General features: G+C 33.8%; 7 protein-coding genes, 2 long non-coding RNA genes and 3 pseudogenes across 15 annotated transcripts; 4 read left to right on the forward strand and 8 right to left on the reverse strand.

Annotated features, from left to right (window-relative positions):
- Nucleotides 1–3,502: 3,502 nt before the first annotated feature.
- On the reverse strand, nucleotides 3,503–8,442 carry LOC132187815 (putative leucine-rich repeat receptor-like serine/threonine-protein kinase At2g19230). The gene is made up of 8 exons (XM_059602254.2): nucleotides 8,304–8,442; nucleotides 6,802–7,339; nucleotides 4,868–5,361; nucleotides 4,638–4,770; nucleotides 4,414–4,485; nucleotides 4,086–4,157; nucleotides 3,917–3,997; nucleotides 3,503–3,668 (listed from the first exon to the last, which is right to left on the reverse strand). Exons 1-8 carry the CDS (start codon nucleotides 8,440–8,442, stop codon nucleotides 3,503–3,505), a joined length of 1,695 nt encoding a protein of 564 aa, XP_059458237.2.
- Nucleotides 8,443–17,919: 9,477 nt separating this feature from the next.
- LOC132186369 (putative leucine-rich repeat receptor-like serine/threonine-protein kinase At2g19230) lies at nucleotides 17,920–25,040 on the reverse strand. Its single transcript, XM_088517153.1, has 13 exons — nucleotides 24,911–25,040; nucleotides 22,862–23,396; nucleotides 22,290–22,774; nucleotides 21,702–21,834; nucleotides 21,260–21,331; nucleotides 20,859–20,930; nucleotides 20,691–20,771; nucleotides 20,273–20,427; nucleotides 19,427–19,626; nucleotides 19,202–19,328; nucleotides 19,036–19,098; nucleotides 18,746–18,935; nucleotides 17,920–18,508 (listed from the first exon to the last, which is right to left on the reverse strand). The coding sequence occupies exons 1-13, from the start codon at nucleotides 25,038–25,040 to the stop codon at nucleotides 18,094–18,096; spliced, it is 2,658 nt and encodes an 885-aa protein (XP_088373279.1). The 3' UTR covers nucleotides 17,920–18,093.
- Nucleotides 25,041–28,950: 3,910 nt separating this feature from the next.
- Nucleotides 28,951–40,646, reverse strand: LOC132187817 (senescence-induced receptor-like serine/threonine-protein kinase). Its single transcript, XM_088517511.1, has 6 exons — nucleotides 40,596–40,646; nucleotides 39,316–39,393; nucleotides 39,120–39,189; nucleotides 29,783–30,263; nucleotides 29,215–29,699; nucleotides 28,951–29,087 (listed from the first exon to the last, which is right to left on the reverse strand). Exons 1-6 carry the CDS (start codon nucleotides 40,644–40,646, stop codon nucleotides 28,951–28,953), a joined length of 1,302 nt encoding a protein of 433 aa, XP_088373637.1.
- Nucleotides 40,647–46,648: 6,002 nt separating this feature from the next.
- Nucleotides 46,649–47,387, reverse strand: LOC148584821 (L10-interacting MYB domain-containing protein-like; annotated as a pseudogene).
- A 3,066-nt stretch (nucleotides 47,388–50,453) lies between these two features.
- LOC132187818 (LRR receptor-like serine/threonine-protein kinase IOS1) lies at nucleotides 50,454–55,185 on the forward strand. Its single transcript, XM_059602256.2, is given in 14 exon segments — nucleotides 50,454–50,550; nucleotides 50,649–51,189; nucleotides 51,405–51,880; nucleotides 51,963–52,101; nucleotides 52,181–52,252; nucleotides 52,365–52,436; nucleotides 52,536–52,616; nucleotides 53,222–53,388; nucleotides 53,472–53,698; nucleotides 53,820–53,946; nucleotides 54,155–54,217; nucleotides 54,304–54,493; nucleotides 54,770–55,100; nucleotides 55,102–55,185. Coding segments are annotated over 14 exon segments (2,658 nt in total). The 5' UTR covers nucleotides 50,454–50,462.
- Nucleotides 55,186–57,524: 2,339 nt separating this feature from the next.
- On the reverse strand, nucleotides 57,525–58,014 carry LOC148584822 (uncharacterized). Its single transcript, XR_015912625.1, has 2 exons — nucleotides 57,883–58,014; nucleotides 57,525–57,796 (listed from the first exon to the last, which is right to left on the reverse strand). It is a non-coding gene; the product is annotated as an uncharacterized LOC148584822 (long non-coding RNA).
- A 6,351-nt stretch (nucleotides 58,015–64,365) lies between these two features.
- On the reverse strand, nucleotides 64,366–65,029 carry LOC148584823 (uncharacterized). The gene is made up of 3 exons (XR_015912626.1): nucleotides 64,833–65,029; nucleotides 64,572–64,607; nucleotides 64,366–64,385 (listed from the first exon to the last, which is right to left on the reverse strand). It is a non-coding gene; the product is annotated as an uncharacterized LOC148584823 (long non-coding RNA).
- A 7,817-nt stretch (nucleotides 65,030–72,846) lies between these two features.
- Nucleotides 72,847–76,429, reverse strand: LOC132186370 (inositol oxygenase 1-like; annotated as a pseudogene). Its single transcript, XR_015912654.1, has 11 exons — nucleotides 76,343–76,429; nucleotides 75,970–76,079; nucleotides 74,942–75,022; nucleotides 74,546–74,830; nucleotides 73,961–74,048; nucleotides 73,792–73,844; nucleotides 73,506–73,628; nucleotides 73,316–73,384; nucleotides 73,149–73,227; nucleotides 72,959–73,040; nucleotides 72,847–72,873 (listed from the first exon to the last, which is right to left on the reverse strand). The product of XR_015912654.1 is annotated as an inositol oxygenase 1-like (transcript).
- A 12,147-nt stretch (nucleotides 76,430–88,576) lies between these two features.
- LOC148584824 (uncharacterized) lies at nucleotides 88,577–90,285 on the forward strand. The gene is made up of 4 exons (XM_088517512.1): nucleotides 88,577–88,670; nucleotides 88,758–89,314; nucleotides 89,453–89,684; nucleotides 89,792–90,285. Exons 1-4 carry the CDS (start codon nucleotides 88,577–88,579, stop codon nucleotides 90,283–90,285), a joined length of 1,377 nt encoding a protein of 458 aa, XP_088373638.1.
- Nucleotides 90,286–93,076: 2,791 nt separating this feature from the next.
- Nucleotides 93,077–97,866, forward strand: LOC132186368 (LRR receptor-like serine/threonine-protein kinase IOS1). 3 transcript variants are annotated; one of them, XM_088517309.1, is made up of 13 exons: nucleotides 93,077–93,173; nucleotides 93,265–93,823; nucleotides 94,029–94,510; nucleotides 94,614–94,752; nucleotides 94,832–94,903; nucleotides 95,016–95,087; nucleotides 95,182–95,262; nucleotides 95,917–96,083; nucleotides 96,169–96,395; nucleotides 96,501–96,627; nucleotides 96,838–96,900; nucleotides 96,987–97,176; nucleotides 97,455–97,866. In XM_088517309.1, the coding sequence occupies exons 1-13, from the start codon at nucleotides 93,086–93,088 to the stop codon at nucleotides 97,864–97,866; spliced, it is 2,679 nt and encodes an 892-aa protein (XP_088373435.1). In that variant the 5' UTR covers nucleotides 93,077–93,085. The 3 variants fall into 3 exon arrangements, with proteins under 3 accessions (XP_088373435.1, XP_088373433.1, XP_088373434.1); XM_088517307.1 differs by having other exon boundaries at nucleotides 93,086–93,173; nucleotides 93,265–93,822; nucleotides 94,025–94,510; XM_088517308.1 differs by having other exon boundaries at nucleotides 93,092–93,173; nucleotides 95,917–96,096; nucleotides 96,209–96,395.
- A 4,406-nt stretch (nucleotides 97,867–102,272) lies between these two features.
- LOC132187820 (inositol oxygenase 1-like) lies at nucleotides 102,273–109,791 on the reverse strand (annotated as a pseudogene). Its single transcript, XR_015912680.1, has 11 exons — nucleotides 109,682–109,791; nucleotides 108,276–108,357; nucleotides 107,988–108,155; nucleotides 104,079–104,158; nucleotides 103,440–103,527; nucleotides 103,284–103,336; nucleotides 102,992–103,117; nucleotides 102,786–102,855; nucleotides 102,619–102,697; nucleotides 102,450–102,531; nucleotides 102,273–102,364 (listed from the first exon to the last, which is right to left on the reverse strand). The product of XR_015912680.1 is annotated as an inositol oxygenase 1-like (transcript).
- Nucleotides 109,792–112,434: 2,643 nt separating this feature from the next.
- LOC132186367 (LRR receptor-like serine/threonine-protein kinase IOS1) lies at nucleotides 112,435–117,178 on the forward strand. Of its 3 annotated transcripts, none has more exons than XM_088517311.1 (13): nucleotides 112,435–112,522; nucleotides 112,615–113,155; nucleotides 113,362–113,843; nucleotides 113,930–114,068; nucleotides 114,148–114,219; nucleotides 114,332–114,403; nucleotides 114,505–114,585; nucleotides 115,242–115,408; nucleotides 115,492–115,718; nucleotides 115,820–115,946; nucleotides 116,151–116,213; nucleotides 116,300–116,489; nucleotides 116,767–117,178. In XM_088517311.1, the coding sequence occupies exons 1-13, from the start codon at nucleotides 112,435–112,437 to the stop codon at nucleotides 117,176–117,178; spliced, it is 2,661 nt and encodes an 886-aa protein (XP_088373437.1). The 3 variants fall into 3 exon arrangements, with proteins under 3 accessions (XP_088373437.1, XP_088373438.1, XP_088373436.1); XM_088517312.1 differs by having other exon boundaries at nucleotides 115,254–115,408; XM_088517310.1 differs by having other exon boundaries at nucleotides 112,615–113,150; nucleotides 113,354–113,843.
- The last annotated feature ends 4,097 nt before the right edge of the window (nucleotides 117,179–121,275 follow it).

Consider the following 121,275-nt stretch of genomic DNA (forward strand, 5'->3'; position numbering starts at 1 on the left):
ATATTATATTGTATCTAACAATATATGTGATGTCACATTATTTTAACTTTTTAAATGTGATAATATATTTATCGCGTGACATCATGTACACCATTAAACTTGTTAAATAAAATGTACATTTTCTTGGGACAGAGGGAGATGTGTATTGATTAGAGAAATCAAGCATCGAATTCAACCTCAATGTTTGGTATATGTTGTTTTCTCTTGAGTCTTATCCATTATTAATATGAACATAAATGTGAGCCTGATTGAAAAAAGATAGTAAACCTGATTTTTCGGCGATAAAGTATACTGACTATGAAGGCATTGATTGCAATGCCAAATTAACCTATAATAACTAAAGGTCTGTAGGGAATTAGGATTAGTCAGTATCAAGGGCCTGTTAATTAGTTATCTATGACTTGTTAAAAGAGTCGAGATATATTGAATGCCAACAAGGCAGCTAGCTAGCTAGGTACATGCAAGTCAATGGAATAGAACTTTGATTTTAGAATGGGCCCGAAATAATAAATACAGCAGCTGATGATGTTTAGCAGCATAGAAGAAGCAAGAAGCTCTGGCGTTTCTAAGAGGTAGTTCAATCAGTTGGGGACCACGCCTCATAAAGCGGTAGTCACTAATTCGAATCCCTCCTCCCCCTCTTGTGCGGACATGTCAAAAAAAAAAAAAAAAAAAAAAGCTCTAGCAAGAATATGATAATAATATAAAGAAATCATTCTATATGCCAATGGTTTGCTAAAGTGTCACAGTTTGATAAATAACAAATATTTTATTTTGAGAAAACACTAGTTTATTTTTTCAGATTTGATGGTTGGGCTTCTTATCGATGAAAAAAAAAGAAAAAAAGAAAAAACGAAAAAGGGTTTAATTACACTTAGAGCATGTTTGAGATAGGGGTGTCAAAAATAACCGGGAAACCGGAACCGGGACCGGAAAACCGGGAAACCGGGAAACCGGAAACCGGAAAACCGGGACCCGGTTCCGGTTCCGGTTTCAAAAAAAAAAAAAACCGGGACCCCGGTTCCAGTCCCGGTTTTTGGCACCCGGTCAAAACCGGGAAAACCGGAACCGGGTATTAAATAATATATATATATATATATATATATATATATATATATATATATATATATTTTAATTCTTTTACTCTTAGTATTACGCAATACTCAGTTTATATATAAAACAATACTTTTTATTGTTTTAATGTTTTATTTATGTATCTAATTCAAAATTATGTTTAGGGTATTTTAAAAAATTTGAATTTTTATTTTTAAGGCTCATATAGGCAAAAACATTGATTATTTAGGATTTTTATGCTTTTTTAGGTTTATTTTTTAATTATTTGAAACAATCACAATAAAGCCTCTTTAATTTAGACAAAAAGATTAATAGTTTCTTTTTTAAATGAGCTAACTTATGAAAAAAATAATGGGCTTATTTTAGGCCCAATACCTAAAATAAGCCCCAAACACAGTGAAACACTAATTATTTTCAAAAACCGGGTACCGGACCGGGTAAAACCGGAACCGGCCGGGAACCGGGACCCCGGTTAACCGGGGTCCCGGTTCCGGTTCCGGTTTCCCAAAACCAAGAACCGGGGTACCCCGGTTCCGGTTCCGGTTTTGGCCAAAAACCGGGAAACCGGACCGGGTTGACACCCCTAGTTTGAGATTACGTTAGAGAGTTTAAAAAGTACGTTTAGTACAAAAAAAGTTATGCCAAGCAAAAGCTAGCATGTTTGGTAAAAAATTTCAAAAACACTTATTAGACTTTTTTAGTCTGAAAATGACAAAAATGCACTTTTGAGAAAAACTTAAAAATAAAGCTTTTGCTAAAAAATAATTTTTGATTTAAAAGCTTTATTTCTCAAGCACAATCTTAAATATGCTTTTAATTAACCTTCTTAACTACTGCTCATTTAGACGTTGTGCCTATGAACTATTAACTATCACATTCAACCCCGTTCAACCACCCATTGTTGGCAAAAAAGCCCTTTTGTTGAAAAGTTTAGCATTTATTTTTTATTTTTTTTTATTCAAAGCAGGAGAGAGGAAAAAAGGAATTACAAAGGTGAATTTTTTGCACAATTGATCCTAACTGAAGAAAAAATAGAACAAGATATAGGAATGCTTCCAAAGATACAGTTGGAAGCGGCCCATTTAGCAAGCTGATGTGCTTTAAAGTTAGCACTACGAGAAGTCTTCACTGCAGTCCAAGTAAAAAAACCATGGAGCTGTGAGTGGATATTTCCAATGATTGGAGCAAAACACCAATCAGTAAAAAAAGAAACCTTGTTTATGGCTAGGATCACAGTGAGAGAATCACCCTCAAGACAAAGAGAATGGCAGTCAAAAGAGGAAGCAAATTGAACTACCAACAAAGCAGCCTGAGCTTCACCGGCATTAACATCAAGCAAGGGCAGTTTTTTGGACACAGCGGCAATGATATTTCCGTCATGATCACGGAGAGTTGCAGCTGCAACTGTCATATGTTGCCTAATAGCCACGTCAAAGTTGGCTTTTAGAAAGCCCATAGGAGGAGGAGACCAAGCCAAGTTGCTGGGAGAGCATTTAAGCATTCTTGTAGGAGATTGCTTGGAGCGCAAAATCTCAAAACACAAGCTCCTTGCAATGATCTTAGCTCCTTACTCTAGATTTATTAAGATACAACATTGCAGTGGAAAATGCAATATAATTTACCTACTACTTTTCATAAACAATGATTCACTAGAGCTTTAAACATCTATACATACAATTGCAGTAACTTGTCACATAAATATTCGTTACATGATATTTCTCAAACTTGTCAACTATGCAAATCTAATACCTTAGGCTTACTATTGCTAGCTCAAGCTCCTGATCTCTCCTCGTCGTTGTTCTGTCGTTTGATATTACTTTAACGTGTCTCTGTAAACAACATTTACAGGTAGAATAATGAGTCTACGGCTCAGTAAGCAAATAAGCTAGTGTTAGTGTGTGATTGTGTGATTGTGAACATTTTATCATGTAGATAAAAGTAAATTTAACGTAACATTCTTTTGTAAAATTTACTTTCAAAAATATTTCTTTTAAAACTTGTGAATAATATTGTGAATAAAATTGTGAATAATACCAATTGGTGTTTTAGGTCACCATACAAATACTAAATCTTTTCTTGGGGTTATTGTTTTGTTTTTATAATAAATTATCCCCAAAAATTGGTTTTTGCAACATGTTTTGGCGAGGTATTACATTGGAGGTACATGGATGTAATTCAGTTTTTGATCAGTTTGCATAGTTTACTTTTACTACTATCGTGTGCTTGGTCAAAATGGCCTCTCATGAGAAGCTATTTTCTTTTTTTGTCCCCCTCAATTTCTATAAAAAAATTTCATAACCTTCTTAAATGCTTTGTGTATCACAAGAAAAATAAGATCAGTTATGATTGGGTGCTATACTTCTTGGAAATAAGTTCACCTCTTTGAATTCTAATGAGAATTACAGAGAAGTAGAAGATAAAGAAAGAACTACCTCCTTCTATTCTTCACTTGACCACCAAAGATGAGCAGAAGCAGAAGGATCAGGACTACTATAGACGATGCAACAACAGGAATAACAAACTTATTTTTCTTCTTTATTCTCTTGCTTGGAGCTGAGTCAGCTGTCTCATAAAGATCTGGATTGTCGCCAACTCTTGCATAAAGTGCATCAAAGTAAGATGCCATAGTAAGATAGATGGTTATTTCATCATGCAATTAGTATTGGAAATATAAAAGAAATTCACACTACATTGAACAAATGAAAATATGCCAGGTACAACAAGGAATTATAAAGGAAAGAGATTGAAAAAAAAAAAAAAAAAGGTCAAAGACAATTGAAATTAGCTTTATTAACCAACTGAAGAAAATGAAACATGGGAAGCAAGAAGATCATAAACTAACCTCACGACAAATTCCCCATCCCTAGCCTTTTGCACAAGAGCCTCAGGAATTGATCCTGTGAGCTTGTTACCACTTAAATCACTGCAGAGATATATAGTGTTAAGCTCATCACCTCAAATTCCTTCCTTAAAGGTCAGGTTCACAATATCTCGATCAAAACTCAACTTACAGGGTGTTCAAATACGTCAGTTGTGCAAAAAATTCTGGAAATGGCCCAGTTAAGTCATTATATGACAAATCCCTGACACAAAAAGAGTTTGTAAGCTTTTGGATAAAGATATTCGTAAATGTTAAGCTAAAAAATTGTTTTGATATTTGTTTACAGCGTGATATTCAATTACAAGAGTACTTGCACATAAAATTTACACTTTCCTAGCTAGTAAAAATTTCCTAATATCAAATCCAACAAATATGCTCGATCTCCAAGCATTAAAACCTTTAGCAGTATAAGATATCCATTTGCCAATATATCTATTTCAATACAAATGAAGACTCACAAGGATTGCAGTGCTTCGAGATTGGAGAATGAAGCTGCAATCTCCCCTGCCAGCTTACTTGAGCTCAAGTTTCTGCATATAAGTTGCAATAAAGACAAAATTATTCTCATGCAATTAGTTGGTCTCACAAATGAGGGGGGGTGCTAAGTGCATGTTTGGAAATTCCATCAAAATGGATTTTTTATTTTTATCTTTCATTTCAAAATATCAAAAAGCATACTCACAGTGATATGATCCTTGGAGAATTGTCATTACTGCAATTCAAACCATCCCATGAGTATTCACTTGGGACACATGGATCCCCTTCCCAGTTTCTAATCACGGTGTACCGTTCCCTGATTTCCATGATACCTTCAACTAATGTTTTTAATGGAAAAATAAAAGAATTTAAAATATGATTTTAGAAATACAAAATCATATAGAATTATGAGATCATAGAAGAAGTCGTACGTACCATCACCTATAGCCGTTGGTTTATTTGGGAGCTCCTGTAACGCAAAAATCTCAAAGGCGTTGAGGATTGGAGGAAACATAGTTGCCCCAGATGCATTGATTGAAAGTTTAATCTGGGTTCCACTAATTGGCGGATCATTCTGGACTCTGGTGAGTGGATGTAGATAATCAAGTTTAACAGATTCTCTCATGTAGATTAGGTTGCTCTCATTGTTCAAAGTGATCGTCAATTCCCTTCGCTGACCCGCTCCGAGCATCTCAATCTCAGCAAAGTGAAAGTAAAAGTAAAATTTGGAAAGAGAATGTGCAGTATTCCAGTATATGTTCAAGGCAGTGTTGGCGTTGGGTGTTTTGGCAGCAGTCCTCAACACCGCGGCCGGTAATTTATATGTGTTATCATTGCCTTGGGAGTAAATGGTCAAATTGGTTGCGATTGGAATCCAACTATCAAATAGCAAAGGCATCCATTGCCGATCATACACATCATCTGGATACCTAATTCAGACAAATGCATTGATCATATTGTGTCAAGACTCAAGAGGCTATTTTGTATTTATCACAAAGAAAGATGCAAAGGCTGCTTCATGTTGATATATATATATGGCAAAATGGGTACCTGACACGACCCGATTACGACCCGCGGGTATCCGTTACACGATTAACCTATACCCAGACACGACTCGTTTAGCTAAATGGGTAATCGGGTTTGATACGATTATGACACGAAAATAGCCGGATAACCCGACACGATCCGTTTTACCCGTTTAAAATAACCGGGTCTAATTGGATAGATATGACCCGACACGACCTGATTACCCTAAACCATAAAATTAAAAAAAATAATAATAAAAAAATAAAATAAAATAAAATTCAAAATTGTAATAATAATACTAATACAATAATATATCAATATAGTCAATGCAAAAAATTGAGTTCAAAGAGATTAAAGGCTCTAATAAAGGATAAGAAAAAAATATATATATTGGCAAGTGACTGTAATTGACAAATTGTACTCCAAAAAAAATTACTAAACTCATAATTTCACCTAAACTTAAAAGTTAAAAGTTAAAACAAGTAAGTTCATTTATTAAAATAGTCCACTTATTATTTAGTCCCACATGTAACAAAAGTGTTAAAAAATTAATTTAAACAATGAAAATCACAGTTTTCTTGTTGGCTTTCTCTTTTATTGGTAATTATGTGTTAACTTATTTCTTGAAGCAGGCTTCCTTGTCCCCAAAGGCTGAAAATGGTAAAGTAAGTCTTAATTTCTTAAAGTCTATACTTATAAAATTAAAAAAAAAAAAAAGAAGTCCGTAAGTCTGTAAGTAAACGTGAGGAGTCAGCAAGGAAGAAAAAAAGAGAAAAAAAAAAAAAAAATCCGGGTCAGGCGGGTCGCAAGGCAGGGAAAAAAAAAAAAATCCGGGTCTGGCGGGTCGACCCGCCAACCTGTACAGTAATCGTGTCTAGCAGGTCGACCCACTAGACACGAAATTTTCGGGTCGTAATCGGGTAGACCCGATTACGACCCGAACCCGATTAACCTAAACCCAATACCTGTTTTTTCGTGTCGTGTTCGTGTCGGATTCGCGGGTCGTGTCAAAATTGTCGGCCCTATTCATCTATAAGTGATGAAGTGATTCTAGAAAAAGTTGTCGTTCAATTGTTAACATCAGGGGAACAGACGAACTCGAATCACTTTGTGCCATCCGTCGACACCATCGTCTCAAAGTTCTGTACATGCTCGTAAATTTTTGTACCAAATGATTTCGGGTTGTGCTTATTACTATCAGAGCGTTTCGGATGGCCGACAGGTTTTGCTCCTAGTTGTGAAAATTTATCTTCATCTAATGTGTACAAAATTTTATAAGCGTGTGCAAAACTTCGAGCGATCTTGACACAAGTATAAGATCCATGATGGTACAACTGATTTACCTGATGATAGGTGATTTAGTTCCAGTTGCCCCGCCAATGTCGTATCGCATTACATTTGATAGAGCGCCGTACTGAGTTTGATAAATGGAATTGTCCAAATGTCGTAGTTCCAATGATGAAATGAAGGGTAGCCCATCGCCAGTCTTCACGAGACACACATCTATGTAATCCGTTGAGGGAGCATAAATAATCTCAGAATAAATTGGACCGGATGAATTCATTGTCGTCCACCAATTGGCGCCAAGATATAGGTCCAATATTGGGGTCTGGTTTTTGCCATCGTAATTTCCATACAGAAATTGAGCTCTAATCATATAATTATTGTTTTTGGCTTGCTCCAGTCTTAGGGTGTAACAATTCCTTGATCCCACCGGAAAACTTCTTAACGTCTTTAACTGCTGTGTGATATAGCCAGACCAGTTAGGGGATATTGTCTGAACTATTCCAGTATTCACAAGTTCCTTATCAGATTTGTAAGGAATGCCGGTTTCCTTGTCAATTGAATCTTCATCATTGCCACAGTCAATACTGATGAAACCTTGAAATTTTTACAAAGGAGGGGATAAAGTATAAATAAGAAATCTATTAAGATTGAAGATTAAATCAATTTGTAAGAAACTAAATTAATATTCATTTAACGGTAAGAAAATATAAGCAAGAGAAAAGATATTTCAATTTTCAATTCAATCGATCATCAAAATGGATCCTATCATTCTTTTAGGTTCCGAAAATCATCCATGATTGGATCTATATTAAATTTCACAACAATTTTTCTTTTGATGTACGACATTAAAGTATCAGTCAAAAACACTCATTTTCAATTTTATTGCGAAGCCTAGTTTTGACAATATTCATTGTTGAAAATGCAGGTTCTATAGTAGTGGTAGAAATTGGACGAGTAAGCACAAGTAAAACAACTGACTAAACAAGTTAATAGACAGTTGATCTTCTGGTGCTTAACAACCATTCGCACCATTCAAAAAAATTTGACAATCTTTGAATGTTGATCTACATTATGCTTATAATGCTGAAGTTTTATTTTCTCTTTTGCATTACCGGTAAAGTTTTACAGATAAAACTTGTTTACCAACCAACAAATATCGTCGATGCAGGTCTAAATTTATACCAAATTCCGATAGGACCACATTTTTTATAGGCCGTATAGGATCACGTTTACTTGTGTACTTAATTTTTTGAGCTGCATTTTAAAGGGCCATGGGTCAAACTAATTTTTAGAGAAAAAATAGAAAGGAAAAAAAAGAAGAACAACAATTAATGAACTACAAATCAGATAAATAATTCCCGTTCTTTAACATTTTTGCCCCTCACATTTCTAATGACCTGTGAATCATACATATTGTGATTTTTCAAGATTACTCCAAACTTTTTTAAAAACTCCAGACAAGAATCCCAATAACATGGAATTAATGCACCAAAGAAAGATTCCAACAAAAAAAGAGTAGGTTCACGAAATTTACAAGATTAATCTATGTAGTAGTTACCTGGAATGTCAGTAGCAAGTTTTCTTTCTGCATGATGATTTTTTGTTGCAGCTAGTTTTGAGTTGGCAAGAATGGCAATGGCAAAGACAAAGAAGAGCCACACTTTCAAAACCAAAGCCAATTCTGGTGCACCATCCATATGGTTGCTAGTGTGCCTACTTCATTCGGAGGAGGATGATCTAGTATTACTTCAAGGAAGTGAGTGCTTAGCAACAATATTTATATATAGTATTAGCACTACCCAAAAATACCTTTTTGACACTAATTAAGAGTAATGATGAAGGAAAAAGGGGGCCTCTAGCTAGTTCTCTCATTCTCCCAGCTCTAACCATAAACCAAATCTTAATTTTAGGAAAATTACACTCAGCGTTTTTGAACCTTTGCCACTACTTCACTTAACTTTTCGTTGAATCCACCGCACGTGATTCAAAATATGATTGGCCCCCCAAAAAAACTTATGCAAATGATAGGCTAAACGCATGTCGTGAAAAGGTGAAAAAACGAGAATTTGAGGTGGAATACATAGGCCGACATCCTACTACCAAACAAAACTTAATTGAGAAGATTTATGGGAATACATGGGATAAAAGATAACTTTTTGCGATTGAAAAACCAAAAAACAAAAGGACAGAACCACCAATCTGATCTGCCCTTTCATAAGCAGCTTGAGATACTGGCACCTCGGACATTCCTTTGGGTCTAAACTTTGGCTCCGTTTGGCTTAGTATTGTAGCAAAATTGATTGATGTAAAAAAAAATAAGAATGTTTAGTATTGAAAAGTGAAAAAATTTTGTTTTATAGTGATTTTTTTACTTGAATAATATGAAAAAGTGATTGATATAATGAAAAAATAAGAACGTTGGCAGTTTAATTTTTTTTTGATAAATAGTCCATGTTTAAATTGCTGGCCGTTGCCAAACACAGCCTTTAATTTGTGTTTATATTGAATGCCAGGTGTACGTAGCTCGATCATTATGCTTTTTGGGTAATAAAATGGTATAACTTGGATAATTGGTGGACAGTATGTATGAAGTCAGTGAAATAGCGGTTGCGGTTAGTGGTTAGTGGCTAAAACCGCTAACTGCAACCGCCTAGGCGATTAGTAATTTTTACTAACCGCCTCCGCTAACCGGGTAGCGGTTAACCGCCCGGTTAGCGGTTAACCGCTTTGGAATAACCGCTTTTTTGGGCTTTTTTTTTTGGACGATTTTGGGCTGGTTTTGGGCTCACTTTAAACATTTTTTTTGCTCATTTTAAACATTTTTTTTCCCCTTTTCATGGCCATTTTAGCATTAAAAATTGCTATATACCAAAATCTTGTTGGCCACCTTCTACAAATCTACACATCATATAATATACAAATAAAATTACAACAAAATCATCACTTCACTTGTAGTCTTATACATAAACTCAAATAAGTTCATAAACTCACAAGCAAGTTCATAAACTCACACATAGAAATAAAATAAAACACAAGCAACCAAAAAAACCAACATGGTTAAACTTGAAGCTTGAGGCCCATTTCAATTAACCAAAAAAAGTTCATAAACTCATGACTTATTGTTATTATATACATATATATATATATAAAAAGCGGTTAGCGGGTAGCGGTTAGCGGATTTTCAAAACCCACTAACCGCTAACCGCAACCGCCTAGGCGGTTAGCAGTTTTTACTAAAAGTGGTTAGGCGGTTAGCGGTTAACGGTTATAGCGGTTAACGGTTAGCAGTTGCGGTTAGGCGGTTTTAAATTTCACCCCTAGAAGTCACGACGGCATGCTACATATGATGTGGACCAACTGATCGCTTAGGGTTATATGCTTCTTCTATGGCGGCTGTACCTCTCACTATCTTGAATTGGATTTGATTTTTCCCGCCACTATACACAATTATTTTATTCACCTTCAGTGCTATATATATTAACCATTCACATATTTTACATATTTTTAATGTAGGAGTCTATCATTTTACTGTAGTCACACATAAATACTAATGACAATGATATTTGACATCAATGTGCTTGGTCTTTTCATGATACATGGCGAATTCATGCAAGTTTACTAGTTAGCAGGCAATGAAATTAATACTTTTGTATTTACGCGAAAGTACAAATGTTGGTTTAGTATAAAACAAAGAATGTGATATTGGTTATAGTGTCATTAAGTATGTTAATTCAGATTATGCTACTAATTTGGATAAGAGAAGATATCTAACAAGGTTTTTTTTTTTTTTTTTTTTTTTTTTTTTTTTTTTTTGTGCTATGCCATGATTCTGTGTCAAGGAAGCAAAGTAATCCTCGTGGAATTAATGGGTATCTAGTCGTTGGGTTCCCTAGGGGCCTAACTTTTGTCATAGTACGGCCCACCCGATGGAACACGTCAGCTTTATCTTGGGCTTGAGGGCCCACTACCAGGAATGATTATTCTTGGGTGCACGAATTGTCCGCCATTTAAAATTTTATATATTTATATTTTTTTTATTAATAATGATGTACGTGTTATTATTTTATTGGTGCTATATGTCTCACTAACGAAATCTGTCAGATGTTTTAACGAAATTTGACTGTAGGGATTAAATTGTTATTTTAACTTCATTACTTTGATGACCTCTTAATTATTTTTTATACTGTAAGGAGTAATTTGTAATTTAGGCCAACCATAAGAACTGATTTTCCATTTATGCCTAATTTCAAAAGTTTTGTGACTTTTGGAATTTTAATTATTTGTTATTATTATTATTATTTTTTGAACAAACGAGTTATCTTCATTGATATAAAATCAATTTGGAGTAAAATGTCCAATCATACAATGCCAAGGATACAAGTTGAAAACTCTAGCCATGACCCCATCAGTACTATGCATGACATAACCAATAGCCTCTAGGGCTATTACAAAATAACACCATATAAATGTTATCATCACAATTAGTATATAGATCTGCAGCAAAACCTAAGAAAACAAACAAATCCAAGACCTGCTGTAGTCAGAGCAACATCAAACTTATCTTATTCAGATGCAAAAACGAAAATATAGAATAAAAAATAGTAAAAAACACCCCACTCCTAGTGGTTGGTATAATGATGTATGAAGGCTGGCAGCTTGAAGAAGGGGTGATTGGTGAGCACGGTGAGCAGTAGCATTAATGGATGGAACTGATGGAGAAAGACAAATATGATTCTGAAGAAAATAGATCTAAAAACCGCATTACATGTAGTAGGATGGCACTGCGTAGAACGTGACAGGCCGGTAAAGAGTCAGGATGGTAGATCTAAGCAAAAGAGGAAAGAAGATAGGGGAAGAGAAAGGAATAGGGGGAGGGGGGAACCCCTCCTCCTCTACCGCCTAGGATTTTTTTTTTTTTTTTAATTTCTCTTTCATGGCTTTTTTAAAAAAAAATTAATTTATATATTATTTATTTATTTATTTTATTTTTTGTTTATAAGTGTTGATTAGAAGACTTTCATATTTTTATTTTGAGAACAAATAAAAAGAAGAAAGCTTTACCAAACAAACGTATTGGCCGAATAAAACTTAAGCAAATGACGTGAAATTTGCTTACATGGGCTGACATCCTGCTACCAAACTAAACTTAATTGAGAAGATTTATTAGAATACATGCATGGGATAAAAGATATGTTTGGCTTTTAGCGATTAAATAATAATAATAATAAATTGACCCGGGATAATTTTACTAAGCATCTTGAGACATCGACATCTCGGACATTCCTTGAGGTCGTCAAAACCTTATGAAACTTGTATTAATTGAATGAGGAGTGTTACATATTCCAAATTTTTTTTCTCAAAACTTAGTTTTCAAATTATGTGTCATTATCTCATGAGATTTATTATTTTGGGAAGTGTTCACCAATTCATGGGATGGTGACACATCATTTGTGAACCAACTTTTAAAAATAAAATTTAGGATGTACAACATTTATCTAATTGAATGCTATTTAGGTAAGTGTTTTCTGGTCGAAGTTAACTGTATTGGGGGTTATATATGCTATTTAGGTAAGTGTTTATGTAACGCCCCGATATTTGAACTAGCAAATATCGAAGTCGTGACGCTGCAACTTTAGAAAATACAATCTTACAGCGGAGTATGTATATTTTTTTCTTTTTCTATAACGTAGGAATAACTTACACAACGCAGTTGAGCTGACTGAAATACCTCGAGGTGATATATTATTAAATAAAATAGAAACATGGTTTTCATTACAACATATGTATACATTAGGTGTACCAAATATATGCCACAGACGGCACCTAAATTAACATAGTAATATCTATTAAGTTTACACACATCACCATACATAATAAAAACGATTAACATAAATGAGACTTGCTCCATAGAGTAAGCATAAATCCTGCAGCAGATGGTCTATCAACCATCAAAACCAGTAAAAGGACCATCGTCCTCACTTTCTATCCCTGCATCAAGATCTATGTAAAGATGACGTTATCATATTTACATAGGCAAACAAGTGAGTAATCTATTTTCCTAGATATAAAGACTAAAAAGACTAGTTTGAACAAATAAGATTAAAGACTAAAATATATAATAATGAATGAGTTGTGAATGCAGCGTAATGACAGATTAGTTTGTGTTTTATGATGATCTTTCTTCAGACCTCTTCTCATGAGCTCTCAGCCCGCTTACGTCCGTTATGTCCCTCACACTTTAGAGGTTTACCTGTTTGGTGCTGGCAACTACACCGCCCCAGCTTAGTTATATATTAGGCCTGTTGGACGGTTATATACCCCCATCCACTGAGATACCGACAGTTCCTCGCGGCAATCCACCCAGCTTGTTCTTAAGGTGGCTATCTTATCAGCCCATTTTATTAGACACATTATGTAGCAGTTGTATTGCAAAATTATATCAATAAGACAAAATAAGAATTCCTATAACAATAAAACAAAGCTAGTACTCAGTAAGTATATCCATACTTACTCTCCTTAGTGTAGTATTCTGCTCCACTTCTGCATATAATACATACATACAAACAATACTTAGTTCATTCTCCAATAATATCATTGTTTAAAGACTCTCATCTTTTTATATTTATTTATTATCCGTCACTTCATCTTTACTTACTCATTTTATTATATTAATCTAAGATAGTTACTTATAACTAGCTTTATGCCTGAATTCATTTTTGGTGATGAGGCTAATGGCCAGTATCACTAAATACAAACTAGTATTATAAATAATATATATAAAACATGACTCATATTTTGGAGATGAGACCAATGGTCCGTACCTACTAAAGTATGAATCAAAATTTAAATGACAATAAAAGAAATGACTGAATGTAAATACCGAATTCATATTCTGGGGATGACCGCCAAAAATATGAATTAAAATTTAAATGACATAAAAGAAATAACTGAATGTAAATAATGCATATTTCGGGGATGATGGTCCTTACCGCCAGAAATATGAACAGAAATTTAAATGACATAAAAGAAATAACTGAATGTAAATAATGCATATTTCAGGGATGACATCAAATGGTCCTTACCGCCAGAAATATGAACAGAAATTTAAATGACATAAAAGAAATAACTTAATGTAAATAATGCATATTTCGGGGATGACATCAAATGGTCCTTACCGCCAGAAATATGAACAGAAATTTAAATGACATAAAAGAAATGACTGAATGTAAATACTGTAAAGTAAATAATATATAGATAATATTATAAGTCCTTAATTGATTTTGTCCGCTAACTCTTTATTATTAATTCACTTGTTCCATTACTTTATTTTACATTATACGCTTATTGGGTCTTTAAACAATTAAATGAGGACAAGTAATAAAAGCAATAAATCATGATATTTATACAAGAAACACTTACCCAATAATCCTTTAGAAGTAAAACTCCACCAAATCTTCTCTAGGTAGCTAGTTTTAGAAAAACGCTTGAACACTACAAGAAAGATCTAGGCTATATGGTATTTGACTAGAACTAAGAAATAAAATGAAAGGAGGAGCAAACAATTTTACTTGTTCTAAGATTGTAAAAACTTAAGTGAAAGTGACTATAGCTTAGGCTCTATTTATAAGAGAATGAATGGTTATGATTTATTTTTAAACCTTTGATCTAAGGGTTGAGATGGATTTAACCAAAAGAATGAACCTAGTCCATATTTCATGCTCTATACCAAATAGTATTTTCGTCCAAAATGAGGGCAGTGTATTCCGATCCATTTTTCAATGTCCAAAACTACTCCGATTGACATAAAATTTTGAGAGTAGATAGAGGACTCCGAGACAAACATTTTATATTTTTGGTTCGACTTCATCCGAGTTCGTTTGAGTCTATTTTTGGCCTATACAAAGTTTCCAATTCAACTTAGGCTTTAACTATTTGCATTCCCACTTGGCCACTTGTCTTATTAAATCATTATAATCATGAATATTTACTATAATCATCATTACTAGAAGACTTTAAGCTTTCAACAAAGGTGGCTAGCCTTTGTATTTTTCTTTAGCAGTTTTAATCTCATTTAGACAGTATGAAAATTAAGACACTGCTTTTTAGGCTAAAAAACTGAAAAGCTTCAAATTAATTTATGACTTCGCTAAACACCAATATAAATAATTTATTCACTAGATTGGGTTTGATTATGCCCATAAACATATTAGTGAAGCTAAATTTTTAGAATTGAAGTAATATACATAAGAGGTCAAATATCAATGTAATATACCTTTAACACTAAATAGTTATTTAATATCATTAATCCACATATCATTGTTCTAATTTATCAATTATATTTTTAATCTATTTAATATTATTTAAATAAGAGTTTTGAAATCTAGGTCGTTACAGTTTATAAGTGTTTTATCTCTCTGGTAGAAGAACCCAACAAAAGCTGAAGTGCATGTTAATTTTCTTTCTCTTCCATTCGGATCAAGAATGGATCCGAATGGGAAAAATTCGCCCTTGTAACCTCTTTTTTCCTTTCAATTAGGGAAAAAAAAAAAGTAATAAAATGTATAATATCCATGCTTAGGGTATATATTCTTCTACGGCCACTCTACCTCTCACCATCTTTGAATTAGATTTTGCCACTTTACGCAATCATTTTATTCACCTTCAACTTGTTAATTATCATGCAGCTCTGTCCATCTAGTTGATCTTGACATATATATATGTAGGTGACTTTAGGGTGGATACTTTGGCCAGTAGAACAAAGACTTCTTTGGATGGACTTTGTAGAGCATGGGACTTACCAAAGGGTTAACCTAAGCAAGCTAGGGGATGTTACAAGGGTGGCCGCTCCTAGTCGGGGTTGCCACACAACTAGGGTTGTACATACGGATGCAGATGCGGTTATTAACAATAATTGCATTTGTACGAATTATGCGATTATCACTTTTAAGTAATTACATCCGCATCCGCATCTGCATCATAGGATTACTAAGCACTATGCTTGCAGTTATTAACTGCTATATGCATATTAAGTAATGGACCTTTTGGACCTATTTTAATTTTTTGGACCTTCTTTTGGTCTCTATTAAGGCATATTTTAAATAGTTTTAAAAATGTTTTTGAGCAATTTCTAGTGTTTTTTTAAGCCATCTTTTGGGCTTATTTTAATCTTGTGGACATTGATTTGGTCTCTATTAGGGCCTATTTTAAATAGTTTTAAAAATGTTTTGGGCCAATTTTTAGTGTTTTGAGCATGTTTTAGTGTTTTTTTTAAGCCCTAGTGTTTTAGATGAAATTCATATTTCAATTCCACACTTTTGCTTACAATTAACAAAGAAAATACAAACATCACATGATGAGTTTAACCATAAAATACAAACATACAAATTACAAAGTGCGGTTGGTGAATTTGTTATATATATAATATAAGGGTATGCAGATGTAATTATATGTGCATACCTTAAAATTGCTATCTGCATCCGCTTATGAAGTCAGTATCGGTTAGTTGTGGTTATTAACTGCACGCATGTAAAATTCTACACACATCCACCCTTTCTCTAATTAGGCTCGCCATATGGCTGCACTAATTTTTTGTTTAAATGAGTTAGCTTTTATCCCTCTAAAAGTTAACCACCTACGTGTTTTTATCAAATTATTTCTATAGCAAGGTGAGAATAGAATTTGAAAAGTGTTTTTTGTTTGATTATTTTTTTAACGCATTTGTTTAGAGTGTTTGAATACACATAAACAAACATAGCTATTTTATTTGTGAATTAGAACTAATGTACTAGTCATTCTAGTGCACTTTTAATACATACTCAATTCCACTCATCATTAAATAACAATGCTTTCTATTTTTATTTTTTTATTTTAAAAAAAAAATCATTAAAGTACATTTAGAACACGTATTTTTCATTGTATAGTTTACTTCTTCAATAGAAAGCTAAAGAAGTACATAATAACACAAACTCATACTTAGGATCCTTTTACTTCGACGTAAAATAGTTTCCGTCGAAAAATATTTTCAGGTAAGTTAATTTCCTTGAAAATGTTTTTTGCCAAAAACATTTTACGGCGTTTACCGAGAGCATGGAAAATCAAAATTTTGTTTAATTTCCTTGAAAATGTTTTTTGTCAAAAACATTTTACGGCGTTTACTGAGCGCATGGAAAATCAAAATTTTGTTTATATATATTAAACTCTAAATTACGAAAATGTCCTGACCAAGTCTTTGAGAACCGAGTCTCGCAAGGACCCCACTATGACTCATCCGAGACCCACTTGAACCTCGCTTAGACCCTATCAAGACCCTTTCGGGATCAGCTTGAGACCCTGGCAGGACCCATCCAAGACCCGATAGGGACATTTTCGTAATTTAGTGTTTAATATGATTTTGCTTACACACCAAATACAGGAAAATGTTTTCTGTTGAAAATGTTTTTCGACGACTAGGACCCAGCTGATTTTCCGTACATGCCAAATACCGAAAAATGTTTTCTAAGAAATCATTTTTAAGGAAATGTTTTTCGCCAAAAATATTTTCTGACGAGTCCCAAGTAGGTCCTGGGCGAGTCCTGGTCAAGTCTTGATGGGGTCCCGGGCGGGTCTCAATCAAGTCGTAGGCGGGTCTCGGGCGAGTCCCAGTCAGGTATCGGCGGGGTCCCGGGCGAGTCCCAGTCAAGTCCGAGGCGAGTTTCGGGCAGGTCCCGGCAGGGTCCCGGGCAGGTCCTGGGTGGGTCTCGAGCAGGTATGGTCGGGTACCGGTTAGGTCCCTGCGGGGTCCCAGGCGGGTCCCGGGCAAGTCCTGGACAGGTCTCGGGCAAGTCTCGGGCGGGTCTCAGTCAAGTCCTGGGCAGGTCCCGGGCAAGTCCTTGACGGGTCTTGGGTAGGTCTAGGCCGGTCCCGTTCAGGTCCGGTCGGGTTCCTAGCAGGTCCTGGTGGGGTCCTGAGCAGGTCCTGGGAGAGTCTCGGTCAAGTCCCGGGCAAGTACCAACGAGGTCTTGGGCTGGTCTTGATAGGATCCGTCGATTTGAGAATGAGATGCTTAAAGTCAGAAAATATTGGCTTACGGTTTTTAAAACCGTAAACCTTTTTCAGAAAATTAAAGAAGAATTTTTGGACAAAAAAAAAATATTTTCTGTTGACCACTATTTTATATCGCAGTAAATACCGTAAAATGCAAAAATTATTTTTTGGAAACCATTTTACATCGAAGTAAACAGATCCTTAGCAGAAACAGAAATCCAAACATGAAATGAGCATGTAATAAGTTTTTGAAAAAGATTGATATAGTACAAACTAACTTTGTCATATTGCATAGAAGCAATTCTTGACAACAATTTGTTTGATAACTATCTAGCATGGGGACCAATTTCTGATTCAAGCTCTGAAGGGGTTCTTTTGAGAAGAATTCTTGAAGTTTTGCCTTTATTTGCAATCGTTCGACTTCTTTCCTGAGCCAAACATTCCTTTAGTTCTGCCAATACGTTGCTCATGTCTGGCCTTTGGATTGCAACTGGTGCTATGCATGACATGGCTATCTCCATTGCTTTCCAGGCAGAATTGGTGTTGAATTCTCCATCTAACCTTGGATCTACAATGTTTTGAATATCCCCCCTTTCAATCAGAGGATTAATCCAATCAAATATGTGATTGTTTTTCACAGGGCCTCTTATTATTGCAGGTTGGCCAGTGATCAGCTCTAACAAAATTATCCCAAAACTATAGACATCGCTTTTTGTATTGTAGTTTCCAGATGCTTGAAATCTGTATATAAAACAAAAGTGATTAGATCGATATAAGAAGCCCAAAGGTTGATTTAATGCATAAATATTACTTCCATTATATCCTAGTTGTGCTGAGTGAATGAATAGTCGATAGAAGCTTAAGTAGTAATATCTGTTGGAATCCTGATGCCTTAAAAAAATATGCCTTAAAGCTTAAGCTTAAATGCATTCTAACTAAGAAAAGAAGTAATTTGCATCAGTGTGCCTAAACACTTACTCAGGATCGAGGTACCCTAATGTGCCAGCTGGACGGGTTGACACATGAGAGTCACTTTCATTCACAAAAGCTCTCGACAGCCCAAAATCAGCTATCTTCGCTTGCATGTGTTCATTTAATAAAATGTTGGAAGTTTTTATATCTCTATGGATTATAGGTGGCTTACAACCATTATGTAGATACTCCAACCCTGCAAATCCACCAGTAATTGTTACCTTATTATTCAAGCACAATAATAAGATCCAAAGACATCGGAGATAAATAATCATTTAGTTGATTTGTTTGCAAACCATGTGCTGCATCCACTGCGATATAAAGTCTCTCATTCCATTTTAAGACGCATTTGTTGGTAACTGCAAAAAAAGAAAAAAAGAAAAAAAAGAAATCAAGTTATCTCTTTCAGTTTGCAATATGAAGTCTCTCATTCCGTTTTGAAGACCCTTTGATGGTAAATACCTGATAATTGCTGTTGCAGATTGCCATTAGCCATGTACTCATATATGAGCGCTTTGCTTTCACCCTCATCACAGTATCCAACAAGAGAAACCAAGTTTCTATGATAAACTACCATTAAGAGTTGTGCCTGCATTTCAAAGTGGCGCTCCATTCTCATTAGGAGCAATTGAAACATAATTTTTGAAACCTTGAAGTAATTGAAGTGGCTACACTATTCTATCTAACCTCCGCTTGAAATTCCTTATACCCTTGGTTTGATGAAGGAGAGAGCAACTTAACAGCAACTTGAGTATCATCTTTCAGTGTGCCAAGGTACACGCTTCCAAATCCTCCTCTTCCAATGATGGTTTTGAAGTTATTAGTTATACTCACAACTTCAGAGTAGCTATAGCGTCGATTCTTTGATTTGATGTTCGATTTGGAAACTATAGGTACAATAAAGAAGATCATCAGGTACAACATCCACAAGTCTACTATAAAAAGGTTCAACGTTTGCATGTTAATATATATAGTTCATATTCTGAAACTTGCATGTTTGTATCATCAAATATATTTCAAGTCGCATGCTATTGTTATTGGGATTAAATCCAAAGTACATTGATCCTAAATTGGGATCCGGCTTATACGTGCCACCAAGCGATGTATAGTGATGAGTTAGCCATGTCTTAGATGTCTAGGTAAGGTATTTCCATTATCAGTGGGTAATGCTAGCTAGAGGACTTACTAGATTTTATGCTTTCAATGTGTTGCATTTAAGGATATGTTTTCTGATTTTTCTAAGGCCAACATTGGCTACAGATTGTATATATAAGTGGTCTCCCATGTTCGCATGATTTCTCACTTTGAAATCCGTGAATTGAAAAACGATTCCAAATATACATGGACTAGTAATTTCATAGTTATTTTACTATTTTCTTCTTTGAAAAATTAGGTACTCACAGGTACAGTCATGTAATATAGTAGTATATTGGAGTTTGGTGTAGTTATGACCATATCTCTTGTGAAGGAAGCTAACCTCTATGAGTTGTAATGAGAATTATAGAAGTAGAAGATAGAGAAAGAACTATGTACCTCCTTGTCTTTTCCTTCTATATATAGCCATAGCACTAAAGATGAACAGAAAAATCAGGACTGCTATAGACGATGCAACAATAGGAATAACAAACTCATTTTTCTTCTTTCTCTTGCATGGAGCTAATAGACACAGATCTGGATTGTCGCCGACTCTTGCATAAAGTACATCAAGGTAAGATGCCATAGTAAGTAAGTTGTTAAAAGATAGATAATTTTGTCCTATTGCAATCAGAATAACTACTAGAAATACAAAGGAAATATACACTACATTAAACAAATGAAGATATGTTTTTTCTAGTATTTTTCGTGTACAACAAGAAATTATAAAGGGAAAATAAAAGTCAAGAAAAATTTAAATTTTCTTTATTAAGTTGCTAAAGAAAATGAAATATTGGAGGCAGGAAGATAAGCTTACCTTAGGACAAATTTTCCATCGGTAGACTTTTGTACAAGAGCCTCAGGAACTGAACCTTTGAGCTTGTTACCACTTAAATCACTGCAAATATAGTGTTAATTAAGTATATCAATCCAATTTCCTTTCCCTAAGGTCAAGTTCACAATACCTCAAAACTCAACAACTTACAGGGTATTCAAATACGGCAGTTGTGCCAAAGCATCTGGAAATGGCCCAGTTAAATCATTATATGACAAATCTCTGAAAGAGAAAGAGTTAGCAAGCTTTGGGATAAAGATATTCGTAGATATTAAGCTAAAAAATTGTATTATGTTCTTTACAGCGTGATATTCAATGACAAAAGTTGCATATAAATATAACACTTTCCAAGGAAAACGTTCCTGATATCAAATCCAACAAATACACTCTCCAGGCATTAAACCTTCAGCATTACTCTCAGATATTCATCTGCCAATTAGTAATATCAAGATGGCAGATGGTGTTGCTGGATTTTTCGATGTCTATCTAGCACTAGCGTATTGTAACTGAACGCCAAATAGCTGGCAATCACAATTCAAATCAAGACTCACAAGGATTGCAGTGCTTTGAGATTTACGAATGATGTTGCAATCTCCCCTGCCAATTTGCTTGAGCTCAAGTTTCTGCTTATAAATATGGAAGAAGGAAAAGTTATTGCTATCGTTCTAAAGATAACTTGCAATAAAAATAAAATTATTCTCATACAACCCCGCAAATGAGGGGAGGTGCTAAGTGTTTAGAAATTTCATCAAAATGAAAATTCTTTTTCTTTCTAGTTCAAAATATATCAGAAAGCATGGCAATTAAAAATATTTTAGTTTGCTTTCATTGCATACGAAAGGAGTCTCTTCCATTGTGCCATCTCTAAGAATTAATTATGCATGCATTACATTTTCATATCAGTTAATATGAAGGAAACAAGTTTTCATTGAGTGAAATTTCACAGATGCATGCGTCTAACAAGTTTATAAGATGTTATGAAAGCACACTCACACTGAGACGATCCTTGGAGGATTGTCTTTACTGCAGTTCAAACCATCCCATGAGTACTCGCTTGGGACACATGGATCGCCTTGCCAGTTTCTACTCACATTGTACAGTTCCTTGATTTCCTTGATAGCTTCAACTAATGTTTTTAATGGAAGAACAAATTATTTCATAGGGATGTTGATCAAACACTAGGGAGAATTCAAAATACAAAATCATATAGAAATAAGGAAAAGTGATGATTAGAAATTACCTATGATGATGAATTACTTGGATGCATCATGTCTGATATAATAACTAAGCTAGTAACAATGAGACTCATGATACCATGCAATTTCATCAAATATGGCAAAGAATTTTTTTTTTTTTTTTTTTGTAGTTATTAATGATGGACATAGATTTACAAATATTTTGTAAACTATACCATCACTAAAAAGGTTTCATTATTTTATATTTTGGACACAATGAAATTAAGGTTAATTTGGTAAAATCAACACCAATCTAGAAGTACGTGTTATTCCGCATAAGTTAAGAGGCAAACTGAGCATAGCGTAAGCTTTACAGAAGGAAAATAGAAAAGAGAAGAAAGCGTACCATCAGCTATGGCCGTTGGTTTATTTGGGAGCTCCTTTAACACAAAAACCTCAACGGCGTTGAGGATCGGAGGAAACATTGTTCCATTATTTGTCGCATTTATTGAAAAGTGAACCCGTCTTCCACTAATCGGCGGATCACCCTGGACTATGGTGAGTGGCTTCAGATAATCAAGTTTAACAGATTCTGCCAGGTTGCGCTCACCGTTCAAATTGATGGTCAATTCCCTTTGCTGGCCGGCTCCAAGGTTCTGAATCTCAGCAAAGTGAAAGTAAACATAACATTTAGAAAGAGAATCTGGAGGAGAGAAGTATAAGCTCAAGGGAATGCTAGCGTTGGTTTTGGCAGCCGTCCTCAACACCTTTGCCGGTAATTTATATGCGTTATCATTGCCTTGGGTGTAAATGGTCGAGTCAGTGGCGATTGGATCCCAACCATCAAATAGCAAAGGCTTCCAGTAGCGATCATACACATCGTCTGGATACCTATTAGGGAGAAATGCATGGCTTCATATTATAAATATCTATACAAGAAACTAGCTAGAAACTTTAATTAACTGATTTAATAATTACCTGATACTTGATTCAGTTTTGTTCCTCCCAACGTCGTATCGCCTTATGTTTTCGAGAGCGCCGTCGTGAGTTTGATAAATGGAATTGTCCAAACGTCGTAGTTCCAATGCTGAAATGAAGGGTACCCCACTGCCAGTCTTCACGAGACACACATCTATGTCATCCGTCGAGGGAGCATAAATAATCTCAGAATAAATTGGATCGGATGAATTCACTGTAGTCCACAAATTAGGGCCGAGATAAAGGTCAAATACTGGGACAATGTTTTTGCCATCGTAATTTCCATACGAGAACGTAGCTCTCACCAAATAATTATTATTTTTGCCTTGCTCCGGTCTTAGGGTGTAACAATTCTTTGTTCCCACAGGAAAACTTCTCAACGTCTTTAGCAACCGGCCGTCAATATTTCCAGCCAATTCAGGGGATACAGTCTCAACTATTCCAGTATTTACAAGTTCTTTATCTGACTTATAAGGAATCTGGGTTTCCTCATCAATGTAATCCTCGTCGCTCCCACAGTCAATGCTAATGAAACCTTGAATTTTTTACAAAGAAGAAATGAGGTAATTAATTCAAAACGCCCCATATATGTTTATGATATATAAGCACCTAATTAATTTCTTTGCTTAATTATATGTTTCGCTCATAACACTATATATGGCACCAAAATTCCTCCAACACAAAGTTGCCGACAGCGTTAAACCAAAGTTGTTGATTTAACACTGCTTATGATCTTTTTGTCAATCTGTGAAATCACATGCTAACAAAAACTACGTCCATTTGGTTTGTTCTCGTTTTATACAAAAAAAAAAAAAAAAAAAAAAAAAAAAAAGTGTCACATTAATGCCAATAATAACAATTCAGATCTAATTCGAATCTCCTCACCCCCATGGGCTCCTTTCCTTGTGTTTACAAATCAAAAAAAAAAAAAAAGAAAAAAAAAAAGGAAGGCCCATGGCCAAGACATGGGTCTCGTTATAACCATGCATGGTCAATAAAGTTTTATTATTATTTTTTATTTAACGGCATAGTCGTATTTTCATCACATCTCAACCAGTTATAACAGTCCCTTTTTAACAAAATGGGATACCAGAAACTAAGGGCAGAACTAGAATATTGAGTTTGGGGTACAACTTTTAAAAAAGAAAATTTGGAGGGGTCAAAAGCTAATTTTTAAAAGTCTTTTTTTTTTTTTTTTTTTTTGTGGGGGACCACCCCTTGGCATGGGGGGGCTGAGGACCCCCCAAGGGCAGGGGTGGTTTCGCCCCTGCCTGAAACGCGCCCCCCCCCCCCCCCCAATTACACAAAAAATGTCAACGTTTTTCTTACAGTCAGCAAAAAATAAAAAATGAACATAATTTTTTATTAATAAGACCAAAATACCCCTATAAATTTAAAATGATCAAATGAATTGGGTGGCTTACAAGCGACCCGGAACCACCCTCTCCCCAAATTGATTTGGGGTGGTTCATTTTTTAATTTTTTTATTACTATTTTATTGTTTTGGTTTTAATTCATTTTTCTTTATTTTTTTCTAATTAGTTTATGGTTTTCGTTTTAAAGAAATTATGAATATTAAAGGAATTGAAGAATGATAGAAAAGTAGCATGCGATCAGTTTTCATTTAAATAGACAGCAATCTTTAATAAAGTAGTTTAAATGCAAAAAATTGGTAGTAAAATAGACTTTTCAAAGTTTAATACATAAAATTGAGAGTTTTTAAATGTTAAAAGTGATTGTAATCACGATGAAAATTGATAGGATCAAGTAAAGTAAGTTTGTTTAAGAAGAGCATCTTTATCAAAGTAATACAGCTACTAAAAGAAGAACAAAGGTGAAAAAAAAAAAAAAAAAAAAAAAAAAAAAACAAAAGAACAAAATAAGAAGATGAAGAAGAAAAGCTGCAGAAAGCAAGGGTCTCCATGAATTCTCGCATCAATTGTAATACTCCAGGCAACCATGCTAATAATTTGGCATGCACCAAACAAAGATTATAAAAAACAAAAAGAGTAGGTTGAGGAAATGTTCAAGATGAATCGATGTATTTACCTGGAATATTGTCAGCAGCAAGTTGTCTTCGAGCATGCTGATATTTTCCTGCAGCTAGTTTTGAGTTGCCAAGAATAGCAATGGCAAAGACAAAGAAGAGCCACGCTTTCAAATCCATGTTGGTCTTCATTCCTTAACAAATTTTAGTTGAGCTAGCTACAATATTTATAGAATTAGTAGTGCCCCAAAAATACGTTTGGCCTATAGCAAACGACTTGTACTAGCTCACATTGACTTAGAAAGAGTAATGATGAAGCAAAAAGGACCTTAATTTCAAAATGTTGGATTTTCGGTTTATTTCAAATAGTAAATGATTCGATAAATGACATACTCATCACCACAATCATTTGGTTATAAAATAAGAAAAATAAGTATATTCTGAGTTAATTTATGTTTTTGAAGCCTTCTAGAATTGGAAAATACCCAGAAAAACAATAGTCCTTTGAGCACGGTAACATGCATGAATCTCGAAAATGTAGGGCAAGTTCGTGAACAGACCTTTGACTATTGACTTATACTTTTAAGCCATACAATTGAGTCAACACGACATGTAACACGTTTAAAGTCTTGTTGTACAACGATAGTCTATATATAATTATAAGTTGACGGGGTCATTGTCTCTTGTCAATTAGTACTGTCCGTTGCAACACGTTTTATTTATTAATATTATATTTTTTTAAAATTAAATTATTGTCATTTTATCATATTGGTATTTATCACTTTTATAATATTCTTAATTTTTTTATTCATTACTATCATAAGCGATAAATGTTAATTAAGTTATGAATATGATCACTATTGATGCGGAAATTAAATTCATACTCATTATTTTATAGATAGTTATTAGGATTTCATTAATTATAAGATATAGTAAACTGTAGAAAATTTTGATCCCACGATAGGTGTTAATTCTAGCCCATTCGGAACTAGAAATAAGTATATGTTGAGATTAGATGAGATGCAGGGTTAATCTCCCTCCTAATTGATTCCTTAATTTATATATTGTTTAACCGCATGGATCATCAAGATAATGAATGGGAAAAAGCAGGGTAAATAACGAAAAATCAAAATCTTGACAAAACCATATCATATTTTATAATAAACTTCTATTGACTAATAGAAATTACAAATGTTCTTACAAATGACTTTGACTAATAGGGAAGCTTTTTCCTAAATTCTACCCTGCTTTTAGATTTTTGGCTACAGAGTAATTAACAAAGATCCCCCTCCCTTAATCTTTACCTTTTCATCTAAAAAATAATAATAATCATACTTTTCTTCTGGCCAATAAAAAGGATGGGTGGTGGTGTCGTGGCAAGGGATCATGAGGGTCACGTAATCGGCGCAAGGAGTCTTACGAGACCGGGTACACTCGACCCAACATCTGCTGAGGTAGTAGGAGCCTTTCATGCCGCGAGTTTCTGTCAAGAGTTAGGTATCCAAGACATAGTCCTGGAGGGAGATGCCCTACTGGTGGTGAAAGAGGTGTCAAATATGGAGATCAGCCGGACTCGGTTAGGTCATATTCTGGTTTACATACCCTCTTCAATCACTACGTAGATGGCAATGTGTTTATGTTAGTAGAGGTGCTAATGCAGCAGCTCATAAGCTTGCTAACGTGGCAAAACAGTAAGTCATAGATAAGGTTTGGATGGAGGAATCTCCATAATGTACCTATGATATTATTTTGAGGGAGCAATTTACTCTATCTCTTTGATTGATATATAAAGTTCATTTATTCTCAAAAAATAAAAATAAAAAACCTAACCCCATCCATGCGTCTACTTCATTACCTTAATCTTGTTACACATAATTACGTGAAGTTGTTTTTAACAAATTGTAGTATTAGGCAGTTAATTTATTTTTACTTCCTAGCTAAATTAAACCAATTAGAGCGACGCATGAAAGATTTATGTGAGATTTGCTTTTCTTAAACATTTTAAAATTAATTAAATTAAATATTTTCTATATATTTTATATTATACAAATTTTGAGGAGGCCAAATATCATCTTAGTGTTAAATCGTCACTTGTCTCAAAAGCTTAAGCTGATAGGAATAAGTAAATTTAATAACTTAATCATTACTTTAACACTCTCTTTCACGTGTGCGCTTACCATTTTAATAGATGAGGCCCAACAGATTAAATATTTAATCAAAATGAGGTGAATGATAGAGTACTAAGGTTCGAACTCAGGATCATTGACTCTCATAACATGTTAAATTACTAATTATCTCAAAAACTTAAGCGGATAGGAAGAGGTAAATTTAATTACTTAATTATTACTTTAACACTTAGAAGGTGACCATTGGGCATTATTCCTAAGAGCTAGGCCACTAGGTTCGCAACATAATATAAAACATTGGTCGATATATATATAAAGGATGATTTCATTCCAGGGAAAAATTGTAAATTTTATAGTTTAATTATCCAGACGAAAGTTAAAGAAGTACATAACAACACAAACTCATACTTAACAGAAACAGAAATACAACCATGAAATGGGAATATAATAACATATTTGAAAAAGATTGATATAATGCAAACTAACTTGTCATATTGCATAGAAGGACCGCTTGACGACAGTTTGTTTAATAATTATCTAGCAAGGGGAGCAATTTCTGATTCAAGTTCTAAAGAAGTTGTTTGGAAAAGATCTGTTTCCTGAGCCAAATATTCCTTTAGTTCTGCGAATTCGTTACTCATGTATGTCCTTTGGATTTGTTGTTTGATGCATGACAAGGCTATCTCCACAGCTCTCCTGGTTGAATTGATGTTGAAGTCGATCCTTCTAACCTTGGATTGACAATTTTTTGAATATCCCCTCGTTCAATCAGAGCATTAATCCAATTTCACAAGGCTTCTTATTATTGTAGGTTGGCCAGTGATAAGTTGTAACGCCCTAGGAAAATCAATTACCTCGTAATAAACTCTATGGTTCGCCTACTAGCCTTGTCCGTCTCAGAACAAGATTCAGGATTCTCATCCTCTCAAAAGAAAGAGACTGCAGCAGAAGACTTTAACTAAGAGACAAAGATAGCAATAATTTAAACCACAATCATAATAACCAGAGTGAAACTTAAAGCATCATACATAGATAGATCTCCAAATGTATCACTCAGAGATAGGTCATCGAAATAATAATACAGACTACTACTAATTGTTCTGAAATAGCATCAACGCCTAAGCTTAACCAAAGATAACATAAATACAATCTCAATCAATTCCTGACGAGTAGTCCTTCTAGCATCCAACATAAATTTGAGCCATACCAAGTCTAGATTCTCAAAATTGACTTGAATCAAGTCATTCGCCCCCGCTAATTGGCTTCCCGAATCCATCCTCTGCTAAACTAGCTATGACAGGACATATATTCATAATAAAGGGAAAAATAAAAAATAAAAGGGTAAGTCTGACGACTTTGTGAGTAAAACTGTACATCATGTACTTGTAATTTGTATGATGAACTCAGTTATAAATAAATCCCATACAATATTGTGATATGACAGTTATTCATGGATGCAATATAGATATAATACATGTTGTAACTATAAGAATCAAGTGATAGTTCAAACTGTATGGAATACTCGAGATATATCCCCTTCTCAGCATGGTTGACGTTGTCCCGAGAGACTTGTAATACAATGCCGGTGCCCCGACCATTGTAAGCGACCATCCATAACACTAGCAACCTGACCGAGTCCGACCTTGGGTGGCCCACACTACTAATGATGTACGTCCTGTAGTGACCCGTCAATCAAACATGACTGTGCCAGTCACGAAGTAACTATTCGTGACTGGCACAGTCACTTTTGACCGTAGAGTTAACATGTATAGTAAACCCATGGCTGTTATCCTGCACGTATCAGTGTACCATGCGATACGATGCAATTAGTCTTATCCATCTTCTACATGCATGCTCTTACAAATCTCACCATGTTCATTATCTTGTTTAAGTTACACATGTTTTCTCACAATAATTTCTTCTATTGTGCCAATTTCAAGGAATAAGCATCAACTTTTGATGTTTTGAAAGCACACTTACAATGAGATGATCTTTGGAGGATTGTCGTTACTGCAGTTCAAACCATCCCATGAGTATTCAATTGGGACGCAGGGATCGCCTTGCCAGTTTCTAATCACAGAGTACTGTTCCTTGATTTGCATGATAGCTTCAACTAATGTTTTTAATGCAAAAACAAAAGAATTAACATATGATTATTTCAAAGAAAAATATACCTTTCCTATAATGATAATTTTGAGCATAATCCTTACAAAGAAAATAGAAAGGAGAAGAAAGAGTACCATCATCAATGGCCGTTGTTTTATTTGGAAGCTTTTTTAACACAAAAATCTCAACGGCGTTGAGGATTGGAGGAAACTTAGTTCCCTCTGCTGCATTTATTGAAAAATATAGCCGGCTGCCACTAATTGGTGGATCATCTTGGACTATGGTGAGTGGCCTCAGATAATCAAGTTTAATGGATTCTGCCAGGTTGCGCTCACCGTTCAAATTGATTGTCAATACCCTCTGCTGGCCGGCTCCAAGCTTCTCAATCTCAGCAAAGTGAAAGTAAACATAACATTTAGAAAGAGAATCTGGAGGAGACCAGGATAAGCTTAATGGAATGCTAGCGTTTGGTGTTTTGGCAGCAGTCCTCAACACCTTGGCTGGTAATTTATATGCGTTATCATTGCCTTGGCTGTAAATGGTTGAGTCGGTGGTGATTGGAGTCCAATTATCAAATAGCAATGGATTCCAGTAACGATCATAGGGATCGATTGGATACCTAAGGGAAGAAATAATATTGCATCAGAGTGTGCCAAAACAAAATGATACAAATACAATTGATGTTACAATTAACTGATTTACCTGAAACTTGATTCAGATGTTTCCATGCCAATGTCATATCGCCTTATGGTTGCGAGCGCGCCATCCTCAATATGATAAATGGAATTGTCCAAACGTCGTAGTTCCAATGCTGAAATGAAGGGTACCCCATCGCCAGTCTTCACCAGATACACATCGATGTAATCCGTTGAGGGGACATGAATAATTGCAAAATTAACTATATCATGTGATTTCACTGTGCCCCACCGATTAGGCCCAAGATATAGGTCAAATATTGGGGTAATGTTTTTGCCGTCGTAATTCCCATAACAGAATGAAGCCCTGACCAAATAATTATTATTTTTGCCTTTCTCCGGTGTTAGGGTGTAACAATTCCTTGTTCCCACCGGAAAACTTCTCAAGTTCTTTAACGACTGCGAATCCCCACAAGAATCAAGGGATATTGTCTCAATTGTTCCAATACTTACAAGTTCCTTATCAGAGTTGTAACGAATGCCGGTTTCTATACTATAGAGTCATGATTAGCAGCACGCGTCGTGCGTGGCACGCCCACGCACAACAGTGCAAAAAAATTTTTTTTTTTTTTTTTTTTTTTTAAAAAATTTTTTTTTGCACGCGGCGTGCCATGCACGCCGCGTGCTGTCCATCATGACTCCTATATTAATAGAATCTTCATCCGCTGCCACAGTTAATGCTAATGAAACCTTGAAATTTTGAAAACAAATGTCCTTATCGGTAATTTGTCCATAAAACCGCAATTATATACTCATGTTATCCAAACATTCAATTGATAGAAAAAAAGTATTTTTTAACATGTTTTACTAAATGCATATGCGATTTTAATAAGTAACGATTTCAAAAACGCAATTTTTAAAATCGCACTTACTAAACAGACCCTAAATGTTTTTTCCCTCACATTTCTAACAAACTGTGAATCATAAATACTGTGATTTTTCTAGATTAATTACTGCAAACTTTTCTAAAAACCAATGGTCTCCATGAATTCTCGCATCAATTGTGATACTCCATGGCAAGCATGCTAATAACTTGGAATGCGCCAAACAAAGATTCCAACCAAAAAAAAAAAAAAAATCAAAAAGTGTAGGTTGACGTGAAAGAATTTGGGAAGCTCTGTTTTGGTTAACTTACCAAATAACATAGTAGTTCATTTGTATTTATAGCTGAAGTGCAGAGAGTCTTTTACAATGAGTTTAGAGAAGTAAAACAACACAAAAGAAAAGCTTAGAAAGCTCTTTACATAGAGTGATACACGTAAATGCAAAGAAAGAAAGTGAAGGGATATATACTAGTGTATATATCCAACCATTGCTTTAAAGCAGTAACTTAATTAATGTGAGTTCCCACCACCTGAATGACAGCCACTCTTAAATACCTTCCATTATCAAATTTTCTAAAAATAAAAACATACATATACTAATTTTGAAATATTCTAGCAGTCCCAAATTGGTTCCTAGATAAAAATTAAAAGGCCATGGTCCATTAGGGATAAGGTTTATGGGGGATGGGATTTCTAATGTAGTTAAGCTTGGGGATGATTAGAATGATAGGTGTGAGTGTGGGGATTTTATTCCTCCCTAGTATTGAGACTTCCATGGGTGGGTTAGATTTTGTTTTTGTTCTAGGGATCAAGTCCATCTCTGACGTAAGGGTCGTGAGAGTGGCTGTGAGAAGACTAACTATGCAAGACTTTCACAACGTCTTCTATTGGGCATTGACTTTTGGGGGAGATGGGTTGATCTCTAAAGCCATTTTATCTGGGTCTTATCATCTTAACCCATTTGAGGAAAAAATTGTAAGATTATGAGAGTAATTGGAAGGTGGTTTTCTTGATCCAATAGGTGTTTTGTAATGGTTGAATGATTTATAAATAGAAATGAGAAAGTTGAATTTTTTTGGGCTTTTTGAGAAAGCCCGCCCGTCTACGATTCTTGAATTTGATTAGTAACAAATTTCATGCCTTTTTATTCTTTATAATATTTATTAATCCCATCTGACTCAACTAATTAGTGATTACCCTATAATTTAGCCCATTTAACACAACTATTAACAATATCTATACAGAATTCTAACTAATAATCAGTATATTGGACTTTACCAAATTGTTTTCAACTGGACCTATTTTAACTGGGCCTTTGAAACATAGCCCAGCCCATAATTACCCTTTCTTCTTATGCATTCTTCTCTAAACTTTGTCTCTCATTTCAAGCTTAAGAGTCTATTTGGAATTGCTGTTGAGAAATAGAGTTTTTAAGTCAAAAAGAGCTTTTTTGGCAAAAGCTTTATTTTTAAGCTTTGCCAAAAGTGCGTTTTAACCATTTTTAGGCTTTTTGGACTATTAAAAGTGCTTTTAGTTTATTTACCAAACGAATACTTTTTTCTTCAAATGGATTTTTTGAGTGTTAAAAACACTTTTAAGTCCTTCAAATGCAATCACAAACAGGCCCTAAAGCAACCCATTGATTTATGCTACCAACAAGCATTCCTTATTAACTTTGGTTTCCCTATATGCTATAGATTTTCGTCGGTGTGAGTTTCATGCATCACATAATTTATTAAAGAGTAATATGTAGACTCACTAGTTTACATACTTTTTTCATGCTTATAGGTAGCTTTTAAAACTACCATTGAATGAAACTATTGAATATGAGATTGATGTTTAATGGATTTTAATTCTACAGTAATTTTAAACATTTCTCTACTTTAACTAAATATTATTTTTTACTAGTGAAACTAACTACCATAAAACTAACTACCAGGAAACTAACTTTAATGCCCAACTGGTATGGCATAGCATAATGTTGTACATGAATGCATTCAATTCATTAAGTGACGGCAATCAATTAAGAATAATGCTACACTTATACTTTTTACACAATTTTTCATACCCATAGAAGGAGAGCACTGCATAGTCACTGAGACGACGACCATAATGAGGGGTCAAGTCTTCCTTTAAAGTGAAACGATCAGTAAATGCAATTCATTTCATTGTTGGTGCAAGGTTCATACATCACATACTCTCCATGGAATATGCATTTCATCTGGATGAAATCCAAAAAAGGTGGGATTAACATTTTCCTTATGAGTAATGTTAAACTTACTCTCACTTTTTTACACCCACTTTAGTGGCTTTTAAAATTATCATTGGATACCAATTACTAATGGTTATTTTAAAAGCCACCTATGGTTGTGGAGAAATGAAGTTAGGAAAGTGGATGCATGTATCATGTATGTATAGCATTACTCTTGCTTTTTTCAAAATTACTATAAGATCTGTGGACCCACAAATCCAATGATAATTTTTTTTAAAAAAAAGAATAAAAAAAAAATGGAAGAATGATCATGGGAGGATGTATAGCATGTCTCCCAAATAATACATGTGTGTAAATATAGGCAAAAAATTGGCGGGTCTAGCATGGGCGGGAGGTAGTGGCTGTGCTAGGAGGGTTTATTTATTTATTTATTCTTTTAGAGAGAAAGAAAGGTTGGATCATGTGTTTTGCTCACATATGTTTTTTATTTTTTTGGTTTCAAGCTGACATGTTGACTTTTCATTTGAGGATACAAAGATCTTGATTTGTACCACAACCACATATAAGTTATGTTATATTATTACTATTGTTCAATCAATAATTCGACAGTGAAAAAAAGAATTTATTATTACATGCAAAAGGACGCGGGGCAAGGTTCAGGATTTTTTTTCCTGATCAGATGCAGACAAGATCTGTATTCATTCCCCAAAGCCAGAGGAGAAGGAGAGGAAAAGAAAATTTTAATTTAGGCTCTATTTATTTTCAAGTAAAATGTCTTTTGAAAATGTTTTTTTATTTTTATTTTTTATTTTTCAGTATTTGTTATAGTTGAAAATTATCGTCAAATTGAAAATATTGACTAAAAAAAACTTTTTTTTTTTTAATTTATGTAAAATAGTTTCTCTTTCTTAAAATAGTAAATTATTTTTCGAATTTGAACATTTTTTTATACACTCTTTCGCAATTCATTCTCTACTGCCATTGGAATCCACCATAAGTCATCGGATTTTCCCATAATTCATTGCCAACAGCCAGTTACCGCCACTAGAGGTTGTCAGAATCTACCGACGTGTTCACCAAAAGTTGCAAAGCATTCTCTGCTATCACTAATTTGTATGAGTCAAATGCCAACATTTTTTTAAGGGCATTAATTTTTTAGAAAAATAATTTTATTGCAAATATTTTCTGAAGCCTTAATTTGCAAAGGAAGATAAGAGGGAATGGAGTTGCCAGCTACACTTGTTCCGTTGTTTAGATGGATGAGAAGTAGAGTCGTCATCTTCTCTCCCGATTGAATCAATTGATACAAAATGGGGAGAATGAAAACATAAAAGTGAAAAAGACTCACTTATAACAAGTCAACTTTTCAAAAGGACAGGCCTCTTGCCAACCTCACTGGTAAAAGTCTACAACTGCGTATGGGTTCTCTACGACAGTAAAATTTAACAATTTTATAGGTGAATGTGTGAGTCCATGGCTCAAAGTAAAAATATTTTGACTTTTGTAGTGTGTGATGTGAGCCCATTTTTTCCTTTAAAATTCATCTCTCTACAATTTTGTAAAGCAGCTATCACAATGCACAGTTTTCATAAGACTAAAAGACGAATTATGAAGTCAATTATTAATTAATTGCATTTAAAAAAAATACTAATTAATTGATTTTACTCTGGTGTTACAGTTGCATGGTATCATAATCCTTTGCTTTGAAGAATATTGGATTTTAAGAGATAACATAGTCAATGATCATACAAGAGATAATTAACTTAGTTAGCTAGTAGGATTTTGTCAATAGATTTAGTTACTTGGTTCTATCCAAGTCCATTTTGACTATGCTACTTATTGCAGAGGATGAATGCCAGGCAAAATTTCAACCAATAGTTGGCTCTCATTTTCGGCCCATTTATGTTCAGCCTTTGTGATATTACTTAAAACTCAGGCCCATTTCAGCCCATAGTTAACTTTCATTTTTACGTATAGTTGGCCTATTTTTATTTAAGGCGCATTTCCGATCATCGTCGTCAACCACCCTCTTGTTACTACTGTCAATCACAGTTAAAGAGAAATATCAAACTAAAGCTTACTGAAAATTCATGAATTAAGTAACACAATATAACCCTTTAAAGCTTTATCATATACATCTGAGTCATAGACCGAACCACATAAAATGTTTTATATTTATTTTATTGTATGTTACGTGTAGTCATTATTAGGTAATGGGTCTGTTATGAAGTATTATCAATTTAGATATTTAGTTCATTAATGTTTGTTAGTTGTTTTTTGGGAAAAATATAAAAAAGCCCCCCAAACTACCAGCCGTTTTCGATTTAGCCCCCTGATGTTCCAAAAGTCATAAAGTAGCCCCCTAAACTACCAAACTGTCGCATTTTGGCCACTCCGTTAGTCAAAACTGTCAGTCTGGACGGAAACTACAAAACGACGTCGTTTGGTTATGGGTAAGTTACAAAAATGCCCTTCTATGTATTATTATTATTATTTTTTTTTAAGAAGGAGCAAAACGGCACCGTTTTGCTCCCAAAAGGGTTCACTTACCCTAAGCAAAACGGCGCCGTTTTGCTTAGGTTAATTAAACCCTTGTTCAGCGTTTTCCCTCCACGCTTAAACAAACCTTCTTCTCGGCTCAGACTTCATCTTGTCTCAGATGTTGGGTTCAACTCCTCTGGAGAGAAATATGGTTTCATCTCCTTCTCAATCGCTTAGGTTCAAATCTTAGCCTCTAACTATTGGACAATCCTAAGAGAACCCAAAGAAAAAAATAAAAAAAAATAAAAAATACTCCAGGGCAGAAAACAACACCCAAACCCATCTATGGGAATTGAATTTGGTTTTCTCTGCAGTAGCCATGAAATCAAAGAACGTGAATGTTACAGATCAACAACCCGGCCAGTGGGTTTTGACAAAATGATTTCTAGGTTGGACGGAATGATTTTTGGACGGAATGATTTCTGGGTTTTTGGGTTTTGCAGGACGACGGCGTGAAGACGGGACGACGACGATCGGCGTGAGAGGGACCACCGGCGCGATGGGCTGGATCACCGGAGCTGTGCGTGTGGAGAAGAGAATCGGCCATGGCTGTGCGTGAGGGGGAGGGGGGGAGCTGTGCTGCGTGGGATTGATTGAGAATGGGGAAAAGGGTTTAATTAACCTAAGCAAAACGGCGCCGTTTTGCTTAGGGTAAGTAAACCCTTTTGGGAGCAAAACGGCGCCGTTTTGCTCCTTCTTAAAAAAAAAAAAAAAAAAAAAAAAAAATACATAGAAGGGCATTTTTGTAACTTACCTGTAACCAAACGACGTCGTTTTGTAGTTTCCGTCCAGACTGACGGTTTTGACTAACGGAGTGGCCAAAATGCAACAGTTTGGTAGTTTAGGGGGCTACTTTATGACTTTTGGAACATCAGGGGGCTAAATCGAAAACGGCTGGTAGTTTGGGGGGCTTTTTTATATTTTTCCCTTGTTTTTTTATTTTAATATTGTTGTGTGTGTAGGACTCTTATGTTATGTTTATCTCTTTTATCTTGTTATTTGTTATTTGGGTAGGATTAGATTTATCTATTTTAAATGGAAGTCCTATCTCATGTGAGACTCTATTTTCTATTATCTTTAAATACTACATTATTTATAAATAAAGAAATCAATCAAGTAAATTATTCAAACCCTGTGTTTGTAGGAGTTGAGAACACCTCGAATTGCTCATAGGAGGTTTAGGATTCCTCGAAAATCCTACCATATCAATCTTTCTACTTAGTTCTCATCACATTACGTAAGTACATAACAAAGTTCAAGCCAACTCTCCGTAACCCACCGCTTCAAGTTACGGAGGATTGTCTATATCAATGTGTTGGTCTAGTGCATGAACTCCAAAGAAAAGTGGAAAAATTCCAAAGAAAAATGGAAGTGCATGAACTCCAAAGAAAAGTGAAAGAATTCAAAAGAAAAATGGACGAGTCGTTTGACAGATTCGAGAGCACTTTAGCATAAATAAAAAATGAACGCTTACGTGAGCAGCAACAAACGATGTTGCAGGTGCAAAAGCTGCATGCCCCACACCGCCACTACCACCACAACAACGCCAAAACTCAGCCGTCATGTTCAAAAATCCGACCACACCACCGTCATCACATCGAAGTTCCACCACCAAAAATTCATGCACAATTCAGTCCACCAGCAAACACAATTTCACCATACCAAACCGGTCTTTAGTGGGACAAACCTTATCAGGTTCTCATTTCACAACAAAGACAAGAAATTTGGTGATTAATGCAACCTGGTTTTGTAGTTCGCCAGAAAAAAAGAAAAAGAAGATTGCCTTCTTTGTTTGGTTTAGGAAGAAAAAAAAAAAAAAAAAAAAAAAAAAAAAAGGTGAGTCAAAGGAGAACGAAAAAGATTTTCACCGCAAGATTTTTACGACCTTGTGGACAAGGTCGATTCAAAGAGGGATGGAATGTTACGGGTAGTCATTGTTAGGTAGTGGGTCTGTTATGAAATATTATCAATTAGGTTATTTAGTTCATTAATGTTTTATAGTTGTTTTATTATTTTAATATTGTTGTATGTGTAGGACTCTTATGTTATGTTTATTTCTTACATATTGTTATTTGTTATTTGGGTATGATTAGATATATCTATTTTAAATGGAAGTCCTATCTCATGTGGGATTCTATTTTCTTTTGTCTTTAAATAGTGCATTATTTATGAATAAGAAAATCAATCAAGTAAATTATTTAAACCCTGTGTTTGTAGGAGTCGAGAGCACCTTGAATTGCTCATAGGAAGTTTAGGATTGCTCGAAAATCCTATAGCTTTATATTTTTGGGTTAAATACTAAATACCTCCTGCGATTTCACAACTTTATTTTTTTCCTCCCTAGGGTTTGATTTTTATCACAGAAGGTTCCTGTGGTTTTGATAATAGACCAAGTTAGTCTTCCGTTAGTTGACCTAACAGAATTCCACGTGAACCAATCAGGTGTTGACACGTGACACCTATTTAATTTTTTTTAAATTAAAAAAAAAAAAAAACAAACAAACAAAAAGAAAAAGAAAAGAAATTGGGGGGTGGCCAAGGTGCCCAAGGGGGTGGCCGAACCACCCCCAGTGGGTACTGAGCCACCCCGATGGAGCCTAGGGGGTGGTTTCAGCCACCCCCTTGGGCACCAACGGGGTGGCTCGGCCACCCCCTTTGAGCCAAGGGGGTGGCTGAGCCACCCCCATCTGGCCAAAGGCGCTGGCCGAGCCACCCCCAAATGGCCAAGGGGGTGACTTGGCCACCCCCAATTTTTTTTCCTTTTCTTTTTGTTGTGTTTTTCTTTTTTTTTTTATTTTTTTTTTTAAAAAAATACATATGTTTTTAATTAAAAAATTTAATTGGTGGCACATGTCAACACCTAATTGGTACATGTGAAATTCCGTTAAGTTAACTAACGGTTAATTGACGGAGGACTAACTTGGTCTATTATCAAAACCACAGGGACCTCATGTGATAAAAATCAAACCCTAGTGAGAGAAAAATAAAGTTGTGAAACCCTAAGGGGTATTTAGTATTTAATCCTATATTTTTATATGTTTATGATTTTTTTTCAATAACTATGTTCTATGACATAAATGGTTGGGGAAATATATTATTGGGCTTACAGCTTTCCCTAGGTAGCCGTAGCTACTTCAATGAAGCGGAAAAGGCTTGTTATTCATTTCTTTTAACCGTCAAGAGGTATTATTGTATGCGTTATGATTCCCCAGTGTAGCATCACTAGCATGTAAGTTTTTCATGGGCCGTGTTGGCAGAGGTATTATTGTATTTTCTGTTGATATCTTGGGCCAAAATTTTAGAACTGCTTGGGTTGGGCCAATTACCGTGACTCAGTTCAAGAGAAACACAGCTCAAAATTCTAAGATCATGAGGTAAAAGTGATTGGAATTATTATTATTGTTTTTGGAAGAGAGATTATGATGCAGGAGAGTCATGTTTAGCTGAGTTCTCAAATATTAAATTAATAGTATTAAAATATTTTGACAGAAAATATCTGAACAAATATCTGAAAATATTGGAATATTTTGTATTTTTATATTTTATTTTTCTCTCAATATTTTGCTTGAAAAATACTAAAAAATTAGCCTATATAAATGCATCTAATTTTTTGAGTATCAATAAAATTTTAAGTTATTACCCCTCTTTCTCTTCTATAACCCTTAGTTTCTTTTACAAACTTCAATTTTTAATTGTTGCTTACTTTCATATCTTTTCAGAACAATTGTAGATCTATTTGAAATCAACTGAGATATTCAAGCACTTACTCCCACTAACAGGATAGCCAGTATATACTTCATTGACTCTGCCAATTGCCATTACTTTAAGGCTGCTAATCTAGACACAAAATTTCTCTAAACCATCATTAGAAACATATGAGGCCTTACACAAACTACTTTTCCAATTATATGAATCCCCCTGTCTTGTCTTATTTTGGTGGAGATCCCACTATTTGATTTTTACCTTCCACTTCTTTTCCATTTCGGACAAGATATCACTGCTCTTGTCCGTATGTTCCACCCAATACATCTCTCGTGGGCACTACCAAGCAAGAAGATGTCACAATTACAACCAAGAAGAGCACCACTACAAGCTTCATTTAGCTATGATTTTGTTACGAGCTTAGTGTCCCACATAGGCTAAGTCTAATTTTAACTATGTGTATATAAGCTCTTGAACACCTTTCTCTTGTAAACTGATTTTTAATAGTAAATTCTAACTAAAGTTTATGACAGGTTTGCGCATACCTAATCATGCCAACTCTTTATATAGAGAGATACATATGCAGTTGGTATTAAAAGTTGAGAGAAATTTTGTGTCGGCATTAGTAGCCTTAATAGGGAAGTTCCACTTTTTAAGGGGAAGAATGGCATTGGTAAAGTCAATGAAGTATATAATAGATATCCGGAATTCATATAATTGGAAAAAATTGTTTGTTTGAGGACGAATATGTTTCTAATAATGGTTGAGAGAAATTCTATGTCGACATTAGTAGCCTTAATAGGGAAGTTCCACTTTGTAAGTGGGAAGAATGGCATTGGAGTCAATGAAGTATATATATAATGGATATCATGATTCATATAACTGGAAAAAAATAGTTTGTATAAGGACAAATATGTTTATAATGAAGTTCCACTTTTTAAGTGGGAGGAATGACATTGGCAAAGTCAATGAAGTATATAATGGATATCGTGTCACTGGTGTAACTCCCTAAAATATAATTAACTGGTAATTATTTTCCGGTATGATGTCATTGCCAACTTACTTGTCAACAATGCTATCGATTCCGATGGAAGTCAACAACCAAGATCATGAGGTAAAAGTGAAGGAAGAAGAACCATTGATATTTTATTTTTTTGAGAGAGAGATTATGATGGACGAGAATCAGTAGCTGAATTGTTAAATACTTAATTAATGAAAAAAATTAGGTATAATATTTGAAAATTATTTCTTGATAAATGTTTGGTTTCCATCTCTTGGCCATTTTCGTAAAAAGATGGGTAAATATATTGTTCAATCTGTAAAACCCACAGATTCAATAGTCAATTCAAAATGATCGTGCCGAACGTAAACACAAGCACATCTTAGACACTATTAGGGCTTTGCTCCTTTCTGCTTCTACCCCTGAACACTTTTGGGGAGAAGTAACTCTTACCGTTGTTTACACCATTAATAAGGTTCCGTCTCCCTCTACTTTAAATACGTCCCCCTATGAACTCCTGTATGGTTTTCCTCCCGATTACCAATCCCTCTATATCTTCGGTTGGGTCTGTTTCGTGCTTCTTCCACCTCATGAACGCATGAAATTAGAACCTCGTTCTCGCCTATGTTGTTTTCTTGAATATGGCATTGAACATAAACGATATCGTTGTTATGATCCTATTTCCAAACGGCTCTGCATCTCGCGGCATGTCACTTTTTGGGAACATTAGTTCTTTAGTGGTATGGAGTCTTTTCCTCCTAGTCCCTCTAGTTCTTCTCCTGTCTTCACTAATGTCTCATTTGATTTGCTCCTCGAAACTACTGATTTTGATGCAGGGATGACAAGCTCTCTAGACGACATTACAACGGTCGACCGCAATGCCTATGTCCCACCTGTTGATCCATCTACTCTTGAGCCTGATCTCTCTATCCCTCGTCGTTCTACTAGGATAACAACTCTTCCTTCCCCATCTTCGTGATTATCACTGTTATTCTGCTCTTGCTACTTTACATGAACCTCACTCTTTCTGTGAGGCTCATACTAATCCTCTTTGGCAGAATGCTATGTTCGAAGAACTTAATGTTCTTTTCAAAACCCATACCTGGGACTTAGTTGATTCACCTTCAGGCAAAACTGCGGTAGGGTGCAAATGGGAATACAAGATTAAGACAAAATCTGATGGGTCTGTTGAGCGATACAAGGCATGTCTTGTGGCTAATAGGTTTAATCAGGAGTATGGCATTGATTATGAGGAGACTTTTGCGTCGGTGGCTCACCTTACTTCTATTCGATCCCTCCTTACCGTAGCCTCAATGCGTCATTGGGATCTTTTCCAAATGGATGTGAAAAATGCATTTCTCAACGGTGATCTTAGCGAAGAAGTTTACATGCAGCTGTTGTGTAAATTTATTTAACTCGCAAGTGCACGAATCGATTGTAGTTTAATGGATTGCAAGTGCGAGGTTAATCCCACAGAGAATTGTATTTTTGAAAGAACAATTTATATCTAAACTAATTAAATCCTAACTTAGTTCCAAAAGGGTTTTGAATTTTGGTTTTAAAAATTAAAAGACAAACATAAACTAATGAAAATAAACTAAGAGATAAAAGACTAAGGTTTTGGAATTCACACTCATCGAATCATAACAACACACATCCATGTTTATCAATATTAATCTGAAGTTCTCACAATTAAAATCTTAGTTATGTTTTATTATGCTTCAACAGTTAATCAAAATCATCATATGTATCCATTCATTGCACAAATCACAAAATGAATCCAATATCAATTAAATCATTAGATGTATCCGTAAATCACAAAAGATATCCAATCTTAATTGAAACACCAAATGTATCAGTAGAACAAATCACAAGGGATATCCAATTATTTAGGCAAATAAAATCAAGTAATCAATTATGTGAAATTATCTTAAATCATCAAGTGTATCCTTGAATCACAATAAGATATCCACGAATCATGCCACATGTTGAAAAGAAGTAAAACAATTGAAATAATAAACCCAATAAAATCAGATAAATAAAGACTTACATGAAAGTATTGATGTTCTTCATCGGTGAGGCTTCATCCTTAACCTTAGTTGGGAATTAGCTCCACATAAAAATAAAACCTAAACTAAAGAAAAACTAAACTAAAAGAAAAGCTGTGGATTACATTCTATCTCGAAAATTGTATCCCAAAACTAGTCTCTGGAATTGTATATCTTTTCTTGAATGCAAAGAAGTCTATTTAGAGGCTTAGGGAAGTCTTAGAAGCCCTATTAAACCTAGATAATTCGGAGGTCTGTCTCATAGTCAAAATAGAAGTCTGAAATCGGAATAGGATTCGTCCAAATTTGTGTTCTTTTATTGTAGAGCGATTTTGGCATAGTAACCTTCCGAATTAGGAAAATCCTATTTCAAAACAAATTGTAGTATTTTGAGTTATCTTTCCAATGACACTTTAATTACTTCAATCCGATATTTGACTAGAAAGTTATGGTCAAAATACTGAGATGTGTGCAAAATCTAAATTTGAATCCAATCCGAAATTTTATCCAATCTGATCTTTAATCCGATTTAACCTTTTCTTGGATTTGGTTAAACTTAACCAGATCATCTAGGTCTTCTCAAAGTATGCTTTCTTTCAAACTTTGCATTTTTTCCTTTAAAGCTGTAGTTTTTCTTGAATGACCTACAAAATACAAAACTAACACAAAATATTAAATAACAACACAGCTAAAGGATTAACTAATGTAAATAAAGGGGTCAAAATATGCAATATTTGGCACTTATCAGCAGCGTCCTCCTGGATATGATCATCCGCCTCACAAAGTTTGTCAACTTCGTCTGGCATTATATGGTCTGAAACAGGCTCCACGGGCTTGGTTTGCCAAATTCAGCTCCACTATTGCACAAATTGGGTTTGTTTCTAGCCCCTATGACTCTGCACTTTTTATCCAGCGAACAGATTCTGGGCTCATTATTCTCTTACTATATGTTGATGATATGATTATTATTGGTGATGATACTGTCGGTATTCCTAACCTTCAATAGTTTTTAAGTCAACAATTTGAGATTAAGGATTTGGGTTTTCTGAGCTACTTTCTTGGATTGGAAGTATCTTCTGACTCAAATGGTTACTATTTTTCTCAAGCAAAATATGCTTCTGATCTCTTCCCACGAGTTGTCCTTACTGATTGTAAAATTGTTGATAGCCTTCTAGAGACAAATATCAAACTTCAAGCCATTGATGGTAAGCTACATTCCGATGCCACTCTCTATCGACAGTTAGTTGGAAATCTCATCTATCTTACTGTGACACGACCGGATCTTGCCTATGCGGTTCATTTTGTCAGTCAATTAATGACCGCACCACGCTCCGTTCATTATGCTGCTGTTCTTTGCATCCTTCATTATGTGAGGGGCACTTTGTTTCATGGGCTGCTTTTTCTTCCCACTCCTCATTAGACTTACATGTATATTTAGATGCTGATTGGGCAGGTGATCCCACTAATCGTTGTTCCACCACGGGTTATTATTTTTTACTTGGTGACTCTCTCATCTCCTGGTGTAGCAAGAAACAATCTGTTGTTGCTCGCTCTAGCACTGAAGTTGAGTATCGTGCCCTTACTGACACCACCTCTGAGCTCCTCTGGCTCTGTTGGCTATTACATGATATGGGTGTTTCTCAGACCTCTAGCTCTCCTATCTTTTGCGACAATCGGAGTGCAATTCAGATTGCGCATAATGATATATTTCATGAACGCACTAAACACATTAAGATCGACTGCCATTTTGTGCGCCATCATCTTTTGCAAGGAACTCTCCGTCTTTGTCCTATTGCTTCTGCTGATTAGTTGGTCAATGTGCTCACCAAAGCACATCTACCTGGACAGTTCCGCGATCTTGTTTCCAAACTCAAGTTGGCATCCACATTACTACCTTGAGTTTGAGGGGAATCTTAGAATATATTCAGATTATATTCTGATATTCAGAATAATTGTTGATTGATTTATATTTCCCTATATATATATTATTTGATTATGTCCATTAACTCTTGATTGTATTTTCCTATTTTATTTGGCCTTATTCAACTATAAATAGGCCCTCTTATATACAGTTTAATACACACAAAAATACATTATTCGGCTTATTCTTATATTTCTCTAGTTATTTTAACAAAATGGCAAAAGATGTGTAAGAAAATAATACCAAACACATCTTATTTCTTTGCTTATAAGAATTTTACTTTGTCTCCATGTTTAAATATATTTTGCACTTTTCTATTTTATTTTCCTCCAAATATTTTACTTGGAAAACACTCAAAACCTAGCCTATATAAGAGCATTCACAATAACGTTAGCAAACTTACGAGCCAAAATAACTAAAAAACTACATTTCTTTATTTTAGCTGTTCACATTTTCAAAACACCCATATCAGTCTCAACATTTTTTAGTTAATCTACTTTTACTATTTCATTTAAATATTATTTTTCAAGAACTTTTTTTAATCATTTCTTTATTCTTTTTTCATCAACCACAAATGTCTCCCATTTTAATTTGGGGTACCACACAAAATTTCCCATTTCAATTTCAGTTGTAGACCCAAGTGTTCAGAGGGATAATTACTCCTTCATCCCTAGCTATTTTCTAAACCACACGATTTTCTAACGTAAAGGTCCATTTTTGTAAGAGCCTTGCCAATGGAGGAGTTAAATTGTACTTTTATCTAAAATGGCTAATTAGATTTGTAAAAAAACTCCCCACATTGGATTAGCAAAAAAAAAAAAAAAATGCAAAATAGATATTTAGTTAGATTAGCAAAAAAAAAAAATGCTACATGTAGCTGTACTTTTCTCAGGAGCCATTTCATTTTTTTATTGTTTCTCTCACCTATTTTCTTTTTTCCCAAAATTTTCTCCTGCTATTTCTCTTTCACATATCTCTTTTTCCAAAATTTTCTCGTACTATTTCTCACTCTGCATCTCTTTTTTCCCAAAAGTTGAAAAAATATAAAAATAAAATAAAATAATAATATTTAAATGATATAGATAAAAATTGATGTAGGATGCATTTAAAATTGATATAGCTAATCGGATGTATGAGACATTTAAAAATTAATTAGTTAAACTATATAAAGTGAGTTTTGAGGAGTCGTTTTGCATAAAAAATTGACTCCTTCATTAGGAATGCTCTAAGGCCAGGGACCTTTTGTACAATGGCAGAAGTGGGTGTGGTTTGGCTCAACAACTGGGAGACTTTTATTAATTTTCTTTTTATTATTTTTTATTCCTTTTTAATTTTTCTTACAGCAGTTTGCCTCAACAAAATAACTTTTTGGTGAGGTTAATGTGTTATTTTGCAATTTAGTTTTGAAGTATAAAAAAAAAAATTAGTGTTTCAAAATTATTCTCTTTTTGCTTTTTTTGAGACAAGAATTTTTCTCTACTTTAATAGTTTGTTTTCTCTTTTTGTGTTCATTTTACAATATTTAATTTTTAATTCTAGCTTACTTTTATACGATGTCCCAATAATCCTAATTCTATTTCACTAATGTACGGAAGTTAGTGTTGTGGTTAGCATTTAAATCCCGAAAACCTCAATGATTAGTATTAGATAGGTTTAAAAGGTAATAGTTGAATTGGAATTTGATTAAGATTAGATTATTTAAATTAGAATTAGATTAGAATCATGATTAATTAGAGTTTTTATCAGTGGGTGTCTAGTGATGGATACCCGAGGTTGGATAGTGGCTGGGTAGTGACGTGAGATGTGATTTGAGATGGGTACCCGAGGTTGGATAGTGGGTAATGACGTGAGATATGATTTGAGAGAAAAGAGAGATCACAATGTCAAAAATAAATAAACAAATAAAATAAAAATAAATGAAAAAAGAGTTCTTACCAGTTTATCATTCTATTGTACTTTATTTAAAGAGCATATTGAAACTTGTTTGTGGTTTGTTTCTAACCCTAAATAGATTCATTTTTCAGTCTCTCCTACCTGAAATGTACCATTGTGATCTCTCCTTTCTCTCATTTCTCTCAAATCACATCTCACGTCACTACCCACTATTCAACCTCGGGTATCCATCACTGTACACCCACTAACAAATATCCATTATATACTTATTTACTTTGCCAATGCCATTAGTCCCACTTAAAAAGTTGATCTTCCATGTCAAGGCTGCTAAGCTGACACATAATTTCTCTCAACTATCATTAGAAAATAGAAACACATCGGTCCTTAGACAAACTATTTTTTCCAACTATATGAATCCCCTGTCTTGTCTTACTTTTGGTGGAGATCCCATTATTTCATTTTTACCTTCCACTTCTTTTCCTTCCCAAACAAATATCATGAAATTCAAATTGTTGGAATTAGTGGCTTATATTAATACTAGTGGAAGGCCAAGCAGACGGGAGCGGAGTGATTGTCGTGATAACAAGATATCATATCAAATTAGATTTAAGGGTAAAATCCACATGCCCATCTCAAACTACCAAAACATTGTCAATTTCTCTCTCACGGCAGGCATAAAGATAAAAAACGTCCCCATATATTTTTCAATAAGTCAAAAATACCCCTATAAATTCAATTATATATTTCTCTCCCACGACTTCTTTTCCTATGTGACCTTTTGGTTGAACCTGAATCGGAGGATGCAGTATATTTTCCTTTTGATGACACATCATCAAAATCCAAATCCAAATCCGAATCAAGAATGTTATCATGCTGCACTACATCAGTAAAAGACTTTGCAAAACTCTCTGTCACCATATCTTTACCAACAACTATGGCCATCTCATCTTACATTTCAATTTTTTTATTTAAATATTGGTCATGCTTAGGATTCGCCTGTTAAAAGAAAGAATATAATTTCAATAAAACTTCAAGACTATATAATTGCTATAATAAATAAAAGAAAGAAAAAAAATAGAATTTCAATAAAACTTCAAGACTAATATAATTGCTACAATAAATAAAATAAGTTTCATACCACCACTTCCTCATCATACACCTTCTTGTCACAAGTTATCATCCTCAAATTTTCATCCCATCCAAAGCCACTCTATTTACGGAGGGTGCCGATGATATTTCACATGCTTTTGATGGTTCGAAGGTGGTTGTCAACATGGTCAGGTACACATTCAACTCCGAATTTCTCGCTAATTGACTTGGCAACTAGTGCGAATGACGTAGGTTTGAATGTGTTTGAAGGCTTATTTCCTTTAGCAGCCTCATCATCAATAATTTTAAGTGACAAAGTATGCATAGGTTTTGACCACCTAAATTGCTTGTTTGCAACGTTCTTCTCCTTACCTTTGCCCATTGAAAGATAACAATATACAATATCTCATAAAAGATAAAAACATAATGCAATATAGAAATAAACTCATATCATAAGCTGGATTAAATATCAAATGTATATCATACAATCAAATCATTAAAAATAAAAACATAGTTGTCTTTAAACATGACTAGTTCAAGAAATAAACATTACAACATCAACCATACGAGAAAAAAAGGAAATCTACACATTTTTCCTATTTTTATAATCATCCCACATCGCATGACATATTACATCCCTTTTGATTGTCTATTCTCTATTTTCCTCTTGAACTTCTCTTCTTGTTTGGTAGACTCTACCACTTTGATTTTGAGATTCAACATCACAAACAGCTTCTTCCATAATTGAGTCAATAGGATCAGCACCCATAATGTGATTGTAAATGACACAACATGCTAAAACTACTTCCATTTGTGTTTCGAACGACCAAAATGGTTTTGCATCCAACACACGGAAACGTCTCTTCAAAATTCCAAATCCTCGTTCAATGGTGGTTCTTAAGGACGAATGATGAAGATTGAATAATATTTTTTCATTTTCAGGTGGATGATCACTAAACTCTTTCAAATGGTGCCGAACACCACGATAGGGGGAGAGAATTCCATTTCGATTTCCATAACCAGCATCACCAAGATAATACTTACCTTCAGGAATTTTGAATCCCTCTGGCCTAGTGAGTGCATCGTTTAAAACACGAGAATCATGTGCACTTCCTTCCCAACCAGCTAACACATATGTGAATTTTACATCAAAAGTAATGCCAGCTAACACATTTTGTGTTGTTCGATCTTTTCAACCACGAAACCTTCCTTGGATTTCAACTGGAACAGATGCCCGAATATGAGTTCCATCTATTGCTCCAACATAATCCTAATGAAGATCAATACAAGTTACGTTAATTTGACAAATTACTTGAATTTTAAAAAAATCCACCCCAATCTGTGATCTTGGAAGTTCTAACTTTGAGATTGGGTTTTTGAAAACCCAATGGCAGATACAGTCTACTCTAGAAGTGAACTTCCAAGAATCAACAACCAAAACAGCCCATAACAACAAAGATCGCAGAAGTTCTCATTTTTCAAAATCCACACCCTAGACCCAAAATCAAAATCGCTCCATGATTTCCAGTTGTCAAACAGAGAAAGAAACCAAAATCAAATGAAAATTACCAAGAGAAATTCGTAGATTTGAATCGCTTCATACATACGGTTCAACAAAGAAAGAGAAAGATGAAATTACCTGCGTCGGGTTTGAAGAGTGAAGCTCGGCTGAGAGAGAGATGAGCTGTACAAGTGAAGGAGAAGCTGCAGCTGCAACTATGCGTGAAGGTGAAGGTGAAGGAGAAGCTGTGCGTGAAGGTGAAAGAGAAGCTGTGCGTGGAGGTGAGGAGTCGGGGTTTTTTGGTTTTTTTTTCTAATCAGAAGAGCGTTGGTTTTTCTTTGGGTTGAGCAGGGAAAATGGTTTACGAAATTAAAAAGCATAAACCATTTTCCTAGAAATGTAAAGGTTTTTTGGTCAAACCGAAAATGCGGAAAATATTTTCTGGAAACCATTTTACGTCCAAGTAAACGGAGCCTTAGTAAAAAAAATGTAGTAAACATAATCCTAGTAGGGAAATGATTTAAAATAGGGATAAATGTAAAATTGGTCCATGTGGTTGGCCTAAATTACAAATCACTCCCTGTGGAATAACAAATAATTTATAGGTCCTTGTAGTTAGCCTAAATTATAAATCACTTCATGTAGTATAAAAAATAATTTATAAGTCCTCAAGGTATAGGCTAAAATAACAGTTTACTGACTAAAATCAATTTTTGTTAAGTAATTTAATAGAATCTGTTACTTTGTCACATCATACTGCTATAGCAAAATTAATATAATCTCTTATATTCCCAAAATTAACCCTCCCCCATTTTCATCTTCCTCACCATGATTTGGAAACATTTTGCAAGAATTTGATGATCGCATTTTGTGAAGCGGCTGACGAAGATGAAGATGAAGATGAGGGAGGGTTATATACGGGGTAAAATTTTGGGGATATAAGATATTAGGTTAATTTACTATGACTGTATGACATGGAGTGATAGCTGATGTGTAATCTTAGCTAGCGTCGTAAAAGAGATATGCTAGAATCTAATAAAAACTCCATATTTTGCCCATAAAAGTCTATGTGGCAAGATGCAACATCATCTTATTTTTATTGTCTTTTTTCATACATAAAAAAAAAAAAAAAAATGATGCGGCATCTTGCCATGTGGACTTTTATTGGCAAACTAAGAAATTTTTATTAGATTGAAACATTTTTCCGTCGTAAAATGATGTGAAAAATCTTAATTGTCTTTTTGAAAGTTAGAAATTATTAATAACATGTGCCTCGTTTTTATTGGGTATGACGTGCCGAATTGATAGAAATTGTTAAGTTACTTAACAAAAATTGATTTCAGGGAGTAAACTATTATTTTGGCATATCTTGAGGACCTATAAGTAATTTTTTATACCAGATGGAGTGATTTGTAATTTAGGCGAACTAAGGGGACCTATAAATTATTTTTATACCACATGAAGTGATTTGTAATTTAGACCAACCACAAGGATTAATTTTACATTTATTCCTTAATATTATTAAAAAGCATATGAGAAGTACACATTATTAAAAAATTTCTCACATAATAAGGACACATATCACTCATAAAGACTGGCTCGTAAAAAATGTATTTGTAAATTTTTTTTCTAAAACTATTTTATTTCACGTTGTTCTATTTTTAATAAAAATTATTCTTTAATAAAATAATCATTACCAATATCAAACGACTCAAACCTAAGCTAAGAATTTTTCACTCGAGAAACACGACAAGAACATACGAATTATGCAATTTGATGAGCTGTCAGTTGGCAAGAATACTTGTACTAACGTGACATTAATTGACTTGCTCAGAGAGATAAAAAATAAAAAATAAAATTTGATTGTGTTGTTAAAAGTAATCTTTTGCAGTAAAAAGCAAATATACCCCGGCGGAAAACATGTTCCAAAAAAAGAAGAGGAAGGTTCGATCATAGATGGCGATGAGGTTCAAACATTTCATCTTTGCATTGCTCGCTGGTTTGGCTCTTATACTTGCTGTTCATGCCCAGGATCAACCTGCAGGTATATATCATCATTCATCATCATTCATCATGATCTTATTAATCTTTCAGTATATAACTTTTGTTTTGATTATTATTCTTTCTTATCTGTCGTCCCAGGCTTCAGAAGCATAGCTTGTGGGTTACTAGCGAATCCTAGCTTTACGGATGAGAACTCAGGCTTAAATTACATATCAGATGCAGCCTTCATAGACACAGGTACAAGTCAGAGCATATCATCTGGGTTCAGAGGTGACAATCCACCATTCTTATGGAATCTCAGAAGCTTTCCTCATGGAAACCGCAACTGTTACAGCATCAACGTCACTGCAGGCACTAAATACTTGATCCGAGCAAGCTTCGTGTATGGGAATTATGATGGAAAAGATAATTTCCTACAATTTGATCTGCATCTTGGACCAAATATGTGGCACACGATCCAAGTGAACAATTCATCGTCTGGTTTCGACAGGGAGCTCATACATGTTCCGTCTCGAAACTATATACATGTCTGTCTCGTAAACACGGGCTTCGGGACGCCATTTATATCAGCAATAGAGTTAAGGCCATTGATAAATACCTCCTATGTCACCAAATCTGGATCATTGGCATTTGTTTCTCGCTCGGATGTTGTTGGATCAAAAAGCGATCTGAGATACTGGTGAGTCATTTTATATGATAGCAAGTCATTTGTATTACTGAAAACAATAAAATTATTTTCATTTTCAGTACTGGCTATGAATTAAGTTATTCATCAAAAAAAAAAAAAAAAGTAATGCTGTGAGCGACTAGCTGAGTCAGCTTAAAGGTCTAATTTAAAGTCTTTCTGTAGAACATAGACTGATAAACTCAATTTCCTCCTATCTTATTAATTAGGTATCCAGACGATGTTCATGATCGCATTTGGGATCCCTATAACGAAGTTGGGTGGACAAATTTAAGTACCCCGCTTATTATTGACTCCCAAAGTTACAATAATTATCAACTACCATCTATTGTCATGAGTACTGCCGCCACACCGGTAGATAATAACACTCCTTTAAATTTCAAATGGGACTCAGATTATTCTACTGAATATTATGTGTACATGCATTTTGCTGAAGTGGAAATGCTCCAACCAAACCAGTCCAGATCATTCAACATTACCCTCAACGGGAAGTACTGGGATGGACCCATTGCTCCTCATTACTTATCCTCAAGCACTGTGTCTAGCACATCGCCCATAAGTGGAGAAGCAAAATATGAATTTTCTTTCATCAAAACTCAAAATTCAACACTACCACCCATCCTCAACGCGATTGAGATATATTCCGTGAAATATCTCTTGCAATCAGAAACAGAACAAGGAGATGGTATGTTCTTCCACACACACAAACATATATATATATATAGTTCGCATATATTTGACAAATTGGGATGCATGTGAAATTTTAGTTGATGCCATGGAAAAAATCAAGTCAACATATGCAATGAAGAGAAATTGGCAAGGAGATCCGTGTGCCCCTAAAGCATACTCCTGGGAAGGTCTAAATTGTAGATACGATGGTTATAGTCCACCTAGAATCACATCCTTGTAAGTCTTCGTATAATTTTTATGAGTTTCCAACTTATTGACTCTTAATTTAAGTTATTGTAAAGCTTAAATACCTCAGGAATTTGTCCTCAAGTGGACTAATTGGAGAGATATCTGCCGACATATCAAACCTCGTAATGTTACAATATTTGTAAGTATCCACAATTTACATGATTAGATAATCTAGAAACATGAGGATAATTGCCAAAGTACATGTTTTCTACCTCAACAAATATTAAATATAACTACTTTGCTCATTTCAGGGATCTTTCTAACAATAGTTTAACAGGATTGGTGCCTGATTTCTTGTCCCAATTACAATACTTGACTGTCTTGTAAGTTACTTTTTATGTGAAGAATGATGCTACAAATTTCTTCATTAAAGAAGTAGTTGGGAAAAAAAAAAAAATCATTAATTCTACCTTTCGATGCAGAAACTTAGAACGAAACCAACTATCTGGTCCAATTCCAGCTGACCTAATTGCAAGATCAAATAATGGTTCATTATCATTAAGGTATTATTCTTGTCAAAAACAATAAAATCCTTACTATTACAATTTTGGAGAAACTACAATTACTCCCCTGTAATTATTATCATATTTGCAAGGTCCTCTAATGTTTGATTTTTGCAATTTCCATCTTAAAATACCGCAGAAAAAAAAAAACTAAATTAAAGGAAAAAAAAATCATAAAAAATGAAAAAGGCAAAAGTTCAGAAAAGAAACGAAAAAAGTAAAGATATCATAAAAAACGAAAATAAGGTTATGAACCATTTGCTTTTGCTTCATTTTTTTTTCTGCTTTTTTTTTCTTTCCTTTTTCGATTTTTAAATTTTTTTTTTTCTTTTAATTTTGGTTTTTTTCTTATTTTTCTTATTAATATTTTTTTAATTTTAGGGTATTTTGTCATTTTGGGATGTAATTAAAGAGAACATTTCAACTTTAATGATAGATTGGGGGATATCACAAAAAATGGAAACATTTGATAGAACATTGCAAATAGAGTAGTAGTTAGAGGGGGTAATTATAATTTTTCCTTAACTGCAAATTAATTGCAAAATTTTCATGAATTTCAATTGTAGGCTTTTTGATAATGCCACCAACAGTTCTATCATTCCAAGTGTGGGTTACAATATTAATTCAAAGCTATGTGGATCTGGTTCGTGCAAAAAGAAGAACAACATTGTTGTTCCAATAGTAGCATCACTTGGTGGATTGTTGATCATCTCATTGATTGTTGCTGCTACCTTGTTAGGACTTAGAAGAAAACGACAAGATAAGACTAAAGGTGAAAATTTTAACTATATGATTCATATTGACATTAACAAAGAAAAATTCTCCTTATATACTTATTGATGATTTTAGCATTAGCATTTGCAATGGTAGATACTAAATCCAATATTCAAAAGGCATCATTGGAGTCAATACAACGACAATTTACATATTCTGAGCTCATAAATATTACAAACAACTTTAAGAGGATTCTTGGTAAGGGTGGATTTGGAACAGTTTACCGTGGCAACATTGGTAACACTCAAGTAGCAGTGAAGATGATATCTCCATCATCAACTCAAGGGTTCCAGCAATTTCAATCAGAAGCACGTAATTGTGACTCATAAAAGCTCATATATATATATATATATATATATAGAGAGAGAGAGAGAGAGAGAGAGAGTCTTACATTGATACTAAAATTAATGTGATACTTTGTAATTACAGGTTAAACTTCTTATGATGGTTCATCATAAAAACTTAACTACTCTTGTTGGATATTGCTATAAGGAAAATAACATGGGGCTCATTTATGAGTACATGGTCAATGGAGACTTACAAGCACATATTTCAGGTTTGAAATAATAAGGAAAAGTACTTCATATTTTAGCTTACTAAACCTTATCCTCCTCATAGGAGAATTTTTTTTTTTTCTAATTTTAGAATTAGAAAAATAAATTCCTTTCAAATTTTTTCTTATTCATTAGTACTATATATTCGGTGTTAAGTTACTTTGAATAACAAAGTATACCAAGGTTTTGGCATTTTATTAACGGATGCAGGTGAGAACGCAAACATAATGAATTGGGAACATAGACTTCGAATAGCGATAGATGCCGCACAAGGTTAGCATAGAGTTGATTTGCATAATTCTTCCTTTATAATGTCTTTTTTGTTGTTTCTTATAAATGTTGTGGTTATGAATTTGTAGGATTGGATTATCTGCACAATGGTTGCAAGCCACCTATAATTCACAGAGATGTGAAACCCACAAACATCTTGTTAAATGAAAATTTCCATGCTAAACTAGCTGATTTTGGGCTATCCAAATTTTTTTCTACCGATAGTGAAACTCATGTGTCAACTGTTGTTGCTGGCACCCCTGGATACTTGGACCCTGAGTGAGTATTTCTGTTATCGTTTATCTTACTCACGATCATCTTCAACATTTATTTTCTTTGCCAATAAAAGAGTGACATTTATATTCCACGAAGTTATGATCCATTATGAAATGAAATTGAAATCCAAATGATATGGTGGTAATAAAGACGAAATGTATTTGATATCGGGCATTAGACAATTAAAAACCTTATGATATTAGAAATCAAGGGAGTTGCCAACTTTTTCAATAATAAATTTGCTACAAATATGAAAAATTAACATGTTTTGACTTGCAGATACTACATATCAAACTGGTTAACTTGCAAAAGTGATGTTTATAGCTTTGGAGTCGTTCTTTTGGAGATAATCACAGGTCGACCTGCAATAGAAGGATCCCATGAAAAGACTCACATAAGTCAATGGGTGAGTCTCATGCTTGATAAAGGGGATATAAAAAATATTGTTGATACAAGGTTGTGTAGAAACTTCAGTATCAACTCTGCTTTGAAAGTTGTCGAAATAGCAATGGCTTGCGTAACTCCAACTTTGGCTAAAAGGCCAACTATAAGTCAGGTAGTAGCCGAACTAAAGGAGTGTTTGGCAATTGAATTAGCTCGCACAATGGAGCTAGGGCCATGAGGACAAACCAACGAATTCAATTGAAGTTATCGACATGGATCTAACTCTTGAAGTCATTCCTTTAGCACAATAAAACATTGTCGAGTCTTGAACCTTTTTAACTTTCTGTAATTTTCTATTTTAGTGCATACTATACTTCAAATGAATCCTCTATATATGATGGTTCTATATATTGGATCCATAATTGTGATAGGTCCCATATTTTGATATTCGGATTGAAATAATCTCCATTTCGAATAGGAGAGAGACCACATGCAAATTGACTTACAAAAATTATTGGACTTTTCAGCCGACACAAGGTTGTCATTTATGTGCTATATATAAAAACAGAATCCTTATATCCATTGGATCCATTGAGGACTAAAACCAAAACATTAAAGTGGTAGTCTAAAAAGCCAATAAGTGTCCCTTTAATATTCAAATTAAATAAAGAAACAAATAAATACAAATTAAATCATCGAGGAATTTAGAACAAATAACAAATTTAGTCTATCTAAGATTCTTCTTTCTCATGGTGAAAAAGTCTCATATTTCATACAATCGTTTGAAAGAAAAAAAAAAAAAAAATGGATCTTTTCATTATAGTTAAATTTCAAAGATATTTTCGACGAAACATCTTCGGGACGAATTGTAGAAAATATTTTTATTTTGCTTTGGGTTTGGATTTTTACGATCCTCACACGGAGAATTTTGCTCATGTAGGCCAATAAAAGAACTAAGAACCACAGCAAACCCCAAAGAAGTCCTATATTGCTTTCTCCATCTCCATCCAAAGACAGCAACAAACACTAACTCTCTTTCAAACACCACAATGGCAATGTACAAAGCTAAAAGAAATTTTGAACACGTCTCTCCAACAACTAGCAATCTGAAATTGTTTATGCAATCGCTTTTTAATTTTGATCAGTTTAATTTTTTTTTTTTTTTTTATTGATCCAAATTTGGGATTTTATCATGCAAACTTTTCATTTTCCACACAATTTTGATCAATCCAATTCGAGTTTGATCAATCTAAATTGAGTTTGATTTATTCAAATATTCGACTCTTGATTTTTCTTCAAACCCAACCCTCGATGCATCAAAAATTATTTTGCTACTGAATTAGCCAATTCAAAAATCTAACCAAACTCACCATTTGGCAATTATATTAAACCACCAAACTAGAATAAATAAAGATACAATTAATTACAACAGAAATTCTATTAAACCGCTAAGGGTCTGTTTGAGATTGCAGTTTCAATAAGTGCGATTTTAAAATTGCATTTTAAAAAAATTGTGTTTTTGAAATTGCTACTTTTTTAAAATCGCAAAGGTATTTGGTAAATCATGTTAAAAAGTAATTTTTTTAAACAAATATTTGTTATGCGAAATCGTGATTTTGGTTTAAATTTGCGCATTTTCAAATAAGTACCCCCTAATCTACTTATAGAAATCACAGATTTTTTTTCCTATTTTAGATTAAGTGTTTTTTAAATCACACTGCTAAACGCATTATGTTTTGCAATATCTTTTAAAAATTGAGATTATTCTTGCGAAATTGCAATTCCAAACGCATTGTAAACTAGAATTCCTCTATTATTCCTTGATAGAGATCTTGTTTCCTAAAAAATTCACAAAACATATAAATGTGGAATAGGAAAAAACAATGTAACATTAATATCACAAATTTGAACATAATATTAATCATTAAGAAATCACAAAATCTATTTGTCACAAAATATCAACCTAGATTAGACAAATATTACCAAAACCAACATCACTACTCCCCATGTCTACAAGCACTCCCAAAATATCTTCCCCTTTTTCTCACAAAATGATAAAGGGTTTCAAATGAAAGATTTAGTATAGTGTCTTGCAACAAGCAATTCAAACAAACCAAATTATTTACCTATGTACACTAAAGACAAAAACAACATCAGTGGGAGATGCACATAATCAAATGACCTACTAAAGATAAAAATAAAAGTTTTTTGACTTAAAAGTTCTATTTATCACACAATTCCAAATATACTCTAAAAGTCTAAATTGATACAGATAAGTGACTCAGGAAGGGTAATTCGGAGAGGAAGTGTCATGTACTCGAAATTTTTTATTGGAACGAATATAGGCTATAGCTACGAAACTTGGTATATATGCTAATGAATATGAGACATGTTATTCTTTTGTCTCACTTTTTTTTTTTCAAATTTATTATTAGATCTATTCTGATGAGCTCCATTAGAAATTTGACAAATCAGTTATAAACATCAAAATCAGCTGTTGTTAACAAATTTGTAATTGGCGTGAGAAGTGCTTCTTTTTACCTATAAAAGGTTAATTTAGCCACACTATATATTTTTCCGTTTAATAGAATCATGACGGATCTTTAGAAAGGATGACAAAGGATAAAGACAAAAAAAAAAAGTACATTAATTATATATTTAATTAAGTCATCTTTGTTAATATATGAAGAAGAAAAATTGACGTACATTATATATTAAAACAGGTGGATTTGGTCTAAAGGGAAGTGTAGAGATTCCTTTTATTCATACAATAAAGGTAGAATCAGAAAGTTTTGAGTAGCTAGGCTCATGGAGACCCATTCTCAGACTTGGCGATAGGAGAAGGAGTAGCGCAACACTTGCAACGAGAGCCCAGTGGGGGAGGTGTGCAACATACACAAGCAGGGCAAATGGGTCCTGAAGCTGCAACACAAATTGAAAATAAAACTTAAAATCTTGCCATATAAAAGCTTCTGAATTAATTAATGGTAATGGGTTTTTTCTTTTACCTCTTTGAGTCAATCGAGCTGCATCAGACGTCGCCATTGGAGATAAGATGATTGCAAATATGAAGTGCGTCACCAAAGTAAACCTCAAAGACTTACCTGCATGAGCCATTGCTTAATGTAATAGATCTGCTGGGATGACTTACTCGATCTGTGCCTTTGAATCACACGGCACTTGGTTACCCATCTGCTGCTTTGCTTGAATAGGAAGGCTGATTAAGTCCTAGAGATTGACTTCTGACTTTGCTGAAGTTATTATTTATAACTCGGAAAAATACACTTTATCTCCGGACTTTTGGCATCAAATATTTAAAAAGTGGCATTTGACTCTCCAAAAGTCTAATTATAATAAGTTCATGTCTTAAAAGGCACTCAAACCAAAAGAACGAAAAAAGATGACTAAGGGTGTAACTTAACACATTTAAATACTTTGAGTTAGTCGAAAACGCGAAAGAGTTGAGGATATACTTCAAGAGGTGACATAGATTTTCCCTTTATAATTTATAATTTAGCTTAAAAGCAATTTGACAAAGCTAGGTCAATGATCTAATATTGCTACTCATCTTTTGATTATCCGAGCCTATGCTTGACTTTTGCAGCTCACAATATAGGAAAATTTATGGGTGTCTTGAGCACAATTCTGAATTCATTAACCCTTTTTGAATTATTTTAATCTGAACTGAGATTACTTCTTACGTCTAGAGTAGTACTTTGAATCCCATTGGTCTGCATCTAGAAAAACGTTTAAAAAAAATTTGACTAAATTCGATTCCATAAACTTCACAGAAATAATAAGCTATCTAAAATATGGAGCTAAAAAAAAAAAAAAAAATTCAAATTTCGCAGTATTTGAGCTAAACATGACCTCAATAAATATTTAAAAGATATTCTGGGGCAGTTTTAATTTGCTGCATATATCATCCTCTGTTATTAAGAACAAAAATGAATAATGAGACATTTTTTTGTTTATTTTTTTACTTTTTTCTTTGTCAATTTTCCTCAAATCCTTACTGCAGAAAGATTTTGGCAGACACAAATTTTACATCCGAGAGGGCAAGTAGTGTCCACATTTGTTAATATTTTTGTTGGCTTAATTCGGTTCTAAAGTGCAGAGGCTACTGTCCATGGACTCAAACACTGATATAGATTGCTCAGAATCTAATATCCATCATACATAATCAGGATTTACGTGTCATGAACATCTCTACAAAGTTTCAGCTCAATCGAACCACAAACTAATCTCGATCGGAGCTGTTTATCAAATCCGGACAACATTTTCAGAATGTGATTTTTCCTCCTATGCGGTGGGTGTCCGGACAGCCTAGTAGCACATGCGGACACCAATTCCAGCAAGCCTATTTTTGCTTGCTCGCAAGGTCCTTGTTCAAATAGCAAGCTCCCCTATCCAAACAGCCTGTAAGTTTTAGGCTCAAAACGTGTTTTTAAGTGAGCCCAGGTCTATGGTGTTATATATGATATAAATTTAACTCTATAGAAGAGAGATGTACGAATTTTAGAACTCTAGAATTCGTGAGAGGCTATATTTGAATGTTCAACTGTAGTGAGCCTGATTATTCCTCATAGATGATTTTCTATTAGTTTCATTGTCCTTAATTGAAGTCAATCGGAATGATCCGATAAAGGAGAATTACGTTGAAGACGATTGTGAACGAGGAGACGAGTTGGAGGCTTGTCGATCTTACAGAGTCAAGGCCTTGCATTAGTTTGTAAGTGTTCCTAGTGTCTGTAATCTTTGGATAATCTTTTGATAGTGATTTTTTGAGTTTGGCTGCCCCGGAGAGGTTTTATTTTTAGATTGTTTTTTAAAAGGTTTCCTCTTCGTCATAAAAATCATTGTATTTGATTTTACTCACTACAAAAAAAAACAATTTTTTATTGACATAGGTTTACTGACGTGTCAGGTTGTCTGACACGTCAGTAAACCCTCCTGACGGGGCAATCCTGACGTGTTTCAATCGTGAAAAATGTGGGTGTCAGGAATTGGCAATTTCTGACGTGCCAAATATGGCACGTCAGAAATTCCTGACGTGTTAGATCCAACACGTCAGAAAATACTGACGTGTTGGATTTAACACGTCAAAAAATATTCCTAACGTGTCAAAAAATGACACGTCAGAAATTCCTGACGTGTCATTTTTCACACGTTAGGAAATTTTTTGACGTGCCAAAAATGGCACGTCAAGAATTTTTTGACGTGTCAAAAAATGACACGTCAGGAATTCCTGACGCGCTATTTTTTGGCACGTCAGGAATTCCTGACGTGTGATTTTTAACACGTCAGGAATTACTGACGTGTCATCTTTTGACACGTCAGCAAATTTAAAATTATAAAAAAATAATAATTTTTTTTTTAATTTTTTTTTTCTCGATTTTTTTTTAATTAAAAATATTTTTTTAATTCTGGAACAGTTCGTCTTCTCCGATCCCCCAGCTCTCCCTGATCTCTTCCTTCCTCCATTTTCACCCTCTCTCTCTCTCTCTCTCTCTCTCTCTTCTTTCTTCCATTTTCACTCTCTCTCTCTCTTCTTTCCTCCATTTTCACGCTCTTTTCTCTCTTCTTTCCTTCATTTTCAAAAACCCAAACTCAAAAAATCAATAAAAAATCAAAAACCCAAATCAAAAAATAAACCTTTCGATCTTCTTCTCTTCAAATCAAAAATTAAAAATCTCTCAAATCAAATCAAAATAAACCAAATCAGAGCTTCTTCAAATCAAAAACCTCTCTTCTTCGATCCTCTTCTCTTCTCCTTCTTTTTTTTTTTTTCTTTTTTTCTTTTTTTTTTTTCTGCTGCTTCGATCTCTTCTCCTTCTTCTTTTTTTTTTTTCTTTTCTTTTCTGCTACTTCGATCTCTTCTCCTTTTTTTTTTTTTTCTTTTCTTTTCTGCTGCTTCTCTGGATCTTCTGATCTTCTCCCATTTTTTTCTTTTTCTTCTTCTTCCTCGATCTTATTTTTCTCCTTTTCTTCTTCCCTCTAGAGGAGTTGGTGGCCGGATGTACAGAGAGAAGAAGCTAGGGAGATTGAGAGAGGAGAGAGAGAGCTGTGTTTGGAAATAAAAGAAAAAGGATTAAAGAATATGAATATATAATAAAATTATAAAGGGAAAAGAAGAGGGAAAGAAGATAGGAAAAAAGAGAGAAAAAATTGAAAATCCCGCTTGTTTTTTGATATCAGGTGTCTGACGTGCTAAAATTAGCACGTCAGAAATTTTTGACGTGTTAATTCTAGCACGTCAGAAATTTCTGACGTGCTATTTTTAGCGCGTCAGGAATCTAACATTAAAAAAAAAAAAAAAGGTGAATATATATAATATAAATAAACATAATATAAAAAATATTTATTTATTTATTTATTTCTGAAACATATAATATATATATATATATATTTAAAAGAATTCCTGACGTGCCATATATGGCACGTCAGGAATTCTTTTTTTTTATTCTTTTTTTTTTTTTGTCTTCATTATTTTTCTTCTCTCCCTTTCTTAATTAATTCATTCTTCTTCACTCCCCCCCTTTTTTTTTTCTCTCTCTGCACGTAGGCTTCAATTCTTCTAATTTTTTTTTTTCTTTTCTTTTTCCTCCCCCAAGTTCCGACACACTGTAGTGTGCACGTACAGTACCCTGCAATTTTTCTTTCCTTCTCTCTCTGCACGCTAGCTTCTAGCTATCTTCTTCATTTTAATTTTTTTTTTTAATTCCTGACGTGCTGAAACTAGCACGTCAGAAATTTCTGACGTGTTAATTCTAGCACGTTAGAAATTTCTGACGTACTATTTTTAGCACGTCAGGAATCTAACATAAAAAAAAAAAATAAAAAAAAAAAGGTGAATATATATAATATAAATAAACCTAATATAAAAATTATTTATTTATTTATTTATTTCTGAAACATATATATATATATATATATATATATATATATATATATATATATAGGGCTGGGCAAAAACCCGCCCAACCCGCAAACCCGCCCCGATCCGCCCCGCCCCGCGCGGATTTTGAGTGTATTTTTGCGGGTACGGGTGGATTTTTCCCAACCCGCGCGGGGCGGGGCGGGTCGCGGGTTTTGAAATCTTTTTCTTGCGGGTACCCGCCCCGCCCCGCCCAACCCCACATAGGTATAAAACATAAAAAACCCTAACCCTAACATATTTTTCTAGCTAGCGCCGTTTCTCACTTTCTGCTCTCTCTCGTCTCTCACGCTTGTATCTTCTATCTTCTCTCTTGCTCTCTCTCCATCTTTCATCTCCTTCTCTCTTCGTCTACGCCGCCGCTCGACATCCTCCGGCCATAGGCTACTGCGCTGCTCCTACCTCGAGACCACGATCCAGGATTTTTTCTCTCTCTCAAGAGATCTCAAGTTTTTAGTCTAGATTTCAAATTATTTTTCTCCCTCGTCCAGATTTAATTCCAAGTTCTTTGGTTTAGGTTTGATTCAAGGGTTCTGATGTAGGTTGTGTAACTTGGGTTTGTTTAGGAGGAGAAGAAATTTGCAGAAGAGATGAAACGAAAAAGAGAGAAAGAAAGACAACAAGCCGGCGGAGAAAAGAAAGGAGAGGATCTGAGGAAGAGAAAACCCAACCCGCACAACCCGCAAAACCCGCAAAACCCGCCCCGATCTACCCCGCCCCGCAACACCCGAAGCCATGCGGATTTTCTTGCTTGTGCTCGGGTGGCGGGTTGGAATTTGCAAAACCCGCACTGTGCGGGGCGGGTGAGAAAAATGGGGATACCCGCCCCGCCCCGACCCGTGCCCACCCCTATATATATATTTAAAAGAATTCCTGACGTGCTATATTTGGCACGTCAGGAATACTTTTATTTTATTCTTCTTTTTTTTTTTTTTGTCTTCATTATTTTTCTTCTCTCCCTTTCTTAATTAATTCATTCTTCTTCACTCCCTTTTTTTTTTTTTTTTTTTCTCTCTCTCTCTCTGCACATAGGCTTCAATTCTTCTAATTTTTTTTTTTCCTTTTCTTTTTCCTCCCCCAAGTTCCAACACACCGTAGAGTGCACGTACACTACCCTGCAATTTTTTTTTCCTTCTCTCTCTGCACGCTAGCTTCTACCTATCTTCTTCATTTTAATTTTTTTTTTTAATTCCTGACGTGCTGAAACTAGCACGTCAGAAATTTCTGACGTGCTAGTTTCAGCACGTCAGGAAGCTGTAAAAAAAAAATTTGAGATATATATAATATAAACATATATTTTTATAGATTGCTAACGTGCTAAAAATGGCACGTCAGACTTGATATATTAAAAAAAAAAAATTGGATTTAAATTTCCTGACGTGTTGAATGTAACACGTCAATAAATATTGACGTGTCAAATTCAACACGTCAAAAAAAAATTTGTTAACGTGGCAAAAAAATGGTACTGTTTGCCACGTCAAAAAATGGCATTTTTTTTGTAGTGACTTATTTTTTGTGATTGTTTGCTTAAATTTAAATATCCGTTAATTCCGCATAAACTGCGATATTGTGTGATATTTATCTGTTAAGCGTTTCTCAACATCAATATCCCATATTATGGAAATACATTTTTCATATCATCATTTCATTTTTTTCATCCATAATTTATGATTACTTAATATTAGAATATAAACTAAATGATTAAATTTAGGGGAAACTCTATATACCCCCATCAAATTACCATTTAACTAGGCCTGTAAATGAGCCGAGCCGAGCCGGGTATTAGCAAACTCGGCTTGGCTCATTTAGGAAGACAAATAAACGAGCCGATCTCGAGCTCGAGCCTAGCTTGAAACCCATGGCTCAAGATCGGCTCATTAAGGAATTTGACACACTCGGGATCGAGTTCGGGACCATGAAAGGGCACTTTCGAGCCGAGTCGAGCCCTCGATTGGCTCGACTCAGCTCGAGCTTGGGTTAGATAAAAAAATTAAAACCTTGTGATACCGAGCTCGAGCCTGAGCTCGAGCTCGGTTAAAAGCTCGTTTGAGCCTTAAACGAGCAGCTCGGCTAGTTAAGATTAATATTCCCTAAAACAATTAAAATTCAACACTGAATCTTATAAGATATTAAGATAAAGTCAATTATAAATCATCTAAGATTCACTAAATCAGGTCAAATTTAGGACAATTATATTTATAAGTTATAACAGAGCCATGATTCATGGGAAAACCTAAAAATAAAAACTTGCTTATTGCAGAAATTATAAAAACATGAAATTAGGCCTTCCAAATTACAATCAACTTCAAATGGAAGAAGACAAATTAAATGACAAACAAAATTACAACCAGAATTACAAATCAAATTGAAGAATTAAATTACAAACAAAATTACAACCAGAATTACAAATCAAATTGAAGAATTAAATTACAAACAAAATTACAACCAGAATTACAAATGAAATTAAAAAAATTACAAATGACTTATATGAGTGAAATGATCAAAAGGCAAAATTCATCTAAAGAGACTACAAACTACAACCTAGCCACCAGCTGCCAGCCTGCCAACACAACACTGCATTCAATGAAAAAATAGATCAATAGCATAAAGATATAAACATGATATTTATAAGCACAATTTTATGAGATTTTCAGACAATATAAAATACAGAAACTTAAAATTACCAATTTTATGAGATTTTCTATGTCATTATGTCATTCTATACTGTTATGCAAATAACTTATAAGATTGAAACCTTACCTTTGTCATTTAGCACATATTGTCGTGGTTTCGATACTGTTTTGACAAAGAAAAAAAATAATATCAGTGTTTGAAAACATATATAGGATTAAAACTTAGCATTTCTTTTACAGTTTGAGATCCCGAGTAGACTATCACAGAGCACCCTAAAGAACACCCGAACACATAATCAAAATCAAAGTAATATGGTCTTATTTTGATTTGAAATCGTCAAGAAAAAAAAAAAAAAAAAAAGCAACCAGATTATGCATTGGAACGTACCTTTGGGCGATCGGCTTCCACGAAGATGGAAAACCCTCAAACTTAGAATCCCAGAGGAAGACCTTCAAACTCATACCCAATCTACAAACAATCAAGCCAAAATCTATCACAGTCAGACAAAAATCAATGAAAGAGAAAGAAATAGAGAGTGCTTTGATCTAGGATTTCATCTGAAAATTGAAGCGGCTGCCGAGAGAGCGAGAGATAGAGAGAGGGTTTTGAACTTTTGTTTTGGGGTTAAGGCTGCTGGAAGCTTGAAAGAGATGTGTTAGTTCTTGTGTTGGCTTAATTCAGTTCCAAAATGCAGATGCTACTGTTCACGGCTCAAACACTGATATAGAATGCTCAGAATCCAATCTCCACCGTTCATAATGTATATTCATGTGTTATGAACGTCCCTCCAAAATTTCAGCTCAATCGGACCACAAACGCCCATCGATCGGAGCTGTTGATGAAGACTGGACAGGCCGGGTCCGGACCGCAATTTCCCGGGTCCGGACCTCATTTCCAGAAACTAAAATCTTGCTCCACAAAGCCGTGTCCGGACCGCCCATTAACATGTCCGGACACCCCGTAAGTTTTAGGACCAACAACGTGATTTTAAGTGGGTTAGGTCTAGGGTTTTGTCGGGGGTATATATACATCATTATAGAAGAGAGAAGTACGAATTTTCACCCCCAGAGAGTTCGTCGGAGGCTGTGCTAAGAGAGATCATATGTGGTGAGCGTTAAATTGAATCTCTTAGAGTTTTAGTTATTCCTTTGATAAATCTATGGTTGAGAAGTCTATCGGAAGGGTCCGGTAAAGGAGAATCACGTTGAAGAAGATTGTGAGCAAGGAGACGAGTTGTAGGCTTGTCGATCTTACAGAGCCAAGGTCTTGCAAAGGGTTGTAAGTGTTCCTAGTGTCTGTAATCTCTGGATAATCTTTTGATAGTGATTTCCTGGGTTTGGCTGCCCCGGAGAGGTTTTACTTTTAGATCGGTTTCTAAAAGGTTTCCTCTTCGTAACCAAAATATCTGTGTCTGCCTCTTTATTGCTTTATATATTTTGGGTGATTGAATTGTTTATTGCTTCATAATATTAATTCCGCATAAATTGTGATAAACAAGTTTTTGGAGTCGGCATAGCGTTTTTCAATTGGCATCAGAGCGGGTTCACTCTGTTTGGATTAAATTCTTGAGTGAGATCTGTTGACTCCTATTTGCTATGAATACTTCTCAAGGGGAATATGATCTTATAAACTCCTTCAACAATTTGTTGGAAAAATTCACTCTTTTGAGACATCAATACACAAATTGTTTTGGGGAGTTTCAAGATCTTAAACATGTGAATGAATCTATTGTTACTAAATTGTCTGAATCACATGCTTTAATTGATTCTTTAAAATCTGAAAATTCTGTTTTAGGTTCTAAAGTTGATTTGTTAGAGAATAAATTAAAAGAGTCAGAAACTCAATTGGAAAAATTTTCTAGCAATTCCCTTGAGAATATGTTACATACTCAGAATTCTGATTGTGATAAATCTGAGTTAAGTTTTGATTGTCATGTTGCTTTGTCTTCTAACAATGATTCTACTTCCGAGATAATATTTGTTAAATCAGAAAAAGTAGAAGACTCTTTGGTTAAAAGAAAAACACCAGCTGCCTCGACCTCACAAGGTAAGAAAGTTAAGAAAATTCATATTGAACCTTGTGTATCTTATCCCAAATATAGAGTCGTCCATCCTCCTAGGAATCTACCTCCTAAAAGGTTTATCCCTACTTGTCATCATTGTGGAAAAGTTGGTCACATTCGACCCAACTGTTTTAAATTGAAACCTCATGTGCATAAAAATAAAAATTTTGTTTCTAGGAAAGATTATGAGGGTTTGGTAATGATGATGAGAGGTGTGTCTAGAGTAGACAAGTTTGAAAATGTTCACGTCTCTACACCTTCATTCAAGAAGGTTTGGGTTAGAAAGGATTATACTATTCACCCATTGAGGGGGAGTGGTAGTGATCTCACCTAAAGTTAGGTGAGTCAATAACATGCCTAGGATTGATTGTTTTGCTTTTTTGAATATCCTAGAGCGTGTTATTTTTCTTTGCTTTGCATTTTTTTTGTTTTCTAGTTTATGCATTGCAATTTTTTTTTGGTTGTTACACTTTTTGTGTGAATTGTGTATACATGTTTGTTTTGAGATTCTTGTTATGAGGCATATTCATAAAGGATTTTTCAAGAAATTCATATATCATAATCTTTGAAAAGCTTATAGATGAGATGTTGTGTGCGGACCACCAAGATTTTTGTCTACTTGCTAATCAAATGTTCAAGAATGTGTAATTTCTTGTGAAGACCTAGAAGTAGTTATTAAACCAAATCATTATTTTGTAGTGGGACCTATAAGATGTGATGAAAGTTTAATGCTAAAGGACATTCATGTCTTGCCTGTTATAATCTCAATTCAAGCATGTTGTTTTGTTTTGCATTGCATTTTTCTTTGTTTTGCATTTGTTTTTTTTTTTTTTTGTGTGAATTTCTTTTGTGAAAATTTTTAAAAAGACAAAAATATGTTACTTTGATTGTTTCCTTTTATTTCTTTTGTCTTATGCACCTAGATAATCCATTAATTTCTCATGTTGCTTTTTATGGATTTAATTCCTTACGTCTTAGAATGTTCTTAATATGCATGAGATGAAAATTTGTGTCAATGGACTTGTTTTTGTGGTTACCTAAAGCCTGAGCTTATGTGGTACATTTTGCCTATGCTTTATCTGTTGTGCACATTTAAGCTTAAATTGAGGTTTTGTTTCACTTTATTTGTGAGGTCTGTTAGGTAACCATATGAGGTTTTTGACTAGTCATATTTTTTAAATTGACAATATGCTAGTTGAACCTAGGGCTTAAAAATTCCTGCTTTCTCTGTTGTGATAAGCACCAGAAGTTTAAGGACACTTTCTCAAAGAGAAAAATAAACAAAATAGTAAAACAAATAAAATCAAAAGATCATATTCCAAAAGGAATTTATTTCACTGTGTCAAACTTGTGCAAAATATTTTACAAAGAGAATTGTATAGGATGAGAGTGGCTAGGCCCTAGTATGATAAGGTTTGACTTTTGATTTGATATACTTGTCAAAACCTCATGGTGGTGAAACTTTCTCCTCATTTTGTAAATTGAAAATTTTTCTCTTTGGATGGCTTACCCACACACCACACAAGCATAGGTTGAATGGAACATTTTCTTGGCTTGGGTTAAGCAATATGAGTTTCTAGCCATTTCTAGTCTCATGTATATTTTGCATATTTGGAGCATGTTTGGATATTCATTGTGTAATACATGAGTCATTGATGTGTTATCATGTGTGTTCATTTAACTTTTAAGGGGGAGAAACATGCTTTGCATTTCTAGTTTTCTGTTGTTAATTGAGTCATACATTGAGGGAGAGTTTTGCTGATGTTTCTTTATAATCACGCATTCTACGTAATTTTTTATCATGAGTTTTATTTATGTCTTCTTGTTCCACATATGCCTTGATGTATTTTGTGAAGTGTTTCAGGAAACATGAAGACCTTTTGTCATTCTGTGACAAAAAGGGGGAGTAAATATGGGGAGATGATGGGATTGGCTCGACATTTTGGTTTTGTCACTGAATTGCCAAAGGGGGAGTTTGTTAGTTCTTGTGTTGGCTTAATTCAGTTTCAAAATGCAGATGCTACTGTTCACGACTCAAACACTGATATAGAATGCTCAGAATCCAATCTCCACCGTTCATAATGTAGATTCATGTGTTATGAACGTCCCTGCAAAATTTCAGCTCAATCGGACCACAAACGCCCATCGATCGGAGCTGTTGATGAAGACTGGACAGGCCGAGTCCGGACCGCAATTTCCCGGGTCCGGACCTCATTTCCAAAAACTAAAATCTTGCTCCGCAAAGCCGTGTCCGGACCGCCCATTAACATGTCCGGACACCCCGTAAGTTTTAGGCCCAACAACGTGATTTTAAGTGGGTTAGGTCTAGGGTTTTGTCGGGGGTATATATACATCATTATAGAAGAGAGAAGTACGAATTTTCACCCCCAGAGAGTTCGTCGGAGGCTGTGCTAAGAGAGATCATATGTGGTGAGCGTTAAATTGAATCTCTTAGAGTTTTAGTTATTCCTTTGATAAATCTATGGTTGAGAAGTCTATCGGAAGGGTCCGGTAAATGAGAATCACGTTGAAGAAGATTGTGAGCAAGGAGACGAGTTGTAGGCTTGTCGATCTTACAGAGCCAAGGTCTTGCAAAGGGTTGTAAGTGTTCCTAGTGTCTGTAATCTCTGGATAATCTTTTGATAGTGATTTCCTGGGTTTGGCTGCCCCGGAGAGGTTTTACTTTTAGATTGGTTTCTAAAAGGTTTCCTCTTCGTAACCAAAATATCTGTGTCTGCCTCTTTATTGCTTTATATATTTTGGGTGATTGAATTGTTTATTGCTTCATAATATTAATTCCGCATAAATTGTGATAAACAAGTTTTTGGAGTCGGCATAGCGTTTTTCAAGATGAATCAACGGCTTGGATTAAATCAAGTTACATCCGACGGCTATAATTATAAGATGAAAAGTTTCAAATTTCAAATAATCATAATAATATAGTGTGGGTAATTTCATATAAGCTCGCTTATTAGCTATCTAATAAATGATCTTGACCATTTATTTTGATCCTTATCTTCTCATTCAATAAAGGACGTTGGATTAGCTCAATCAGGGGAAGCCTACAACGATTCGGATGCACCATATAACTCCTACGCAATTAAATGGTTTATAGCTGTCGTCCATTGAATGCATCCAACGGCTTAGATTTCATCACAAAATTGTGGACGGCTGAGATAGCCTGCATGCAAACCGAGATTGTTGTAGTCTCGTAGACTGTGCATGTGTGGGGGAGTACGAGAGTGAATTTATCCTCCGCGTGCGTGAGTTGGTGAATCCGGTTCCATGTGTTATCCAATAAATGATCTTGACCGTTTATTTTGATCATTATTTTCGAATTAAATTCAGAACGACGGATTTGTGAGCTCAAGGTGTTATGTAGAACATCATATAACTCTCACATTAGGAATGGATTATAGCTGTATTCCATTTATCAAATCCAACGGTTATTATTAAATCAATTAAAATCGGACGGCTATGATTCTAAGATGAAATATTTCAAATTTCAAATAATCAGAATAATCTAGTATGGGTGATTTTAGATGAGCTTGTCTCTTAATTATCCAATAAATGATCAAAACCATTACAATTAAATACAAATTTGTATCAATTAAATCACAGCCGTTTAATTAACTAAAGTACGCAGCAAACTGTGCTTGCAATAGTACCCCATAAAAACTCTAAAACAAAATTTTAATTAAATACTAAATAGGTTTAAAAATGGTTGTATTATTTATCATTATTTAGTAGTGTATAATGTCTAATTGTTTTAGTGTTTTAAGTCTCGTAATCCTAATTAATATGTCATTAAGACAAAAACAAGTAACATATATAGACTATAGTTCATAAACATAGCTATATTAGATATTAAATTTGAAATTTGTAATTAATATATCATACACTAATACATTAAACCCATTATTAATAACATAATCTCATATAAATATAATGCTAGTTATACCCTTAATTAATTAATTGTATACACATTAAATCTATGATTATTATTGATTAATAATATAGTCCATAAACATAGTTACATTCACGACTCACATTTTCACATACTATTAGTATTGTCAAATAATGTCATTATGTCACACACACTAATCACTATTATCATATTATATGTAGTATTATTTACAATTTTAATTAATATGTTAACTTGTTATACTTAACACCATTAATATATAACACACTAACTTACTAAATACTAAGTGACTAACTAGTAGTGTAATAGTAGTAATTAATAGTTAATATTAATAACTTATCATGTTAAATTATTTAGTTATCAACTTATCCCTAGGTTACTAACTAAGTAACTAGACTAACTAGTAGTCTATAATGTCTAGTTGTTTTAGTGTTTTGAGTCTCCTAATCCTAATTAATATATCTCTAAGACAAAAACAAGTAAGTAACATATATAGACTATAGTTCATAAACATAGTTGTCATTAATTACATATTAAATTTGAAATTTGCAATCAATACATCATATATGTAATAATTTATAATCAACTTTGTATATTGTGTTACATGTTAGTATCTTTCTAATAATTTCAAATCATATTGATTCATATATGATATATTATATGATTCATATATCATATATGTAATAATTAATATGTTAAATTGTTACAATTAAATTATAATAATGTCACACACTATTAACTAGCAACAAGTAACATAATTAGTATATAACTAGTTGCTCAGGAAAAAAAAAAGAAAGAAGAAAGTATATAACTAGTTAGTAGTTACATATTAACTACCTTTGTAGTTACTTATAACTTATAAGTTATATCATACATTCTCATTCTTATGTTTTGTAATTTAGTATATATTAAGTATTAAGTATTAACTAAGTTATTAAATTATAAAATTATAACTATGATTATTAACATATTCCATATAATGTTAGTTATACCCTTAATTAGTTAATTGTGTACACATTAAATCTATAATTAATAACATAGTCCATATAATGTTAATTATACCCTTAATTAGTTAATTGTATACACATTCAATCTATAATTAATAACATAGTACATATAATGTTAGTTATACCCTTAATTAGTTAATTGTAGACATTAAACATTTTTTTTTTTTTTTGAATTGGACATTAAACCTATAATTAATAACATAGTCCATATAAATATAATGCTAGTTATACCCTTAATTAGTTAATTGTATACACAATAAATATATGATTATTATTGATTTATAACATAGTCCATAAACATAGTTACATTCTCGTGCGGTCGGGTCGGGTCAAGCGATAATCGGGTCGAGCTCGCGAGCCCTAAACGAGTCGGGCGAGCTTTAAACGATCTCGACTTAAATGAGTCGAACTCACGAGCCCTCGTCGAGTTTAATCGAGCGAGCCGGGTATGTGTCACTAGTTAATCGAGCGAGCTAGTACAGTGTCGAGCTCGAGTTCAGGTCGAGCTAAGTCGAGCGGGTATCGAGCGATCTGTCGAGTGTGTCGGCTCATTTACAGGCCTACATTTAACTGACAACGCTCCCCCCAAACTTTCAATTAAGGGTGTGAATTTTTATTTTTTTTAAAAAAAATCTTTTTTTTTTTCTTTAAGAAAAAAATTAATTTTGTTTCTGTTTTTGTTTTTGTTTTTGTTTTTGTTTTTTTTTTAATTTATTGAAAAATTTTTGTCTTATTGAAAAAAAAAAAAAAATTAGGGTCACTTTTATCTTTTTGCTGGCCTAGGGGGACATTAGCAATTGTTTGGTAATTTATGAGAGAAATTGTCATAATTGAAAGTTTGGAGGAGGACATTGTCAATTGGGTGATAATTTAGAATTAGGATTCTCTCCAATTCAAATCTGGATAATATCCAGTTAGTTATAGTATAGAGCTATTTTTGTCCCTTCAAAAAATGAATAGACAAAAATACCCCTCCGCTATCACTAACTGGATATTATATTTGAACTAGAGAGGATCTTGTTCCTGTAGTTTGAGGGGTGCATGTGGACTTTTCTCTTAAATTTATCTCTTTCTCTTAAGCTTTTGGAATAAGTAATTATTTAATATGATATTCAAGGTAGAAGTCTTTAGTTTGAACTCTGTTTCAGTCAATTCAAGTTAAATATTTCACGCTGATTGAAAAGAAATAGAATTAAAATTGCAAACAAAATACAGCTACAGCATTATTTCATACATGATCACTAGCATTAAACCAAAAAAAAAAAAACAAAAAAGGAAGGAAAGATTCAACTACCTCTCGAAAAGTAACCTGATATACTCTCAACAACTAGCTGTATATATAATATAACAGATAGGTAAGCAATCTGATGCATATCTTGACTCGTCAAGCTTCAAATCCCCTCAGTTTCACCATTTTAGCTCGGCAGGGAAGTACTGCAACAACGTACAACAACATAGTTCATGTTAACAACAAATAATTAACCAAATAATGTAGCAGATAAAAGGGAAGAATCATCACCTTTTCAATGAGGGAAATATAGTATGGTTTAACCTTTTCCACATCAATTAGAACTTTGCTCTTGCTGTAAAGATCATACTTGCTACATAAAAATATAAATAAAAATAAAAATTAAATAATAATAATAATAATAATAATAATAATAAAACATCCATAATCAAGAGAGAAGCATGCATGTTAATTATCTTACTTGAAAATTTCAAGCCATTTCAGATTTTCAACATCCTCCTCATTCATTAAGTGCTTGTATGCCCCTGATTTATGTAATGCTGCAATTAATACCAAATATTTCCATTGGAGAATTAACTGATTTAATTAACTTATAGATATTAATTATATATTTTCGTATTTAATTACCATAGAATGAGTGGTATCTGATGATGAAAAGCCCGCTGAAGGTAGAGTGGTTTTATTCTCCTTTGCCACCTGAAAAACATGCGTAGCTAATTAAGTTGTAGATTATCATACATAAAACTGCAATTAATTAAGGACTAAAACATTAATTTCATGGAATTTAAATTGTTTGTTTTGGCTTAGAAAGATGTACCAAATACATGTAGTCGTCGTGTCCCCAAGACATCATTACATTGTTAAGTCCGCATCTGTCGGAGTAAACTCTATATTTACTATTGTAAGCAGGATCGTTAGCATCGGGATTTTCCTTGAAATACTGTATGTGGTCAAGATCGAGTTCAATATTAGCTTCGATTAATTTCATTTACCAAAAATTATTAGAAAAAAAATATTAAAATTAGAAATTAAGTAAATGCCTTGTATTAATCATGCTTGTCTCTCCTAGCTAGAGTGTGAAATTTGTGGAACAAATTCATTACCTTGTGATGGACAGTTGATTCGTCAAAAGCACACCCAACTGGGTACGTGTCACCTGTATTAATTACATATGGGTTCATGATTCAATGAAATGAAATTGGGGGAAGTTATATAAGATTTATTTTCTTTATATTAAGTTGCTATATAGTGAAACGAAATATATATACTCACGTACAACAGCCCATTGTGGAAGTCCACCAAAGCCAGGAAGAAGAAGCACCTTTCCAAGATCTAAAGCAAAATATTGTGACAAAATTAGCTAAGAGCTCCACCTAGAACCTATAATTTTTTAAAGAATAATGCTATTTACTTCACTTGTATACGATTGTGAAACAATTGAGATGATGTGAAACAGTTTACTAAATATATAGCATTAATAAACTTCTTATCAATTACTTTAAAAAAAAAGGGAAAAAACTTTATAAAACTCTCCATTAACTTCCACGCATTTTGAAAGTATTTTCTCAAAGTTTAAAACTTTCGATTAAAGGTATCAAATTTTTAAATTTCTTTTAATTATCTCATTCCGTTAGAAAATTTTTGTTAAATCTTGTCAAAATTGCTAAAATACCTATGTTTTTTTTTGTTATTATAAATAAAATAAAAAATTGTAAAGATTTAGGCATTTACTTTTGCAATATTTTTAATTACAAGGGTATTTTGGCCATTTTGAAAATAATAAACGAAAAATTGCAATTAAAGGAAATAATTAAAAGAAATTGAAAGTTTGAAACTCTTAATTGAGATTTTTTAAACTTTGGACGCGTGGAAGTTCATTTGGATTTTCTGAAATTAAAAAAAAAAAAAAAAAAAAAAAAAAAAAAAAAAAAAAGTTCCATGAATAAGGCCGGTGAGGTGCAGCCAATCCTCATTGGGATAGTCCTTTCTAATGGCTTCAGCAGTTTGTAACAAATGCTCGATTTGGGGCTCGTCCAAGTCCGGATTGGACTCGTCAACAACTTCATTCGGAAGTTCACAACATTCCCATATGCTCATCTCCATCCTCTCCAATTTTCCATACTCTTCTCTCATCTTCTTCACCTGCATTTTATTATTAACAGAAAATTTATTTATCTATTTAGTTAAAATTGTAAAATATAGATTTTTTTTTTTTTTGGATGAGTAGATAAGATAAATATTCCATTTCTTTACAAAGCCATAAGTCTGGTTAATGTGATTGATCCGGTAGAAGTTTTCCACACCTTGTTGTCTCTCACTCTCAGCATCGTAATCCTTGTTTTGAATTTTTCGTACAAGTTTATCAACAAAAATTAAGAATAAAAAAATAAAAAAACAAATACCTAATGCTAGGTGGGCTATTGGGCTCATTTCTAGGGTAACAATAACTTATGACAATTTGTGTTAAGGTATTCGAGTCCTGATTGTATCGATACATAGGTATATAGTCATTTTTGACAGCTAATTTTATGTCGAGTTCGCGAGTTTTATAAACATTTATCAACCATAAATATCGTATGCCGGATTTGGGTCTTGTCCAAACATGAATTTAATTAAACGAATCATACCTCTCAATCTTAAAGTACTAATTTATGTTGACTTCACAAATCGTTGTCCTAATAACAAGGGTTAAAACTTGAAACTAGGTCGCTTATGCTCCATCAAGAAGTCTCATGGGCCGAATTAGATATAGGAATGACAGATCTGATAGAGTATTTTGGTCTTGCCTTGACAAATATCAACAACAATAATGATTTAATACTAATTAGTATTTGGTGATCCCTTGGGAAAAACTTTTTGATCTTCGGATGGTATATCTCACGTATGGGCCAATCATTTGTGCCATTTACTATCAGAACACGTTAGCTTTAGCAAATATCAACATCTTCTCCCCAATCTGAGAAGAAAATATCAACCTTTTTATGAGACTCCAATCTCATGAACAGATCACGAGAAAATGTTTTCCTTTGGTTTGTAAAAAGTAGGAAAAAAAAAATCTACCAAATATAAAAATTTTGGGACCATTGAATATTTTGATGCAACCCCCAAATTTGCAGATCAAAGCTGATCCACCGCACATATTATTCATATTCAGTGCTTAAAATTACATCTCTTAGCTTATTTTGGTTGGGTTTTCCAGATCTAGAGGCTCGAATATTGCAATTTTTTTTTTTTTGGGTTTGTTGGGTTTTAATTAAATAATAAAATTACGCAAAAGGAGCTGACCTAAAGGTTTGGCCGAATGAGTTGATCTGTGGCACAACACATCCACCATCCAACAGTACCAATTCCTTCTCATCAACAGGGGCCTTGTTTTCCTCTGCTTCAACGCCTCATGTGAGTTAACCAATATATATATATATATATAACAGAAAACTTGTATGAAAATTAAAAGGACATTTTATAATCACTACAAGTATTAAAAAAAAAATGGTACCATAGTGTGTATCAAAGATTAATGAACCCCCCCCCCCCCCCCCCCCCCCCCCCCCCCCAAAAAAAAAAAGTTCAATTTTTAGAATAATGCCGATTAATTTGAAAATTAAACCGTTAAAAGAAAAAAAAAAAAAAAAAAAAAGAGTGTAAAAAATGTACCAAACTCAGGCTGCTCAACGAGGATAGTCATCCTGATTGAAAAGGAAACCACAGAATCTCAAGAAAACAAAGTAAAAAAGAAGGAAATATAAGAGATGTTGATGAAGTGTTTGAGGTGTGGTGGCATTGTGGGCTTGGAAAATGGTTGGTATTCATAATTGGCCGGAGAGTCCTTCCCTGAGAATTTGGATGTCCTGAGTCCTTCACTGAAAATCTATAACTTTAATTAAATTTCCTTTCTTTTTTATTTTATTCTTCCACATTTATCAGATAATATATGATAACTATTATTTTATGACAAAGTAAAAAAAAAGGACGATAGAGAGACAAATTTGGAAACAGAGAGACAGCGCGTGTGCGTGCATGAGTGTGAGAGACACATATTTTTGCATGTTTAGTGTGATTGGTTGGCTAATCTTTGTGTTTCACCGATAATTACCAGAAGTAATGATGATATTGAACCACAAACCGTTGAATAATGTCGACGTAAAAATGATTGGCCAATGTGGAAGGAAGCAATTCAGGCAAAATTGAACTCACTAGCAAAACGTGAAGTATTTGGACTTGTAATCCAAACACGTGAAGGTGTATCACCTGTTGGATACAAGTGGATATTTGTACGAAAACGTAATGACAAAAATGAAATTGTGAGATACAAAGCTTGACTTGTTCACAAGGTTTCCTGCAAAAACCTGGCATTGATTATGTAGAAACATATTCCCTTGTAGTAGATGCAATTACATTTAGATTTTTGATTAGCTGGGTAGTTACAGAAAATTTGGATGTGCATTTAATGGACGTGGTTACAACGTATTTATATGGATGAGTTGATAATGATATATACATGAAAATCCCTGAAGGATACAAAATGCCTGAAGCATATAATTCCAAATCCCGAAGTATTTATTCTATTAAGTTACAAAGATATTTATACGGGTTAAAGCAATCCGGACGCTTGTGGTACAATTGTCTTAGTGAATATCTATTGAAAGAAGGATTTGAGAATAATTCAATTTGTTCATGGGTTTTCATTAAGAAATCAGAATTCGGATTTGCTATCATTGCAGTTTATGTAGATGATTTAAATCTTGTTGGGACTCCAAAAGAGCTTATACAAACGGTCACTTATTTAAAAAATGAGTTGGAGATGAAAGATCTTGGAAAGGCAAAATTTTGCCTTGGCTTACAGATTGAACATTTTCCAAATAGAATTCTTGTTCATCAGTCAACATACACAGAAAAAGTTTGGAAGCACTTTTACATGAAGAAAGCTCATCATTTGAGCACTCTAATGGTTGTTCGATCACTTGATGTGAAAAAAGATCATTTTCACCCTCGAGAAGATGACGAAGAAATTTTTGCTCCTGAAGTACCATATCTTAGTGCAATTGGTGTTTTGATATATCTTACAAATTGCACACGACCTAATATTGCATTTTCAATTAATTTATTAGTAAAATACAGTTCTGCACCAACTCGAAGGCATTGGAATGTGGTCAAACATGTTCTACGTTATCTTCGTGGAACAATTGACATGGGATTATTTTATTCAAAATGTTCAAATTCACAATTAGTTGGATATGCAGATGTAGATTTCAAACATGATATCTATTTACATGTGGAAGCACTGCTATTTCATGGAGATCTGTCAAGTAAACACTTGTTGCCACTTCTTCAAATCACTCAGAAATTATTGCAATTCATGAAGCAAGTCGGGAATGCATATGGCTAAGATTAGTAATTCAACACATTTGAGAAAAGTGTGGTTTATCCACAATCAAAGATAGCCCGACAATATTATATGAAGATAATGCTGCTTGTATTACACAAATCAGAGGAAGATATATTAAATGTGATAGAACCAAACATATTTCACCGAAGTTCTTTTATACACATGAGCTCCAGAAGAGTGGTGATATTGATGTCAAGCAGATACGATCAAGTGGCAATTTGTCAAATTTATTTACCAAAACATTACCAACTGCAACATTTAAGAAGTTTGTGAATAAAATTTGGAATGTGCCGACTCAAGGATCTTTCGTCATAAACAATTGAAGTTCTTAATGCTGATGAGAGGGAGTAAAATGATTATGTGGATTGTACACTTTTTCTTCGCTAAGGTTTTTTCCACTGGGTTTTCCTTTGCAAGATTTTAATGAGGCAGCCTTAAAGCATACGAATGCACACAAGAATGTTGTACTCTTTTTCCTTCACCACAGGCTTTTTTTCCACTGAGTTTTCCTTGGCAAGGTTTTAACGAGACATTTCTTAGTGTATGGTCATCCAATAGGGAGTGTTATGAATGCATTCATGCATTTGGTGGATGACCATTTAGTTCCATCTCTTAAAATTCTGCACATTCATGTCATCTTTTAGAATTCTTGTAACATTCATCTAATATATTGATATATCCTTTTAATTCATGTACTACCCTTTCATATTCCTCTTTTAATATTCCTCAACCTCCCATTATGATTCTATGCTTATAAACTGGAGTATTGAGTAGTATGTAAAACACATAATAATAAATAAGAATCATACATAGTTCCTGAAGAACTAGTTTTACATATTATAATGTCTTTATCTCGTCTTGTCATTTTCTTTGATTTTACAACATTCATCAAATTTTAAGGATTAACCAATATATGTATTTACCTGGAATGCCAGTAGCAATTTTTCTTGCTACATGCTGATTTTTTGAGTTGCCAATAATAGGAATCGCAAAAGACAAAGAAGTGCCACACTTTCAAAAGCAAAACATTAATTTTCAAATTTAAGTTCAGCTAATGTGCCCACTTAATTAATTCCTAGACAAGGAAATGTGTGGTCAGCAACAATATTGTTTGTTGTATTAATTTGTATGTTTTCGCCACTAGCCAACGACTTCTACTACCTCACAAAAAAGAGTAATAATGAAGCAAAAAGGGACCTCTCTGACTCATTCTCCGTATAAATGGAAATTAATGTTTTGATAATAACCTGTCTAAGAATTGATAAAGAGAGAGGGAGTTTATCTTGATTTATAATAATAATAATAACAATAATATTATACTCTGACTCATTCTCCGTATAAATGGAAATTAATGTTTTGATAATAACCTGTCTAAGAATTGATAAAGAGATTGTTATTATTATTATTATAAATCAAGATAAACTCCCTCTCTCTTTATCAATTCTTAGACAGGTTATTATCAAAACATTAATTTCCATTTATACGGAGAATGAGTCAGAGAGGTCCCTTTTTGCTTCATTATTACTCTTTTTTGTGAGGTAGTAGAAGTCGTTGGCTAGTGGCGAAAACATACAAATTAATACAATAAACAATATTAAATAATATTATTATTATTATTATTGGACTTTAAGAAATTACGCAAAAGATGGGCTAAACGCATGACGTGAAGAGGTCAAAATACGAGAATTTGAGGTGGATTACATAGGATAGGCTGACATACGAGAAATGTTATGCTTCGTTCGATTAACCATCTCCATATGTATTTTTTTAAAGGTTTAAATACTAATAACCCTCCTAGAGTTTGGACACTTTATTATTTTTTTTTTAGGTTTTGATTTGTATCACAGAAGGTACATGTAGTTTTGATAAAGACCAAATTGGTCTTTTCATTCATTGACCGTCACTACAAAAAAAATGGTATTTTCTGACGTGGCAAACAGTGCATATTTTTTGCCACGTCAGCATTTTCTGACGTAGCAAAAAATGCCACGTCAGAAAATATTTTCTGACGCGCTATTTTAGCACGTCAGAAAAAGAAAATTAAAAAAAAAAAAAATAGACCGAAATTTTGAAATTTTTTCCTCTTCTTATTTTCCCTCCACTTTTTTCATCTTTTTATTCTTCCCCCTCATTTATTTTTCCAACACTGTCTCTCTCCTCTCCCTTCTCTCCCTTCACTTAGTATAGAAATTAAAATCTAATTATCTCTATGTCTTTCTTTTTTTTTAACTGAAAAACACTATTTAATTGGAGATAAAACAAACAAACATGAAATGAACTTGCCGTTGCATCCAAATAGCTAGGTTTTCTTCTTAATTATATTCATGAATTCTTTCATCTTTTTATTCTTCCCCCTCATGCAGAGAGAGAAGGAAAAAAAAATTGCAGGGTACTGTACGTGCACTCTACAGTGTGTTGGAACTTGGGGGAGGAAAAAGAAAAGAAAAAAAAAAATTAGAAGAATTGAAGCCTACGTGCAGAGAGAGAAAAAAAAAAAAAAAAAAAAAGAGGGAGTGAAGAAGAATGAATTAATTAAGAAAGGGAGAGAAGAAAAATAATGAAGACAAAAAAAAAAAAATAAATAAATAAATAAAAGAATTCCTGACGCGCCATATTTGGCACGTTAGAAATTCCTGACGTGCCAAATATAGCACGTCAGGAATTCCTGACGTGCCATATATGGCACGTCAGGAATTATTTTATATATATATATATATATATTATATGTTTCAGAAATAAATAAATAATTTTTATATTATGTTTATTTATATTATATATATTCACCTTTTCTGACGTGCTAGAATTAACACGTCAGAAATTTTTGACGTGCTAATTTTAGCACGTCAGAAACCTGATATCAAAAAACAAGCGGGATTTTCAACTTTTTCCCTCTTTTTCCCTATCTTCTTTCCCTCTTCTTTTCCCTTTATAATTCTATTATATATTCATATTCTTTAATCCTTTTTCTTTTATTTCCAAACACAGCTCTCTCTCTCCTCTCTCAATCTCCCTAGCCTCTTCTCTCTGTACATCCGGCCACCAGCTCCTCTAGAGGGAAGAAAAAAAAGAGAAAAATAAGATTGAGGAAGAAGAAGAAAAAGAAAAGAATGGGAGAAGATCAGAAGATCTAGAGAAGCAGCAAAAAAAAAAAAAGCAAAAAAAAAAAAAAAAAAAAAATGGAGAAGAGATCAAACCAGCAGAAAAGAAAAGAAAAAAAAAAAAAAAAAAAAAGGAGAAGAGATCGAAGCAGCAGAAAAGAAAAGAAAAAAAGAAAAAAAAGAAGGAGAAGAGATCGAAGCAGCAGAAGAAAGAAAAAAAAAAAAAAAAAAAAAAAAAGGAGAAGAGAAGAGGATCAAAGAAGAGAGATTTTTTATTTAAAGAAGCTCTAATTTGGTTTATTTTGATTTGATTTGAGAGATTTTTGATTTTTGATTTGAAGAGAAGAAGATCGAAAGGTTTATTTTTTTATTTGGGTTTTTGATTTTTTATTGATTTTATGGTTTGGGTTTTTGAAAATGAAGGAAAGAAGAGAGAGAGAGAGTGAAAATGGAAGAAAGAAGAGAGAGAGAGAGAGAGAGAGAGTGAAAATGGAGGAAGGAAGAGATCAGGGAGAACTGGGGGAGAAGACTACTATTCCAGAATTAAAAAAAATATTTTTAATTAAAAAAAAATCCAGAAAAAATTAAAAAAAGAAAAATTAATTTTTTTTAATAATTTTAAATTTCCTGACGTGTCACTCTTTGACACGTCAGGAAATTTAAAATTATTAAAAATAAATAAATTTTCTATTTTTTTTTAATTTTTTTTGGATTTTTTTTATTAAAAATATTTACTGACGTGTCAAAATTTGACACGTCAGAAATTTTCTGACGGGTCAAATTTCAACACGTCAGTAAAATTTCTGACGTGTCACAAGTTAACACGTCAGAAATTGTTCTGACGTGTTACTCTTTGACACGTCAGAAAATAATTTCTGACGTGTTAATTATAACACGTCAGAAATTTCTGACGGGTTAAAACTTAACACGTCAGAAATTTTCCATTTCTGACACCTATAATGTTCACGCGTGAAACACGTCAGGAAGGCCCCGTCAGGGACATTTTCTGACGTGTCAGACTACCTGACACGTCAGAAAACGTCCGTAAAAAAAAATTTAATTTTTTGTAGTGCGTTAGTTAACTTAACGGAAGTCCACATCACTAACACGTGGACCAATTAAAATTTGACACATGGCATAAGTGGTCACGTCATCACTGATGACGTGGCCACCTAATTAAATTTTTTTATTTTAAAAAAATTAGAAAAAAAAATTTTTTTCAAAAAGAAAAAGAAAAAAAAAAAATTGGGTGTGGCTCGATCGGTCACCCCCATGGCCAAAGGGGGTGGCCAAGCCACCAAGGGGGTGGCTCGGCCACCCCCATCCGGCTAGATGGGGGTGGCCGTAGAAAAAATATATATTTTTTTTAATTTTTTTTTTAAAAAAAACTTAATTAGGTGGCCACGTCATCATTGATGATGTGGCCACTTATACCATGTGTCGAATTTTAATTGGTCCATGTGTCAGTGACGTGGACTTCTGTCAAGTTAACTAACGGTCAATGGATGGAAGGACTAATTTGGTTTTTATCAAAACCACAGGTACTTCCTGTTATACAAATTAAAACCTAAGAGGAAAAAAATAAAGTGTCCAAACCCTAGGGGGTTTTTAGTAGTTAACCATTTTTTAAATTTATCATTGAATATGTAGGACCCACATGTAGACCTATAAATCCAATTATAGATTTGAATCTACTTAAAAAAAAAAAAAAAAAAAAAAAAAGATAGTTAGGAAATATGTGCGACAGAATGTGGCCTAGAATTTCTCGCTGACGTGCTGCTATATATCAAACGAAAACTCCTTATATTACTCAATTTTACCATCAGTTAAACATGGTCAATTCTCCAAGCTTGCAAAAGAGGACATACAAGCATTCATATCCGATTCAATAAATTTTAACTAAATTTTAATTAAATCATAATTAAAGGTGGAAAAAAAAGTCGTGTATCTTAAGTCTACCACCAGGGTCCATGGGAGAAATGTTAAGTTTCATTCTTCTAACTATTTTTTTTCAAATGGATTTAAATTCACTATTAAATTTGTAGGTCTACATATGAGTCCTACATATTTTAACAAAAAAATATGTATGAAAATATATATATAATTGATAAATAGTTAGGAAAATGAGACTTAAGGTTTCTCGGGTCAACGGAGACAGGCACTCTTTACACGATTGGTCATGCCCATTTGACAAATTCAAATGCTGAATAGTCTGCTGCGTAGAAAAATGGGCACTGGATATGTGCCTTCTACTATGACAAGTACTCCCAAACGTTGGCTCAATTAATTGTTGCCCAACTTCTCTTCAATAATGGCGGCTGATGGTGTGGCCCTCTAACATTCAAGGATGATGGAGCATATTACTTACCAAATTTAGTGAGATGAGGTGACAGTGCGATAGAATGTATTTTATAGGGTGCAATTTCGAATATTATAAATATTTTAATTTTTTTTTATTGAATACTACTTAATTTTATATGAGATGATTAAAATTTTGATCTAACAAATGAAATTAAAAGGGATCATAAATTCGTGTTGCAGAAATATTAAAATATAATATCGAAAGAGGAATTGTTAAGAATATTGAATAGCGATTTCTCATGAATGGGTGACTCTCTACAGTTTTATTGAAGCGACAGCAGGACATTACTCTCACCTCTTTCTTCTTTAAGGGAACAGGTGACAAAGAAATTAGAGCACATCTGTAACGCTCTACGGTTGACTTGAATAGACAACCTGACATTACAATAACTCTTTTTTGTTTGGTAGGAAGATGAAATTACTCTGCAGGCTTAACCCCAATACAAGTGAATACAAACATTACTTTTCAAGAGTCAACCGTGAAGTCAATTATACCCTTCCAAACAAGTTGACGATAGCCTCTCAGGCATATAGCTCTGTTTGGTAAGGGGAAGTCCCGCACTGTAGCTGGAACGGTATTGTTTTAGCTACAGTGCAATTTGACACCAATCTTGACTTTGTAATATATATTTTTTTTTTTAAAAAAAAAAAAAAACAAAGCATTAAAATTGGGTTAAAAATTGCTGCACGTGATTTTTTTTTTAATTTTTTTTTTCAAAGCAAAAAAAAAAAAAAAAAAAAAAAAGAAGAAGAAAGGGAGGAGAACGATGGGGTGGCTCCAGCCACCCCCAGGCCGATCTGGGGGTGGTTCGACCACCCCCATGGCCAAGGGGGTGGTCCGACCACCCCCATGGCCAAGGGGGTGGTCCGGCCACCCACTTGGCCCCCCAAAAAAAAAAAAAAAAAAAAAAGGAAGGGGTGTATTTGGGGGTGGCCGGAGCACCCCCAAAGGGCTGGGGTAGTTTCGGACCACCCCATACGGCGGTGTGGGGTGGCCGAAACCACCCCAGCCCCTTGGGGGTGGTTTGGGACCACCCCATTTTTGGGCAAGGGGGTGGCTGGAGCCACCCCATCGTTCTCCTCCCTCCTTTTTTTTTTTTTTTTTTTAATTTAATATTTTGCTTTGAAAAAGAAAAAAAATTAAAAAAAAAAAAAAATCACGTGAAGCGTGCAGGCAAAAGTCTAAGCAATGGCAGAGTGGAGTACTCGTTCTTATCCACACTTCTATACCCCAAGCCTCCTCACTAACTTTATTGTCTTTCAACAAAGGAGGAAAAAAATTGACTTGCTTGTCTGCTGCAAAGAACCCTTCTCCCATTTCAACCAAATTTCTTCTTCATCTCCTCTGTACGCCGACAGTCCATCTCAAATTTTCTTTCTCCAACCTCTTATATTTTCCATTTTGTCACACACCCACAAAGCATTTCTCTATTCTCCTCTGCGAGTGGGTATCAGTGTAGTGCAGTGCAAATTCTCCCATCCACCGTTTTCAAGGTCAGTCAATGCCCATTTCTCTCATCAAACTCTGTTATTGTTCATTCATTATACTGTATTTGGCTATTTTGGTTCCTGAATTTGCCAATTTGAACAATTATAAAACAATCTTATTTAAGCCTTATGCATAATAGTGTAATTAGTATTGTACCATCGTGCTATCATTTCTACAAAAGAAAGCCCTTTTTACAAGTATAACTACTGAAGTATAATTAATAAAATAATTAAGTAAAAATTTTAATTAATTAGTAATTGACTTATTAATTATATAGGGTAAAGTCCACATACCCCCTTTAAACTACTACCCAATTGACAATGTACCCCTCAAACTTTCAATTGTGACAATGTCCCCTCCAAACTATCAAAACATTGTCAATGTCCCCCCCAAGGCTAGCAATAAGACAAAAATGCCCCTATAAATTTATCAGTAAGACAAAAATATCACTATAAATTTTAATTTTTTTTTTTAATTATTTTTTAAAAAAACGAAAAATTTTAATTTAAAAATAATATTTTAAAAAAAATTTAAAGAAAAATGTTTATTTTGTTTTTAAAACGGAAATTTTTATTTTTTAAAAAAAAACTATTTTTTTTATTTAGTTTTAAAAAACAAAAATTTCATTTTATTAAGCGAAAATTTAATTTCTTTTTAACGTAAATTTTTATTTAAATAAAATTAAAAAAAAAAGGGAAATTTGCAATTTTTATATAAAAAATAAAATCGAAATTTTTTTAATTTTTTTCTTATAAAATTGATTTTAAAAAGGAAAAAATTGGCCAAGTTTTGATTTTATTTTATTTTTTGTTAGTTTTAGGTTTTTTCTAGAAGTTTTAGTTTTTTTGTTTATATTTTATTAAGGGTAATTTCGTCATTGGGGGGAACATTTACAATTTTTGGTAGTTTGGGGGGAACATTGTCACAATTGAAAGTTTGGGAGGGACATTGTTAATTGAGTGGTAGTTTGAGGAGATTATGTGGACTTTCCCCAATTATATATTGTTAATTGTTTTATTAATAATGAACTATATATATATAGTTCATTATTATATATATATATATATATATATATATATATATATATATATATATATATATATTGTGGTATAAATTATATTACTCCGAATATTTTTATTTGATTAAAAAAAGAAAATCATATTAGTGCTACTTAAGCCCTTGAATCTCTATACGTCTATTATTTGATTGAATAAATTAAATCTAAGATTTATCATAATTTCATATTATATATTTTTTGTCATCAATGTCAAGATCCAATTATCTGCAACGCCCTCCTGCATCGGCGTGGTCCCAGGGTTTCATTTAAGAACCTTTGTACCGTCGGTGAGTTTTCATCTTACAAAACATTGTGTGTATTCTTCTTGCTTACAGTTAGTCCATCCACAATTAAAATTTATTCTTCCTCTCATATCATCTCAATAGCACTACCTCATTTTTTGTAGTATGCGACTAGGGGGCTCGACAGAACCGGGCAAACCACCCCCGCGGACCAGATCATCAACCAAGGTTAGAGCTTAATTGAATTGAATTACATACATAAAAGCACTTTGGTCTTCATTCTCATGGAAGTCCTGTAATATATATGCATCTATATGTTAAGAGGTGGAGCTCCATTGATTAGCATTGGTATTCTTAGTTTCTCATACGTTAATGTTAATTGGCATTTTTTTAGTTTCTTGTTCGTTAATGTGAATTGGTATTTTGAAGTTTTTTGTTTGTTAATGTACGGTATCGTCCTGGTTTTTGTCGTGTTGTAGCATGTAGGGTATTTCCTTCGATCATTGGTGAAGGACAAATCGGCTACCTCTATACCAACTGAATTGACTGTGTTACGACAACAAAAAGCAATCTCAAAGGTATTATTTTTAATAGTCCATTAGATACATTACTTATACATTGAATTATCATGACACTTCTTGCGTTTGCTGAGGTACATGTTACCGTATTCTGTTATGAATAATTAGTATCACTACAGTAACGTCTAGTGTCATCTCATGTACTATCTACAATATATTTACACCTATCATACCATCCCATAGATGTCCATGCATGGGACGCCTCGCAAATCACCCCGTAAGCACCCAGCCCCATGCAATAGGCATGCACCAAAAGAGATTGCCAAATGGTTTCCTGCCCACGAACATCAATTACTATATATTCTGCTGGACAAGGCAAACATTGGCGTAAAATCCCCATACCCCTCAACAGTGGTCAATGAGATCACAAACATGCTGAATGGCTTTATTCATCCACACGAATTCACATCCGAGCAGGTGAAAAGTAAAATTAAAAAGTTAAAAGCTAATTACACGGATTTCTCAACACTCTTGAAAGGGAATTTTATCACGGGTTTTGGCTGGGATCCAGTGACCAACGTGGTATCTGCATCGGATGCACAGTGGGAACGGCTGAAATATGTATGCCTCTCATCTCCTTTCTCACATTCCATTACAAATTTTAAAAATCTCAACAACTTATTTGCAGCTGACCATTGAATTATTATTTTGCAGGAATACCATGAAAAATACTATCGTTTTAGAGGTGGTGGACCACCATACTATGATCTCCTTTGCAGTATATTTGTTAAAACAACTGCTACTGGGGAGTATGGCCATGCAAGTACAGTCACCCCACCTGTTTCAGAAGAGGGGGATACTGGGTTCGACCTTAATACCCCAGCGCCAGTCATTGACCTGTTAGATGGTGGCGGTGCATCAGCACCAAAGGGTCCGTCCAAGTCTAAAGGAAAGCGAAAAGTATCACATAGTAGGTCACGTGACTCACGTGGTAGTAAGTGTGCGTCCATAGAGGACAAACAAGTTGAGGGTTTCAAACTCCGACTGGATGATATGTTGGACGAGGTTCATAGTATCAGGGAAAGCGTATCGAGAAGGTCATGTGCATCTAGCGCAAAGGAGGAGGACCCTGTTGAGGCTGCAATGGACATACTTAACAGAATGTGCACAGAGATGGACGTATCTGAAGACAAATATTTCCGTGCTGCAGACTATATAACTTACCCAAACAAAGCAAAGGCGGTTATTAAAATGAATGATACATTTAGGAAGAAGTGGCTTCTTAACCATATTTGATAGTTAAGTACGGGATAGTTTGGTAGGGGGTGTAGGACTAGTTAACTTTTAACTATATTTGAGACAATTTGTTAGCTTTTAATTTGACATGTATGCACTCCTATGTTTAATTTGACGTGTGCTTTTAATTTGACATTTATGCACATCTATGTGTAAGTTGACGTGTGCTTTTAATTTGACATGTATGCACACCTATGTTTAATTTGACATGTATGTACTCTTATGTTTAATTTGACCTATATGCACTCCTATGTTATGTATACATGCAATTAAGCCTACTCTTTATTAGCTCGTCTTTTAGATGTTATTCAGATTAACCTTAATTATTTGTATATTCTCTTCATGATACTTCACTTAATGTGTGATTTGAACGGAAACCAATTTGTAATATGACCAAACAAAACTAATTCACTTGATTTGAATGTCGTAGGAGACGTAGACATGAGTGAAAATTTCATGAATGACATAGACATGTATGACATAGACGAGGATGACAATTGGGTGGATGACATAGACGAGGATGACATGGACATGGGTGAGTGGGGACCTGACAATCCAGATTACATTTATCAACATTGGTACGATACACTGGAATAGTCTTATGATCCTACCATCGATCCAGATGCCGATGTGGGTGACGTCAGCGATGATGATGGCATGGATGGTGATGGCACGGATGATGTAATGAGTGATTTGGCCATTTATGAGATGGAGCTAAAAATCATGGGATTGCAACTAGAACTGCATGAATTGAAATCTAAGTTAAAAGGTAAGCGAAGGACAGGTGTACGTCAAAGGACTTCTGGTCTCACAGGAGCGATGTGGGTACATTGGGTGTTGCACAATCCTAACCAGAATACATGCTATGAACGATTTAGAATGTGGCCAGCCACTTACATTGCTCTTTGTAACACATTAGAACAAAATGGGCTTTTACGCCACACCCGAGCTGTTCAGGTAACAGAGCAACTGGCTGCATTTTGTTTGGTCATGTCACAAGGTTGGTCTTGCCGATCCGTGGCTGACAGGTTACAACGATCAACATACTTCGTAAGCGTTTATGTTAGAAAATCGGCAAGAACACTTTGTCAATTGGGGAAATCAGTTTTACAACCCAATCCTGTTCCGCTACCACATCCCAATGTCGCCAATAACGCTATGTACTACCCATGGTTTGCGGTAAGATATCAAAATACTGTATTTTACATTTTACCAAAATGATAAATAGATGCTTTCATGATGTTACTGTTTAAAGGCGAAATTATGTGTTGTATATTTCAACTATGTTATTACTGTTAAAACCACTCTTGCTAGCAGGATTGTATTGGGGCAATTGATGGAACACAAATAGATGCGCGTGTATCAAGTAAAAAGCATATTCACTACCGAGGTAGGAAGTGCACTACAACTCAAAATGTCATGTGCGTTGTGGATCTGGATCTTTGCTTCACATATGTTTATGCTGGATGGGAAGGAAACACGCATGACGCACGTATTTTCACAATGTGCGTTAACGATTCGAGGTTAAAATTTTCGACTCCAGTAGGAGGTATCGTACCATACTAGCTTCCCAAAAATTACAAAGAAATTTGTTCGCATGGGCAACAATTTGAATAAATTAACTAATGATTAATACATATTATACTTCATTTGTAGATGCTTACTACTTGGTGGACTCGGGTTACGGTTTATACCGAGGATTCCTAACACCTTTTAGAAGGGAACGTTACCATCTTCAAGAGTGGCGGGACGGGGGTTTACCAATTAATCAAAGGGAGGGATTTAATCGTAGACACGCGTCGCTGAGGTCAGTTGTGGAACACGCGTTCGGAGTGTTGAAGAACCGTTTTCCTATCATGAGGAAAATGCCTCCATACCCAATCCGCTATCAGCGATTGTTTGTAATCGCTTGTTGTACAATCCACAACTTTATTCGAAAACATTCTAGAGTGGAAGACTTATTATTTAAGGAAGCTCTAAAGGGCTTGAACCCATGGGTTGATGTTACCATGCTGCAGCCATGGGCAGTAGTCCCATATATATCAAGTGGGTTACGGCCAAATCAATCAAGCGACAGCACGAGATATATGGGAAAAATCCGAGATGCACTGGCCCGTCATATGTGGGAACATGGCACTTTCGACCTGTAGTGAGCATGGACAATGGAATTGATGCCATTTAGGTGGTTTATATGGGGCCGTATTTTCTGCTATGACGGTTATTTAGGCTATTTTTAACTTGTTAGATTTGGTAATTGTTTTGTAACGTAACCGATGGTGTATTTTGGTAATCCGTATTTTGGATAATTGGTAGTATGTGTGAAAATGACACTTTCATTTATTACATTTGAAATGTAGTGAATTTGTATACGACGTTTGATATCACGCATATTGTTTGTAGGATAAACTTCACTAAGCCCCCTGAACTTTCATTTGCTCTCACTTTAGACCCCTCTTTCAGTTTTCGAAGTTAGATTAAACGGTTTGACTTTTTTATACCCATTATACCCCCACATTAAAACTACACCGTTTTGGACTTCAAAACTACAACACTCGCCCCGTCGTCGTTTTCGGCATTAAATTTTTTTTTTTTTTTTGAAGCAAAAAAAAAAAAAAAAAAGAAAAAAAAGAAAGGGAGGAGAACGATGGGGTGGCTCCAGCCACCCCTTGGCCAAAATGGGGTGGCCGGACCACCCCATTTTTGGCCAAGGGGGTGGCTGGAGCCACCCCCAGGCCGATCTGGGGGTGGTTCGACCACCCCCATGGCCAAGGGGGTGGTCCGGCCACCCCCTTGGCCCAAAAAAAAAAAAAAAAAAAAAAAAAGGGAAGGGGTGTATTTGGGGGTGGCCGGACCACCCCCAAGGGGCTGGGGTGGTTTCAGCCACCCCACACCGCCGTATGGGGTGGTCCGAAACTACCCCAGCCCTTTAGGGGTGCTCCGGCCACCCCCAAATACACCCCTTCCTTTTTTTTTTGGGCCAAGGGGGTGGCCGGACCACCCCCTTGGCCATGGGGGTGGTCGAACCACCCCCAGATCGGCCTGGGGGGTGGCTGGAGCCACCCCCTTGGCCAAAAATGGGGTGGCCGGACCACCCCATTTTGGCCAAGGGGTGGCTGGAGCCACCCCATCGTTCTCCTCCCTTTCTTTTTTTATTTTTATTTGTTTTTTTTATTTTTTTTTATTTTTTTTTTGCTTTGAAAAAAAAAAAATTAAAAAAAAAAAAATCACGTGCAGCAATTTTTAACCCAATTTTAATGCTTTGTTTTTTTTAAAAAAAAAAAAAAAAAAAATTACAAAGTCAAGATTGGTGTCAGATTGCACTGTAGCTGGAACAGTACAGTTCCAACTACAGTGCGGGACTTCCCCTTGCCAAACGTAGCAGTGGCTAAAATATCAACCCTTTAATGGAAAGATTGATGGAAGATGATGTAATCTGCATTTTTTTTACTAAAAGATAAAACAAGAAAGAAAGATAAAACGTTGCAGAGTTTTTGAGAGAAATTTTTTAACTTGATAATAATTCAATTGAGCGAGTAATTTTACAACATAAATTAGTTTACTTATAGAAGATAAATACTTGCAATAAAGTAAATATACTTCTACTAGTGAAAGTAAACATAATCTTAGTAAAGAAACGTAGTAAACATAATCATATTAGGGAAATGATTTAAAATAGGGATAAATGTAAAATTGGTTCATGTGGTTCGCCTAAATTATAAAATCACTTTCTGTGGTATAACAAATAATTTATAGGTTCTTATAATTAGCCTAAATTATAAATCACTCCCTACAGTATAAAAAATAATTTATAAGTCCTCAGGGTATAGGCTAACATAACAGTTTACTGACAAAAATCAATTTTTATTAAGTAATTTAACAGAATCCGTTACTTTATCACATCATACTGCTATAGCAAAATTAATATAATCACTTATATTCCCAAAATTAACCCTCCCCCATTTTCATCTTTCTCACCACGATTTGAGAGCATTTTGCAAGAATTTGATGATCGCATTTTGTGAAGCGGCTGACGAAAATGAAGATGGAGATGAGGGAGGGTTATGCACGGGGTAAAATTTTGGGGATATACGATATTATGTTAATTTACTATAACTGTATGACGTGCAGTGATGGTTGATGTGTAATCTTAGCTAGCGTCGTAAAAGAGATATGCTAGAATCTAATAAAAACTCTATATTTTGCCCATAAAAGTCAATGTGGCAAGATGTAACATCATTTTATTTTTGTTTTGTCTTTTTTCATACACACAAAAAAAAAAAAAAAAAAATGATTTGGCATCTTGCCATGTGGACTTTTCTCGGCAAAATGTGAAGTTTTTATTAGATTGAAACATTTCTCCGTCGTAAAATGATGTGAAAAATCCTAATTGTCTTTTTTGAAAGTTATAAATTAATAATAACATGTGCCTCGTTTTTATTGGGTAGACGTGCCAAATTGATAGATTTTGTTAAGTTACTTAACGAAAATTAATTTCAGGAAGTAAACTATTATTTTGACATATCTTGAGAACTTATAAATAATTTTTTATACCAGATGAAGTAATTTGTAATTTAGGCGAACTAAGGGGACCTACAAATTATTTTTATACCACATGAACTGATTTGTAATTTAGACCAATTACAAGGACTAATTTTACATTTATTCCTTAATATTATTAAAAAACATATGAGGAGTACACATTATTAAAAAATTTCTCACATAATACGGACACATATCGCTCATAAAGACTGGTTCGTAAAAAATGTATGTAGTTGGCAAGAGAATTAATACTTGTACTAACATGACATTAATTGACTTGCTCAGAGAAAAAAAAAAAAACAAAATATATATATATTTTGATTGTGTTGTTAAAAGTAATCTTTTGCAGTATAAAAAGCATACCCCGGCGGAAAACGTGTTCCAAAAAAGAAGAGGAAGGTTCGATCATAGATGGCGATGGGGTTCAAACATTTCATCTTTGCATTGCTCGCTGGTTTGGCTCTTATACTTGCTGTTCATGCCCAGGATCAACCTGCAGGTATATATCATCATTCATCATCGTCATCTTATTAATCTTTCAGTATATAACTTTTGTTTTGATTATTATTCTTTCATATCTGTCGTCCCAGGCTTCATAAACATAGCTTGTGGGTTAGCAGCGAATACTAGCTTTACGTATACGTATGGGCACACAGACTTAAATTACATTTCAGATGCAACCTTCATAGACACAGGTACAAGTATGAGCATTTCACCTGAAATCAAACGTGCGTATTTTGGAGAGGACACTTCAAAATACGTATGGAATCTCAGAAGCTTTTCTCAAGGAATCCGCAACTGTTACACCATAAACGTCGCAGCAGGCGCTAAATATTTGACCCGAGCAACCTTCTTGTATGGGAATTATGATGGAAAAGATAATTTCCCACTATTTGATCTGTATCTTGGACCAAATTGGTGGGACACGATCCAAGTGAAAAGTTCATCGGATGGTTTCTACAGCGAGCTCATACATGTTCCGTCTCGAAACTATATACATGTCTGTCTCATAAACACGGGCTTGGGGACGCCATTTATATCAGCAATAGAGTTAAGGCCATTGATAAATACCTCCTATGTCACCAAATCTGGATCATTGGCATTTGTTTCTCGCTTCGATGTTGGATCAAAAAGCGAGCAGAGATACTGGTGAGTCATTTTATATGATAGCAAGTCATTTGCATTACTAAAAACAATAAAATTATTTTCATTTTCAGTACTAGCTATGAATTAAGTTATTTATCAAAAAAGAAAAAAAGTAGTGCTGTGAGCCACTAGCTGAGTCAGCTTAAAGGTCTAATTTAAAGTCTTTCTGTAGAACATAAACTCAATTTCCTCCTGTCTTATTAATTAGGTATCCAGACGATGTTCATGATCGCTATTGGGATCCCTATAACGAAGTTGGGTGGACAAATTTAAGTACCCCGCTTATCATTGACTCCCAAAGTCACAATGATTATCAACCACCATCTATTGTCATGAGTACTGCCGCCACACCAGTAGATGATAGAGCTCCCATAAAGTTCAACTGGGACTCAGATGATGCGACATCTTCCAAATATTATGTGTACATACACTTTGCTGAAGTTGTAAAGCTCAAAGCCAACCAGTCTAGATCATTCAACATTACCCTCAACGGGAAGTACTGGGATGGACCCATTGCTCCTCATTACTTATCCTCAAGCACTGTGTCTAGCACATCGCCCATAAGTGGAGAAGCAAAATATGATTTTTCTTTCATCAAAACTCAAAATTCAACACTACCACCCATCCTCAACGCGATTGAGATATATTCCGTGAAATATTTCTTGCAATCAGAAACAGAACAAGGAGATGGTATGTTCTTCCACACATACATACACAAACACACACACACACATATACATATATATTCTAGTTCGCATATATTTGACAAACTGGGGTGCATGTGAAATATTAGTTGATGCCATGGAAAAAATAAAGTCAACATATGCAATGAAGAGAAATTGGCAAGGAGATCCGTGTGCCCCTAAAGCATACTCCTGGGAAGGTCTAAATTGTAGATACGATGGTTATAGTCCACCTAGAATCACATCCTTGTAAGTCTTTGTATTATTTTTATGACTTTCCAACTTATTGACTCTTAATTTAAGTTATTGTAAAACTTAAATACCTCAGGAATTTGACCTCAAGTGGACTAATTGGAGAGATATCTGCCGACATATCAAACCTCGTAATGTTACAATATTTGTAAGTATCCACAATTTACATGATTAGATGATCTAGAAACATGAGGATAATTGCCAAAGTACATATTTTCTACCTCAACAAATATTAAATATAAGTACTTTGTTCATTTCAGGGATCTTTCTAACAATAGCTTAACCGGATCGGTGCCTGATTTTTTGTCTCAATTGCAATACTTGACTGTCTTGTAAGTTACTTTTTATGTGAAGAATGATGCTACAAATTTCATCATTAGAGAAGTAGGTGGGAAAAAAAATTAATCATTCTACCTTTCGATGCAGAAACTTAGAACGAAATCAGCTGTCTGGTCCAATTCCAGCTGAACTAATTGAAAGATCAAAGAATGGTTCATTATCTTTAAGGTATGATTTTTGTCAAAAACAATAAAAACCTTACTATTACAATTTTGGGGAAACTACAATTACTCCCGTGTAATTATTATCCTATTTGCAAGGTCCTCTTTTGTTTGATTTTTGCAATTTCCATCTTCCCCATTAATCAAGCATTAGGATTGCAATGTCCCTTCCACACCCAAAATGATAAAAATACAGAAGAAAAAAAAAAAAAATTCATAAAAAAATCATAAAAAATGAAAAAGGCAAAAGTTCAGGAAAGAAACGAAAAAAGTAAAGATATCATAAAAAACGAAAATAAGGTTATGAACCTTTTGCTTTTGTTTTTTGTTTTTTTTTTTTCTTTCCTTTTTCCATTTTGTTTTTAAATTTTTTTTCTTTTAATTTTGGTTTTTTCTTATTTTTCTTATTAATATATATATTTTTTAATTTTAGGGTATTTTGTCATTTTGGGGTGTAAAGAGAACATTTCAACTTTAATGATAGATTGGGGGATATCACAAAAAATGGAAACATTTGATAGAACATTGCAAATAGAGTAGTAGTTAGAGGGGGTAATTATAATTTTTCCTATAATTTTTCTTTAAGTGCAAATTGCAAAATTTTCATGAATTTCAATTGTAGGCTTTTTGATAATGCCACCAACAGTACTATCATTCCAAGTGTGGGTGACAATAGTAATTCAAAGCTATGTGGATCTGGTTCCTGCAAAAAGAAGAACAACATTGTTGTTCCAATAGTAGCATCACTTGGTGGATTGCTGATCATCTCATTGATTGTTGCTGCTACCTTGTTAGGACTTAGAAGAAAACGAAAAGATAAAACTAAAGGTGAAAATTTTAACCATATGATTCATATCGACATTAACAAAAAAAAAAATTCTCCTTATATACTTACTGATGATTTTAGCATTAGCATTTGCAATGGTAGACACTAAATCCAATATTCAAAAGGCATTATTGGAGTCAATACAACGACAATTTACATATTCTGAGCTCATAAATATTACAAACAACTTTGAGAGGATTCTTGGTAAGGGTGGATTTGGAACAGTTTACCATGGCAACATAGGTAACACTCAAGTAGCAGTGAAAATGATATCTCCATCATCAACTCAAGGGTTTCAGCAATTTCAATCAGAAGCAAGTAACTGTAACTCATAAAAGCTCATATATATATATATAGAGAGAGAGAGAGAAAGAGTCTTACATTGATACTAAAATTAATGTGATACTTTGTAATTACACGTTAAACTTCTTATGAGGGTTCATCATAAAAACTTAACTACTCTTGTTGGATATTGCTATGAGGAAAATAACATGAGGCTCATTTATGAGTACATGGTCAACGGAGACTTAAAAGCACATCTTTCAGGTTTGAAATAATACGCAAAAGTACTTCATGTTCTAGCTTATTAAATCTTATCCTCCTCTGAGAAGATTTTTTTTTTTTTTTCTAATTTTAGAATTAGAGAAATAAATTCCTTTTAAATTTTTTCTTATTCATTAGTACTATATAATCGGTGTTAAGTTACTTTGAATAACAAAGTATACCAAGGTTTATGCATTTTATTAACGGATGCAGGTGAGAAGGCAAACATATTGAACTGGGAACATAGACTTCGAATAGCGATGGATGCCGCACAAGGTTAGCATAGAGTTGATTTGCATAATTCCTCCTTTATAATGTCTTTTTTGTTGTTTCCTATAAATGTTGTGGTTATGAATTTGTAGGATTGGAGTATCTGCACAATGGTTGCAAGCCACCTATAATTCACAGAGATGTGAAACCCACAAACATCTTGTTAAATGAAAATTTCCATGCCAAACTAGCTGATTTTGGGCTATCCAAATTTTTTTCTACCGATAGTGAAACTCATGTGTCAACTGTTGTTGCTGGCACCCCTGGATACTTGGACCCCGAGTGAGTATTTCTGTTATCGTTTATTTTACTTATGATCATCTTCAACATTTATTTTCTTTGCCAATAAAAGAGTGACATTTATATTCCACGAAATTATGATCCATTATGAAATGAAATTGAAATCCAAATGATATGGTGGTAATAAAGACGAAATGGATTTGATATTGGGCATTAGACAATTAAAAACCTTATGATATTAGAAATCAAGGGAGTTGCCAACTTTTTTCAATAATAAATTTGCTTACAAACTTGAAAAATTAACATGCTTTAACTTGCAGATACTACATATCAAACTGGTTAACTGGCAAAAGTGATGTTTATAGCTTTGGAGTCGTTCTTTTGGTGATAAGCACAGGTCGACCTGCAATAGAAGGATCCCATGAAAAGACACACATAATTCAATGGGTGAGTCTCATGCTTGATAAAGGGGATATAAAAAATATTGTTGATACAAGGTTGTGTAGAAACTTCAGTATCAACTCTGCTTGGAAAGTTGTCGAAATAGCAATGGCTTGTGTAGCTCGAACTTTGGCTAAAAGGCCAACTATAAGTCAGGTAGTGGCCGAACTAAAGGAGTGTTTGGCAATTGAATTAGCTCACACAATGGAGGGCCAAGAGGACAAACCAACGAATTCAATTGAAGTTATCGACATGGATCAAACTCCTGAAGTGATTCCTTTAGCGCGTTAAAATATTGTCGAGTCTTGAACCTTTTTTACTTTCTGTAATTTTTTTTAGTGCATGCTATACTTCAAATGAATTATCTATGATGGTTCTATATATTGGATCCATAATTGTGATAGGTCCCATATTTTGATATTCAAATTGAAATAATCTCCATTTCGAGTAGGAGAGAGACCACATGCATATTGACTTACAAAAATTATTAGACTTTTCAGCCGACACAAGGCTATCATTTACGTCCTATATATAAACACAGAAGCCGTATATCCATTGGATCCATTTAGGACTAAAACCAAAACATTAAAGTGGTAGTCTAAAATGCCAATAAGTGTCCCTTTAATATTCAAATCAAATAAAGAAATAAATAAATAAATACAAATTAAATCATATTGAGGAATTTAGAACAAATAACAAAGTTAGTCTATCTAAGATTCTTCTTTCTCAACGTCAAAAAGTCTTATATTTCATACAATCGTTTGAAAAAAAAAAGAAAAAAAAAAGAGATTTTCGTTATATTTAAATTTCAAAGATATTTTCAACAAAACATCTTCGGAAAGAATTGTAGAAAATATTTTTATTTTGCTTTGGGTTTGGATTTTCTAAATCCTCACACGGAGAATTTTGCTCATGTAGGCCAATAAAAGAACTAAGAACAAAAGCAAACCCAAAAGAAGTCCTATATTGCTTTCTCCATCTCCATCCAAAGACAGCAACAAGCACTAACTCTCTTTCAAACACCACAAGGCAATGTGCAAAGCTAAGAGAAGTTTTGAACACGTCTCTCCACCAACTAGCAAGCTGAAATTGTTTATGCAATCACTTTTTAATTTTGATCAGTTTAATTTTTTTTATTAATCCAAATTTGCGATTTTATCATACAAACTTTTCATTTTCCACAAAATTTTGATCATTCTAAATTGAGTTTGATTTATTCAAATATTCAACCATTGATTTTTCTTCATTTCAGCTCCAAACTTGTCTTGAACACAATACTCGATCTTAAGTAATTTTATGTGGCCTATTTATTTCTTACTAAGAATAATGTGACTATTAAAATCACATTTTGATAGAAATTCAATAATGATCAATTACAAGTTCAATAGTAATTTTAATAACCAGATCATTCTTAGTTGGACACAAGTAGGACACCTAAAATTACTCCTCGATCTTACATCTAAAATTATTTTGCTACTGAATTAGGCAATTCAAAAATCTAACCAAACTCACCTTTTGGCAATTATATTAAACCACAAAACTAGAATAAATAAAGATACAATTAATGAATTACAACAGAAATTCTATTAAACCACTAAACTAGAATTCCTCTATTATTCATTGATAGAGATCTTGTTTCCTAAAACACTCACAAAACATATAAATGTGGAATAAGAAAAAAAAAAAAAATGTAACATTAATATCACAAATTTGAACATAATATTAATCATTAAAAAATCACAAAGTCTATTTGATCACAAAATATCAACATAGATTAGACAAATAGTACCAAAACCAACATCACTACTCCCCATGTCTTCAAGCACTCCCAAAATATCTTCCCCTTTTTTCTCACAAAATGACAAAGGGTTTCAAATGAAAGATTTAGTATAGTGTCTTGCAACAAGCAATTCAAACAAACCAAATTATTCACCTATATATGCACATTGGAATGAATATAGCTACGAAAAATAGTATGCTAATGAATATGAGACAAGTTATTCTTTTATCTCACATTTTTTTTTTTTTTTCAAATTTATTATTAGAACTATTCTGATGAGCTCCATTAGATTTTGACAAATTAGTTATAAACACCAAAATCAGCGGTTGTTGTTAAGACATTTGTTATTAATAGAATCATGACTGATCTTTAGAAAGGGTGACAAAGGATAATGACCAAAAAAAAAAAAAAAAAAAAAAACGTACATTAAATATATAACAGGTGGATTCAGTCTCAACGGAAGTGTAAGGATTCATTTTATTCATACAATAAAGGTAGAATCAGAAAGTTTGAGTAGCTAGGCTCATGGAGACCCATTCTCAGACTTGGCGATAGGAGGAGTAGCGCAACACTTGCAACCAGGGGACCATAACAATTTTTAGAAGCTAGCTATAACAATTTGAATAATCAGTAATATTTTTTTTGAGGAAGTGGGAGGACCATGGCCCCAGCCAATCCCCCTCCCTCCGTCTCTGCTTGCAACAAGAGCCCATTGGGGGATGTGTGCAACATACACAAGCAGGGCAAATGGGTCCTGAAGCTGCAACACAAATTGTAAATAAAACTTAAAATCTTGCCATATAAAAGCTGCTGAATTAATGGTAATGGGTTTTTTCTTTTTCCTCTTTGAGTCAATCGAGCTGCATCAGACGTTGACATTGGAGATAAGATGATTGCAAATATAAAGAGCGTCACCCAAGTAGACCTCAAAGAGTTACCTACTTACCTGCATGAGCCATTGCTTAATGTAATAGATCTGCTGAGATGAATTACTCCCTTTGTTAATTAACATGGTTGGGTATGTTTATATATATAGCTACTCGATCTGTGCCTTTGAATCACACGGCACTTGGTTACCCATCTGCTGCTTTGTTTGAATAGGAAGGCGGATTAAGAGCTTGTTTGAGATTGCGTTTGAGGGTCCTAAAAATGTTTTTAACACTCAAGAAGGCCGTTTGAAGAAAAAAGTACTCGTTTGGTAAAAAAATTAAAAGCGTTTTTAAAGGTCCGAAAAGCCTAAAAATGGTCAAAGCGCACTTTTGGCAAAAGCTTAAAAATGAAGTTTTTGTCTAAAAGCTCTTTTTGACTTAAAAGCTCTATTTTTCAAACGCAATTCCAAACATGCTCCAAGTCCTAGAGATTGACTTCTGACTTTGCTGAAGTTATGATTTATAACCCGAAAAAATACATTTTATCTTCTGACTTTTGACATCAAATGTTGAAAAAGTGACATTTAACTCGCCAAAAGTCTAATTATAACAAGGTCAGGTCTTAAAAGGTGAAGTGCGCATGACGCACTCAAACCAAAATAACGAAAAAAGATGACAAAGAGTGTAACTTGTCACATTTAAATACTTTGAGTTAGTCAAAAACGCGAAAAAGTTGATGATATACTTCAAGAAGTGACGTGGATTTTCCCCTTTATAATTTATAATTTAGCTTAGAAGCAATTTGACAAAGCTAGGTCAATGATCTAATATTGCTACTCATCTTTTGATATCCGAGCCTATGCTTGACTTTTGCAGATCACAATATAGGAAAATTTTATGGGTGTCTTGAGCACAATTCTGAATTTGTTAACCATTTTTGAATTATTTTAATCTGAACTGAGATTACTTCTTACGTCTGGAGTAGAACTTTGAATCCCATTGGTCTGCATCTAGAAAAACGTAAAAAAAATTGACCAAACTGGATTCCATTATAAGCTTCACATAAATAATTAGCTATCTAAAATATGGAGCTATTAAAGAAAAAAAAAAAAAAAAATCAAATTTCGCAGTATTTGAGCTAAACATGACCTCAATAAATATTTAAAAGATATTTTGGGGCAGTTTTAATTTGCTGCATATATATATATATATGATCATCCTCTGTTATTAAGAACAAAAATGAATAATGAGACATTCTTTTTGTTTTTTTTTTTTTTTTACTTTTTTCTTTGTCAATTTTCCTCAAATCCTTACTGAGAAAGATTTTGGCAGACACAAATTTTACATCCGAGAGGGCAAGTAGTGTCCACATCAATATCCCATATTATGGAAATACATTTTTCATATCATCGTTTCATATTCTGTTTTTGGGGTTTTTTTTTTTTTTTAATTTATTGAAATATTTTTGTCTTACTAAAAAAAAAAAAATTAGGGGCCAATTTTGTCTTTTTCCTGGCCTTGTGGGACATTGTCAATTGTTTGGTAATTTATAAGTGACATTGTCGCAATTAAAAATTTGGAGGAGGATATTGTCAATTGGATGGTAGTTTGGAATTAGGATCCTCTCAAGTTTATTTGAACTGGATAATATCCGGTTAATTATAGTAGATGACTATTTTTGTCATCTCAAAAAGCAAAAATACAAAAATACTCATCCAATATATTATATTTGAACTGGAGAGGATCTTGTTCCTGTAGTTTGAGGGGTGTATGTAGACTTTTCTCTTAAATTTATCTCTTTCTTAAGGTTTTTGAATAATTAGTTATTTAATATGGTTTTTGAACTCCGTTTAGTCAATTCAAGTTAAATATTTCACACTTATTGAAAAGAAATAGAATTAAAATTGCAAACAAAATACAGCTACAGCATTATTTCATACATGATCACTAGCATTAAACCAAAAAAAAAAAAACAAAAAAAGAAGGAAAGATTCAACTACCTCTCGAAAAGTAACCTGATATACTCTCAACAACTAGCTGTATATATAATATAACAGATAGGTAAGCAATCTGATGCATATCTTGACTCGTCAAGCTTCAAATCCCCTCAGTTTCACCATTTTAGCTTGGCAGGGAAGTACTGCAACAACGTACAACAACATAGTTCATGTTAACAACAAATAATTAACCAAATAATGTAGCAGATAAAAGGGAAGAATCATCACCTTTTCAATGAGGGAAATATAGTATGGTTTAACCTTTTCCACATCAATTAGAACTTTGCTCTTGCTGTAAAGATCATACTTGCTACATAAAAATTAAAAATTAAAAATTAAAAAAATTAAAAAAAAAAAAACATCCATAATCAAGAGAGAAGCATGCATGTTATCTTACTTGAAAATTTCAAGCCATTTCAGATTCTCAACATCCTCCTCATTCATTAAGTGCTTGTATGCCCCTGATTTATGTAATGCTGCAATTAATACCAAATATCTCCATTAGAGAATTAACTGATTTAATTAACTTATAGAAATTAATTACATATTTTCGTATTTAATTACCATAGAATGAGTGGTATCTGATGATGAAAAGACCCGCTGAAGGTAGAGTGGTTTTATTCTCCTTTGCCACCTGAAAAACATGCCTAGCTAATTAAGTTGTAGATTATCATGCATATAACTGCAATTAATTATGGACTAAAACATTAATTTAATGTATATTAATGTCGTGGAATTTAAATTGTTTGTTTTGGCTTAGAAAGATGTACCAAATACATGTAGTCGTCGTGTCCCCAAGACATCATTACATTGTTAAGTCTGCATCTGTCGGAGTAGTAAACTCCATATTTAGTATTGTAAGCAGAATCGTTAGCGTCGGGATTTTCCTTGAAATACTGTATGTGGTCAAGATCGAGTTCAATACTAGCTTCGATTAATTTCATTGACCAAAAATTATTAGAAAAAAAAATTAAAATTAGAAATTAAGTAAATGCCTTGTATTAATTAATCATGCTTGTCTCTCCTAGCTAGAGTGTGAAATTTGTGGAACAAATTAATTACCTTGTGATGGACAATATATTCGTCAAAAGCACACCCAACTGGGTACGTGTCACCTGTATTAACTATATATGGGTTCATGATTCAATGAAATGAAATTGGGGGAAGTTATATAATATTTATTTTCTTTATATTAAGTGAAACGAAATATATACTCACCGACAACAGCCCATTGTGGAAGTCCACCAAAGCTAGGAAGAAGAAGCACCTTTCCAAGATCTAAAGCAAAATATTGTGACAAAATTAGGTAAGAGCTCCTCCTAAAACCTATAATTTTTTAAAGAATAATACTATTTACTTCACTCGTACATGATTGTCAAACAATTAAGATGATGTGAAACAGTTTACTAAATGGCATTAATAAACTTCTTATCAATTACTTAAAAAAATAAAAGGGAAAAACTTTACAAAACTCCCTATGAACTTTCACGCATTTTGAAAGTATTTTCTCAAAGTTCAAAACTTTCGATTAATGGTATTAAACTTTTAAATTTATTTCAATTATCTTATTCCGTTAGAAATTTTTTGTTAAATCTTGCCAAAATTGCTAAAATATCCATTTTTTTATTATTATAAATAAAATAAAATAAAAAATTGTAAAGATTCAGGCTTTACTTTTGCAATATTTTTACAACATCTTTGCAATATTTTTAATTATAAGGGTATTTTGGGCATTTTGAAAACAATTAACGGAAAATTCTAATTAAAGGAAATAATTAAAAGAAATTGAAAGTTCTAAACTCTTAATTGAGATTTTTTAAACTTTGAACAGTAATATAAAAACGTGTGGAAGTTCATTTGGATTTTCTGAAATAAAAAAAATAAACAAATAAAAAAAATACCATGAATAAGGCCAGTGAGGTGCAGCCAATCCTCACACTACAAAAAAAACAAGGTTTAGTAACGCTTGGAATAGAGGCGCTTTAATAAAACATCCCCTTATAGGGACGTTTTATTGTGTAAACGACACAAAATAAAATTAGCAATGCCTGCGCAAAAAAACGTCCCCTTAATTCGGGACATTCCAATAGGACATACCCCAATTTAGTTAATTAAGTGCGCTTAGCTGGCAAGTGTCCTTAATTCAAGACGCCCGCTATCTAGGCGCCCTTAGTTAGGAACGCCTGCCAACTAGGCGCCCCTAATTAAGTGCACATGGCTCGCAAGCGCTCATAATTAAGGGCACATGGCTAGCAAGCGCCCTTAATTCGGGACGCCTACTATCCAGATGCCCTTAATTAGGGGAGACTGCTAGCTAGGTGCCCTTAATTAAGTGCGCCTGGCTGGCAAGCGCCCCTAATTAAGGGCACTTGGCTGGGAAGCGCCCTTAATTCGGGACGCCTGCTATCCAGGCGCCCTTAATTAGGGGCACCTGCCAGCTAGGCGCCCCTAATTAAGTGCGCCTGGATGGCAAGCGCTCCTAATTAAGGGCGCTTGGCTGGCAAGTGCCCTTAATTCGGGACACCTACTATCCAAGCACCCTTAATTAGGGGCGCCTGCCAGTTAGGCGCACTTAATTAAGTGCGTTTGGCTGACAAGCGCCCCTAATTAAGGGCGTCTGGCTGGCAAGCGCCCTTAATTAAATGCGTTTGGCTGGCAAGTGCCCTTAATTAAGGGCGCCTGGCTTGCAAGCGCCCTTAATTAAGTGCGCTTGGCTGGCAAGTGCCCTTAATTAAGTGAGTTTGGCTGGCAAACGCCCCTAATTAAGGGCACCTGGCTTGCAAGCGCTCTTAGTTCGAGACGCCTGCTATCCAAGCACCCTTAATTAGGGGCGCCTACCAGCTAGGTACCCTTAATTAAGTGCACATGGCTGGCAGGCGCCCCTAATTAAGGACGCTTGCCATCTAGGCTCCCTTAATTAAGGACGCCTGCCAGCTAGGCGCCCTTAATTAAGGGTGCCTACAGGAATTAAATTATTATTGTGGCCTATCCCGATAATTTCTGAATTAGTATTATTATTTTTTTTATATCACATAGATTAATTTTTATTCTAGACAACCACATTAACTGATTTTGCATTTATATATTTTTTAGTTTAAGTCTCTTTTAAATGTTTTTTAATATTTAGTATTTACTTTTTATTTTTATAAATAAATTTATAAGTGTTTTTTAATTTTAATATATTTATATTTTTTGTTTTTGCGAGCGGGAACTTAATTTTCCTTTTGATTCCTCAGCTCCCGCTCTAAGACTTAATTTCTCCCTCAATATATATTTTCCTTAACCTTTCCCCGCGCGGCCCGCCTGTCCCCCCTCTCTGCATCAGGATATATATATATATATATATATATATATATATTAGATCCCTACCCTCTCCCCTCTCCCTCAATATATATCGATCCATATCTCTCTCTACGGCGCTAGTCGCCCCTCTCTCAATCTCGATTTTCCTATCTCTCTCTTCGGTGCCCAGTGACCCACACGTTTGGCCATATTGCAGAATTAAGTGGATCGGAATACCTCTTCTTTTTTTTTTTTTTTTTTTTTTTTAAAAAAAAAAAAAAAATTATTGTTTTTCCTTATCCTTTATTATCATGTTCCTTTGTTTTTCCTCTTTATTGGTAGTGCCAGAATAGTCTACTTTACTATCCAAAATTACTCGTCAAGATTGGTGCCATTTTTTGAATTTTAATTGCCTTATGTAAATTCTTTGAAAAAGTTGTATATATACCATTGTGGAAGAAACATGATGATCTTCTGGAGTCCGGAATATACCTTAATTAGGGGCGCGCTTGCCAGCCAGGCATCGTTAATTAAGGGTGCCTAGCTGGTAGGTGCCCCTAATTAATGGCGCTTGCTATCTAGGTGCACTTAATTAAGGGCGCCTGGATAGCAGACGCATCGAAATTATTTTTAGTTATATAGGAGAATTAGCTGCTCAAACATTAAGTTATATAAAAATAACTTAAACACAATAAATGATAAAAGATAAAGGAAGAACAACATAAAATTTGAAATTCTAATGTTGGCTTATCTTTTATCCTTTAATGTCGGCTTATATAACTTAAACACAATAAAAATTATTTTATGCTGTTTAAATGATAAAAGATAAAGGAAGAACAACATAAAATTTGAAATTCCAATGTTGGCTTATCTTTCATCCTTTTATCTTTTATCCTTAAATGTTGGCTTATATAACTTAAACACAATAAAAATTATTTTATGTTGTTCTTCTTTTATCTTTTATCCTTTTATAGGGGAACTAGTTGCTCAAACACAATTCATTACTATTGACTTAAGAACATATATATGATTGCATAATATGCATTTGCATCTATTTATATATAGGTGAGAATGAATTAACAAATGAAGATGAGCATGCAGCTGATGGAGAAGGCGACCATTGTGGATCATCACAAAGTATGTGGAGATCTTCATATCTTAGTCAATTGTAATATAATCTAATTATATATAGGTTTGAACTTTCAAAATAGTTAGATATAGGTTTGAAATTTATTTATTTATTTATTTTTTTTTGGTTTTATCATTTGCAGGTAATCGTTAAGTGACGTACGTATACTTGACCTGTTAGGTTGAGTATGTATTTGACGCCAAATGCTAAGCGAACTCGTTGATATATTTTATTTCATATGTAATATACAATTTTTGTGAACTCTTTTAAGAGGTGGTACACTTTGTGTTTATGATATCGTTTTTGGATATTTTATTTCATATGTATGGTACAATTTTTGTTAACTCCTTAAGATGTGGTACGTACACTTTGTGTTTATGATATCATCATTTTGAATTTAAATGCCTTATGAGATTTGAGATTGTATATATGGATTAGATATGTATTGTGAGATATATATGTATAAAATTGTATGAGATTGATGAATGGAGAAAATATTTATGGATTAATCCAATATTTATGGAGAAAATACGCAATACAATATTGTATTGCGTATTGTATATCAGAAGAAAATAAAAAATATATATGAATTGCATGGGAAAAATATTTTCTCTAAATATTAATTATTGGAGGCGCTTCGCAGCGTGGAAGTGCTTCCATATAGAATTAGGGGCCATTTACACTCAAGCGCCCCCATTTATGAAAGGGGGCGCTTGCCCACCTGAGCGCCCCCTTTTTAGAATGAGGGCGCTTCTTAGGTAAGCGCCCCATTTTTTAGGCAAGCGCCCCCATTTATGAAAGGGGGCGCTTGCCCACCTGAGCGCCCCCTTTTTAGAATGAGGGCGCTTCCTAGGTAAGCGCCCAATTTTTTAGGCAAGTGCCCCCATTTAAAAAGAGGTTGCTTCCTAGGCAAGCAACCCCTTTTAAAAAAGGGGCTGCTTGCCTAGGAAGCGCCCTTATTTTAAAAAGGGGGCCCTTGTCTAGGAAGCGCCCTCATTCTAAAAAGGGGGCGCTTGATTAGGAAGCGCCCCCTTTTTTAAATGGGGGCGCTTGCCTAGGAAGTGGCCCCATTTTAAAAAGGGGGCGCTTGCCTAGGAAGCGTCCCCATTTTAAAAAGGGGGCGTTTTTCACAACTACGCGCCCCCTTTTAAAAAGGGGGCGCTTTGTTTCAAACGTCCCATTTTCGAGGCATTTTTTCGTAAAAAAACGTCTCAATCTTAAATTCTAGTCGCCATAAAAACCGACATGTCCCAAGTGCCCCTAATTAAGCGTTGCGAAATCAATAGGGACGTTTTTTTAGCCAAAAATGCCACAAATAACCATGTCACTAAACCTTGTTTTTTTTGTGGTGTCATTGGGATAGTCCTTTCTAATGGCTTCAGCAGTTTGTAACAAATGCTCGATTTGGGCTCGTCCAAGTCCGGATCGGACTCGTCAACGACTTCATTCAGAAGTTCACAACATTCCCATATGCTCATCTCCATCCTCTCCAATTTTCCATACTCTTCTCTCGTCTTCTACACCTGCATTTTATTATTAACAGAAAATATATTTATCTATCTAGTTAAAATTGTAAAATATAGATTTTTTTTTTTTTGGGGGGGATTGGATGAATAGATAAGATGAATATTCCATTTCCTTACAAAGCCATAAGTCTGGTTAATGTGATTGATCCGGTAGAAGTTTTCCACGCCTTGTTGTCTGTCACTCTCAGCATCGTAATCCCTGTTTTGAATTTTTCGTACAAGTTTATCAACAAAAATAAAATAAAAAATTAAAAAATTAAAAAAATTAAATTAAATACCTAATGTTAGGTGGGCTACTGGGCCCATTTCTAGGGTAACAATAACTTAAGGGAAAACTTCACTAAGGACCCCCAAACTTCCACCCGTTTTGAAATACCCCCTCTGAACTTCAAAATTTCTCAATTTAGTCCCCTGAACTTTCAATTGCTTTCAATTTGGACCCCTCCGTCAGATTTTAAACGTCACATGACGTTTATACCCCTGACTTTTGTATAAAATTCCAACTTCTAAAACGTGTTTTTATTTTTAAAAAAACATAAATCAGGGATATTTTGGTCTTTTTTTGAATTTTTAACGGCTAAAATTAACGGAAAGGTCCAAATTGAGAGCAATTGAAAGTTCAGGGGACCAAATTGAGAGATTTTGAAGTTCAGGGGAGGTATTTCAAAACGGGTGGAAGTTTGGGGGTCCTTAGTGAAGTTTCCCCATAACTTTTAATGACAATTTGTGTTAAGGTATCCGAGTTCTGATTGTATCAAATCATAAGTATATAATCATTTTTGGATTGTTAATTTTGTGTGTTCGTGAGTTATATAAATATTTGTTAACCATAAATATCGCATGTCGAATTTGGGTCTTATCCAAATACTAATTTAATTAAACGAATCAGACCTCTCAATCCTAAAGTACTAATTTATGTTGACCGTGTTTGCAATAACAATGGTTGAAACTTGAAACTAGGCCACTTATATATGCTCCATCAAGAAGTCTCATGGGCCGAACTAGATATAGGAATGACAGATCCAATAGAGTATTTTGGTCTTGCCTTGACAAATATCAACAACAATAATGATATAATACTAATTAATATTTGGTGATCCCTTGGGAAAAACCTTTTATCTCACGTACGGACCAATCATTTGTGCCATTTACTATCATAACACTTTAGCTTTAGCAAATATCAACATCTTCTCTCCAATCTGACAAGAAAATATCAACCTTTTTATGAAACTCCAATCTCATGAAGAGATCACGATAAATCTTTTCCTTTGGTTTGTAAAAAGCAGGAAAAAAAAATCTACTAAATATAAAAATTTTAGGAACCGTTGGATATTTTGATGCAACCCCCAAATTTGCAGATCAAAGCTGATCCACCGCATATATTATTCATATTCAGTGCTTAAAATTACATCTCTTAGGATATTATCCACCGCATATATTACATCTCTTATTCATATTGCAATTTTTTTTTGAGATTTTTTTCGGTTTTAATTAAATAATAAAATTACGCAAAAGGAGCAGACCTAAAGGTTTGAACGAATGAGTTGATCTGTGGCACAACAAATCCACCATCCAACACCAATTCCTTCTCATCAACAGGGACCTTGTATTCCTCTGCTTCAACGCCTGTGATTTAACCCAATATATATATATATAAAGTCTACCACCAGGGTTCAAGGGAGAAATGTTAGGTTTCATTCTCCTAACTATTTTTTTTAAATAAATTTAAATTTATTATTAGATTTGTAGACTTACATGTGAGTCTTACATATTTTAACAAAAAAAATATGCATGAAAATAATTGATAAATAGTTAGGATAATGAGACTCAACGTTTCTCGGGTCGACGGGGACAGGCACTCTTTACACGATCGGCCATGCCCATTTGACAAATTCAAATGCTGAATAGTCTGCTGCATAGAAAAATGGGCACTGGATATGTGTCTTCTACCATGACAAGTACTCGCAAACGTTGGCTCAATTAATTGTTGCCCAACTGCTCTTCAATAGTGGCGGCTGATGGTGTGGCTGTTACTTCATATCAGCCTCTAACATTCAACGATGATGGGGCATATTTCTTACGAAATTTAGTGATGAGGTGACAGTGCGATAGAATGTATTTGATGGGGTGCAATTTTGAATATTATAAAATATTTTAATTTTTTTTTATTGGATACTACTTAATTTTTAAATGAGATGATTAAAATTTTGATAAGGGGATCATAAATTCGTGTTGCAAAAATATTAAAATATAATATCGAAAGAGGAATTGTTATCATGAATGGGTGACTCTCCACAGTTTTAGTGAAGCGATAACAGAACATCACTCTCACCTCTTTGTTCTTTGCGGGAACAGGTGACAAAGAAATTAGAGCAAATCTGTAACGCTCTACTATTGAGTTGAATAGACAACGGGACATTACAATAACTCTTTTTTGTTTGGTAGGAAGATGAAATTACTCTTCAGGCTTATCCCCAATACAAGTGAATGCAAACATTACTTTTCAAGAGTCAACTGTGAAGTCAATTATACCCTTCCAAACAAGTTGACGATAGCCTCTTGGCATATAGTGGCTAAAATATCAACCCTTTAATGGTAAGATTGATGGAAGATGATGTAGCAGAACGCTAAGTGTCAATAATCAGAAGCATTTGCATTTTTTTATTAAAAGATAAAATTTTGCAGAGCATTTGAGAGAAATTTTTTGACTTGATAATAATTCAATTGAGTGAATAATTTTACAACACAAATTTGTTTATTTATAAAAGAGAAATATTTGCAATAAAGTAAACATACTTCTACTAGTGAAAGTAAACATAATCTTAGTAAAGAAACTTAGTAAACATAATTCTAGTAGGGAAATGGTTTAAAATAGGGATAAATGTAAAATTGGTGGATGTGGCTAGTCTAAATTACAAATCATTCTATGTGGTATAACAAATAATTTATAGGTCCTTGTAGTTGGCCTAAAATCACTCCCTGTAGTATAAAAAATAATTTATCAGTCCTCAGGGTATAGGCTAAAATAACAGTTTACTAACTAAAATCAATTTTTGTTAAGTAATTTAACAAAATCCGTTACTTTGTCACATCATACTGCTATAGCAAAATTAATATAACCTCTTATATTCTCAAAATTAACCCTCCTCCATTTTCATCTTCCTCACCACGATTTGAGAGCATTTTGTGAGAATTTGATGATCGCATTTTGTGAAGCGGCTAATGAAGATGAAGATGAGAGAGGGTTATGTATGGGGTAAAATTTTGGGGATATAAGATATTATGTTAATTTATTATAACTGTATGACGTGGAGTGGTGGCTGATGTGTAATCTTAGTTAGCGTTGTAAAAGAGATATGCTTAAATCTAATAAAAACTCCATATTTTGCCCATAAAAGTTCATGTGGCAAGATGCAATATTATCTTATTTTTGTTGTCTTTTTTCACACAAAAAAAAAAAAAAAAAAATGATGTGGTATCTTGCCATGTGAAGTTTTTATTAGATTGAAACATTTTTCTGTCGTAAAATGATGTGAAAAATCCTAATTGTCTTTTTTGAAAATTAGAAATTAATAATAACACGTGCCTCATTTTTATTGGGTATAATGTGCCAAATTGATAGATTTTGTTAAGTTACTTAACGAAAATTGATTTTAGAGAGTAAACTATTATTTCGGTATACCTTAAGGACCTATAAATAATTTTTTATACCAGATAGAGTGATTTGTAATTTAGGCGAACTAAGGGAACCTATAAATTATTTTTATACCATATGAAGTGATTTGTACTTTAGACTAACCACATAGACCAATTTTATATTTATTCCTTAACATTATTAAAAAGCATATGAGAAGTACACATTATTACAAAATTTCTCACGTAATAAGGACACATATCACTCATAAAGACTGGTTCGTAAAAAATGTATTTGTAAATTTTTTTTCTAAAACTATTTTATTTCACGTTGTTCTATTTTTAATAAAAATTATTCTTTAATAAAATAATCATTCCCAATATCAAACGACTCAAATCTGAGTTAAGACTAAGAATTTTTCACTGGAGAAACACGACAAGAACATACGAATTATGCAATTTGATGAGCTGTCCGTTGGCAAGAGAGTACTTGTACTAACGTGACATTAATTGACTTGCTCAGAGAGAAAAAAATAAAAAATAAAATTTGATTGTGTTGTTAAGAGTAATCTTTCGCAGTATAAAGCATATATGCCCCGGCGGAAAACATGTTCCGAAAAAGAAGAGGAAGTTTCGATCATAGATGGCGATGAGGTTCAAACATTTCATCTTTGCATTGCTCGCTGGTTTGGCTCTTATACTTGCTATTCATGCCCAGGATCAACCTGCAGGTATATATCATCATTCATCATCATCATCTTATTAATCTTTCAGTATATAACTTTTGTTTTGATTATTATTCTTTTCTTATCTGTCGTCCCAGGCTTCATAAACATAGCTTGTGGGTTACTAGGGAATCCTAGCGTTACGGATAAGGACACAGGCTTAAATTACATTCCAGATGCAACCTTCATAGACACAGGTACAAGTCAGAGCATATCATCTGGATTCAGAGGTGACAATCCACCATTCTTATGGAATCTCAGAAGCTTTCCTCAAGGAAACCGCAACTGTTACAGCATCAACGTCACTGCAGGCACTAAATACTTGATCCGAGCAACCTTCGTGTATGGGAATTATGATGGAAAAGATAATTTCCTACAATTTGATCTGCATCTTGGACCAAATATGTGGGACACGATCCAAGTGGAGAATTCATCGTCTGGTTTCAACAAGGAGCTCATACATGTTCCGTCTCGAAACTATATACATGTCTGTCTCGTAGACACGGGCTTGGGGACGCCATTTATATCAGCAATAGAGTTAAGGCCATTGATAAATACCTCCTATGTCACCAAATCTGGATCATTGGCATTTGTTGATCGCTGGGATGTTGTTGGATCAAAAAGCGATCTGAGATACTGGTGAGTCATTTTATATGATAGCAAGTCATTTGCATTACTGAAAACAATAAAATTATTTTTATTTCAGTACTGGCTATGAATTAAGTTATTCATCAAAAAAAAAAAAAAAAAAAATATTGTTGTGAGCCATTAGCTGAGTCAGCTTAAAGGTCTAATTTAAAGTCTTTCTGTAGAACATAAACTCAATTTTCTCCTGTCTTATTTAGGTATCCAGACGATGTTCAGGATCGCATTTGGAATCCCTATAACGAAGTTCGGTGGACAAATTTAAGTACCCCGCTTATTATTGACTCCCAAAGTCACAATGATTATCAACTACCATCTATTGTCATGAGTACTGCCGCCACACCTGTAGATGATAGCGCTCCCTTAGAGTTCAACTGGGACTCAGATGATGCGACATCTTCTGAATATTATGTGTACATACACTTTGCTGAAGTCGTAAAGCTCAAAGCCAACCAGTCCAGATCATTCAACATTACCCTCAACGGGAAGTACTGGGATGGACCCATTACTCCTCATTACTTATCCTCAAGCACTGTGTCTAGCACGTCGCCCATAAGTGGAGAAGCAAAATATGATTTTTCTTTCATCAAAACTCAAAATTCAACACTACCACCCATCCTCAACGCGATTGAGATATATTCCGTGAAATATCTCTTGCAATCAGAAACAGAACAAGGAGATGGTATGTTCTAACACACACACACAGACAAAACATATATATTCTAGTTCGCATATATTTGACAAACTGGGATGCATGTGAAATTTTAGTTGATGCCATGGAAAAAATCAAGTCAACATATGCAATGAAGAGAAATTGGCAAGGAGATCCGTGTGCACCTAAAGCATACTCCTGGGAAGGTCTAAATTGTAGATACGATGGTTATAGTCCACCTAGAATCACATCCTTGTAAGCCTTCGTATAATTTTTATGACTTTCCAACTTATTGACTCTTAATTTAAGTTATTGTAAAACTTAAATACCTCAGGAATTTGTCCTCAAGTGGACTAACTGGAGAGATATCTGCCGACATATCAAACCTCGTAATGTTACAATATTTGTAAGTATCCACAATTTACATGATTAGATAATCTAGAAACATGAGGATAATTGCCAAAGTACATATTTTCTACCTCAACAAATATTAAATATAAGTACTTTGCTCATTTCAGGGATCTTTCTAACAATAGTTTAACAGGATCGGTGCCTGATTTCTTGTCTCAATTACAATACTTGACTATCTTGTAAGTTACTTTTTATGTGAAGAATGATGCTACAAATTTCTTCATTAGAGAAGTAGGTGGGAAAAAAACAAAAAAATTAATCATTCTACCTTTCGATGCAGAAACTTAGAACGAAACCAGCTGTCTGGTCCAATTCCAGCTGAACTAATTGCAAGATCAAAGAACGGTTCATTATCATTAAGGTATGATTTTTGTCAAAAACAATAAAAACCTTACTATTACAATTTTGGGGAAGCTACAATTACTCCCCTGTAATTATTATCATATTTGCAAGGTCCTCTAATGTTTGATTTTTGCAATTTCCATTCTTCCCCATTAATCAAGCATTAGGATTGCCTGATTAATGGTAAAATGATAAAATTACCGCAGAAAAAAAAAATCATAAAAAATTAAAAAAGGCAAAAGTTCAGGAAAGAAACGAAAAAAGTAAAGATATCATAAAAAACGAAAATAAGGTTATGAACCTTTTGCTTTCTTTTTTGCTTTTTTTTTTTTTTTTTCTGCTTTTTTTTTTTTTCTTTCCTTTTTCGATTTTTTGTTTTAAATTTTTTTTCTTTTAATTTTGATTTTTTCTTATTTTTCTTATTAATATTTTTTTAATTTTAGGGTATTTTCTCATTTTGGGATGTAAAGAGAACATTTCAACTTTAATGATAGATTGGGGGATATCACAAAAAATGGAAACATTTGATAGAACATTGCAAATAGAGTAGTAGTTAGAGGGGGTAATTATAATTTTTCCTATAATTTTTCTTTAACTTCAAATTGCAAAATTTTCGTGAATTTCAATTGTAGGCTAGCTTTTTGATAATGCCACTAACAGTACTATCATTCCAAGTGTGGGTTACAGTATTAATTCAAAGCTATGTGGATCTGGTTCGTGCAAAAAGAAGAACAAGATTGTTGTTCCAATAGTAGCATCACTTGGTGGATTGTTGATCGTCTCATTGATTATTGCTGCTACCTTGTTAGGACTTAGAAGAAAACGACAAGATAAGACTAAAGGTGAAAATTTTAACTATATGATTCATATTGACATTAACAAAGAAAAATTCTCCTTATATACTTACTGATGATTTTAACATTAGCATTTGTAATGGTAGATACTAAATCCAATATTCAAAAGGCATCATTGGAGTCAATACAACGACAATTTACATATTCTGAGCTCGTAAATATTACAAACAACTTTGAGAGGATTCTTGGTAAGGGTGGATTTGGAACAGTTTACCGTGGCAACATAGGCAACACTCAAGTAGCAGTGAAGATGATATCTCCATCATCAACTCAAGGGTTTCAGCAATTTCAAACAGAAGCACGTAACTGTGACTCATAAAAGCTCATATATATATATATATATATATATATAGAGTCTTACATTGATACTAAAATTAATGTGATACTTTGTAATTACAGGTTAAACTTCTTATGAGGGTTCATCATAAAAACTTAACTACTCTTGTTGGATATTGCTATGAGGAAAATAGCATGGGGCTCATTTATGAGTACATGGTCAACCGAGACTTAAAAGCACATCTTTCAGGTTTGAAATAATAAGCAAAAGTACTTCATATTTTAGCTTATTAAATCTTATCCTCCTTTGAGAAGAATTTTTTTTCTAATTTTAGAATTAGAGAAATAAATTCCTTTTAAATTTTTTCTTATTCATTAGTACTATATAATTGGTGTTAAGTTACTTTGAATAACAAAGTATACCAAGGTTTAGGCATTTTATTAACGGATGCAGGTGAGAACGCAAACATATTGAATTGGGAACATAGACTTCGAATAGCGATGGATGCCGCACAAGGTTAGCATAGAGTTGATTTGCATAATTCTTCCTTTATAATGTCTTTTTTGTTGTTTCCTATAAATGCTGTGGTTATGAATTTGTAGGATTGGAGTATCTGCACAATGGTTGCAAGCCACCTATAATTCACAGAGATGTGAAACCCACAAACATCTTGTTAAATGAAAATTTCCATGCCAAACTAGCTGATTTTGGGCTATCCAAATTTTTTTCTACCGATAGTGAAACTCATGTGTCAACTGTTGTTGCTGGCACCCTTGGATACTTGGACCCCGAGTGAGTATTTCTGTTATCGTTTATCTTACTTACGATCATCTTCAACATTTATTTTCTTTGCCAATAAAAGAGTGACATTTATATTCCACGAAGTTATGATCCATTATGAAATGAAATTAAAATCCAAATGATATGGTGGTAATAAAGACGAAATGTATTTGATATTGGGCATTAGGCAATTAAAAAGCTTATGATATTAGAAATCAAGGGAGTTGCCAACTTTTTCAATAATAAATTTGCTTACAAATATGAAAAATTAACATGCTTTGACTTGCAGATACTACAAATCAAACTGGTTAACTGGCAAAAGTGATGTTTATAGCTTTGGAGTCGTTCTTTTGGAGATAATCACAGGTCGATCTGCAATAGAAGGATCCCATGAAAAGACTCACATAATTCAATGGGTGAGTCTCATGCTTGATAAAGGGGATATAAAAAATATTGTTGATACAAGGTTGTGTAGGAACTTCAGTATCAACTCTGCTTGGAAAGTTGTCGAAATAGCAATGGCTTGTGTAACTCCAACTTTAGCTAAAAGGCCAACTATAAGTCAGGTAGTGGCGGAACTAAAGGAGTGTTTGGCAATTGAATTAGCTCACACAGTGGAGGGCCATGAGGACAAACCAACGAATTCAATTGAAGTTATCGACATGGATCTAACTCCTGAATCCATTCTTTTAGCGCGATAAAACATTGTCGAGTCTTGAACCTTTTTAACTTTCTGTAATTTTTTTTTAGTGCATACTATACTTCAAATGAATCATATATGATGGTTCTATATATTGGATCCATAATTGTGATAGGTCCCATATTTTGATATTCGAATTGAAATAATCTCCATTTCGAGTAGGAGAGAGACCACATGCAAATTGACTTACAAAAATTGTTAGACTTTTCAGCCGACACAAGGCTATCATTTACGTGCTATATATAAAAACAGAATCCGTATATCCATTGGATCCATTGAGGACTAAAACCAAAACATTAAAGTGGTAGTCTAAAATGCCAATAAGTGTCCCTTTAATATTTAAATCAAATAAAGAAACAAATAAATAAATACAAATTAAATCATATTGAGGAATTTAGAACAAATAACAAAGTTAGTCTATCTAAGATTCTTTCTCAACGTCAAAAAGTCTCATATTTCATACAATCGTTTGAAAAAAAAATGGATCTTTTCGTTATAGTTAAATTTCAAAGATATTTTCGACAAAACATCTTCGGAAAGAATTGTAGAAAATATTTTTATTTTGCTTTGGGTTTGGATTTTCTGGATCCTCACACGGAGAATTTTGCTCATGTAGGCCAATAAAAGAACTAAGAACACTACAAAAATATTAGGGTGTAGTGACGTGGCAACTGTTCATACGAATGGTGCCACGTCACTATATTGTAACGTGTTAAAAGATAACACGTTACCATAATTTATAGTAACGTGGTATTTTTTACACGTTACAATATAGTGACGTGCAAAAATAGCACGTTACCATAATAGTAACGTGGCAAAAATGCCACGTTACCATATTGTAACGTGGTAAAATGCCACGTTACCATATGCTAACGTGGCATTTTACCACGTTACCATATTGTAACGTGGTATTTTACCACGTTACAATATGGTAACGTGGCATTTTACCACGTTACAATATGGTAACGTGGCATTTTGCCACGTTACTATATTGTAACGTGGTAAAATAGCACGTTACAATTTGTCCAAAAATAATTACTATAATTGTAATTGTAATTATTTGTCCAAAAAATAATTACAATTTGTCCAAAAAATAATTTTACCACGTTATCTTGATAAAAAAATTATTTATTTACCAAGATAAATATTAATAATAATTTGTCCAAAAAATTATTTAAAAAAATATTAATAATAATTTTGATTAAAAAAATATTGGGGCTTACAAGTTTGTGATAATTGCCCTAGAAAGATCTCATGCTAAATATTAATATTGTGAGTCCCCAGAGAAATATCAAAACTTAAAAAATATATAGCTAAGATATGCCTCTACAACAGAATATGCATTAGTGGTTGTGTTTTACAACACTAAATGCATCATTACTACTTCTTATGTGTCAAGCATGGTAGACGCTATCAGTTCTATAATATTAACACTATGCTTTATTTCATAGGATATGCAGTAATTGATAAGATTAACCCTATCAATTAATTAACCAAATTAAGGAATTGGCAAATGTATATCAATCCCTTAATTAAGCATGGTGAAAATATATATATATATATCAATTTGATTATGTGTAATCAAGTTGATAATTATCAATTAATTAACTTAAAATAAATTTAGTTTAATTTCATAATTGCAAGTATTATGTAATATGATGTTTAAATATATCAAGAACTATGATTATATATTAAGCTTGATTAATAATTTGCAAGTATATATATTAATATAAATTACAGGTTTATATCAATTATATATATATATATATATATATATATATATATATATATATATATATATATATTAAGAGTTATAATATATATATATATTAAGCTTAATTATCAACTTAATATCATATATTTATATCAATTAATTATATATATATATATATAATATATATTAAGAGTTATAATATATATATATTAAGCTTAATTATCAACTTAATATCATATATTTATATCAATTAATTATATATATATATAATATATATTAAGAGTTATAATATATATATATTAAGCTTAATTATATCAACTTAATATCATATATTTAAATCAATTAATTATATATATATATATATATAATATATATTAAGAGTTATAATATATATATATTAAGCTTAATTATATCAACTTAATATTCTATATTTAAATCAATTAATTAATTATATATATATATATATATATATATATATATATATCTTTTATTAATATATATATATATAATTTTAGTAACGTGCCACATAGGCACGTTACAATTTGGTAACGTGCTTATGTGGCACGTTACCATTTGGTAACGTGCCTATGTGACACGTTACCATTGTTTCATCGGGACCATGCGCTTCGATCTGGCCTGCAGCTGTTTCAATTTTTCTTTCTTTTTTCCCTGCGCGCCCCTCTTTCTTCTTCTCCTTCTCTGGTTTTGTTCTTCTTTTCTCTGGTTTTTTTCTTCTTCTCACGCAGCTTCCTCCTCTTTCTTCTTCTCACATTTTTCAGCCACCTTCTCCTGAATATTTCTCTCACATTTTCGACCTTGCTTCTAGCTTCCTCGGATTTGTAGCCGGCAGCCACTCATCACCTCACGCCACCGTCTTCTAGCTCTCTCCGCCGGCGAACTCCGCTCCGGCCGCCAACTCATCTCTCACTTGTTTTTCGCCCATCATCAGGTATATATATATATATATATATATATATATATATATATATATATATTAAGTAGTATATATATATTGATGTGTAGTTTAGAATATTTTTCTCTGCAGTAATTAATTAAGGGAATGGAAAAATTCATTATTGTAATGTATGGGTGTATAGAAATATTGTATATGTGTATGTTAATGCTTTTTTTGTTAGCTAGTCAACTTATTAATTTGGTTGAAATAGATTAGTTTTAGTGTCCTATGTTTGTACGTACGTAGAAATGTAATATTGTTTAATATGGGCATGCAAAATATTTATAGACACGTAGGTCTTTAGTTAGATAGTTTGAAATTAGCTAATTAAATGTTTTTACATTGTGTATGTTTTACAAACCTATATATTATATAAATGATCACTTATATGTGACATAAAATATAGAAAATAGATTATATAAATCATTTATATAAATGATTACAAAAATACATAATTCTATCAAATAATTTTTTTTTTTTTTTTAAAAAAAAAAAACTACCTCGGCAACTAGTTACATGAATTTTATTTAGGGTCCCCATATGAAATTAAAATTACGTAACTTTATTTTTTTCAATAAAGTGAGACAAAAACATAACTTAAATTTGTTTTATTTAGGGCCTCGTAACAAATTACAATCTTTTATTGAGTTGTTTAATATAAGTTGGTTTAGGTTTTGCAACTTTATATTAGAGTACATGTTATTAAATAAACAACAAACGTAGAAATTCTTTTCCAATACGGTACCCATGACAATGGTATATAATTTTGTATTATAATGTGGTTTAGGGTTTGAAATACCGCATTACTTCAAGTCATGTAAACTTTTAGTAGAAAAAACAACAAATCAGAATGAAATAAAAGAATAACAATAAAGTAGTTAACAACAATTTACTTATTCACTGTTAGGGTTCCAATGGGCCATAGTTATGCATTTATGTTTACGTTTAGCTTAATTCTTATATATTTATGTTTCTAATGTACGTAGTAACGATATGGACAAGAGTTGGATGAAGAAGTCAAGGGGTACGACGGAATACAGAGAAGGATGTAGAGCGTTTGTAGAATTCGCAGTTAGGAACTGTGACACTCCTGACAAACTTATTTTGTGCCCCTGTAAGACGTGTCGCTGTAATAGGAGACACCCCCCATGTTTGGTATACGACCACTTGACAGGAGGGAAAGGAATGTGGCCCCAATACACATTCTGGATTTATCATGGCGAGAGGCCTGTTCGAGCTCCCGTAGATGGCTCGAATTCATCACATCCGGCAACAGCTGCGGGTGCAAGTTCTGAACAGGGTGGCAATATGCATGCCATGTTGCGTGATGCATTCGGCATGCACGAAGTTAGAGTTGACGATAGGGAGCCTCGGGTTGAGGTGCATGGAGAGGAAGAAGACATTGTGGATGACGAAGCCGATGGAGGTG

The sequence above is a fragment of the Corylus avellana genome, chromosome 6 (assembly GCF_965113065.1).
Source record: "Corylus avellana chromosome 6, dhCorAvel1.hap1.2, whole genome shotgun sequence".
NCBI lineage: Eukaryota > Viridiplantae > Streptophyta > Magnoliopsida > Fagales > Betulaceae > Corylus > Corylus avellana.

Coding starts and splice junctions, on each gene's coding strand:
- LOC132187817 (XM_088517511.1), bottom strand. CDS start 40,646: ATGAGGTGGAAGAAGCACGAAACAGACCCAACCGAAGATATAGAGGGA. Junction 30,264..39,119: donor TGGCTATCCTGTTAGTGGGA/GTAAGTGCTTGA, acceptor TCTATAGTATAG/AAACCGGCATTCGTTACAAC. Junction 29,088..29,214: donor AACAACGGCCATTGATGATG/GTACTCTTTCTT, acceptor TAAAAACATTAG/TTGAAGCTATCATGCAAATC.
- LOC132187815 (XM_059602254.2), bottom strand. CDS start 8,442: ATGGATGGTGCACCAGAATTGGCTTTGGTTTTGAAAGTGTGGCTCTTC. Junction 4,486..4,637: donor TCTCCAAGGATCATATCACT/GTGAGTATGCTT, acceptor ACTTATATGCAG/AAACTTGAGCTCAAGTAAGC. Junction 4,158..4,413: donor CTCGAAGCACTGCAATCCTT/GTGAGTCTTCAT, acceptor TTTTTGTGTCAG/GGATTTGTCATATAATGACT.
- LOC132186368 (XM_088517307.1), top strand. CDS start 93,086: ATGGCGATGGGGTTCAAACATTTCATCTTTGCATTGCTCGCTGGTTTG. Junction 95,088..95,181: donor TTGCAATACTTGACTGTCTT/GTAAGTTACTTT, acceptor CTTTCGATGCAG/AAACTTAGAACGAAATCAGC. Junction 95,263..95,916: donor AATGGTTCATTATCTTTAAG/GTATGATTTTTG, acceptor TATCATTCCAAG/TGTGGGTGACAATAGTAATT.
- LOC132186369 (XM_088517153.1), bottom strand. CDS start 25,040: ATGAAGACCAACATGGATTTGAAAGCGTGGCTCTTCTTTGTCTTTGCC. Junction 23,397..24,910: donor TGCTGCTGACAATATTCCAG/GTAAATACATCG, acceptor AAAAAATTCAAG/GTTTCATTAGCATTGACTGT. Junction 18,509..18,745: donor TTAGGGTACCTCGATCCTGA/GTAAGTGTTTAG, acceptor TTTTATATACAG/ATTTCAAGCATCTGGAAACT.
- LOC132186367 (XM_088517310.1), top strand. CDS start 112,435: ATGGCGATGAGGTTCAAACATTTCATCTTTGCATTGCTCGCTGGTTTG. Junction 113,151..113,353: donor GATCAAAAAGCGATCTGAGA/TACTGGTGAGTC, acceptor TTTTCTCCTGTC/TTATTTAGGTATCCAGACGA. Junction 114,586..115,241: donor AACGGTTCATTATCATTAAG/GTATGATTTTTG, acceptor TATCATTCCAAG/TGTGGGTTACAGTATTAATT.
- LOC148584824 (XM_088517512.1), top strand. CDS start 88,577: ATGAGTGAAAATTTCATGAATGACATAGACATGTATGACATAGACGAG. Junction 89,315..89,452: donor TGTACTACCCATGGTTTGCG/GTAAGATATCAA, acceptor TCTTGCTAGCAG/GATTGTATTGGGGCAATTGA. Junction 89,685..89,791: donor ATTTTCGACTCCAGTAGGAG/GTATCGTACCAT, acceptor CTTCATTTGTAG/ATGCTTACTACTTGGTGGAC.